A 141,459-nucleotide genomic window follows, 5' to 3' on the forward strand; every position below is an offset into this window, starting at 1 on the left:
GAATACAGTAACATATTTTATTTCTTTCTTCTTTTCTCACAGTTTTAAGAAAATGCCCATTTCTTGATTTTGCGGTCACTTTTGCGATTATTGATTTACATGGCCCACTCATACAAATAGCTTCTAAAAAATCATTGAAGACGTTGTAGGGTAAAAAGTGTGTAGAACGTTTGCTGCAAAGACCGGCTATGGATTCGTAGTACAACCCTACGGAAAACTGCTTCGAAGTGAACCGTTCCGAAGTCTCGATGCAATATGGGCCATAAGGATGATGTAATAATATTCTAATGATGTTTTCAAAACCAATAGTTGAAAAATAAAACTTAAAATATAGGTTCCGATTTTGGCAACTGAAAATTTCGACTTTGTTGCCAAAAACGGAATCCCACTGTATTTTATTTTACCAACTCAATATCCGTTCAATAACAACTGTGTAGATGCAGAAGATTCTTTGGTTACGATGATTATCTAATAAATATGTTTTCCCTTCCTTTATGACCCCGAGGATATGGCCGGCGCTGTATTGATTTATTGACTTTTAGCTCTGGAATTATGCACATTAATAATGCTTTGCACGGTCATTATTTTTTATAACCTATAACTTGAATAAGCTAGTTTTATAATTGACAAAAGATTTCCATGCCTTATTTAAGGCTTACAGAACTCATAAGGGTAAAAAATACAAGTAAACAAAAAATCCCGAATTTGGCAACATCCCCAATTTGGCAACATAAAATTCGCCCGTTGTTGCCAAAATCGGGAAGGCACTGTACCGTGTACGCACCAAACTTTGCGCAGTTAAGAAATTATCATCGTATTTTTGCTTCAAATAAGGCTAAAATATGTATATTTTTATTCAAACTTCTGCCAACGATAGGCTTTTAACCCTTCAGTAGAACGCGTAATTTAAAAAAAAAATAAAAATGATTCACAAAAAATTAAAAAAATGCAAAAGGTGATGCAATACCTTGTGCCTAACATTGCGCACAAAATCTGAATTGTTCCTAACTTTGCGCATGCCTTAAATTGCTCGTTTACTCTAAATAATTTTACTTTTTTACTGGTTTCGTATTAAATAAAAAGGTTGCAACTAATATGAGTTTCATCAAGAGTTTTTTCCGTGAATTTCAATGAATTCAATCACCTCAAACATAGAGTGCCCACGAATAGTGATTTACTCTGTTCTTATTTTTTATAATACATATATTCACAAGATTACAATCTGAGCAATATAGTTTACAGCCGCAGCTTATGTCTATTTGTTATCGTACGTTGCTTTATATAACTTATTATCTTGTTTTTTTTATTCTTAAACTGAGAGATGTATCGTTGATCTCTCGCGATTAATTTTTTTTATTCCATAATTGAACGCTTTTTTCGGACAACTGGAGCTTGAATCATTGTCCTTCAACTGGGAAGCCAACCTTTGCGCTATCAATTATCCAAGTTTACAGTAATAGTCTACTATGTTAATACAGTGGATTTTCCGATATTTTTCTATGCACACCTTGCCTGCAGCTTCATACAAAAGGTACTTTCAAGAATATTACATGTAGCCGCTGCCTTATGGATTGAGTGACCATTCCTGGTAAGATCGCCAGATTTTGTCATTTGCTAGGACGTACATGTATTTACGTGCCATTCCGAATTGCTAGAAGTGCGCAAAAATTAAGACCCTCGTGTAAAAAATGGGTCCTAACATTGCGCATCGCTTTTTTTCAAATAAAAATTCAACATATTATATGGAAAATAAATGGCATTACTAGAATATTACCTTTCTTGCAAATACACCGCAAATATACTTTTCACAACACAGTTTTGTTCATTAAAAATGTTGATTTTTTTCAGAGCCACTCCTTAGCGCTTGTTCTAAGACGGTGTAAAAGTTGACGTTTATGCGTATGACGATAAGGTTTTTTGTTTATTTACTAACATTAACGAGGGTTTCTTAGTAAACAAATGTATGTCAAATACTTATTTCACATAAACGAACATGTTGCTGAAACTGAATTGTTAAAAAAATCAATGATTAATTATCATTTACTCGTGCTTCTTAAAAATGCGCAAAGTTTGGAGCTGCGCAAAGTTAGGTGCGTACACGGTATGCGCAATAGTAATTGCTTACTTAAAATTATCAATCATTAATAACGGTTGCCTTTTATATCAGGCGAGCTCAAAAATTTACATGTTTTGATAACATGTGATCTGTTTTCGATAAACTTGTACCCAACATCGAAAGCGGAGCAGTTTTTCTAGCGATCGCTATGAAAATTATTTCAAGTAATGGTTCTTAAATATCTCAAAGCACTCACTTATGAAACTTATGATCCCATTTTCGTAATGGTTAAGCGTTTAATGAAACCATAATTTGGTTGATTCATAAGTCACGATTTATGGAAATGTATTTTTGCCTCAGTGTATGACAAAAACGCATAAAAAAGTGAAAGGCGTCAAAATACGTTTCATGTAAATTTTGTAAATTATATTTGACTTCAAATATCAGGGAAAGGGGTGGTTAATAAAAAATCCTGCTTTTAAATAATCAAAAAATAGTTCTTCCTAAATTTAAGCTAAACATATGTTTTTGATTCAGACTTTTGCCTTTTATTACAAAAACTACAATAAAAATTCATTCAGAATTTAACAACGCAACAAAAACTGCGTCTTGGAGACGTATCCCCCCCAGACCGGTTACCATCAACACGCGGCTGGATCAATAACATTTCCAGTAATTTCCCATCAATTCAAATCAACATATAAAACCCGACCGGCATTTGCCCGTCATTGTTAGTATTGTGTTGGCAACCACTCAGGTGGAAAATTCAAATTAAATACTTTGCAAGCGGAATTACAGTTTATTGCACCCGTTGATCCTAAAACAATACAGAACGAGGACCTTTCTTTGTCATCCTTTTCAACAAAAGACGCTTCGAGACAATTGGGACTGATCTCACTTCATTAGAATAGAACAAGGTAGGTTGGCTGTTTGAATTTTTGCGTCTCTATATGTGAGCATTCCCAGCGGATCTAATTATTGCTTTTAGTATCATTGTCTTCGGCGTCGTCGTCATCGTCACCCACCATTCGAGAGAACAAGAAACAGGATAATTTCTCTGTTTTAGCCGGGAGCTGGGAGCTGGGCAAGGAAGCGGAAGGACTAGAATAAATTAAATTTCTCCAGAACCCCTTTCCGTCTCCTGATCGTTAAACACTATCTCAGAAGCAACATGCCAACGGACAGGAAGATGGGCGCAATGAAAAAAATGGCCGAGAGACAACCGGCCAACGAACGGGTGCATCCGAGCATGGAACCCATTGTTCGGGACGGTAAAATGTGAGTATTTTCCCGCTAAGAGTCATGTGTACAGGGCTGGTAGCATTAAAGATATTATGCCTGAAAAAGTCCAAATAGAGACCAAGAAAACAAAACAAGAACAAACTGGATTGAGGAGATAAGTTTTCAAGGATTACAAAAATAATCCAAAATTATGTTTCTCTAATTTTTCTGATAGTTTTGAGGCATGTATACAGTGCCGTAGCGTGCTGTTGGCCAGGTTGGCGACCGCCAAGGGCGCAAGTCTTTAGAGGGGCGCCAAAATGCGTGACGCATATAGTAGAATTTTTGGAGATGTACATTGAGTAAAGGTACCTCTTAAGTCAAAGTTTCGAGAATAAAATCGTTGACAAAAACATGACAAGTTGAAACAGTTTCTGAATAAATTCAAACAATATATTTTGGAAGCATTCTAATAGATGTTGAGGAATTCTTTAAATGAAAGTTCTTTAAATAAATTTTTATTATTTTTAAATTTATTTAAGATGTTTTAAAATAGCAGTAAATGTTTTGGAAAATCAGTAAATATCTAAAAAACAGTTACAAATCGAATGTTTGGACCATGAACAAATTGATGGAAAATCAGCGAAAGCCTAATAATTATTGGCGAATGAAACATTGAATTTAGCAATTGAAATTGGGCCAATACTTTTTTGTTACCCGAAAGAAAAAAAACATTGCTTTAAAATTCGCGCAGAACTCCTCAACACCTCAAGAAAGGCATTTTTGATTAGTGACAACATTTTTTTTTGTTTTATTCCATGTTACCATTTTAAATGCAGCTTCTAGAGCCATCATTCAGCGAACTGTTTTTCGTGATCACTATGGTTGTTCTAGAGGATATCCTGGCAAAATTTCTCCAAAGCAGAATTCTATTTTGATCTCTTTGAGTATTACCTTAAGTAAATAACATCTTCTATTTTTTACACAAATTTCTTTGACATGTAAATTCTTGAAGTATATTTATGATTCAATTCAAAAATGTTCGAAAAATTCTTGTTTGTTAAGAAATTATTTAAAAAAAAACCTCCAATTTTCTCGTGGTGTTCACGGTTGACAAAATGTGGCTAATAGATAGCATTGAAAAGATGTTTCCTTTTTAAATATTGACCACATGCATTAGAATACTATGTAAACATGGTTTTAGCAATGTCTACAATACTTTATTTCAGAATATGAATTGTACTGAGATTTCAATAAAGGTTTAAGTTAATAAATCCAGTAATTCCTGCGAGTTCATCTTTGACAAAATAAACAGCATTTTTATAAACAATTTATTTAGAGTGAGCATGTATAGAATCAATGCCAAATCAATCTTCTGGAGCAGAAATCTGAAGAATCAGACCGGATTTCGAGCTGAAAACTTTATCCAACTATTGATTAATTTATCAAGTTTTCAGCTCGAATTATTGTCTGATTATGTAAATTTGTGCTCTCGAAAAGTTGAGGTGTGGCTTCGCTTCATCTTTACTTCAAAACATCTTCTAGATAACTTTTGGACTATCTGACAGTTCAGCTAAAGATAAATCTGCAAAAGCACAACTCTAGAGAATCAAAAACAGCCATTCAAGCTCAAAACTTGATCCATCAGTTTCTAGGTGGTGGTGATTAATCGATTAAGTTTTTAGTTGGAACCGCTGTTTGGTTGTCAGGATTTTTGCTGCTTAAGATTTGAGGAAAAGCTTCGAATACAAAAATTTTTAAAACATTTTGTATGCGTTCTTACAAAACATTTGCAACTTTTTCCATTTTCCATACAAAATTACCAACTTTGGTAAGCTATATCTCAGTTATTTATGGACCGATTCGAATGAAACTTTCACAGAACATCAGATATGACTTGAGTTTTAACATATATTTTTTAATAATTATAAGTAATAACGGTTGAACAAAAGTGAAATTTTCGACGAAAAATTCAAAACTATTTATCTCAAAATTTGATAGCCCTACACAAAATCTGTTTTGAGCAAACTTGTTTATCTCGTTAAACTCTACAACTTTGCTGAAGATACCATGAAGCTATTCCTTCAATATGTTTAGTTATGTTTAGATTAAATTAAAAACATTTAAATCATAAATGCCCTGGGTCTATCGCTAGCTTTTATAGCGAATCCTTTGACCTTTTACCTCTCCCAACACCCACCTCCGTAGCACTTATGAGGGTGTCGCTGAGTCGGTGGCCTCTCATTAAGCAAGTGCTACATCAACATTTCCTTCCCCTATCCCAAGTTACGGTAAAGATGGGCGTGGCCAGGAGTAGCGATATTTATGGTTTTGGTCTTCTTGTTTAAGATTGGATCAAGGAATATTCCCCATCCTTGTTCTTGAAGGCAGTCTGAATGAGATTATCGAAAAGAAATCTACGTTACGGTATACCTACGCTAACGCTAACGCTAACGCTAGAATCTTGGAGGATGTCCCAGGGAAATCGATGGATGAATTACTGGATAAAATTTTGGAGGAATTTTGATTTTTTGGAGGGATTCGGATGATTTCCTAAATAATTTTTAGAGAAATTTTATTTCTGTGGTTCTTTCTGATAAAAACCAGGGTGAATTGTTGAGGCACTGACTAAACTGACGTGGTGGCTAGAGCATTTTGCTTCATGAATAATAGCCAAATATTTGAATGAAAATACGTTGGAACACTAACTCCACCTGGTGGTTTTTGTAAAGAAACACTTTGACGGACAAATCTTTAGCACTCCGAGGAAAAACTACACATGTTCGGGTAAAAATACGAGGAATATATTTAATTATAATTGGGAAATAGAGAATACAAAAATCTAAGCTTTCTTTTACGAAATAAAATTTTCTTGACTCAAATATATTGCTTTAGAAACAGACTCACATGATTGTCGATAGTTTTGACAAAACTAAAATGCATCATACGAATTTGATTTAGTTTATTTTAGATTTAGTATTTTACTCATACCTTCCTAGTTTGAAACCAGTGTGTATTGTTTGGTTTGACTGATGAAGATGCTCTTTGTATAAATAGCTGTGATGTTAAAGTCACCAAAATAGCTTTGGTGAGCGAATTTGACGGATAGCGCCGACAATTTTTGTCGCATAGGATTCATCGAATGTAGCGCGGTTGTTGCACCATGGCCAGATTCATTTCCCGAGCGCGTGCACGGAAAGAAATAACAATTGTGATTTAAAAAAAAAACAGTAGCGGAAAATCAACTGATGATCATTGTCAGCAATGGTAAATCGGTCTGATGTATTCTGCGCAGTTCATATGTATTTTCCACACGTTCTCCTATAATTGTTTTTAATCCACTTCGATACCGTCAATCCGCCCCCAAAACTGGATGGCGTACACTCAGCTTAACGCAATTTATAATTAAGTATTGAGTTGTAAATATTAGTATATATTAGTTGTGTTGCTAGAGGACATCTTGAAAATTCACTGAGATTCTTTCAGAAACCCTTCTGAAATTATTATATGTAGTTATTTCTTTAATCGCTCTGATTTTTCCAATAACCTCCTTGGGACTTCCTATTGGACTATCCCAGAAACCCATCTTGGGTTATTATGGAAATCCTTTCAGGATTCTGCTGTAAAATTCTGGAATTCTGCCGAAAATGATTTAATGATTGCTTTCCAGTGTAATGGAATCTATTTTAAAAATCTGGGTTCGGGGATTCTCACAAAATTTCTCGGGATTTCTTCTGGAAATCCAATCGAAATTATTATTTAAATTCTGATATTTTCCTCGTAATTCTTCAGTATTTCTTCCGTGAAACTCTTTGAAAGTTCTTCAAAATCCCTTTGAGATTCTTTCCGAAAAATGTCTTAGATTATACCTATTATTCTAGAATACTTTCGGAAAGACGCCTGAGACTATAATCAAAAAAAATCTATTATTTCACTTCACTTTCTTCCGTGCAAATTCTTGGGATTCTTTCGGAAATTCCTCTGGAATTCTTTTGTAAATCCCAATGGAATTCTCCCAGAAATCCCTGTGGAATACTTCCGAAAATCCTGCTAAGAATCTTCCAGATGACGGGGATTTTTTTAAATCTTTATTTATGGAAATCATCCGAAAATTCCTCTGTAATTGTTTGTAAATCCTCCTTATATTCTTACAGAAATCCTTCTTATATTCTTACAGATTTATTGCTATTGATTTTATTGTTTCTGCCTGAGATAATTTTGTATATCCAGAATTTTTCCGAAAATTCCTTCGTGATTCTTTAGAATTTTTTTCTAAGATTTTTTGAGAAAAAAAAACTCTGAGATTCTTCTGGAAATTCATAAGGAAATGTTTTTGATTTTTTTCGTGATTTATCATTGATTTTCCTTGAAAATTTTCTTAAATCCTTGGCAGAATTTTCTGAAAATCCCTCTTGACTTCAAATGGAAATCCTCCAAGAAAACTACCGGACAGCCACTGGGACTTTTAAAAAAATACCTATGAGATTCTTTGATTACTGATTTCTTTTTCTGAGCATCTTTTGAAAGTGACTTTTAAATGGTTCTGGAAATTCCATTTGAAATTATTCCGTAAATCTTTCTGGAGCTCTTCTGGACATCGTAATTATTCTGGAAAATATTCATGAAATCGTCTGGATGTCTGTGACTTTTCATTGAATCTTCAGGGGTTCTTGCGAAATAACTTCTGGGATTCTTTTGGATATCACTGTAAAAAAAAAAAACATTCAAAATCCATTCGAAATTCTCCTGAGATTGTTTCAGGAATTTACGAGAATCCTTAAAATAATTCCTTTAGAAATCTCCCTGATTTCTCTGTGGTTCTTCTGTAAATCGACCTGGGGTTCTTCCGGAAACCCTCCTTTAATTCAAAGCAATTTCCAGAAAAATTTTCAGAAGGATATTTTTAGGAATCCTGTATATTTTTCCCTAAGAATCTCAATGTAATTAAACAAAATACCAGAACAATTTACGGTTGAATCCCACAAAAACTTCCGGTGGAATTCTTGAATGCTTATCATTCAAGCAGAATTCCAGTCGTATTTCCGGATGAATTTCGGCAGGTTTTACGGAAGAATCCCAGCGGAATTTCTTGAAAAATTCCAGTAAAATTTCTGGAAGAATATTTGAAAGATGTTTTGAAGTCCTCCAGCAGGATAACAGAAAGAAATCTGGGGGTATTGTAGAAGAATTTCCGAAAGAATCCTAGAGAGATAGTCGAAATAATAACAGTTTTCTTGAAAAATTCAGGAAACTCCCACAGTCTAGAGGTAATTCGGGAAGAATTTCTGCAAGAATCCTTAACAGAAGCATTTGAAGGATCCTCAGAAAGATTTTCGAAAGTATCCCAGAAGGCTTCCCGAAAGAATGCTAGAATGATATATGGAAGATTTCCTACAGGATTTTTGGAAGAGTCCCAGACAAATTTGAAGAATATGGACGTAAAAATCTCAGTGGCATTTCTAGAACAATTTCAGAAAGATTTTCGGAAGCATCCTCGAAAGTATTCTAAAGGGATTCCGAAAGCATCTCAGGTGATTTCCGGAAGAATACCAGAGGTATTTTCATAATAATCCCAGAAGTATTTCCGGAAAAAGGCCAGAGTTATTTTCGGAGGAATTCTCGACGAATTTGTAGTAGAGTCGTAGTACATTTTTTGGCAAAATGATCTAAAAATATCCAGAAGAATTGCATCAGGATTTTTGTTAGAATCTTCCATTGAATTTCCGAATGAATCTTCGAAAATTTCGATTCGAATTTGATTTATAGGATTTCAAAAGTAATCCTTAAGGAGATAAACGCAAACTCACATACAGATTTATGCAAATATTCCAATAAAATGTCCAGAAGAATCACAAAGGATATCCGAAAGAATCTCAGATATAGTACCGGAATGCTAACGATTTTTTTTAGATGAGTCCAAAAGCGATATCTGGAAGTATTCTGTGATTTCCAGAAGAACTTAGAGAAAAATCAGAAATAATCTCAAGATTTCCAGAATAATCCCAGAGAGGTTTTGAAGGATTCATAAGTGATTTAAGGAAGAATCCCAGGAGGGAAATTCCATAGAATTCTGGAGTAATCAGAAGTGATGTTTCTGTGAATCGCCTTGGAATTCTTCTGGAAAATTTTTCAGAAGGATATTTTTAAGAATCTCAATGGAATTTCTGAAAAATACCAGAACGATTTACGGTTGAATCTCACGAAAACTTCCGGTGGAATTCTTGAATGATATCCGGAAGAATGACAGTCGTATTTTTGGATGAATCTTAGCAGGTTTTACAGCACAATCCCAGCAAAATTTATTGAAAAATTTAGAATAGAAAGATATCCGAAAAAAACTCCAACAGGATTTTTGTAAGAGTCCCAGGAGTATTTCAAAGATATTGGCGTAAAAATCTCAGTGGAATTTCTTGAAGAATTTCAGAAAGATTTCCGAAAGCATCTCAAGTCATTTTCGGAAGAATACCAGAGGCATTCTCATAAGAATACCAGAAGTATTTCCGGAAAAAAAAATCTAGAGTTATTTTCGGAGGAATTCTCGAAGAATTTCTAGTAGAGTCGTACATTTTTTGATAAAATCCTCTTTAAATATCCAAATGAATTGCATCAGGATTTATGGTAAAATCTTCCATAGTATTTCGAAAACAATTTTCAAGAATTTCAAAGAATTTAATTTCCTGGATTTCAAAAGTAATCCTAAATCACATACAGAATTCTGCAAAAAAAATCCAAAAAGATGTCCAGAATAATCGCAATGGGATATCCGGAAGAATCTCAGAAGTAATACCGGAATGGTAACGTTTTTTTTGGATGAATCCCAAAGCGATATCTGGAAGAAAATTCGGAAATAATCTCTAGATTTTCAGAACAATCCCAGCGAGGATTTGAAGGATTCATGAGTGATTTAAAGAAGAATCCCGGGAGACGCTGCCAAAGAATTCTAGAGTAATTTCTGGAACAATTTTTTTTTTCATATGATTTATATATAAAAATACTCTGATTCAAATATATTTCTTGTGTAGCGTTAAGTTTCACTGCAGACACAGCTCGTAACATCAATAATACATTTAATTTATAAATCTTTTAAGCACATCCAAATTGAATAACAGTTCAAAGAGTACCATTCTCATGAGTTTTTGAGGATCATATGGTCGGTGTTTAGACAGACCAGACTAGATGAATTTTGGAGCTCTAAGGATACGTAAAAAACTCCATCAATTTTAAATCTGCCATGTTATTTTGATACAAATGTATCATCAAATAGATAAGTTTCATTATTGCAGTAAATATCTATACTATTTTGATGTTTCACATGTTTGGGGTACATTTTTCTTACTCGATTAAAAAAAACACTTGATTCAGTCTGTCTGAACACTGACCATATCTATGTTTGCTATTTGATATTTAAATACTTGAATTGTGCTGTATCAATATTTACAGGTAATTATAATAAGTAAGTATGTATAGAACAATAACAATTTTAATTTATCCCCATAATTGAACGACAATATTAATTAGAATGAGCCTCCACCACATCATCCTTCTCAGGAGAATTTTGATTTCCAATATTTATTTTTGCGGTGGTTCAGAATTGAAAATATCAAAAGTCTATTGTAATCACATCCTTTTTGTTCAACTGCATGTGGTGTTATTCGATATTTAAAATAAGATTCGTTAAGCCGAACATGTTGATCCTTTCACAAGAACCAACAACGAGCATTGCTTATGTTAAGAGATTTTATCGTAATGCACAACCAGCCTAAACGTTCTTCCCCTTTTGTTTATGTACTTATTATAATTTCAAATTATTTTAATTAAATTAGTTGTGTTGTCTACTATTGTACACGGCAACATGTTTCAAAATAAGTGGAGCTGCTTTTAAAACAAACTTTAACATCGATCAACCAAACCATAGAATATCCAAAAATAAAAATAATAATAATAATAACCGATCATTGCAAATCGAGCCGAACTGGCGCTTTTTCCGTGCGCACGCGCTTTCTGCAGAGCTGTCAAACAGACTTTTGTGCCTTCCTTCTTTCGCTCTCCTTCAACTCAACAACTCAGCACGATCCACCTCCTGGTGGATTGGTGAGCTGTCTGGTTGTTGCAGATGAACAATCATCGTGTAGCGCGACATCATCATTGACACTAAGCTTGCAACTCACCAGAAAATCGTGGTACAATTAACAACGGCCCTAATGTCACCTTCGTACTATTGACGTTGCATCAGTTTGACATTTGCGACCACTCATCATTTGAATTGACCGTTGCATATTTTCGGTTACCGTCTGCAATCGAGAGTCACGTCAGTTTAGTCAGTGGTTGAGGTATCCTAAAAAAAATTCTTGGAGAATTTTACCCTCAATTTTTCAAACTTTCAACACAAGCGCATGGAAGAATGTAGTCGAAGAACTGTCAAAACGTATGGAAAATAATGAAAAACGTAAATTACCGTCGGACGGGGCTACTTTTGATTCCGGGGGCTACTTTGGACAATCACCTTTTGTATTTATTTGCAGCGTAAATATTAATCTGAGCAATTTTGTGTCTTCAGCACTTTTATTAACCAATGTATGCTCTACCACAAGGCATGATAATTTTTTGGAACAACATCAACAATAACAGGATAAACAAGAAAATATTTCAAAAAAGGCCGAATAAATATTCACAAGGCATAAAACATTGGCTATACAAACATTGTTTGAATTTTACCCATGTCGTGGAAACTTATTGGGAGCATCACAAAACTATCGAATCGTCAAGTTTCATAAAAATTTTGTGATTTGTTTTGCTTAAAATTGTTGTTTTAATAAAATAATTGATCAAATGTCTTATTTTTTACGACTTTTATTTTATTATAATGTTTTGATTTGAATATTTTACAACATAAAAAAATTGAGATGAATATTTGTAAAAGTGAATAGACATAAAACACACATATTTGAATACCAAGTTCACGACATAAGTTTAAAAAAAAATTGCGTCGTATTTTACATGAATTTGTAGTACAAAACAATTGCATCCTTCAATTGCCAAAATAAGATACTCTTAAGCCAGTTCTAAACTGCTAAGAAGCTTAAAGTATATTACAAAAGCAAACTTTCACTTCTTTACGATCTTGTAAAACTTTACTTTATAGATTGCGTTTTTATGGAAATTGCTTTTTAGTTACTGGTATTAATTATTACTGGTATTACTGGTCCTTTTACATATCGTTCATATAACAGTACGAATAGAAAATACACTTTTTATACGTAACTCATTAATCATCGCAGTACCTAGTAGTTGCATCGTTCGTTTAGCTTAAAAATCTAGCATTCGTAACTGATAGTTCCATTTAAGAGGAAGTATAAAGTTTAAGTTTCATAACTGAAAATAGTAAATAGCATGTTTCGCTGAAATTTGTTATATATATGTAATAGTTTCGAATTTTGCAATTTTCTAAGTTATGTTTATCAATGAAAATACGTTCAATAACATCACAATGGACGATAACCCATAGAATCTGTTTGAAATTTATAAGGAAAATCATTTCATTATCAAATGGTGGAAATGTCCAAAGTAGCCCCTTTTTTGTCTTGAAGGACAAACTTTTTTCGCTATTCAAGCATTTTTGTTAATCCTTGATGGATTTGCCTCATCTTTTGCATACTTGTTACGTACATATACAACTTAAATGTATGCAAGAATTATCAATATCTATCCATAATTCTAAGAATTACAAATCTTCAAAGTTGAAGAATGTGGAAATAATGTCAAAAGAAGCCCCGTTTGACGGTACTTGCAATTTGGAAACTGGATCAAAAAAGTGGTGATTAGAAATCAAGTGTAAAGTGAATACATAACTTTTTGTGTTTAGTTCATCTTCCGTAGAGCTTTCTTTGGTTCAGGATTTCGTTTTTACTACCACTGAAAAAGAGCCATCTATTGCCTTTTCCGTTTTGAATATCGCCCTATTCCGTGTGTTGCCTAATACCGTGTATTTGGGAATTATGAGGATTTCTAGCATATTATATGATTTATTTTTCTTAATGATAGTCACAAACGTTAGCACATTAAGTAGTATTTAGAAAGCCATGACAAACTTGTTGCACACACAAACAAACAAAAATAATGTTAGAATGTAATCGCCTGGTGTAAACACAGAGCTGGTAACGGCCAGACAGCAAAATAATAGTGACTTTAGTGGCTAAAATTATCAACTAAGTGACCAAATAGTGACTTCATAACTACAAACATTAATCTAAAATGAAAATTCAGAAACTAAAATATGATCTTTACAACTTAAAATATCAACAAACCTACACATAATGTAAAATCAAAAATAAATTTACTTTTAGTATTTCGAAATACGTCTTGACAGATAATTGCTTTCAACGTATACAAATGACTTCACCGAATTACAATAAATGTAAAACATCATCAAGCGACAGCGTGCGTAGTAGAAAATCTAGTAAATCTTGTAGGGGCGCATGAGTAAAAGCTCGGTCGCAGAGCTATGCATACGCAACAACTTTAAATCTCAAATTCCAGTCAGTAGAGAAAATCTCCTATAAATTCAAAATTCATCAACTCTGAAGACAGAAATTATGGCAAAACTCTTTGGCATTAAAGTCGAACTTCTTCGAGATTCTGCTTCTGTATATGCCAGAGTTGCGAAATGGATTTCTGAAAAAAAGTGCTTTATGCATTCAGGACGAGTTCTAGAGTAAGGTTGTATGGCGACCCTTACACAAGTTGTAGATAAATTCCTCTATGTTCTTGTGGAATTCCCGACGAAATCAAGAATTTACAAATAAAAGACGAAAAAATCCCAGTAAGAATTAATTTGAAATTTAATCCTTACTAACTCACAATCTAGCTCCGAAGATTCATCTGTTTTCGATGAACTCGAGAAAAACTGAATTTGGTGACTATTGTGCCACAGTAATTAGAGAATGATTTAGACTTATTACAATAATCCAAATAATTTCTGTTTCTGTTCGGAATGAACCACTGCGACCAGTTTTCTTTGATCTTTTGTCCCGTGTCCTTTGTTTAGTGCTTGTCGTTCTACTCCATTACTATTGAGGAACAATGAAATAGTCGTTTTTTTATACAATTATCATTTTTTACCATTTTGCAAAAAGCCTCTTTAGAAAAAAAACCGTTATTTATACCTTTCTGAGAAAACAGTATGTCATCATTAAACTCTCAAAAGCGCGCCTCTTAATCAGGTTGGGCCACAAAGCTGGTTGAATGATACTGATTTTGATCATGCATCAGTACTTTAGCGTATCAAATTATTGCTTCTACTTATAAGGTTCAAGTCGTTTTTTGTAACTGTGAACAGGTTTCATCACATTTGACGTATAGATTCCTTGAAACAAGAAGATTATTTTAGAAGGTCGGAGATTTGCTAGTCCACTGATTCGGAATCGTTTACCGCCTAGATATCGATACTCAGAACTCGGAAAGAACTTGTCTCATGAATTAAAACCAGCCTCAGATGCTGATTGAGTCATTTTTCCACTTCGACCTCCTCATCTCATCTAGGACAAATAGGTTAGTCCTAGTGACTCGTTTCTCTCTCGGTCGGAAGAGACCGTAACTTATAAGTATTAACAGAACAGATACGAAAAATCTAGATATTACTTAGTACTCGAAGTATCCAAAACAATCGTATCCCCAACACTTATTTTAAACCGATTTCGAATTTATTAGCCTATACGCCCATGTGTGTGCAAACAACGACTATTTCTATTCTAAAGCGCGTTTTTGGAATAGAAATAGTCTTTCGAAATCGTAGAGATAAAAGGATAGACTAAATCCGCGGATTTGTCGAATTTCTTGTAAAATTTTGGAATCCATTTCTAAACTAGTTCCTTTTGGATATTATCATAGGCCTAATTCCTGAAAAAGTTGCTTACAAATTTAATAAAAAAAAAAAGTTGCTTACAAATTTAGTAAAATTCGTTAGCATAAAAAACTGTAAAACAAAAATTTGCTGCTATTTAAGTTTGAGAAGCTGATCCAAATTATAGTTGATTTATCTTCAGATCACGAAAATAGTGACTTTAGTGACTTTTTGCTGCAAATAGTGACTGTTTAGTGACCAGGTCGAAAAAAGTAATCAAGTCACTAAAAAGTGACTCGCTACCAGGCCTGGGTATTAGGGCACGGTTACTTATGTGTTCCAAATACCGTGTTTCAGTTATAATTATAAAATGGAGAAGTGAAATATATATTCTGTTTCCCGAATCAATCATGCAAACCTTAATACGTTGTTCGATACAAAAGTTTTATTTTTGATGCGCTTCGTTCGTTTAATTGAGAGATGTTTCAAAATGTGACCCGGCTGTCGGGGTCAGATGCACGGTATTTGAAACACTGGTATGTTTAACAACATCAACTGTAACTATGTATCGTAAGTAAAAACACGTCTGATAGGGTTCAACGTTGGAAAGCGAATGAAAAGTTTTATTGATTATTACAACTAACAAACTTCGGTTACTAAGGTCGTCATGGATTACTTGATGCTAGCACTCCTCCCTAATCCTTGATTCCGATGATCCTTTTCATGGTAGAGACTCCGGATTGTATAAAAGGCTTGGTAAATCCGTCTGCGGCTTGGTCCTTAGTATTCACGTAATTGATTACCACTGAACCATTTTCAATAGCATCGTGAACAAAGTGAAAATGTATATCGACATGCTTTGTCCTAGGGTTGTAGCTTCCATTTTTGGCTATGGCGATAGCAGATTGATTATCACAGAAAATCTTGATTTGTCTTTCTCCAAAAATTTGCTTCACCATATTTCTCCACCAAAACGCTTCTTGAATCATATATTCTGCCTCGCACGATGATAAAGCTACCGTTGGTTGCCTTTTAACATTCCATGAAATCGCTCCACCTTGAAGCATGAAAACGTATCCCGTAGTTGATCGTCGAGTGTCCATATCTCCTCCTCAATCTGCATCGGTGAAGCCAATGATTTCATCGTTGCCTTTCTTGTTGAACGAGAGCTTGTTGTTGATCGTTCCCTTCAAATATCGGAAAATCCTTTTGACGGCCGCCCAATGTTTTGGACCTGGATTGCTACTAAATTGACTAACTGCGTTGACTGCATAGCAAATATCCGGACGCGTGGCTTGTGATATGTATTGCAAACATCCGACAGCTTCTTTGTATGGAACCTTTTTCATTTCTTCAATTTCTTCCCCTGATTTCGGGGCCATTGATTTGTCCAAACGCTCGCTAGGTTCGAATGGTGTTGAAACGGGATGACTATTTGCCAAATTGAATCTGTTCAGTAAGTCTTCAATATATTTACGTTGGTCTAACAATAATTCTCCTCGTTCCTCATTCCTGGTAATTTGAAGTCCTAAGCAATACTTCGCTTGACCTAAATCCTTCATGCGAAATCGGTTACACAAGAATTTCTTCAAGCGTTTCTTCATTTTTGTGTCATTAGTGAATATAAAAAATCGTCTACGTAAATTGTAATAAACAGCATATTCTCTCCTTCAATTGAATAGTACAAGCAAGGATCCGATTTTGATTGCTCCAGTCCAAATTCTCGTAACGTTTTATCAAGCTGCTGATTCCATGTTCTACTAGATTGCTTGAGGCCGTAAAGCGATCTTTGAAGTCGGCACACCTTCATCGGATCCGTTACAAATCCCTCTGGCTGCTGCATATGGATTACTTCATTGTTCAGCTTACCTTGTAGAAATGCTGTGATTGCATCCATTTGATCTACCTCCAAATCGAATTTGACCGCTAATGCCATCAAATATCGTAATGTCGAATATCGCACTACCGGAGCGTACACTTCATCATAGTCGATGCCTGGCCTCTGTGAGCATCCTTTGACCACTAAACGTGCCCTATAGCAGTCAACTTTTCCATCTGGTCCTCGTTTTATTTTAAAAACCCATTTATTCTTGATGGCTTTTGCTCCGTCTGGTAAGTCTTCCAGGCAGTGTTGTTCAGACTCATTTCCCCGAAAATAACATTTTCCGAACTACGAAGCCACGAACTACTACAACCATGCTCTATCCTCCTAAGATAGAAAAGCAGATGGTTAAGCTTGAGTACTGCACACAAAATCGATCAATTTTGATCCCAGAGAGCCACAATTCAAGTTTCGGTGAAATGAAATGAGTGAGTGAGTGCGAATCATTTCACCGAAATTTGAATTGCGGCCCACCGAGACCGAAACTGTCGGATCCCATGTGTAACACTCAAGCCCAACCACCTCCCCCTTTATCTCAGGAATACAACGCACAGTTATAACAGTTCATGGCTTCACAATTCAAATTTCGGGGAAATGAGTCTGGTCAACACTGCTTCCAGGATCCACGTTTCATTGGACTGCTGACCTCCGCCTGCATCGCCTCGAGCCTTAGCTTCCGGTCTGGTCTGCTCAATGCCTCTTCATAGGTGGTTGGATCGCTCATTGACTCAATACTGTTCATTGTAGAGTTACCGTTTGTGATTCTGGCCGTCGGATGTGGGTTTTGAGATACAATTTGGCCAGTATACGTACTATAAGTTATAAAATCAGTATACTTGCCTGGGTGGCGGCGCTCCCGACCGCTGCGCCTAAACTCATGCTCTTGGAAAGCTGGTCTAACTGATTGCGGTGGGAGCGCAATCTCGTCGCTAGCATCTTCAAAATCGTTCCCTGAACTGCTGCTGGTATCGCTAGAATCTTCCCCATCATCATTTGCTGCGTTGGATATCTCTTCTTCATTTGCTATCGGTTCAATTTCATTTACCTGTTCTCCTTCCAGCATCTCTGGGACTCGCAGTTCGTCAATCACGTCAGAAAATTCTATTTCCAAAAAATCTACCTTATCATCTCTGTTGGCTATTTCTCCATTGCATTGATCTTCATTGAGTATCTTCACATCTCTGCTAATAATAATCCCTCCATTCTCCGGCTTGTACAGTCGGTAGCCTTTAATATCATCTGCATAACCGACGAATACACATTTTGTTGATTTCGGATCCAACTTCAACCTTTTTTGTTTCGGAACATGCTCCATGGCAACAGAACCAAAAATCTTCAAATGTCCAACGTACGGCTTCTTATTCGTCCACGCTTCTTCTGGAGTTTTACCATGTAACGTTCGTGTTGGGCTGCGTTTGATCAAATATACCGCAGTATTCACAGCTTAGGCCCAAAATTTCTTCTGCATGTTTGCGTCATTCAACATGCTTCGAGCTTTCTCCAGAATTGTTCTACTCATTCTTTCAGTCACTCCGTTCTGTTCTGGTGTGTACGGACAAGATTTCTGATGCCGGATACCATCACGCCTCAAACTTTCTTCAAACCGATCCACAATGGTCGGGCTCAATATAAAGGGGCGGCCAAAACTACCAAAAACTTTTTTGAGATTTTTATGATTTTTTTAATTTTTAACTATACCTCATGTGTTATATTATTATGATCCTTAATTGAAATTGAACTAAAATTTGAATTTCTATGACTTTTATGATGGCAAACCGGCTGAAATTCAAAAAATTGAAAAATGTAACAATAAAATAAAGCACAAAATTTATATTTAAGGCAGAGCGTTAATGATTAATCATAAATTCAATCATGATTAATGATTAATGATTATGATTAATCAAAAATGTTAATCATTAATCACAAAAAATCAATTGTTAATCATTAATCACTAATCATAATCATTGCAATATTATGTTTTAATCATTAATCATTAATCATAATCATAAAGATCGCTAATTTTATTCAGTAATCATAATCTTAATCATAAGTCAAACATTTAATCAATCATCAATCAATCATTGTACAAAATTTTACAAATTTTACAACATTGCCTTCTAATGTATAACTAAATTTTGCATTTCCTATATCTTGTGACACAAACAATGAAATTTTATGCTCAAGGAACGTCCAAATCCAACTAAGTACAGCATGGCTTTGCTTTGTATCCGAAGACGTTATCACAAGATTTAAAAAGACCCTTAAATATGTCCTCCACGTAAGGCCCCAAGCACAATGTGAACGGCAACGCGGTACAGCGGCAAAACGGCACGCCCATTTTGATCTACACTTTACTTATCAATCCAGTGTCGACTAAATCCTTTTCAACATTGACTTGACAAGTAGAGTGTAGCTCAATATGGGCTTGCCGTTTTGCCGTTGTACCGCGCTGCCGCTCACACACGCAATCGAGAATCCTTAACAACTTCCATTTAAAACTTCATAATTTATGAAGTTGGATGTGTTGCAAGCTACGCTTCCACTATTTCCAGGATACTGGCTCTTGAAGCAGAGCAATGGACCATTTCTGTGAATTTTTTTCATTGGCTTATATGCTTTCTGGGGGTTAGATCTGACGGAAATGGTCTATTGAATCGTAATTTACGAATCGATACCCACAGTTTCAAAGATAAACATAAATCCTGATATTTACGGAATTTTATTAGAAGACGACTGAAAAACATAATTTTGAAAAACTACCGTAAAACTAAACATTACATAAACTTCGCATATGGATTAAATGTTCACCAGATAGGGCGCGTTATCCCTACATCACGAGAGGACTCACGGACGCAGATGTTAACCTGAATTCGATTTCAACTCAGTAATCACACACTACTCGCCAACGACTTGTTGGACGAGATTTGTATAGTGCAAGCTCAGATTTATTTCAATTTCTTTATTTCTTTATTTGGAGCACACAATGGGTCGTGACGTTTTCAATATAAATACGATAAATGATAATTTAAAAAAAAACTATTGTTTTGAAATTGAAAATTTTGATCAAATTTGACATTATTATATGCCTTATATGGGTTAATCATAATCACTAATCATACTGAATTTAATCAATAATCATAATCATTAATCATCTAAAATTGTAATTTAATCATTAATCATAATCATTAATCATACTCTGGCTTAAAAATCAATCACAATCATTAATCATGACTTGAAAATTTTTAATCAATGATCATAATCATTAATCATGATAAAAATGAATGAAATCATTAATCACTTAATCAATCATTGCGACCCGTTAATCATTAACGCTCTGATTTAAGGAATGCAATATTTCCCCAAAGTTACCCACTATCTGAAAACTTTCCATTTCGAATATTGCACATCAAAAAACATCCTTAGATCTTACAAAAAAACTTTAAAATTTTTGCAGAAATTTGCTGATTTGCATGTTAGAACTATTTGAATAACTCAATATTTTACATATATTTTGACGATATTTTTCATACAAAGTTTATTTAAAATATATTTAACCACTATTTATACACATTTTGATCAAACTCGATCAGATATAAACAAAATTTGTGCTTTCAGCCCAATTTGATACCAATTTTATTTAAAAAAAAATCTTTTTGTTAAAGATACGTATTTTGTGAATAACCCCTTCTGAAACAACAGAAATGTCAAATAACATATTTCATCGATAAAAATAGTTTTGGCCAAACTTCACTTTTTTCCGACCATTGTGCGACCGTTGATAAATTCTCGTCCATTGTCGCTTCTTAAAATTTTCAACTTAAAACCAGTTTGTCGTTCAACCATTGTTTTAAAATCTTCGTAAGCTTCATATACTTGATCTTTGGTCCGCAGGGTATACACAAAAACTTTCCTAGTAGCATCATCAATAAAACTAACGAAATATCGACTACCGGCCAACGAAGGTACTTCAAATGGTCCGCATAAATCCGTATGTACGAGCTCCAACGGCTTGCTTGCTCTGGATTCACTGTTTGGAAATGGGTCTCGGGAATGTTTGCCTTGAAAACATGCTACGCAATTTAAATTCTCCATCTTGTTCAATTCGAAGCCAGTGACCATCTGCTTCAGTTGTTTCAAACTCTGCACATTCAGGTGACCAAGCCTTCGAAGCCAACTCTGCACATTCAGGTGACCAAGCCTTCGAAGCCAACTCTGCACATTCAGGTGACCAAGCCTTGATAAAAACGCATTTTGTACCTGCCGATTCAATCGATATAATCCTCCTTCGGCTGTTCCCGACGCAAAAACTTGTCCATTTTCATCCAGCACTGTACAGTCACTTGCTGTGAACTTCACCGCGAAACCTTTGCTGTATATCTTGCTGACTGACAAAAGATTAGCTGCCAAATCCGGAACTTCTAGGACTTCTTGTACATCCACAGGGCCTTCAACACAATCCAGACTTATGACGCCTTTGACTCTGGCCATCATACTGGTTTTGTTCGCTGTACTAACTTGACAAGAAATCTCCTGCTTACCGTGTAGATTCTATCCAGGTTTTGCCATGTGTGTGGTGGCACCAGAGTCGAAATACCATTCTCCTTGGTCCACGTCACCGACTGCCAAAACAGCGCACATTGCTCGTCCCTTGCTGCTTTTCTGGTTAGGCTTCTCGGGACAATTTGCCGCGTAATGTCCTATCTTCTGACAATTATAGCACGCTCGATCCTCTTTGACTCTTGTTGATTGCTTCTTACGACGCTGGGGTTGGTGTTCTCGCTCCGCTCCGCTGTAGAATGCTCCCTCATCTCTTGCGCTTCGTGGTCCATGTTTCACCTTAACGTCTTACAGGATTTTCGCTTTCACTGCATCTGCCTTCAAAGCTTGTCCAGACGCTTCTAAACCCATCACCATTGGGGCATAATACTTGGGTAGTCCCATCAATAATAGAGACGCCAACCACTCATCGGCTACGGGGAACTTGATTTCTGCTAACTTGTGACTTGTTGAGAACAACACATCCACATATGCTTCCGTACTTTCAAAATTCTCCAACCGTATCGACGTTAGTTGCTGCAACAAACCAATCCTCCGATAAATTCCATCGTCTTGAAATGCTGACTTCAACTTGTTCCAGGCTTCTTGTGCGTCCTTCGCATCCATGACTAGACTGTAGTTAGTCTTTTCGAGACTGAGACAAATTGTTGATAACGCTCGCATTTGAATATCTTCATCGACGACTTGACCCTCTTTTGGCATAATAGCGCACCAGGAACCTTCACGTATTAAGGTGAAGATGAATCGAAGCCAAAGTTCAAATTTTCAAGAGCACGGATCTGGAGAACCAAACATCCGTTTAAGCTGAAAACTTAATCGATTGGTCACTAGCTGGTGGTGACCAATCGATTAGGTTTTCAGCTCAAACGGATGTTTGGTTCTCCAGATCCGTGCTCTTGAAAATTTGAGCTTTGGCTTCGATTCATCTTCACCTTAAGGTCATCTTTATGGCGAACGCCCATGACGCGTAAGGGGTCATGCACAAATTACGTCACGCTCCAAGGGGGGGAGGGGGTCGAGCCAAGCGTGACAAGCCTTACAAAATTTAAGGAGGACTCATACAAAAAGTGTGACAAAGGGGGGGGGTCGAAAAAGTTGAAATTTAGCGTGACATAATTTGTGTACCATCCCTAATTTTCTCGGCCTTTGAGCTTCTCGATCGAAAGAGATATGCTATTACTACCAGTCGCACGAACCACTCTCGGATCCACAGTACTTCCTGCCCTTGATCCAGATTGAACTGCACCGGAAACTGCATCTCCAGATCCTCCGCTACCAGCGCTCGAGAACATCTTCACAATTACCGTTTGATAAACTTAAAACTTCTTCAGGACTACGTTACGGCCAAATTCGGATTTGCGTTACGGCCAATGTCCTGGGCCCATAACCTATCGTAAGTAAAAACACGTCTGATAGGGTTCAACGTTGGAAAGCGAATGAAAAGTTTTATTGATTATTACAACTAACAAACTTCGGTTACTAAGGTCGTCATGGATTACCGTTTTGACTCATATTCCGAACACTTAAGGTCAACAGTGACTTCAAATGCATCTGATGGGCATAAATTAGCCGATATTTGTGTAAATTTTAATTTCTTCGCAAAGTCTAACTGTTAGCTATTGAGTGTACCAATAATGATGTTAGTTTAATTAGTTTTAGTATTGCTTTTACTTAAAAGTAAGGAACAACATTTTGATTCAAATGCCGAACACTGTGTTTATTCTGTCTCATATTCCGAACACCTTGATTCAAATTCCGAACAGCATGAATAAATCATATTCAAATGAATTATTTCGCAAATACATTTATCTGAGCTTGTTCTACTGGTCTCAAACTAGAGAATCGTTACTACTCCCGCGGTATAAATTATATTGGAGACGTTCAAATTGAATTGCAATTGACTGCCATTACCTTGTTATTTGGTGACATATTTCAGCGAAACATTTCAACCAAATCGCCATACAAAAACCGAGTGTTCGGAATATGAGTCTGTTCGGAATTTGAGACAAAACGGTACTTGATGCTAACACTATGGCTAAAATTTTCAAAATGGTTCAAATCATATTTTTTATGCAAAGTATGTAAAACGGTCTACCGTGTACCCACCAAACTTTGCGCAGTTAAGGAATTGTCATCCTGTTTACGCTTCTAATAAGGCTAAAATTTGTATTTTTTCATTCAAACCTTTGCCAACGATAGGCTTTTAACACATAATGTAAAAAAATAAAAATAATCCATAAAAAATTAAAAAATGCAAAAGGTGATTCACATCCTTGTGCCTAACATTGCGCACAAAATCTGAATTGTTCCAAACTTTGCGCATGATGTGCCTAACTTTGCGCATACTTTCAAATGCTCGTTTGCTTATAATAATTTTACTTTTTTACTGGTTTTGCATTGAACAAAAAGGGTATAACTAATATGAGTTTCATCAGGAGTTTTTTTTTCGTAAATTTCAATTTAATTTATTCAACCACCCCAAACAGAGTGAAAGCGAGTAGTGAGTTACTATGTTCTTATTTTTTATTATATACTCACAAGATAACAATTTGAACAATATAGTTGACAGCTTATGCTTATTTGTTTACGTACGTTGCTTTATACAATTTATTCTCTTGTTTTTTTTTTAATTATTAAACTTATTTTTTATTTTCTTGTTTTTTTTTTATTTTGTTCCATCGCTTTGAATAACTATAAAATTATATTATATATTATATAAGTGAATAACTAAGAAATTAGATGCTCGTATCCACTGTTGATGGCCGTGACCGATTCGATTTCGCACAATTCGGAAGCATTTTAAACAAAATCTTCTCTGTTGTACACATCGTCAGCTGAAAGTGGAGGATTTCCAGATGAACTTGACGAGTCTATAGCAGTGATGTGCCTCAACTGAAGCTCAGGCGAGCTGCGCTTGAGAGTTTTCTCGTTTGTCTATTAGTATTTTAAGCTTCAGGTTGCTTAGGGGCTGTCCCTTAATGGACAGACCCTTACTTCCCACTGAATCCATGGAAAGCATCGATAAGTTCGGGAGATGTATCGATCTCTGGTGTTTATTTATTTTTTTGAATTGCCGCCAGTACGGATATTCCATAATTGAACGCTTTTTGCTAGGCAACTGGAGCTTGAATCATTGTCCATCAACTGGGAAGCCAACCATTGCGCTATCAATTATCCAAGTTTACAGTAAAAGTCCTCCTGCGTTAATACAATGAGTTTTCCGAGATTTTTCAATGCACACCTTGCCTTCAGCTTCATACAAAAGGTATGAATATTACATGTAGCCACTGCCTTATGGATTGACTGACCATTCCTGATAAGATCGACAGCTTTTGTCATTTGCAAGGACGTACATGTATTCACATGCCATTCCAAATTGCTAGAAGTGCGCAAAATTTAAGACCCTTTTGTAAAAAATGGGTCCTAACATTGCGCATCGCTTTTTTCAAATAAAAATTCGACATATTATATGGAAAATTAATAGAATTACTAGAATATTACCTTTTTTTTTTGCAAAAACACCTCAAATATACTTTCCACAACACAGTTTTGTTCAGAAAAATCAATACAGTACCAGAACAACGGCCTAACTGACAAATGTAAACAAATTGAGTTTTATTCACCAAACTACAATAATATACTGCACAACTGTTTCTTAAAAATAACGTTTTTCAAGAAATAAGTGAGAAAAACATAAAGGCGCATTTGATATTCTCTTTCGATACGAACTCTGATGTCAATTTCGCCCACCTTTCCCCCTTGCGGTAACCGGGCGCATTTGCGATTGAGTGTGGCAGCAGGGCGCATTTAAAACTGAGTGTGCAGAAGGTCGATAGTGAAGAAGGTTCGTGTGAAAGAGCGTAGCAAAACGGCGAAGCTGATGATAGTCAAACCAGAAGGATGAGGTAGAAAAGCGCAATCGCTGCTGTCAAACTGAAGGAGACGAAAAACCGAGGGGCGCAACAACCCTCAATTTTGATGGATGGCGCATGATGCTTTTTTATTTATTTTAACATGTTGTTCATAATATGAAAATAAATCAAATGGTTTGTTACAAAAGTAATATTGTAATGGATCATACAAAAATGCATCATGCGATTAAATCGATCGGAAACGTAATGTAGAATTGAAATTATATCCGCTGAACTTCAAACCGATTTTACTGACAATGTATTAGTGTTCACATTCGCCCTAATTCTGACTCTGTATTGAAATGTTCATTTTTGGCAGAGCCACTCCTTAGCGCTTGTGCTAAGACGGTGTAAAAGTTGACGTTTTATAAGGTTTTTTGTTTATTTACTAACATTAACGAGGGTTCTTTAATAAACAAATGTATGTCAAATACTTATTTCACATAAACGAACATGTTGCTGAAACTGAATTGTTAAAAAATCAATGATCCATTATCATTTTTTCATGCTTCTTAAAAATGCGCAAAGTTTGGAGCTGAGCAAAGTTAGGTGCGCACACGGTACTATATAAACAATGAAATACTTGAAAATAATCATACGTTATTTTTACCTGATCGATTGAAACATGATTTTTTTAACCTCGCGGTAATCGACCATGTCACGGTAGAAGAATTTCTAAATCTTTTTCTCGAGTAATGTGAGAAGAAATTTTTGAAGAACGTGTGAAATAGTCAAAAGAGTCAATGAAGAATTTTGCACCAGGATTCTATGCAAGAATAGAAAGGAAAAAGGAGGCTTCAAAGACCATATTGGTTAAAAAATAAACTTTAAATGTCTGCCATTAAAAAAATAGATTTTTCAGAGACTTGCAGTAAAAAGTGACCAAGCCTCTAAAAAGAGACCTGCTACCAGCCCTGTAGTATATGCTATTGCAGCTTATCCAATTCCCATGAATGTCCTCATTCTTTCGAACAGACGCGAGCAAATCGAGCTGGAGAGTAAGGTCCGCCGGGAGTACCAGAAAAAGTGGGGCTTCATAACGGAACCGGAATCGACGGAGTACTTTGACCTCAAGAAAAACAACCAACGGCTGAAGGAGCTGCAGCAGCAGAAGAACCAAAAAGTCAATCTACACGAGTACAACGGACACGGCGAGTCGTACTTTGTGTCGAAGCAGATGTTCAAAACCCTGTTGGATACCTGTCGGTGTGGGAGGAAAAAGGTTTGCAACCTGCATGCGCTCAAGTGTCTACAGAAACCGAAGAGTACGTATGAGAAGACCGATGACGAGGAGGAAGAAGAGGAACAGGAAGCGGGTAAAGATGACGCAGCTAGTGATAAGAGTGCGAACTATATTCCTAAGGTTCCAGTTTTGAGTTCGGGTGAGTATAATTTGGATATCATCTTTGGTAGAACTCATAAAGGATACTTTTGAAGCATTGACGTAACATAAATTTCTTGATGTTGCGTTGAATCTACGCTGAATGAAAAAGCATTTTCAGCAGTACTTGTGGCTGCTCGATGTTAGAGAATCAATTTGGTGAGCTCGTTTCATGCTTTTTTTAAGAAGTAATTTTTTTTTCATTCGCGACAACATATGAGTGGTTTGCGCATCATTAGTACCGTCGATGGGGGTGACAATAGGTCTAGGGGGTGAGATTGGGTCAAAACGGAAAAATATGTTTTGCGAAATATTTCAGCTAATAACGCTGATATTACTAAAATTAATAATTCATATGTTAGGGAACATATTATTACACATAATTCATCACAATATACATTTTTAGAAAGAGTAGTTTTTGTGTACTACATCAATAAACTTGCATGTTGAAACTAGATAAAATTTACAACATTAAATCCTCCTGTATAAAGTATCACGCATGTACTCTAGCTTCTATCGTTGTATTAGTAGAATGTTTAAAGTCTTTTCATTACACATCACAGGTATTTTCCGGAATCTGTTTGATTTTCCCACAAAAATATCATTTTTTTCGGTACGATGTCCAAAAAATTAAAAATGGGGGTGAGATTGGGTCAAGCAAGAACGATAGTAAATGAAATTCCAAGTCCACTTTTTTGATATTTTACGGTGCCGGGTGTTCTCTTTTTTCATTAAGATGTGTTTATTCTTTCTAAATACAGCATCTCTGAAACATCAAACAAGTCTACTTAAGTATTCCGTGCATTGAATAACAATACAACGCATTTTGACAACTTCTCAAACCAGCAACTGCGCGGCAACATCGTAAATTTTTATCAAAAGGGTGTTTTTTTTCTAAATTTGATTATTTATCAGTGTTTTCATATTATAGAAATATCTCACGGAAGTACAAATGAGTTGGATCGCTGAAATACTGGGATTATGACGTCAACTTCTGCCTGAAATTTATTGATCGTGGAATGTCGCACCGAAATTTAACTATTTGCGAAGGTTTAAAATAATCACTGTTTCAGTACACCTTTGGGGAAACTAAATGGGCTTTATAGCAATGGGGATGAGACTTTGACGACAATTTGAGGGAAAAACCAAGAAAATTTATGTAAACTTGACGATAAGTGTTGGGTTTACATATGTTTTCTCATAGCTCTTCAATTTTCAGTATAATTTTTCTTTTAAATGGGTTTATCATACTTGTAAAACATCTTAGATATCTTTTTGTCTTGTTTGCATCGTTTTTTGTCAAGATTTTTCACTTGTGAATGGTTTTGAAATCATATTCTCGAAAACAAGTTATTTCAATTACAGTGACCCAATGTCACCCCCTCTATGGGGTGAGATTGGGTCATTTTTCATTCACTTGAGGTGCCGCTGTGAATAAATATTTGTCTTTAATTTTTTGAACAGTTGTTAATGTACCATCAAAGTACATACACACAAATTTAAAGTTTATTGGAGTTAAATTGCGATAGTAATTCAAAAAATAAATCGCACGTATCCCTTTTTGACCCATTGTCACCCCCAACGACGGTATTGGCGAAAAGCCTTGTTCTGGCTTCACATAATATCAAAAACACATAACTTACATTTGACCTATATTTTCGTAATTATAAAAAAAAAATCGTTTAATTGGTTCGACATGTTCACGCGATCAAAAAATCGGTGTCGAACTTTTCATGTCAGTGCTCGATATTCTTCTTGAATAATTCAAAGTTTTCGAGATTTTTCGGGACAAGTGAACACCTTACTTCTGTATAATTACTTCAGCCTAGGCAACGATTTGATACCGCCCCGCGAACCAAACATATTGATAATTCCTGCTTTAGGAAAGACTCATTTTAAAGAATGCTCTTAGCAATGCTTAGACGGGCAAGTCTCAAAAGTTCATAAGTGGTACAATTGGGTCCTAAAGCCCTGTCCCAATTTTAGTGCCAAACGCTTAAGTTTAGGCCAAAAACACATGTTTACTCAATTTTTTAATTTTTTCCGTTGGTTTAAGCGCAAAAACATTGTTATTAGATTTTGTCACATCCTTTGGCTTAAACTCAAATTTTGGGTGTATTTTGTTTTCCGTGTCCCTTACGAAATGTCAGATAGGAACAACCCCAGTGGTCGAACTAAAACCCCTGTGGTGTTTTTGTCGACTAAGCGAACGTCAAACATGATCAAAAGTGTCAAGGTTCATTTATGGACCAAATTTTTAAATTAAAGTTCAAACATGATATAGCCATTATTTGAGCGGGAAAAATTGCTAAAGTAATTACAGTAACATGCTTTTTCGTGTTATTAAATAAAAACAAGATTTCATTACAAATTTTAGGACCCAATTCACAGTTAACACTCATCATGATCTCAAATACATTCCAGGTATGTACGGTTGGCCCCAGAACCGCTTCGTTGCCATGGAACGGACCACCTACTACATCTCACCCCGGTACACGATGCCTGGTCACCCGATCGTGGACAGCCACCCGTATAGTAACATCATTCTGGGCTAAATTTCTCATTCTTTCTACGCATCAATTTAAGGTGAAGATGCATCGAAGCCAAACTTCAAATTTTCAAGAGCACAAATCTAGAGAACCTGACAACCGTTCGTGCTGAAAATCTAATCGATTGGTCACCACCAGCGAGTGACCAGTGAGTAGCATTTTCAGCAAACATGATCAAGCAAACGGTTGTCTGGTTCTCTAGATTTGTGCTCTTGAAAATTCGAGGTTTGGCTTCGATGTATTTTCACGTTAACATCCTGATTTCCAGTTCTCAATTAGAATTAGGCATCTCTGTATTCATGTAGCAGCAACATAGATCGAGTGTGTAACTTACCTCATGATTTCAGGAAAACCTAAATCTTCTAGCCTTGTATCAGTCGTGACATTCCATCCGAAATCACCTTGAGGTCCTTGAGGTCTTTGTTCACCGTTTCCACCAGGAATGCCATAGCCTTCTGCTGCATTGTCAAGAAGCTCTTCATCTCCTCCGATGATTCTGCGAAAACAAAATATTTTTCAAATTAAACGTCTGGAAGATTCTTTGTACGTCGAATGGCCTTTTCTATAAGGCAAAAATCAACTTGTGAAATTCTCAAGTTAGTTACGTCGAACTTACCTTTGTCTAACGTGTAGTCATTGATCCCACCTGCATGAGCCCACTGGTTCCGCTGCATCCGCATCTGCGACAGCAGCTCGCTGAGCTTACCCTTGAACTGCGTCGGCGTCGAAACCAGCGCGTGCATGTTCTCCAACTTACTCCGGATCAGTTCCTCCTCCGGAAGCAGAGCGAAGCCCATCTTCCGCGTGCTCTCCTGCTTGACGATGATCTTCAGAATCCGGTGACTCAGCTCGGCAAACTTCCTACGGTGTTCCATGATTTTGGCGGTGGTGTTTGTGTGGCGCTGTTTCAGCTGTTCGATTTCCTTCTCCACTTTATCCAGATAGGACACGTGGATGTCGGTTTCGCCTTCCTGACACTTGATGCGCCACTTGAGCTCCTGGAAGCCAATCATCGGCACCGGTATGAACCGTTTTGGGTCGGGGTTGTCGATCTTGGCCTGTTGCCACATGCGGGGGTCGATGCCTTTCGGGGGGTTCTCCAGATATTCTTTCAGTTGGTCTTCCTCTGGGAGCACCAAAGCTACCACCGTTTCTACGCCTAGGGTTGTAAGTTGCTGTTTTGGGGCCGGTTGGTTGAGATAACTGGCCACTTCCGTGGCCAGGATGCGTTTCGTTTCATTTGAGGTGGGCGACTTTTCCTCAACGTAGATTACAATCTGCGATTTGTTGTCTCCGACCATTTTAACGCTCTCGACTGTGATGGCAATATTGGGTTTGTTTCCGAAGATCTGGTTCAAGCTGGTGATGAACTGTTGCTGTTGGTCCTTCATTTGTCCAGCAGTTTTGTTGGTCGTGAGCCCCACCAATCCGACCTTGTTCTCCTTCCCCGGTAGCTTCGTATAGCCCATGGTTTTGAAGCGGCACAAATAGTTACTGGGAGTTATCTCAACAGGGGCACTATTCTGCGAATAGAAAGCTTTTCCTGTTCCCAGCATCGATTGGAGATAATTCCACTTGGCAATGACCGTATCTCGTTCATCCCCAAAAATAGACACATTGAAAATGGACTGCGCAAAAGCTTCCTCCTGGGTGAGGGCTGCTGGTTGCTGCTGCTGTTGCTGAGGCTGGAATGTTTGACCGAATCCCAGTCCTGCTTGCTGCTGGGGCTGCTGTTGGCCAAATCCACCACCGGCTCCAAAGGAAGTCCCGAAACCTCCGAATCCCGTTGTGGTAGAACTGGTTTGTCCGAAAAGAGATGGTGCCGAACTGGTGGTAGTGGTGCCGAATGCTCCGAAACCGCCAAAAGCAGGTGCTGAAAAAGGGAATCGGGAATATTATTATGTAAGGCGAAAAAATTCCTACCCATTCGACAAAAAGTGACATCATTCCTACTGAATTTCTGTAGATTGTAGATGTTAATGGATAAATTATCGAGAGCATTTCTGGAAACTGGAGGTATTTCTTGACAAATTACTGAAATATCCAAGGAGGACTAACAGGAGATTTCTGAAGAATCGTTAAAACAATTCATGGATTATTCCAAGACCAAACGCTTAGTGTACTGATTATACATTTCGAAACAAGAACCCTCGAAGCACACTCTATAGTTCCAATTAATGGTATAGAAGCTATCTCTGTTTTGTGGTAAGTGTCTTGCGGTCCAGGTTTCTAGAGGGTTGAAATTTTGTCTAGATTACCCTGGACACAATGTTCCAATGGTCCTCTCCCTTAAACGTAGATTTTCAAGGGAAACTTATTATTCAAACATAGAAATTAAATTACTAAACAAAGAATGATACAAAGTGCTACATGTTTTTTTTTTAAATAGTCATCCATTTATTTAGAGTTTGAAAAGCCTTCATGTTATTTAAAGAAATTAAAAACAGGACTAATAGTAGCTGAGGATCATATATACCCAGACCCGATTGGCATAATACAGCATACAGTCGCCTGGCATAATTTGAAAAGAAAGATAGAGTAGTGCAATAATCCGGAACCATATAATACGTCATAAAATACCATGTGCTTTCTTTTTTTACATAACATGGCAGATCTTAGGCGTTGGACAAATTTTTGTTAAAATGCGCTGTAATATCCCGGACATAATTGCCCCGGAAGTTATATTTGATGCGGTCATCTCGGAATTCATCAACGGGTTTCCTCAAAAATTTACGTTCAGGACTTTTTAACCAGTACATATCTACTATTCCCCTAATAATTCCTCCATAATTTTTGAAAAAAGCTCATTCTCACGAAATTTCTCAAAAAATTTCCTCAACCAAGTAATTCAAACGGATTTTTTTTCTAAAAAAAATCATTCAGGGAACTGCTAAGAAATGTTTTCTAGACATTATTGGGAGAATTACTGAAAAAACAGGAGTACTTCTAGAGGAAATCCTTAAACATTTCCTATAAGGAGTGTATCAAAAAGTAATCTCAAATATTCAAAACGGTATATCCCTTTCGGGACGAACCAGCACAATTGTGCTGTTCGGCACCCATGACATTGAATGATTCTTTGAGCCAATAAATCATTGATTTTACTAAACTTTTTTAATTTCGATTACTGAATTATCATTGACACTTGTAATTAAGCACAAAAGCTTTTGTTTACATCGTGTTTAGAAAACTCCAGCTCAGGGTAAACAAAATGTAAACAAACACCGTAAGAATTAAAAAGTTTTATCTGTCGCAACTTTTCAACTATTCGTTTTTTCTAGGTATGCACAGATACGAATCGAGAGTGAAAGAGTCATTCTTTGTTATGGTGAAGACCAAATTTGAATTAATTCAAACAGCAAAGATTTCTGGAGGGACAAAGTGGGACCAGCACAATTGTGCTGGTGCCGGCACTTACCCGGTCGATGTTCGTTGTGGAGTACCAATTTTCATTTTCAATATTTTGATCAAGTTAAGTGGCTGAATCTGGTTCTGATGTCCGCAATAGTGCATTATATTGCATTAAAACATGAATGAGTGATTACATACGAATCATAAAAATAATGTACCGTACAAAAACTATGTAACAGAAACCCATAGCTTTGGTTTAAAACAATTTTTTTTCTGTAAGTCCATATTTGAAATATATTGGGAATCACATTTATTGCCGTAAATCTTCTATAGCAAAGTTTTAGAAACAGTAAATTTTTTTGGGAACGTTCAAAAATTACGTCAATTATTTAGGGGAGTGGGGGTGTACGAAAGTGTGACAGTGCATATACTTGGGGCTTGAGAAAAAGCGTGTTAGTGAGCATAGGAAGGATTTATATATTCTTGAAAACAATGCACGTAATATTTGAATGTCCCCTTGCTTTGATATTCTGTCAATTCCATGTTGAATCGATAATCAACGATGGTGTTCTACAATGCATGCTGGCTCAATATCTGCCATAATATTTATGAAGTTGGACAACTGGAGCTTAAAAGCTTTACTTGCTATTTGCTTCTGAACTGCAGAGTCGTACTATTGATGTATGCAGCCCATGCTGGTATTACTTGCAAAAATGTTGTTTATTATGTTGATCTACGAAATGCGTTTTAAACTGGGAAACTTTGAACTTTTGCAGTGCTATGAAATACTCAACTAGACTTTTAAGCAAGGTTTGAAGCTCATGAGTCTGGATTATCCGCTCATATAAAAAATATCGTTCCGTTTCTTTTACCTTAAAAATATATTGTCCATATCTTGAATTTCGAGACTGATATATTAAAAATTAAAATCTGGACTTCATTGCCGTGCGTGTAGTGTTGCAAAGTAACTAGCTGCATCGATCAAAGAAGTGCAGGCTCAATTCCCGCTTCAGCCCGGATTTTTTTTTTTTTTTTTTGTCAGGAACGTATTACGACTGTGCACTCAAGCAAATGGACTATCGAAATACATAAGAACCCCTTATGAAAATTCGCCACTAGGAATCGGGTTGAAATTCATAAATTTGCCTTATGAAACCAAAATTTGAAAACAAAAAATGTTTTCGCGGCAACCTGGAATCGAACGAAGAACCTTGCGATCGAAAGGCCTGTGCGTATACCACGCGCCTATCGACGCCTTGATTTGGAGTGATGCTGGAACGGTATATAAAGCGCTCGCATTGCAATAATCGTTCCACCTTTCATAAGGCAAAATGTACGAATTTCGATAGTCCAGTTCACTGCGTGTGCCATTTTGTGTTGCATGCTAGTCCATCGATTCGTGTGATGCCCTCTTCAAAGGTCATAATCGTATATAATGCATATCGGGAAACTTTCCACGGTAGGGTTGACAGCTAAAAATGCTCATGCAACCGAACCGAAAGGGAAAACAAAACTTACGAATATGGTCAGAGGTCATTCAAAAATGACGTTCATCAATAAGGTGGTTTGGTCAATGAAGGTGTGACAGTTCATGTATTAGGTATTGGAAAAAGATCCAAAGTGATCCCGAAAAACAATGGACGTCATATTTGAATCGTCCCTCAGAGCATTACATTTTACTTTGTAATCTAACGGTCACACCGATTGCGAAACTTTTAAAACTCATGGCACACCAAAAAGCCTGCTGACCACAGACTGTCTTATTAGAAGCATTGCCAGTGTTTTTATTTTCAAATCTGATAGTTTCCAAATATGTGAATACTTTCGAAAAAAAATTGATTGTTTTATGTAATTGGGTTGTTTAGTGATGAAAAAATCACATTTTTGAGTAGCTTGATGGAAAGAGCACATTTTTCTAAGTATAACACGATTTGATTGCGCTTCAATATCTTAATTTTGATATTACAAATGATTAAAAAAGATTTCAATCCGTCGACTCAATGACGTTTCATTTTACATAACGACAGCTCGCCCCGAAGTAAAATTTTCTGAGGGGTGATTCAAAAGTGATTTCCATACTAATTTCCCAAAAAATACTTCCAGATCTCGGAAAATTGTGAAACTTTGGATTTTAGTTCTATTTTTAACGTAGATTCAGAATATGTAAAAAACTGGATATCCCTAAACAAGCCAATTCTTCAAATATCTGGAATATATGTAACAATTTCAAAAAGCAAATTCAGTCCTACAAACTACTAAAAACTAATATTATAATTACAAAAATTCAACTTTAAGCAAAATACTCGATGTAAAAAATAAAATAAAGTTATTATGATATTGGGGGCCAGATAGCCATAACGGTAAACGTGCAGATATTCAGCAAGACCTTGCTGTGGGTCGTAGGTTAGAGTCCAGTCGGTCGAGGATCTTTTAGACTTCCCTGAGCGTAGAGTATAATCGTACTTGTCACATGATATACACATGCAAAATTGGTCGATTGACAAAGAGAGCTGTCAGTTAATAACTGTGAAAGTGCTCATGAGAAGTTGTGAAGCAGGCTTCTGTAACGTCAGAAAGAAGAAGAAAAAATTTATGGTAATTATTTGCACTTGAAAAGGCGTCATTCTTGATAAATAACGTCCAAGCTGTCGGGCACATATAACGTAAATTTACATGAAATTTTGGGGAAGCTGCTTACGAAGACTGAATGTTTTGACGTTTCCATTTAAATTCTAGGAATAAAATGAATGATTCAAGTTATTGAAAATTAATCAGTTCCATGTTACCAACCTTTACAAACACATCGTTTAAGTATCATTTGAAGGAGGGTTATGTGATTTCAAAAGTGATATACAATACGATACAGTGTGTATGTTAGGTAAAATGAGTGAAAAAGGTTGGAGAGGGTCTCTGAAAAATTAACTTACTCTTCGAGTCTAGTTCATGACTCTGATAACGGCCTTATAGTGGAGGTAGAATTACGCGTATCTGTCAAAGGATACAAACTCTAGTGGAGTGGAATTAAATAGTAAAGTACTAAATTCGGTTTGCACTTATTTATAAGTATTCCACTAAACCTTCTGATGTTTATTATTCTTTTCAATTTTGATTTTTATTCCATAAATTATTTTTGAGAAAAAAATCATACATAATTTTTAAACGTATAAACAAACATAGCAAAACCATAGCAAATGGTTTGGTTGAGACAATTAGTTTTCAAGTATTCACACACATATGTTTACCTATTTTTCTATGACGTATAATTGTAGCAATATACGTATATATCTTGAATTATAGCGATAAATGTCATTAGGTGACGGTGCTTTGAATCTTTGAGAGAATATGAAGTATTATTATCTCTCGTACATTGTTTGAGATCCAATTATAAAAAAATCATAAAACTTCTTCTCTTGGCATTGCAACCTCAATGGGACAGAGCCTGCTTCTCAGCTTAGTGTTCTTATGAGCACTTCCACAGTTATTAACTGAGAGCTTTTTTGCCAAAGTTGCCATTTTTGCATTCGTACATCGTGTGGCAGGTACGATGGTACTCTATGCCCAGGGAAGTCAAGGAAATTTGCATTACGAAAAGATCCAGGACCGATCTGGAATCGAACCCAGACACCTTCAGCATGGCTTTGATTTGTAGCCGCGGCCCCAAAAATATCATGTAAATTGAAGTATATTATTTTGTTTTTATTTTAATGTGCATTAAAAAAAATACAAAATTATTTCTAAATTTTTGGGTCACCCTATTCCACAAAAGAGTACCGTAATGACGAAATAAAAAAATACGGGTCCAAAGTTTTTTTTAAAAAGGCATAACTGGAACAATTTTTGTAAAAAAATATTTTTTTTTTTTCGAACATTGACCGCCTTGGGGACAGACCAGCACAAGTGTGCTGGTCTTAATTTGACCCTAAAAATTTCATGGATTGATAGAATAGCCAAAATAAAGAAAGTTTTGTTCTACGAGATGATGAGTTTATAAGGTGAATTTTGAAATAATCACTCAAATATGGTCCGTCCCGAAAGGGATATCTGTTTTCGGTTTATCTTTTCGAAACTTTCTTTAAACAAATCTTCATAATTTCATCAAGTGTTGAAGAAACTAAAAAAAAACATTTAAAAAATATTAAGTCCTAATACAAATACAACAAAGTTTATAATGCATTCTGATCAAAATATTGCACAAAATAACATTTTGAAGTGACGTCTAGAATTTCGATGATTTGTATTAAACAAAATTTATATAACATTAAGTAAGATGAAAAGGTTATTCTATCGGAAAATATATTTACTTCATACACTACGTTAAACAAATAAAAAAAATATTGTTCTACAAAAGCTCAATTAGTGTTAGTGTTTTTAATTTTAAAATAATTCAAAAAGTAAATGACTTGCAAGAGTTTTGTCTTCATATTTAGCTTCAGGGGTCATGATTTTAGTAAGTAACGTTATTCTCATTACAGGTCGGACTCGATTATCCGGAAACTCGATTATCCGGTGACTCGATTATCCGGGATTCGATTATCCGGAAATTTAGACTCGATTATCCGGAATATGTTTTTTGATATTCTTGTTTTTCAGTTTGGAAATTTGGAATAACTTAGTATTTCAATATACAATATGAATGCTTTAGCAATTTTGAACGTTAGGTAAGAAAAGGGAAGTTTGAAAAATAGTTTTTTGTGTATGCCGTTCAAAAATTTTCTTCTCAAGACTCCTAATATTCCTAGAAATAATTTCTGGCTGCGTCACTGCATCATATAAATAAAACAACAAAAATAGATAATATTTAGGTTCTTCCATCGAAGATTTTAATTTTTCTTTTTGTTATTCGATTATCCCAGTGATTCCCAAAGTGGGAATCACGCCCCCCTGGGAGCGATTTTCAGGCTCAAGGGGGCGAAAAAGTTTGTAAAACAGAATTTGGAGGGCGAAAAATCCAGAAAGGGGGCGAAAGAGATAACACGGGAGCATTTGAAAATAATTTCTTATAAACTTTGGATGACACACATCTGGAGGTTAATCAATTCCGAATCTATTCAACTCCAGAACTAGTAAACCTTGGATCGTTATATCTTTTTTATGGTCATTTCAAAGTTATGATCAAGTGTTGTCCTTTGATGATTGTCAGACACAAAATGTTAGTTTTATGCATTCAGTTTTTTTTAAATATAATGAGTTTTGAGAATGGTCGGTATTTGAGATTTTCACAAGGTCAGAATAATAAGTCACAGATAACAATTAAAACACACAACATATTTTGGATATGCAAAACATGTATCTGAGAATTTTTAGAAAGTTTTGAAAAGGCCCAATATTTTAAATAAGGATTTTTTTGTTTTGTATGGAAACTTTGAGGTTAGAAAGCTAATATTTCTTTAATTGGCACCCAGTTTTTGACGAAAAAAAACTACAGTATCCATTTTGAAGTTTCGATTGCACTCATTCTTATAATTTCTTACGGTACAAATCATATTAGAAACAAATTTTTAAAAAATTATCAGACAAAAATTCCAAAGATAAAACCGTTTGATAACGGCGAAGAACACTCTTTTTAAAAACAGATTTAAAGAAATATCAGAGGGGCGCCGAATTTGAACCTTCCAAATACGCACAATTGCAAATAATGCAGTTCATCCAAATATAACACATCCATGTCAACAGAAGTGTGTTTGCTCGGAAAACATTCCATTTGGTTTAATTTTGGAGAGCATCCCCCCAACTTCGTCACAAATCGGCGCCTATGCATACATTACATTTAATTAGTTGAAACTGGGCCGAACTTGTATCAAAAAATAAGTCATCAGCCTGTAATACACGCAAGATATTGTTAAAATAGCAATCCAGTAAATCATTCTTAGTAATTGTGGGTTATCGATGTTTATGAAAAAAAAAAATAAATTTACATAATAGTTATTGTATTATGATTATACGGATATGTGATTCGAATACATTTTTATGGTGTACAGCGCCTAAATAAAATCACATACAGGGGGGCGATTCTAGATAAATGTCGGCCTCAAGGGGGCGAAAGTTAAAAAAGTTTGGGAAGCACTGGATTATCCGGAGGATTCGATAATGCGGATTTAAAAAAAATCGATACTCCGTATAATCGAGTCCGACCTGTATTACCGAACGTTGTTTACTTGGGTGATCAATGTTACTCCATATCAGCTTAATCGAAAAAATCACTTAAAACATTTATTTAAACATGCTTAAATCTTTCGATGAACAAAATAAAGTATATAGTTACGAGCGGGTGCCAGTACTTGTTTTAAAAATATAAAAATTATAATATCTGTAAAATATATATCTGTAAATTTAAGTAATAATCAAAAAATGAACATTGTTACCCCGGATTACGTACGCAGGTATTCATGAATATTTTGATTATTTTATAATGATAAACCCTTTTTTCAGTGAATTCCCATAAAATCTACAAACGATATGTTTAATTCTACACAATTCATTCGGTTTTATCTTACTTAGGGGTTGTTCATAAATTATGTAAGGGTTTTTGGGGAGGGGGGGTTTGAGATTTCTTACGCGCCATACAATTTATTTTTAATTTTCATACATAATATCTTACCATGGGGGGAAGAAGGGTTGAAAAACTCCAAAAATTGTCTTACGTAATTAATGGATCGCCCCTTATAATGTAGGCAAATTAAATCGATGGAGAGCCCATATGGCATGAGATTCAGGGGAAAAGAAGATGAGTTTTTATGCTCGTTTGAGAAAGAGCCTAAACAACTTTCTTCCTGCTCCAATGAATAAGAATAAAGAATTCCTGGAAAATCTCCTGGAAGAATACTAAAAGTAACTACCTATTTAAGGACTCAGTGGAAAAAATGAAAAGTTCGTGAGGAAAATATCTGTAGAAATGGTTTAAAAATTTACCAGAAAGGAATTTCTGGTCTGAAGGATTTTCTGGAGAAAATATTAGAATACTTTCTTCCAAAACCTTGGACTAAACTTTAGTAGGTTTTCCTGGAAGAATTTCTGTAGGAACCTTTGAAAAATCTGCTCGAGATATTAGGAATCGTGAATATAACTGTTAGTTTTTGAATTTATTGCTCAAAACGATAAACTTTTCACTTGCCCCACTAGCTAACCCAACGTGACTAGCCACGAAATTTGGGAGTTCAAAACTCGATATGGCCTTATTATACATAATTTACAGTATGGCCCATAAAAAAATGCGAAAATCGTCATATCATGTTTTATGATAGTATTGATATGGAAAATATAAACGAAACATAAATGTTATTCATTATTTGTATTGTGGAATCTGTTAAGACTCAGTTTTTCGCTTTGGACATGATTTTTATCTGTTACTTTCAACTTAGTAGAGAGGAATTGAAAGCATACCTTATATTTTTATCATGCAGTCATCGAGGTCAATATCTTTGGCTTAGCTTAGCTTAGCTTAGACTGACTACACATATCAATGGTTGCTATTCCGTGATTGACCGAAGTCAGTGAAAATGCACAAAGAATCAACTAGAAGTTTGGCTGGGATTGGCCATAATCTTCTTCAATGTGCATAATTCAGTGCCTCTATTTATACAGGGTCAATAACGGCGCCGGCCACGTCCTTGCAGTCAGGTGGGATTGGGGGAAGGAATGTTAGTGTGTAACCTTTGCTATTTGGAGACCGTGTTTGCCTCTGCATCTCCACAAAGGTTACTGGGAGGGATGTTTGTTAATGGGAAGGATCGTTGGGTCACAGGATTCACTTTGATAAGCGATAAGACCATGATAAATAATGATTTGTGAGATATATACATGTTTTTTTTGTTAATATAATATTTTCATTTGATATGAACAATTTCTATGTAGTGGAAAATTATGCCGACACTTGAAGTGACGAACCATTCAAAGTTTGTTGAACAAATACCTAAATGTAACATTCCTACAGCTGTCAGGACGAAATCATGTGTTATTATATTTTACTTATTTGAAAAGAAACAAAAAACTTGATTGGTTGGAACATCATAGAACACTCTTATTCTTATGCCGACACTTACAGTGGCGAACCATCCAAAATTTGTTGAATAAAGTGAACTTTTCGCAAGTCTATACTTGTAGTGTCGAACCATTCAAAGTTTTTTTTTTTTTAATTACAAAAATAAAGGTAAAAAGGGGTGTTCTGAAAAAAAATGTGCAACATAAATAATTCATGAATCAGAGTTTGTGTCGACACTCACAGTGACGAACAATTCATAGTTTGTTGAAAATTCATATTTACGTCCCACAATTGTAACGATTAAATGTGCAGTCATACATATTTTATAGATTAGAAATAGTAGCATGAAACGAGCTCACCAATTGATCCCTTATCCTTCACTGTGCAGCCACAATCCACTCTCAGCCTCACTCGTTTGCTCGGCTATATAAAAGCACTCAGAAAAAAAAAAGGCGCGCGACCCGAAAAGGAAAAAAAACTTGGCTTTCTTGACGCACTGCCCAGCAGCAAGCGTCAAGGTCAAAGGATCAAAAAGAACTAACCGATCACGCCACTTTTTCACTTACTAGACCGACGCGCGACATGTTTGATCCTGCCCTCGTCGCTGGCCCCCGTAGGAGCAAGCGTCAAGGTCGAAAGATCAGACAGAACTCGTCATCGAGGTCAATATCTTTGTGATATAAACTTCTAAAACATCAAAGATATGGTGAGATTCTTGTCTCCAGCATACGCCCATATCAAATGATAGAATGGATTCATACATGGAACATTGGAGACTTAAACATATTTTAGAAAATATGGGTCATTCTGGAGAGCTGTGGTTGAACCTTCATGTAAGTGTGATAAGCGGCTCTGTTTTGCTTAAAACCTATTAGCTAGTATTGATCTTAGTTGTCTCTAGCCGAATGAACAAATTTCTTCCTCAAAAAACTGTTATAGATCTTTGTATTTATTTTTTAATGAACTTTAACAAAAAATAAAGGCGTGTCAAACCCTTAAGACGCAAATGTCCCCAAAACTGTGACCCTGGCAAAATATTTTATTGTGACCATGAACAACACGTTTTCTAAGAACTCCTCTATCCTCTGACACCGAATAAGGTACCGCGGGGTAAGTGGGTAAATGGGGTAAGTGAAAACAATTGATATATTTTACTGAATATGTGAATTAACGTTTTAAACTCATGCGTAAACCTTTGAGGCCATTGAGAACATTACGATAGGTAAGAGTTTCTGAGATTTTTCAGCCATTATTGCATAATAGAGCGAAAAATTGTTAACCTGTCAACTGTTACTCCGTAACAAGTTGGCGGCGTACAATCATATTTTAATATTTTCAGTGGAAAAAAGTTGCGGAAAATAATTTCCTGTACCACTTCTTAGTTGTCCTCTGTGACAGTTTCAAACTGCAATAAAAAAAGTTTTAGAATTAATTCGACGTAGACCTAAAAATAACTAAATTTAAACACCGTCAATTTTCTTATCAGGTGGGGCAAGTGAAAAGTTTATCATTAGAGATTGAATTTGTGTTTTCTCTTTAAGTAGCCATAAGTAAACATGGTTCGCAATTATCATAGAAAAACATAACGTGCTGACAATAGTGTTTCATGAATTCACTGAAGCGTTAAAAGCTATTAGAAATCATGGAACTTCTCTAAAAGATGTTGCCAAACATTACAATATTAATATGTCTACTTCGGGCAGCCAATTGAAAGGAAGACGTTGAATGAAATGTTGCAATATTAGAGAACACACGGAAATCTCGTGGAATGTCTATGTAAAGCTAGTTCAAAACATAAAATGGGGTATAGGTCTATCCACATAAAAAAGATTCTAAATACGTTATTGAAGGATTCCGTTTGATTTCTCCCGAAGAGTTATCCGACGTTATATCCGACTTTCTCAAAAACAAATAACGAACGGTGGAAATTCTACAGAGCAGAAATGCAATTGCTGTCCTATAATGTAAGAACTAACATTGGAAATGTTGCAGTTATAATGTTGTCGAATCATTTCAACTAACTCATAACTCAAGAGAAGAAAATTAAAGTGAAAAGAATAACATTTTCTTTGTTTACATGTTACTTATGTTATTGTTCATTGGGAAGTCTTAACATATGTTAAAGCTAATAGAAATGGTGAATATAACTGTTTGTTTTTGAATTTATTGTTCCAAACGGTAAACTTTTCACTTGCCCCACTTTTGGGGCAAGTGAAAAGTAAGGAGACATTTTTCAAAAACATTTTCTGTATTTTTTTCTTCAATTTTTCATAAAAATCAATTTCAGCATTCTGCTTATATTTGGTGGGAGTCAACCTAAAAAATATACACGACCTCATTTGTTTCAATTTAAAGTCTCTAGAATTTGAAGAATCTCAACTATGCGAATTCCATTACCCACTTGCCCCACGGTACCTTAAACAAATATTTTCAACAATAAAGTTTGATGCTTTTGTTGTGTTTCTTCTGATGAGAAATATTTCGAAAGTTTCAGAACATTCTGCGAAAAAATGTTAGGGAGTATTCTCGATCATTTTAGTGCTTTAAAATCTATGCCGTAGTGCTCAATGAAACATTTCAAAGCTTTACTGACACACAGACAACTCTGGGATTTTATATATCCTATGATACTTGTGGATTTTCGTAGAAGCACTCCTGTAGAAATTTTTGGAAGATCTCCTGAAGTAACAACTGGATAAAACGGCGAAAGAATTAGAAAAAAAAAATACCAGAGAAAACTCCGTGAAATTTACTGGAGGAAGTAGCGTTGGTATGCTCAAGGATTTTCTGGAGTGAATTTTGGAGAAATCCTCTAAGCATCCCTTGAAAAATTCTGGAAGTATTGATACAGGAATCGCTAAAGGAATTTCTGGAGGGATCTTTGGAGATGTCATGGAATGTACAGTCGAATTTCGTTCGTTGCACTATCTTTAAGTGGGCTACGTTTTAATTGGGCTCCCGTTAGTTGGGCTATTGCCCACCTAAAACGAAGGCAAACGTCATTTTCTGACATAAGACGCAATTTATCAATGTTGGTAGCTCTGTTTTTCTTTTGTTCTATGTTATTTGACAGCTCGAAACTCAGCCCGATTAGTGAAAGTCTTTCACTAAGTGGGCTACAGATTTAGTGCAACGAACGAAAGTTTACTGTATTATATAAGTGATCTTTGGAGAAATCACTGAATAAATTTAAGAATTCAAGATTTGTTTCCTTTAGGAATCTGAAAACCAATTCCGAAAGAACTGTGGAATAGTCTCGTAATAGTCGATGGGGGATGCTCTGAAGCGTTCATAGTTTTGCACCAGAATTCATTGCAAGCAGAAAAAAGGAAAAAGTGACTTTAGAGATTAGTTTGGTTAAAATAGAAAGTAAAAAAATAAAATACTCGCTAAATGTTGAACACGCCGTAAGGAATACACGGGCTGTTCAACAATAGGCGAGGTTTTTAGCCGTTCAACATTAGGCGAATTGCCCTAGCTTCTATTAAAAATAGAAATTTTTCAGAGACTTGCATTGAAATTAACCAAGTCTCCTAGAAAGAGACCTGCTACCAGCTCTGACCTTGGCGGAAAATATCGCTCCGTCTGCATAAGGGAAGTAAAATAAGTGTTGTTACGCTAGAGAAGAATCATATTTCATGCACGGAAAAAGCTCGCAATGTCTGACTGCCACCAATTTGTATGAGAAACTAAGCTGTAATCCTATTTGGGAATTATTAAACCGAAATTACAAAGCAAAATGTACTTACCACTCGTAGTCGCCGTTGTCGTTCCAAAACCGCCAAAAGCGGGTGCAGCCGCCGACGTGGTGGCCGTCGTTCCGAATCCTCCGAACGGTGTCGCGGTCGTTCCTGCCGCCGCTGTGGACGTCGCTGTTCCACCAAAGCCAAACGCCGGCGTTGCCGTTGCAGCCGTGTTGGTTCCGAAGCCGAAGGCCGCTGTGCTGGCTGCTGGGGCACCGGCTGCCGGAGTTCCAAATCCACCAAAACCTCCCGTGACGGTGGTCGTGTTGGCGGCACCGGGTTGAGCAGCACCTCCACCGAAAAGGGACGGGGCTGGGGCATTGGCGGTGGCCGTCGCAGCGCCAAATGCCGGCGTAGAGGCCTGAGCGCCGAATGAGAAGCTACCGAATCCAGCCGCTGCTGGAAAAGAGGAAACAAAAGCATATGTTTAGTAACAAATCGTAGAAATCAAATTCGCTCGAGGAAACCACGCACGTGTCACCGGCGATTGCATTACTACATGCATGTGAGGTGCTCTATTCTGTAGTAATCCTTTGGGTTCCGCTTCACGAAGTTCTTTGGATAGGTCATGTGCTAGTCACATGGCAGAGCGAAGAATACTGTTCGACCAGTGTAGGAGACTACAAGCAAGCGTACACATGTGGATTTAAGTTGAAGCTCGAACGTAATTCAATTACGGTTGACCGTTACTTGCAGGGTAGGTTATATTTAAGTCTATAGAAATCACAATCTTCATGCAATGTTTGTTGTACAAATAAAATCGAAAAGTATAGCTACATAATGCCTTACATGTTTACAAGCTGACCGTGACAAGAATGAATTAAATCTATTTTAAGAACCATTGTTTCACAGAATTGTTAACTATATGCAAGCAGGCCTGATGGCCACTACGGAAACATTGGAGACCACATAATAATAATGACTATATCATATTAAAAATTTAGTATAAAAAATATGTTAAATTTTCAACCAGATATTCAGCAAGAATAAGCTGAGGATTTTTTCTCAGGGCAGAATGTATCTGTCACACTCTGTTCCATTTTGGAAAAAGAAGATGCCTCCACTGATTTCTTAGGATTTCTTCTAAAATTGTCTCTAAGGGTACCTTCAAGAAATTACTCCATAGACTCCTTGTAAGATTCCTAAAGATAAAGAGTAAGTTCTCAAAGAGTTTATCCAGGATTTTTTACAGAGAAGTTTTCTAGGTATAGTCTAAAGATATTCAAGATATTTTTGAAGAAACCCCCGAAAAAATTAGATGTATTTAAAAAAATACCTAAGTAATCAACTTATGTATAAATTCCCAATGAACTCTTGTGATAATCTCTGCTGGATTCCTGAGGAAGCTTTATGGATATTCTAAATAGACGGGTAAAGACTGCTAAAGTAACTATTGATAAAACTTGCAATCTCTTAGGTAATATCCTGCAGGATTTTCTGAACGCCTAGATGTGAACTTATAATCGGAGAAATAACTGGATTAATTGATGTAATATTTGCACAATCCATGGATATTGCACTTGGGAATTGTTTGAAAGAACTACAGAAGTAATTCCTGAATTAAAAGCTGAAGAACATTGGTGGAAATGTTCGCATTACCAAGCACCTTACGAGCCTAAACCAACACAAGACATGACAGACTCGCGAACAGGCTTGGTGTGAGTAAGTTCGTACCCGCCTGCTCGGGAAAAAAAACAAAAGAAATAGCAAAAAGTTCGCAAACATAGTGAACTACCAGTTTGTAATCAAAAACACTTGAAAACAAGAAATCTCAGAGGGGAAATAGCCTTTTTCCCAAAGGCGCTATTGACTCTGAACAGCTTTGAATACGTTCACGAATCACTTTTGCTTCGTTTACGCGCGACAGATGCGAGCAAATTAGCACTCTGATGCTCGCGAGCATTTTGTTTTGTTTTTGTTCCGGTTCAGCAGGCATGTTTGCAACTTTTCATTACTGCTGAAGAAATACCCTAAAACATTTCAAAAAATTTCAGAGCGATTCCTGCGATAAACGGTGGATGAATTCATGAAGAAACCCATATAAAAATGGCTAGTCAAATCAGCGTAGGAAATTCTTGAGAAATTCTCGTAGGGTTCCTAGAAAAATTCCTTAAAGACAGGACTCTCCCCTATACAAATCCTGGATCACACCCTTGTGTATCAGACTTCCCAAGAAAGAAGTATAAAAAAAACAAACAATAGTAACACGGAGTGTAAAGCATGCAAGAGCAATTTTGTAAAAATAACATCTTATGATACACTGCCATTACATTATTCTTTGGACTATTTCTTAAAGTTCCTACCGCAACAAACTGGTTTCGCGACTATCATTCGCTACACCTAAGATTGTTCGATAATGATATGTTAAATCACTACTTAGCACTGCTTATATAAAAATACATCGATCTTTTGACCTCCACGTTCGCGACATAGTTCTGTTCAAAATACTCTGTACGGAAATCGAGTACAGATCAATGCGGTTCGACACAAGTGCTTTGGCTAGAGGATTCAACGACATAGGCATATATCGCACCTAGGAATGCCGCCTCTTTTAATTGAATTAAAATCAGCGCATCAAAACGAAAACGAGAACCAAAACAATCCCTTCCTTTGTCCCTGCCTTTGTAGGTGCTAGGAACTGGAAACCTGATGCCCCACTAGTCGGTGATAGTGTTCGCCAGTGAAAGCACCTCTGCTTTTCCGCGTGTCGAGGACTTGTGCCTAATAAGTGTCACTAGATTCCACAAGTTCGGCACGGTTGCGACTAGCTGTGAAACAATCAATATTCATCACATCTGCTTTGGAATAAGCTGAGTATGCAGAACTATTTTGGACGGATTAACGAACTTCTGAAAGTGTGAAGTGCTGATTCAACGAGTAAATGTTCACGTGTCCAATCATTGGAAGCCGGTTGCCTGTGATGGAATTATCCGATCTCATTCGCTCGATTGCGGACTTCGTTTGAGTGGTAAATCTCAAGATTGAATGCACTATATTATACTTTGGTGCATAAGTGAACATCGGTTACAATTGAACAGAACCTTACAAATTACACTCTCTAATCTCGCTTAAAATAACCCATGCTCTTCGAACTCCATTTCTAGGAATATCCCAGGAAATGTGTTCATATAGAAACCTGGTTACTAGGGATTACACTAAATCAGCGGATTTCAGATCGTGCTCCGCGGAGGTGCTCCGCGAAAATTTTGAAAATGTGTACCAATGCATTGAAATATCTCAATTTTTGCTTATAAAATGCTTTTATTTTGTCAAACCAAGCCATACATAGAATTTGGGTTGATATTTTGTAATTGAAAGGTATAGAGTATTCAGTCGGCGAATATTTGATCATACATTTTATATGGAATATATTTGGCTACGAAATTTGGTTTTCCTTTATTCAATTTTTCCCGAAAGAATAATATTTGAAACTCGTCGAAAATAAATTGAGCTGAAGTAACTCTAATAAAAGTCGAAATTTTAAAACCGTTAAGAATAAATATCTCACGGGTTTTACCAATATTTCTTTAAGGCTAAGTAATACGTCATTCATTCTGGCAGCCATGATGATTCCGTAGCTCGCAATTTCTAAGTGATAAAACTCAGTCATCAAAAATAATATCGATTCAGAAATGTAAAATGTAAAAACCATGCTGATACTCTTTCAGATATGTCAGTGCAAAAGTTATTTTCATTAAATCACAATCGTGACACGAATTAGCCACAATCATCGATGCCCAGTACAAAATTCAATAACGGCCTACTTCGCCTTAAGTGTTGAACTTGTGGTTAGCTCATCAATGGACCGATGCACGAGTTGACTTTCTGACGTTTGAGCGGTGCCGTGTTATTTACGTGACCATGGCAACGAGTGAATTACGCACCGCTCAAACGTCAAATTAGTGAACTCATGCATCGATCCATAGAGACTTAAAAAAAGAAAAATTTCGCTCGCTTGGTTGTTCGAACTTAACATATAAGTCAGAACATTTCCTAACCATAGCAGTTTAGCCACAAGCCACACTAATTTTGAGGGATGGTACACATTTTTTTTACGCGTGCCCCACTAGTTACACTTTTTGTATGCGACCTCCAAAAGTTGTGTAAGGCTTGTCACGCAGTACGTGACTTTCTGATGCATGACATAATTTGTGTACCCCAATTGCCCAATTGTCACAGTTTAATTCCGACATAAAGAAAACTTGATCAATTAAATTAAACAAATCTTTTAAGATTAGCATTAAGATATTGAATTATTAGAAAAATCATGCAAAATTGACCAGTCAGTAACAATACTCAGTAACCAAATGTTGTTTTTTTCGTACTTTAGTTTGAGCTCTGTATCTCAGCTTCTGGTATTCTGAATTGGCTGAAATTTGGATGACGAACTACAAATAACCTGAAATGTTGCAGTGAAATCATTACAATGCAGTAATTTTTAAATGAGTTTCAGAGGGTTGTGCGAAGCTAAAAAAATTTAATCGAGCGATTTTTTTTTATTTCAATTCAAAAACGGTTTGTTGTAAGCGATTGGTTTGTTCGGTGAAGTCATTCGCTTTTAAAAGTTATGCAAACACACAGAACACACCAGCCACTCACAAAATACCGTTTGTGAGGTAAATAAAAAATAACTCGGTTACTTACTTTGTCTTCGAACAACTCTCTGAAACTCATTGGAATATGACTGCATTGTAATGAATTCATAAAATTTAAGAAAAAAAACATTTAGTTACTAACTAACTTTTGTCACTGACTGTAAATCTCACTTCACGTTTTTAGTAGGAATTTATGGTCGATTTAAGCGTGTAAAAGATCGGATTTAAAACGGAGATGAAGAACAGGTGCTCCGCGCAACGATTAAATTTCAAAAAGTGCTCCGCGAGCCAAAATGGCTGAAAACCCCTGCACTAAATGGTAAAAAGTATGACGAGTCCTCAAGAGAAAGACAGCTGGTTGAATTTGGAGAGCTGCGAATTGTGCAATTCGATCACGCAAGAAGAAGAGCAGTGGGCATTGAATAGTTTCTACTCCATGAATGACCGGAACAAAATCAATCAACAGCCAAAATTTTGAAGGTCAACAACGCATTTGAAGATCATTTTTCGCATTGGTTAAAAAACTATTGTTACAAGAGACCCATGAATGATCATGATCATGAAAACATTTTGATTTATTGGAGGCTTCCTTATCCGAGTGGTTAGGATCCGGGGCTATAAAACAAAACCATGCTGAATGGGGTCAAAGCAGGCGCTCAGTTAATAACTGTGAAAGTACTCTAAGGAACACCAAGCTGAGAAGCAGGTTCTGTCCCAGTAAGGACGCAATCCCAAGAAGAATTAATGGGATATGTTATATATAGTCATCTTTAATTGGTGATGCGATCCATTGTTCTTCTTCTTCTTGGCATTACGTCCTCACTGCGACGAAGCCTGCTTCTCAGCTTAGTGTTCAATGAGCACTTCCACAGTTATTAACAGAGAGCTTTCTTTGCCAAAGTTTCCATTTATTGCATTCGTATATCGTGTGGCAGGTACGATGATACTCTATGCCCAGGGAAATCAACAATATTTCCATTACGAAAAGATCGTGGACAGACCAGGAATCGAAGCCAGACACCTTCAGAATGGCTTTGCTTTGTAGCCACGGACTCTGAACACTAGGCTAAGGAAGGCCCCTATGCCTTACATTGTATATTCGCGATATACAATGTTTCGAATTGGCCCCATCTCTAGGAGCCCCTGCACAGTGATTTTTTTTTGCCGATTTTGTGATCGTAATGGAATAGCGTGTAAACCGTTGGTTTTAGCGAAAAAGTTTGTTCAGAGAAGTTTTTTGATTTGTAAAAGCGCTTTTTTTGATACTAGCGGCCAGGTGATTAAATCACCTAAAAGTGAGATAAAAAAATATTTTTTTTATCTGCTGAAGATAGACGGTCGGTGTCTTCAGCAAAGTTGTAGCACATGTTAATTCAAGACACTTTGTCGAAGACACCAAATTTCTATCTCTTATACATTACAAGATATGTAATTTTTTCTTAACATGACCCTTAAAAATCAAAATTTTAGTAAACTGACACTTATATTGAGCTGTTCGGTAATCCAATCCGCATGGTTATTAAATTAATTAACTCATTACGCGTGGTAAAGATGGACAAATTATGGGTGAAATTATGAAAAAAATCCACGTGCTCGGCTGGGATTTGAACCCAGGACTCTTGTATGCTAGACGAGCGCTTTACCAACTAAGCTACCGAGCCACTTGGTGACCCAATAACTGAGTTGGTTACAAGTTTAGAATTCAAATCCCTACAGACCACGCGGACCCCTTTCATAACCAATATCCATCCATCTCTTGTTCCTACACACGCGGAGCGAGCGAGTGCGATTTATTTAGTGTTGAAACTGTTTGCCTATCGTACCTACATCGCTTCCACAACAACTGTATTGTGGAAGAGTAAAGATGTGGGAAGGCTATCAACGTGTCGTTCTCACTCAAGTGACGACATGACTACTACAGAGAGGCAGTACACTCTAATATAAACTGACACTTATATTGAGCTGTTCGGTAATCCAATCCGCATGGTTATTAAATTAATTAACTCATTACGCGTGGTAAAGATGGACAAATTATGGGTTACATCATTAATAAATTACATCTTTACTCTTCCACAATACAGTTGTTGTGGAAGCGATGTAGGTACGATAGGCAAACAGTTTCAACACTAAATAAATCGCACTCGCTCGCTCCGCGTGTGTAGGAACAAGAGATGGATGGATATTGGTTATGAAAGGGGTCCGCGTGGTCTGTAGGGATTTGAATTCTAAACTTGTAACCAACTCAGTTATTGGGTCACCAAGTGGCTCGGTAGCTTAGTTGGTAAAGCGCTCGTCTAGCATACAAGAGTCCTGGGTTCAAATCCCAGCCGAGCACGTGGATTTTTTTCATAATTTCACCCATAATTTGTCCATCTTTACCACGTGAAAATTTTAGTATTACTTTTTTCTAACATTTTTGACATTTTTTGTGCCTTCTACAAAGTTGTTCAACTACAAAAACTACATGTTTTTGCTGAACATTGCAACTTGCTATCTCTTATGGTAAAATAGTTATTTTTAAATAATCGATTTTTATGGGGCTTTTTTGGACTAATAAGCGGTTTCTTCACCACCGCTTAGACCTTAAACCTGGTTTAATCGTATGGGTAAACGTGGTTTACGGCTTAAGCGAAGGTGAAGAAATCGGCCCTAATAGCATTAGTTTGGACGCAGATTGACGCACTTGGCGATTTGCGATTTTGAAAGGGCTATTTTATGACTTTCTATTGACACTAAGAACTTTTGGCCAGAAGCGGTCTATTGATTGTTATGTTTTAACTAGTTAAGCCATAAAAATGCAGTTAATTGCGGTTTGACGACTTTTTATCGTTTCCATTACGTTATTTCATATGATACATGTTGCATTTGATACGTTATGATAATTTTCATTATATTTTTATTTACTACCTCACCTACAGACTTCATTTAGCATGGAAATGTTTTTTCTTTTTTATTTTTGTTTGAGTCATAACGTTTCAACCAACTTTTTACTGTCCATAGAGCGTTACGTAATTTGTGAACGATGCCATTTGTTTGTCACGCAACTATTATTTGTTAGTCACAGAGCGTAATATACTTGCTCATTTCAAAATCTCGCGATACACAACATGGCTGATAAACAATCCTCACTGCTTTCTTTTCCACGTTCCCTCCTACTTCGAGCATCGGTCTGTTTTGCCGGTAAACAAATTAAACAAACAAATAAAAATGATAAATCATTATAATAAGGAATGGTACAACTCATTTATAATAAAATTTATAGTTGTATTTGTTAAACCAGACATTTTCCAATAGTTCCCACTGAATTCACGGAGTTTTTAACAGTTATAACAGAATTCAAAAACAGGCACTGAAGTTAAAGTTCTGAGTCATGTGCAGTCGGCGCTCACTGATACAGTTTTATTTCAAATCTGCAAATACTTTGTCTGCATTAGTATAAGTGAAATATACATTCACTATTGAAATGTCGGCAAGCATATTATTCACGATCAGTTTTGTTTAAACATTACATGGTACCAACAAAAATTAATGTTGCGTGACAAACAAATGGCATCGTTCACAAATTACGTAACGCTCTATGGACAGTAAAAAGTTGGGTGAATCGGTATGACTTAAACAAAAAGAAAAAAGAAAAACATTTCCATGCTAAATGAAGTCTATAGGTGAGGTAGTAAATGAAAATATAATGAAAATTATCATAACGTATCAAATGCAACATGTATCATATGAAATAACGTAATGGAAACGATAAAAAGTCCTCAAACCGCAATTAACTGCATTTTTATGGCTTAACTAGTTAAAACATAACAATCAATAGACCGCTTCTGGCCAAAAGTTCTTAGTGTCAATAGAAAGTCATAAAATAGCCCTTTCAAAATCGCAAATCGCCAAGTGCGTCAATCTGCGTCCAAACTAATGCAATTAGTCCAAAAAAGCCCCATAAAAATCGATTATTTAAAAATAACTATTTTACCATAAGAGATAGCAAGTTGCAATGTTCAGCAAAAACATGTAGTTTTTGTAGTTGAACAACTTTGTAGAAGGCACAAAAAATGTCAAAAATGTTAGAAAAAAGTTATACTAAAATTTTGATTTTTAAGGGTCATTTTAAGAAAAAATAACATATCTTGTAATGTATAAGAGATAGAAATTTGGTGTCTTCGACAAAGTGTCTTGAATTAACATGTGCTACAACTTTTCTGAAGACACCGACCGTCTATCTAGATCAACAGATCAACAGATAAAAAAAATATTTTTTTATCTCACTTTTAGGTGATTTAATCACCTGGCCGCTAGTATCAAAAGAAGCGTTTTAACAAATCGAGAAACTTCTCTGAACAAACTTTTTCGCTAAAACCAACGGTTTAGACGCTATTCTATTACGATCACAAAATCGGCAAAAAAAATCACTGTGCCCTGGAATCTACTATAGATTGATTATTACATCTTGTGGTTCTGAAAATGCTCGCCATTTTCCAAGTCACATGGATCTTACTGTTTATGGTAGAATGTGATTCTAAACAGATGAACGGACATGTTCCGAATTGGCCACATCCCCCGGGGCACCTGGAACCTACTATAAAGTGGTCATGGAAGCCGGTGATGCTGGAAATGCTTCGGAAAGCATAACCTTTGAAAATCATGAAGTTTGATGCCCATATTGATATGGTTCCGGATATGTTCCTAATTGACCACTTCCCCCAGGGTACCTGGAACCTTCTATAGAGTGGTCTGTGCATCTAATGGTTCTGAATACGCTGCAGGAAACATCATTTTTAAGGTTGGTGTCCGCTTGGATATAGCTCCGGATAAAATTTACATGATTGGAAATATAAACATGACTGACCATGCTTTCCGGAACCAGTTTTACGGAAATGGTCATATTTCTGAAGATTTCCAACCAATCTTAATGCGTGCAGTGGCATTCAACTTCCTATTAGTTCTAGTTTGTAGGAAAATTGCAAACATTTATCTAACTTTACACCGCACAAAAATACAAGCGACAGAAAAAATGACATTTGGACATGACCTCAGAAAATCCGGAACATCTCCGGTGTCCAGTGGCCAATATGCATAGCCAAGGAAGTTCATAAAACTGGACCAAATTTGCCGTCGACTGCTTCCAGATGCATCCAATTTCATCCAAAAATGGGCAAAATTTTGCCTATCTCAATCATTTTGCCTATCCCCTGTACTGCCCATAACTGTATAACAGTCACATTCGACATTTTTGACAAATTGGAGTTAATACCGGGGAGAGTCATCAAATGATAAATACTTTCGATCAACTTACTAAAATCTGTGAGTTTGTTCTAGAAAATTCGAAAAAAATACCAAGTTGTTTTGTCACATTGGCAATTGTAATCGCATAACAGTCACATTGAGATTATACATGAGCCTCATAATGTAGTAGCAACGAAATTTCTAACAAAATTATTTTCTGACTATTCACCCAATATGCGGTATGAGTTGTACATAATTTCAGCCTCAAACAAGCTCTTTTGAATTCTTAATGATTTTTTGAAATTTTAGTTCCCTCTCATACTGCAGTAAAATGCAAACTTGGTATCCCATTTACCCAATGCCTACTTTTGTCGAATGTTACAAATATGCAGTTATGGGCAGTGTAGGTATAGGTTTCTGACTGAAAAGGCCGTTTACGAGTAATTGACATGTTTAGGAAAATCCGGTTGTTTACATATTCTGATACTACGTTAAAAATTGAGTACCCCCTTCAGCAAATTTTACTACAAGACGAACTGTCTTTATATGAATTGTAATACCATCGTGTCGACTGATTGAAATCTTCATTAATCATTTATAAAATCAAAATTATGCATTGAAGCGCAATAAATTTGTGTTAAAAATGTGCTCTTTTGATCAAGCTACCAAAAGCTGCTACTTTTTTATCTCCAAATAATCTAATTGAGTTAGTTATTGATAAAAAAAAAGTTTTTAGGTCTTAATTGCGCTTCAATATAATGCTTTTGATATTAAAAATCACGAAAAAAGGTTCAATCAATTTAAATTCAAATGATCGTTTGCCCAGTGATGAAATCAGTAGCGTAGTCCGCACCGGGCCTCGGGTTATTAGCATAGAGCCTCGGAACCATGATGGAAATTGGTCATAGTGGTTGAAATTGAGTTTAAAAAATAACTAAAATACAATTATTAATTTAGGTTTGAAGGGAACCTTAATTGGAAATGTGAAAAAAAATTAAAAATTCAAAAATACATTATTCTGTTTATCATCAAACAGTATCCGAAGCCCCTTTTCCATTTTTCGCTTTGCAATGAATCTTGATGGATTTACGTTGAGACTCCAGAGGCTACTAAGCGACTATTCCATAGGTTCATAGATTCTTCGTGGAAAATCTTCACCAATTCTTCTAGAGATCAATTCAGAAATTTCTTCAGGAATTCGTACAAAGACTGCTCAGGGGATCTTCAAAGGTATTTTATAACAATTCTTTTAGCAATTCTTTTACGAATTCGCCTTGAAATTCCTTCAAAATTTGCTCCAGAAAATCCTTCAGCAGTCCAATATTCTTTCAGAAATTCCTGTACCGGTTTCTCCAGTTATTACTCTGAGATACCTAGAAAATATCCCTATATTAATTCATCCAAGATAGCAGAGGTTATTCTAGAAATGAATGGCAATTTTTTACTAATACTCACAGTCGTTATCAGGGCCAACCCTTCTAGAATTACCATATAGATAATCGTAGGAATTGCTCGATTATGCTACAAAATCTATTGAGGATTTTTCCAGGAATTTCACAATCAGTTCATCCGGGGATACTCATCAATTTCTCCAGAAATTTCTAATTCCTTTAAAGCTCTTGAATTATTTTGAATTATCTTGAATTCTACATGGATCCTTCATTTAAAAATTTATTCAGGGTGTAACAATTTATGATGTATTTCATCAGTGATATCTTAAGGATTTCGTTTAAAAACATATCTCGGTTTTGTTTTAATGAATTTTCTCCAATTAAATAAAAAAAAATCTCAGCGACTCCTTGGACAAGAATTGTGGAGAAATGCAAGAGTTCTTTGAGGATTTTTTGGGAAATTTTCAGAGGTTATCATTGGAAAAAAATCTGGTTGAACTCTTTATGATATCTCAAACGAAAATCCTGGAGGTACTCTTTGAAAATTTATGAAGGAATTTCTCAATAAACGCTTGAAGAAATCTTCGAATTTACAGCTTCGAGCAAATACCTGAACAACATTTTGATGAAATTTGTAAAAAAAATCATTTAACAAATGTAGTAATATTTGACGTAACGTCACGTGAATTCCCACAGAAACTTTTAGAAAGACGCTTCGGTAGATGTCTGGTTGAATTCTCTGAAGTATTCATTTTGGAACGTGGTTCCCGTTCAGTTTCTTTTTGGTCTCGTATTTCAGGTATGTGGTCTCTGAAGTACATATTCTTGTTTACTAAATAAAAAGTTAACAACGACCTCAACAATAGATGAACACAAGGCTCATTATCTTCAATCAAAAATCTTAATGATGATTGAAAGTATATTATTGTTTCAATAGTCACATGTCCTTTATGTGCTGGCTTGGTGGCACATCCCTTTTTCGAAACTTGCCACTGAGTAAAATTTGCCGAGGGGTAGGTCAAAAGTGATTTCAAACACATTTTAAAAATAGTTCCAGGGCACGGAAAGTTTTGAAACTTTGGGTTCTAGTTGTTTTAGCGTAGAATCCGAACGAAAAACAGAATGAACAACTGAATACCCCTAACAAGGCAATCCTAACATTCCTGAAAGAGTTGATAAAGCAACTACAGGAAAAATTATCAGATGAATCTTTTTTCTGGGAGTGATGTGGAGAAATCTTGAGTACAATCCCCAAAAAAATCGAAATTGCTCCAATGATTTTTCTAGGAATTTTCAGAGAGATAACAATCCAGTATTTTTTTCAAAATTTCTCGAAGAAATGTCTAACACTCCCTCCATTCCTCCTGAAATAACTGAAGTCGAAATCATGGGGAAAATCTTAAAATGAGTTCGATCGAATCCTTGAAAGAACCCTTGAAATAATTGCCGTTGAAGAATTTCCGAAGAAATTTCAGGATACTTCCGTTCATGCAATCCAGGGAATGATTTTACTGGAAATGTCTTTGGGACAATTCACCAATTTTTGGGGATATTCCTGTACCGGGAGGAAGAATCACTTGCACTGAGCTCAACTCAATTTTGCCAAAAATGCAGATGGGACTGACTTGCGTTTCACGGCAGTATAGTCGATTCACTTTTGTGAGTGAATCAATCACAAATCGCTCTCAAAATTGAATTGTTTTGTCCATCTCTGCTGGTGCGTAATTTTAAATGAACTTTGTTTTATTCGAGAAATTACCAAAGAAATGTTTTGACTTTTAAATTCCTAGATGAAATGCTGGAGGAATCCCTAGACATCGTACAGTAGCAGCTACATGAGGGATCCCTGGTCGATTTTTTTTTTAGAAATTCCTGGAAATTGCGACGAGATTCCATGCAATAATCCATTCTAGCAGTACTGGGAGAAATCTTGGATGATTTCTTGGAGGAATTCCTATGAAAATGGCTGGAAGAATAACGGAAAAAATAGCATATGAATTCCTGAAGGAATTTTTGTAGGGTTTCCTGAAAACAAAAACCATAAAGAATATTTACAAAAACTCTAGAATGAATGATAATAAATCTTCGAGCTGTTTAGTAGAATACCGAATTTAGTACTATTTAATTCCACTAGAGTATGTATCCTTTGACAGATACGCGTATTTCGACCTCAACTGTAAGGCCGTCTTCAGTGTCGTGTACTAAGCCGAGTCTAGTACTCGATACTGAAGACGGCCTTACAGTTGAGGTCGAAATACGCGTATCTGTCAAAGGATACAAACTCTAGTGGAATTAAATGGTATAGTACTAAATTCGTTTTTTTTTATATACCTACTTCTAGAATGAAGCTTTTCTTGGAAGAACATCGAAAGATCTCCTAGAATAACAACTGCAGAAATTGATAAAAGACTTGCTGGAAAACATCTGACTTAAGAAATTTTTTAGAGCAATTCCTGAATAAAGATATATTGAAACATATTAGAAATTCAAGAAGAATAATTTTGAAAGATCATATAGATTCTGAAACCATTCTATAAAGATATTCGTCTCGTAGCATCCCGGATGGCCCTCGAAAGTATTACATACATTACTCATAAGATTATATTTTATGTATTATTGCCTCTGTATTGCTTTCACTAGCTAGTGTTTGTCTTTCTTCCCACAGCCATGTACATTAAGTCGGGACACCGATTCCTCAGTGACAAAGGCCAGATAGTGTTCCCTGGCCCGCCGACCCGTTCGGCTTTCTCGTTCTCGTACACAAACCCGCTGACCACGACTACCACGGCCAGCACCACGACGGTGGCCCTGCCTGATCCCCCGGAGATTGACGATGATACAAACTATATCGGTAAGGTCTGGGAAGTACGGTAGCCAATCTTGGCAGGATAATCATCTTCTATTTCGTTTCCAACAGATATGTGGCGAAGCAAGTCAACGTCCGGTTCGGACATGCTGTCCGACAAAATTCAGATGTTCTACATCTACATTACGGTTACCATAACGTCCGTGTTTGTGCTCATTCTGTTGGGGATTTTCGGTTACATGTGTTATAAAAGGTAATTTCTGTTTTAACTTAGCGTGGCTGGCAACGAAAAGTAAAACAGGAGAACTTTTTTTTTGACAAACATAGATTTTGTTCCAATTTATGCATGGTAGCCAACAACTCGTTCTAATAATTATTAGATATAAATCCTTTTTAAGGGGTCATGCACAAATTACGTCACGCTCCAAGGGGGGGGGGGGAGGGGGTCAAGCCACGCCTGACAAGCCTTACAAAATTTTTGTAAGAAAATGTCGAAATTTAGCGTGACATAATTTGTGTACCATCCCTAAGAGATTTCAATTTCTCTCATACTCTGAGATAACGCCCTAAAAGCCATTGGTAACCATGTGTGTAACTCGTTGTTTCTGAGCAAGTGAAGGAATAAACATTCAAACCAACATCACTGGTAGGTAGATAATGATCCTTTCTTCACCATAAAGTTGTTAAGCAACGTGTAAATCCATTCAAATGCTCAGAAACAATGAGCTACACACATGGTTACCAATGGCTTTTAAGGCGAGATCATAAGTGATGCGAGATTTGTAATTTACCATCCTTGCCAATTATTGCCAAATGAAAATAAGAAAAAATACTCTAGCTGATAAATGTATAATGCAGGTGATTAAAATTTAATCCGCGCAATTTACATAGTGGTAACAACCCTGGACACTAAAAAGTGACTCGCTACCAGCCCTGTAACTAATTGAGAAAAAGATCAACTTTAATTTTCGTTTAAATTTCACCTATTTTAGGAAGGGATTCCAAAGCATAGAGAACCAGCAGGACATTGAAACGACCCGAAGGCAGAGCAGTCGAAGATCACAGCGGAGGCATTCGATGCACTGTTCCAAAGAGCGCGAAGCCTCAGAGAATCCAGGCCAGACGCTTTTGCGCTGAATCGAAGTGTGATTATAGACTTTAAATATTTTTGCGATTTTTTGTAAACTACGTACTTATTTTTAACCGAAATTCGTGTATATAAGAATGCATTACACATTGGGAGAGAATTAATTGATTTAAAATTATCCGATAGTCCTTACAGGTCCTTACAGCAAAAATCACAACAATCGACATAACCTTCATGCAAGACTCGCTCCTTTTAGTACTTACGTTTCGCCGGAGTGCTAGTAGATCCTAAGCCGGTTCCGGTGGTATTGCCGAAATTGAACGACATTCTGGTGCACTAATAACGATGATTTTGATAACTATTCTAGAAATTTGTACAATTTAGTGTCCAAAACTTAGGAATAAATCAATATGCAACCGAACACTGTATTTTTAAAGCGCTGTGTGACAGACGAAACTCGCAGTCCGCCTTCTGCAGAGACGACGATGAACGAAACGTAAACAAAACAAGCGAACCCGAGTAAAAAATTTCTTTCGATAAACTTGACGAAAGACAACTAATAAGCTCCAGTTACACCAATAGAAGTATTAGATTTAGAACGCTAGGGGCGCTGCTAGTCCCATACAAGGGTTGTGATAGGGATAATTCAACCACAGTAGCCTTGATTTTTGTTGGCGCCGACCATCGGTACTCAAAGTGTCAACGATTGTTTTGGTTTTATTTAGTCATTTCGTTGTGCATTAGAAGTGAACCGAGTAAAAGCGAAAGCAAATGTTGTTGAATTGTAAGGAAGAATGGCTAGAACAGTTGGAACTGAATGAAACATCATTTACTTACTTCTTCCACATGATAAGAACGGATCAGATTGTGTTGAAAATATATTTATTGATCAATCTTTATCATTCGCGTTCGTGATCGTCGGAAGGATAAGCAGTTGGATTTTTGTATTGTAGAGTAGATACTCCATCTCTTGTTTTTCCCCTCCATCGTATAGCAATTGAAGAATAATGTGATTTTTTTTAAAGGATACAATTGAACAAGAAGTGATTAATAAAAAATATACAACTCCCAATGTTGAACGCATTTCTGTTTTGTGGTTTTTATATACTTGTGTCTTTAAATAGTACTTGTATGCACTCGAACCGCTTACATGGAACAATATAGTCTAAAGGACTTAAGATAAAACAATTATTTGTAAAATTTCGCCGCAGCAGTAAGGAATCGTCTCCCTCCGACACTCTTGAAGCAGCAGTTCGAAAAGTGTCGGGAACAAAAAGCTGTATCTCTATTTTGTTTCAATTCTTGATAATTCTGCTTTAAACTTGACATCCATTGCGCGACCATCACAGTATCTGTAGGGAATCTGAAATAAAAAGTGGTTTTATCATGTAATTTTGTGATTTATGAGCGTTCATCACCTGTAGAACGACACACCCAGACGGGACTTTCGTCTGTACGTTGAATCACAACTCTTGAGAGCACAAGAAAAACCCATTTTGGTAACAAAACACTTCACTCGCGTAAGAACGTTGATTGAGTGTATATTTTGGTTTCGAATGCATGATTGCTATAATTGAGTTGATGAAAATTTGACACTTTGAGTACCATCACAAAAATAGGCATACTAGATGTTGGTCACAAGATTTGCAGCGACATTAGCGGTCTAATTTATTATGTCTATTGTTACACCAGCTGATGGCTTGCAAGCGTGTTCTAGAATTAGAGCGCAATTTAGACTCCCACACCCGGATAAGACCGCAGCAATCAGTGAAGGGAACAAACCTATCACAGACAAACAGACGTAAAGCCCCAAACACAATGTGAACGGCAGCACGGTACAACGGCAAAACGGCAAGCCCATCTTGATCTACACTCTACTTGTCAAATCCATGTTGAATCTGATTGAGTCGACATTGATCAAAACATTGAAATGTCATTCAAGTCGGTGTTGCCGTTTTGCCGTTCTTCCCGTAATGCCGTTGCATTGTGTTTGACCCTTAACACTTCGGTAAACCTAAATGACGAATTTAGTCGGTAAAACATATTTTTACTGAAAGCTCGTTCAATGTTGAGATATTGAAAGATGCAAATTGACGAAAATCATAGTTTACATAAATACACACGCAGCGAACCAAAATTTGAAAACAAAAAAAGTTTTCGTGGCAACCTGGAATCGAACCAAGGACCTTGCGATCGATAGGCTCGAGCATACACCCCGCGCCTATGGACGCCTTGATGTTGAGTGACGGTAAAACGATACATAAAGCGCTCGTATTGCGATATTCGTTCCATCTTTCATAAGGCAAAATGTATGAATTTCGATAGTCCAGTTCGCTGTGTGTACACTAGAGTGATGCAAATTTTGAAATTTTAGCTCCCCTATGCTTAAACGATTTTATTTATGAAAAATAGCATCCACCTAAGGTTTGAAATAATTCGGAAGAAATTTGACTGTGCACACGCCATTTGAAGTTTATATGGAGATTTCTATGGAAAACGTCAATCTTTAGTGTTCAGCCCTCTATCTCTTCGTCATAAAATTTTATGGAAAAGTGAACAAATCCTTCTAATGTGAAATCCTTCCAGCTACAACTTTGCCGAAGACCACTTTTTGATTGAACGTCACGATAAATTGTTAGTCATCATTATAAAGTAGGTTTCCATGTAGCATGCTTCACCAACTGTTCGGCAGGCAACAGTGGTGCTCCTGGCAGGAAGAATAGATCAAAGTAATCCAGGCTACTATGTTCTACAGCAGTGATTCCCAAAGTGGGCGAATTCGCACCCGTGGGGGCGATTTTCAAGCTCAAGGGGGCGAAAATTTGTAAAACAGAATTTGGGGGGCGACAAATCCAGAAAGGGGGCGAAAAAGCAGACACGAAAGCATTTGAAAAAAAATAAAATTATCATGACTACTTTACCTTAGATTGTTATATCTCTAATCATGGTCATTTTAAAATTATAATAGACAACATTTGATGATTGTCAAACATAAAATATTTGTGTTATGCATCCAGGTATTTTAATATCATGTGAGTTTTAAGAATGGTCGGTATTTGACATTTGCACAAGGTCGGAATGATTAGTCACAGATAACAATTAAGTCACACAACATATTTTGGATGTACAAAACTTATGTCTGATATTTTTTTGCAAATGCCTAATATTTTATATAAGGAACTTTTTTATGGGAGCTTTGCGAAACCTTCCAAAAACGCAAAATATACTATATATTTTATGTTGTTTTTTGACAGGTTTAAGCATGTTAAAAACATATTTTAAGTAATTTTTTTATTTAGCTTATATGGGGTAACATTGATCACCTATGTAAACAACGTTCGGTAATATTGGAAATGTCGTAACCTACTAGAATCATGGCCCTGAAGTCGAATATGAAGGCCAAATGCTTACAAGTCATTTACTTTTTGAGTTATTTTAAAATTAAAAACATCTCGAACAACGGAATACGCCTAAAGGTAGGCAATTTCCTAAGGGAAAGTTACATTCTTAACAGTAATTCGGTAATTTTGCCTAATTGAACATACTTATGAAAGTTTTGACAACGGAATCGTTTTCGGCGATACCGTTTTTAGTAAGAACCACATTTTCCTTGCTCATATCATTTACATAACTTATGTGAGACATGAATGTTTGGTAGTGTCATCCTTAACCATTGAAATCATTGTTTCGAAAAGTTGCCAAATTTACGCATAAGGTAAACGCAATTTTCGCAAAAATCTTCACTTTTATCAGCTGATGAATATAAGAAAGAGAAGCACCATTCATGATTTGGAAATGTTCCATCAATAAATGATAATGTGAACTTTTTATGAGATGGGTCATTCCGATCAATGTTACCCCGCTGATCAATGATACCCCGGATTACGGTAATAGTTATTTTATTTTGATTCTATGGATTTGCCAGTCGAGGACATATTATGGCGCACAGCGCTTCATTCAAATAATTGAATCACAAATCAGGGGGGCGATTTCAGATAAATATGGGCCTTAAGGGGGCGAAAGTTGAAAAAGTTTGGGAAGCACTGTTCTACAGCAAAAAAGCAGTGTTGCTCTGAAAGTAATTGATTGATCATCTCAGCATGATTCAGACTTTGTTATCAATAATAACAAATTATCCTTAAGTCTTATCGAAATGTGGTCTTCGGCAAAGTTGTAGCTGGGAAGTTTTCACATGAGATGAGTGTGTTCACTTTTCTATAGATTATTATGACGAGCAGTTAGAGGACTGAACACAAAAGGTTTGCCTTTTCCATAGTAATTTCCATATAAACTTCAAATAGCGTGTGCACAACCAAATTTCATCCGAATCTCTTCAAATTTTGGGAGGATCATTTTAATCATAATTGACATCGTTTAAGCATAGGGGAGCAAAAACTTCAAAATTTGTATCAGTCTAGTGTACATTGAGCTTAAATCTCCATTATATTTTATGTGCGATAATCAAATAGAACGACTTCTAGGGTCTCTAACTTTGGTATATGTGTAACATTTGAATACTATTAGATTCCAATAAAATTTACTGTCTCTTCATTGCATTGACTGGATTAGTTTGGATAGAATGATGTTGTCCAGTCGGTGGTTCGTATATATCTCCTTTATTCAAAAATCATTTCCTTACGCTAGCCTACCTACTGAGTGGCGTGACACATACTTTCTGCTGTGTAAGCATTTGGTAGTTCATCGTTCTACAACGGCTGAATGTTATGATTATCCAGCATAACATTCTGTCGTTCGACTTCTACTTCTACCGATCGCGTTCCACAGGCGTAGTCAGGGGTGTATCCGCCACACGCCCTATTTATTTATTTTTAAATTTTTATCTTATAGTTGAAAATTTAAAACATTTAGTTTATAATGGTTGAAACGTAAAACATTTAGTTTGAAATACATGTTTATTTTTAATTCTAATAATTTGAAATGTAAATGTGTTTAACTAATGTGATCCATTGTAGATCGCCTTTGATATCTCATATCTCCAGCTCAGTCTTCTCAAGACTCTACAGAACTAACATTAGAGATACTCATTTATGTGAAATGGAATGATATTTGTTTGGTATTATTAAAAACGTAAGTGGTAGCGAGCTCATCCGCCACACGTCCTAAAAATATTTTACTGTATTATATTGGTTATAAAATTGATGGATTTGTTATAAAAGGTTTTGTCCTACTTTTATGAATTAAATCTACCTTATCTTTTATTCGAATCGCTACATTCGGTCCTCTGTCTTCTACTACAGGGTACGGTCCCTCATATACTGTACTAACCTTGTTCCCTGTTTCATTTTTATTAACAATAACTGTCCAGTGACATAGTGTAATTCTTTTGTGTTTGTATTTAATTTTAGAGTTCTTCTTGTTTTTGCTTCAGTTAATGATTTGTGTGCTGCTTGTTGTGTTGCTTGAATTTTTATTTTTAGTAATTTTGAATAATCGTCCAAAGTGTAAATGGGTGTCAGAATCGGAGGAGGATCGCTTAAACTTGATGGCAGTTTACAATGTTTTCCAAACACTAAATCAAATGGAGTTTTTTCAGTCTCCAGATGAGTTGTGGTATTATACGCAAATTGATAAAACTTGGTCCATGATGACCATTCTCCAGGATTTCCTGCTGCATAGATTCTCAAAAAATTTCCTAAACTCTTATGCGAGTTTTCCAATGCGCCTATCGACTGATGGTGATAAGCAGTTGAATTTAATTTAGAAATTTTTAAAAGTTCACAAATTTTTGTAAATAACTCTGACATAAATTCTGTTCCTCGATCAGTAGCAATTTCATCGGGAACTCCATAATTTAATATGACATTCTCTACAAAAGCTTTAGCAACAATTTTGGTTGATTTGTTTAATATTGGTGTCGCAGTGATGAATTTTGTCAATTCACACTGTGTTGTTAGTATGTATGAATGACCTTCATAACTAGGCACAAGTAGTCCAACCAAATCTAAATAGATTTTTCTGAATGCACTATTTGCCGTTGTTGTTACGATCTGTGGTACATTTTTGGGTTTTATGTGTTTATTTTTCTGGCAAGATTCGCAAGACTTTATGAAATTGGAAATATCCTTTTTCATAGTCGACCAAAAATATCGCCTTTGTATGTTCTTTAGTGTTTTCGCTATACCTGCATGGCCTGCCGTAGGCAGTAAATGAAAATCATTTATTATGAGATCTTTCTCCATTTTACTTTCAATGTGCTTTATCTTCTGATCCATTATTCTCAATGGTGGCATGCCATTATTTAAGTTGTTGGTATGTATCATGTTTGTAAAATTGTTTTCCTGGATCAGTATTCTTTATTACGAGCTCGTTTATTTTGTTTATTTTGCACATTTCTTTCAGCATTGCTACTATCCGCCGTAGCTGTACCCATAACGCGGGTAGATCACCTTTTCGTGGTGCGTTATGGGGTAAAGATCTACCAGTGAACCCTAGTCCTGACTGCTTCAAACGAAGAAAACAGGATGTTATAGTAATCAAAGGAACACTTTTAGTCCTTGTTACATTTTAAACCTTGTTGAAAGTGACAAGTCTCGGTTTTCCCAGTTGCCGAGAATGATCTTGAGACAAGGAAAAAAAATGAGTCGAATTCAACAATTTGTTTTCTAATCTTATATTTATTTCGTTCTCTAGTTTGAAGAAGTAAGGACTAGGATTCTGATGCATGGACAATATCGGTGTAATTTCTTGGCTTTATCGAGGGATCCGATTTTGCCTGATAAAGGGGCGCGCCTGTGGAGAGTGCATGCACCACACTCTTCGAAGGGTAGGAGCCTTTCAGTTAGAATCCTTTCCTGTGATCAAGTTAGGAATTACAACTGTAAGAAAACCGAATGCTTTATCACTTCTCGATAGTGACAAAGTAAAACGACATGCACTACACAAAGGACACGGGATATACTACAATAGATCAAATATTGGTCGCAGTGGTTTATGTTCCGAACAGAAAAAAAAAAAAAAATCCGCCGTAGCTGGATTAGAGTCTTAGCTGGATTAATTTTAATTTGATGTTTTGGAGCATCAAATCTTACTTCAGGTATTACTTTGTTTTCATTAAAGATTACTTCGATTGACAATCCTGATAATGAATGCTGGCCAGCCATTTCATTATTTGGATCCCCATCAGAATTCTCTTTTGCTGATTTACTTCGCGTGGTCACTAGAACATCTTGGTCAACTTTCTTGTTTATTTCTTTTAAATTGTCGCTTGTCATCCTAGATAAGGCGTCTGCCAATACGTTGTCTTTTCCTGGAATATACGTTATACTAAAATCATACTCTTCCAGTGCTAACCTGAATTTAGTTAGCCTACTAGAAGGTTCCTTCATTGAAAACAAATAGACTAATGGTCTGTGGTCTGTTTCCAAATCAAACTTTCTTCCATACAGATATGGTCTGAAATGCTTGATCGCCCAAACTACAGCCAATAGTTCCTTTTCAATAGTTCCATAATTTAATTCTGATTTGTTCAGTGCATACCCTGACGCATCAGTTTGCAATTTAAAAGAATTTTCAAAATCCGGGTAATCCAAAATTGGTGGGTTAACAAAATTAGTTTTCAATATTTCGAAGCTTTGTTGACATTCTGGTATCCATTCAAATACTACACCTTTCCTTGTCAACTGATTCAATGGAATACAAATCCTTTGAAAAATCTTTTATGTGCTTTCGATAGTAGTTGGCGAAAGCAACAAAACGTTTAACTTCATCGGCTGTTCTAGGTACACGCCAATTTTTTATACTTTCTATCTTCGAAGGATCAGGTCGAACTCCTTCTTCCGATATGAAATGTCCCAAATAAAGCAACTCTTGCTGCAAAAAATTGCACTTAGCGGGATTTAATTTAAGATTAACTCCCCTAAGTCTTTCAAAAATAGCAATAAGGTTCTTATTGTGTTCTTCTAGTGTCTTGCCAAAAACTATTATATCGTCTAGATAAACTAAACATTTTTCCATATTCAGTCCCGACATCGCGACTGTCATTAATCTTGAAAATGTTGAGGGACTAATTTTTAATCCCATTGGCAGCCTGGTCATTTGAAATTGACCAGTGGCTGTTGAAAAAGCTGTTATAGGTCTACTTTTAGGATCTATCTCACATTGATAGTATCCCTGCGAGAGATCCAAGTGCGTGAAGTACTTGGCCCCTGCCAGAGAATCTATAATGTCTTCGATATTTCCTAATTCAAACCTATCATCTTGAAGGGAATTGTTTACCTTTCGGTAATCAATTACCATCCTCCATTTTTTTTGTCATCGCATGACTTTTTGGGTACGAGGAGCACCGGGCTATTCCATTCGGAACGGGCTTCCTCTATTATACCACTGTCAGTCATATTTTTAATTTGTTTGTCAATTTCTTCTTTTTGTGATTGTGGAAACCGATATGGTTTTGTGTATACTGGTTGCGTATTTTGCTTAACGGCAATCGATGGTGATAAAATTTTGGTTACCGATAGCTTATCGTCTGATAGACAAAATATATCGTTGTACTTCAGACAAATTTTTCGAATCGTGGCTTTTTCCTCACGAGATAAATGATTAATTTTTAATTCCTTTAACAATTTTTCAGCTCTATTCGAGTCAGTTTTGACATCATCAAGATGAATTATATTATATTGATCAAGCTTTTCCATTTTTGGTTGCAGTTCATGCAAAAGAACTGTTTTTCTTGATACATTTAAAATTTTTACTGGGATCTTCCCATTGTTAGGTTTTACAATTGAATTAGCTATAAAAACGTATGGTTTGACTTCCTCACTTAATAACACCTGAGGTTCGTTTACATTTACCTCTACAAATGCTGTGATCTCCGTTCTAGCGGGTACACATATAAATGACATATTTGGTGTGTTGAATGGTATTTTAATTTTGCAATTGTTTACGTATGCAATTAGTGTTTGTTCCTTGAAGTTTAATATTGTTTCATACTTGTACAAGAAATTTTTTCCAAGCAAGGCAGGTATGCTAGGGGGTAATCCCTTGACAACATAAGCCTTGATTCCAAAAACTGTTTGTCCATAGCAAAGACAAATATTAATACTTCCTGACGACAAAGTTGAACCATTTATTCCTCTTATTTTAATTTTGTCATTTTTGTCAATTGCTGTTTCACGGGGAACAAGATGTGCTGAAATAATAGAACAACTTGCTCCACTGTCTAAAATAAATGGTACCTGTTCATTTTTGATGTTGAATGTTATCGATGGTAGCCTTTTCCCTACATTACTCACGAAAAAGCTCGATAATATTCGCAACATCTTCTTCCTGTTGTTGATTTGGTCGCTGTTGAGGTTCTTGGACAGCTACATTGGCATGTCCGTGTCTACCTCTGTTGTTGTTACCACGGTTTTGTTGTGGATAGTTGTTATTATTGTTGAGTTGTTGTCTATTTCCGGGAGGTTGCTGGTTTTGGTGGAAGCCTCTACCTCGGCCTCTGCCATAACCGAAACCTCTTGCTCTGCTTCCTCTTCTTGTCCGAAAATTAGAACTTCTTCCCCGATAGTTTCCTCTATAAAACCTTGAGGGGCCGGTATGCATCCACATAGCCGTTTCCTCCTCATTGGTGTGCACCTCCAGAGCATCACTTATCGCTCTGGTAAGTGTGCCTGGATTCCTTGCCTTGAGGAAAAATTGCGTCCTAGAGTCCTTTAAACCCTGCATGAAGTTTCGGATCGCGATGGGTTGTACGATGGCCTCAGCCGCCGCCTCATCTGCGAATGTTCCGTTGGAGACGTGAGCAGCTGCAAGCTTTGCTGCTAGCTCACCAATCTCCTGGTGGCTGTTTGGGCACGTCAGGAGTTAATCATCAATGTTAACTTCCTTTTCCCGATCAGCCTAGATAGCCGCGTAGTGTCGGTAGCGGTTGTTTCAACTGGCTAAGAATTAACACTACGGACTGCCTGTTCCGGTGGTAAAAGTCCACCTCACAGGTGACCCCTAATTCATACGGCTTTAAGCTTACCGTGCCAAAGAATGAATGGTTAGGGGGGTCTAAATAAAACCTAGCCGCAAACGGAGCCTGTGGAGTTCCAGGGCGCCCTCTACAGTATTATGCCCTTCCTGTGCTACCCGGAGCAATGGTGCAGGTGACCTTGTGTTTCTCCGAGATAATCGGCTGCCCTTCTTCAGTCTCAAGCCTGAGGCTAAATAAGGGTGGGATTATTAAAACATTGTAATTTAGTTTAAATTTTCACCTCTATGGTTTCGCATTATGCGTTTTATGCAGTGTAATCTGTGCTTTTCGCCTTTGGCGACTTTTAAGAGCTACCGATCTGGTTTTTGTTCGCTGCTGATCTTTTTCGTTCTGAGATGGCGAAAAGCTTAATCCTGCCTAGTTTGGGTAGTGGCTACGGCTAGGATAGCTTAGTTAGATCAATCTCCAGCATAAAATGTCAGCAACGATCAATCTTTGTAGACTCATGCAAATGGTACAGCTCAAGTGGCGGTAGTTCAAAAACCTTACTTTTGTGAACTTTTATCTAGGTAACCTAGTGGACCCAGTTTTTGCTACTTTCAGAAACATGAAATGGCATACTCGCGTGCCATGCCTCGTGCATACGTGCTCGTGAATAGCGCTGACGTCGCTACACTCATTTCTGAGTTAACAACCAGAGATGTATGTGCTGTCACAATTGATATTTCTATATGTGACCTCAATAGGAAATACGTCTTTCGTTTTGTGGTGTATTTACCACATGATGAACCATCCCCAATGGATGATTTCAAACGAGTTATCGTTCACTGTCTATGAAAAGGCCTTCTGCTGATTGTGGGCAGTGATGCTGATACTCATCACATCATCTGGAGCAGCTCAGATATCAATTTGAGAAGCTCCAGTCTGATGGAATGCTTAAGTAGTTCTAATCTTGGATTACTTATTGTAGGAAATCGCCTACATCTCTATATGAACATAAGAATGTAAATTCGCAGACTATGCATTTGTTATACTCCACAAACTGTGAATTGGTTGTGACCAAATTCCATGGATTTTCTCCGTCCATTGGAAATCCTAGTGATTTGGATGTTCCCACTTCCGGTGAATTGGGACACAATTGTCCTTGCTTTGAGTGATCTCAAAATTGCTTGTCACTTTGCTTATAGAAAATGTTCCCCACAACTCCCTTCGCGGGACGAGTGGATGTCTGTACATTACTGAGCCACTCCAAAGGTGGCTAAGTATTTAACAAATCTGTCAAAGCAGAATTGCAGTCGCTTGGTTACAACCTTAACTGGCCACTGCTGACTCAACTATCACATGGCAAATATTCAGTGTGTTGATACATTTGTGTGTGATAGTTGTGATTCCGATTATGGAACTTCTTATCACCTGATATGTATTGTAAATTTTGCACCTTATCGGACGCGACGATTTGTAATCGTCGCCGGTGAAACCGTCGCCAAAATCGTCGCCAGCCAACCAGCCGGTGCGAATTTGACGTTTCCCCAGTCTTACCAACACAACGGCAAAAAACCTCCTTTGATTAGTTTGCTGGCGACGATTTTCTCGGTCTGTTTAAAAGTTGGCGGCGCGTTTTGTTGTCAATGAAACAGACAATAACTGTCAAGTTCTCGCGTAATGGCGATTCCAATTACTTGGTAAACACTTATTAGGTGAAACTGATTTCAGTAACCTGAATCTTCAGGACCTTCTGTTATTCTTAACCCGCTGTGGTAATGAGCTATAGGCTCTCTTTACGCTCATGCGTTTTGCAGTGCCCTTTTTAGGGCGCTGTTCGAACCCATTGTGGTATGGAGCTACATGCTCTTAATTCGCTTATGCGATTTTCCCTCTTCAAGGGACCCCACTCCTATTTCCTCCCATCTTCCCCTTCCCTTTCCTCTCCCATCGGGTAGATGATGAAATAGGCTCAAACATGGCGATGGCACAAATCTCCCAAATGGCGGGGAACGTGCCTCTGGAGCCGGCCTTCTGATACCTGATACCTGATACCTGCCTTGAGGAAAAATTGCGTCCTAGAGTCCTTTAAACCCTGCATGAAGTTTCGGATCGCGATGGGTTGTACGATGGCCTCAGCCGCCGCCTCATCTGCGAATGTTCCGTTGGAGACGTGAGCAGCTGCAAGCTTTGCTGCTAGCTCACCAATCTCCTTCCCGTAGTCCGTTAAAGTTTTCTTGTTTTGTTTGATCGTGGCCATTTCCGACTCAATGGCCTGCGGACTAAATTTTACAGAAAATTTAATTTTTAGAAGCCTTTTGGCTTCGGCCATGGTCACCGCCGTGTTTATTACACCGTGCGCGGGACCAGTCAATCGAGTTTTTACAAATTTCAAAATTTCGATTTCTGGAACTCCATCGTTATAATCTTTAAGGAGGTCCAGAGTTTCAAAAAAACTGGAAAGCTTTTCAGCTTCCCCGTTGAATTTATCTACCAGCTTTAGGGCAGTGCCCAAATCTAGTTTTGGAGCCATCTTGGGTAAGGTTTCTTCCCCGTCTGATGATTCCGAGTGGTCCTCCTCTGAGTCTGATTCTTCACTAATAATCTTTTGAATGGATAGGTCCTTTTTGTTTGAACTTTTTAATAATTTGATACAATCATTTATGATCACTCTCAGATCTCTATACTGTTTTGATAGATTTACTCTTACTTTTTTATCTTTTACTATGATTCTCAATCTATCTTTGAGTTTTAGTAATTCTTTAATCTTGCTATTTTTTTTCTCTAGTCCGAAATTACATTTTTTCAAGCTAGTATGCAATCTTAAAATTGCATCTTGGATTATAAAAAATCTATCCATTCAAAAGATATCAATTTTTTTTTTAAATTTTGGTTTACTCACACATTTTTGTTTTTCTCTCTTTTGTTTATCGTTAATCTTCTTCTTTTTCCTTAGTTTTTCATGTTTTTGGTTGTTTTGATTTCGTTATCCTTGTTACCTAAAATAATTTTTTTTTGTGTAAATATGTTTTTTTTTTTTTTAATTTACCAGTTTATTTGGTTACTCCCCCTGTTCTGTTGTTGTTAATAATTTTCCATTGTCTGGTTGAGTTCTCGATATTCAAACAACAGCGTCTCGCGCCATCCCGTCCGGGTGCTTTGTGGCTCGATTTTCGCCAATACTGCTGCTGCAACTCCAAATACGGCCTCACCTATTTGCTGTTTGGCCTGGACTTCCTCGTAGCTAATCAATATCAGTTTCCTCGTGCAGCGTCCGTTTCTCTGCCATTGTTCATCTCTTTGCGGGGTTAGTCCGAAACGAGAACTTCTTCTTTTCGATTGGTTTATCAAGCCGATTGTTTTTCTCTGACGAGCACTTTACTGTTTCTCGATGCAACGAGTCACTGTGTACCGCGTAATCGTAAAAATCTCTTAAAATTTTAGTTTTTTGACATTTGACACGAAAAATAAAATTAACGGAGCACCAGAAAACTAGTCTTTTTCATGTTTCACTTGTTACGTTGGTTTCTCGTTTTCACTTATTAAGCTGGGAGCGTCGCCAGCCGTGCCGTACGTTCGGCAACCCGCTCAGTTTGCTGGCGGTGGCACCTGATAATACTCTTTGCCAATATGTAGCCCACGGCTACGCCAGCCATTACACAAAGTGCAATGGTTTGTGCTACGTGGTGACCATTCGGTGCTGACGCGGTGATGGTTGGGGCGACGATTTCGTCAGCCGAAAACCAACCCATCGTTTCAGTAAGTTTTTCCCATGCGATTTAATTTGCAATTAATGTCACGCGTAATGTTCATTCTGGTACACAACTGTTACGGTGATATCGGCCTCAAACACTTCTTTTTTCAAAACTTTTCATTACACTTGAGTGTAGAATACTTTCACTTAGTGCTAAACACTAATTTATGGTCTTAATACTGGCTTAGGATCGCCATGCATTGACTGGATTAGTTTGGATAGAATGATGTTGTCCAGTCGGTGGTTCGTATATATCTCCTTTATTCAAAAATAATTTCCTTACGCTAGCCTACCTACTGAGTGGCGTGACACATACTTTCTGCTGTGTAAGCATTTGGTAGTTCATCGTTCTACAACGGCTGAATGTTATGATTATCCAGCATAACATTCTGTCGTTCGACTTCTACTTCTACCGATCGCGTTCCACAGGCGTAGTCAGGGGTGTATCCGCTACACATATATTATCCACATGCTCTGCAGTGTAATGCCAATGCCACACACTTAAGATTTGAGAGCGTATATTGTCGCGCACCCACCACATCGGAACGCGCGTGTGGGACACGCGATGTGTGACTCGTTCCCGACATAACTGTCATAATGACATGTGTGGCGCTGCATTCATACGATGTTTATGAACATAGCGCACTATTCAAATATTAGTCGCGACGCTTGGAGATTGAGAAAAAATATATTTACAAAAAAATGTTTGTCCTTATTTCTGTTGGATCCATAATAATTATATTTCAACACGTGGGACGGACGTGGTTCAACGCGTTACAACTAGCAGAAAAAATCAGAGGGGGTTGTGTACAAGACACGACCGCATGACGTTAACTACACCAAGTGATTTTTTGCATTTGAATTTTAGTCGATTTTCATAGTTGCAGCCTTCCTTTAGTTCAAACTCTAACATAATATCGTGACGGTCCCAACATTTTAGATTTTTAATTGACACCCAGTATATTGCCGTAAGATGTAGTTAACATCAAAAGAAGAATGAGCGAATAAGCTGAAAATGGTCTGCTTTTATAGTGCGCTTCCCAACCTAAAAGAATCGTGGAAGACAATATGAACGAGTTTGGTTGCGTAAGAAAGGGGTCGACATTTTCCCAATTTTCGACAGTCTATCTTCAAAAATCAAAAGTTTTCTCCATTTGAGTAAAATGTTGTACCGTACACCCCCGCTAATTTGAACGGTACCTCATGCAAACCATCGGGGTTCATTTTTAATTTGAACTTCTAGTCACCCTACGATCAACAGAAAATCGTTCTTCTGGTTACCCTTTTGGCTGTTTTGTTTTGATTCTGCGTTCCGTTACACAGCATTCCATTTCACTTTACTCCGTTCCATGAGCTGAATGACGTTTGAACAATTTTTAATCTGAACGATGTGCAAATTAGCGGGGTACAAATTAAAAAGTGTTCAGATTAAATGTGGTCAAACCAACGGGGGTACCCAGTATAAATTTTCGACCGATTGGTGGGAAAACATTGAAAATCTACCAATAAATGGCTGAGTTATTACCATTCAAAATCTTACATAATTTCGTGACGGTCGCAACATTTTAGATTTTCAATTGACACCCATTATATTGCCGTAAGACGTAGTTAAAGTAAAAAAAAAAACTGTTTGGAAATCCACTGATCGATTTTCAGTTTTCAAAGGTCTTGAAGTTAAAGTGTTATTTGATCAACGATCATATAATCAGCTTCTAAACAGGAAGTGGATGCAGTACATCGTCTAGAATGGCAACGATTATAGGCACATGGATATTCAAAAAGCTGTAAGTTCACATTTACCAGGATTGAAAACAAAACTTAAAAAATCTTTCATATCGTTAGCGGCCAGCGGGAGGTTTCGGAAGATGAACGTTACAACCACAACCACAACTGGGTCTCACATGAATGTAAGCGATATTTTCGGCCAGACAGCAGGTCGACAAACGAAAATTACAAACCTGATTGCTAAAGATGACATCACCACGGATTCCACTGATCGTTAGTTCAGCAGTAGAAAATCTTATTCAGATTTGAAGTCAAACTGATATTTAAATACATTTTAGTCAACAATATATTGAAAGTTTCAAAGAAAACTATTTTTTTTTCCATTTTTTATTATTAGAGAATGTTAAACAAAACAAAACAGTTCAAAAGCACGCCATTTGTTTACCATTTGTGAACGCACATAAAATATAAATGCAAGATTATATGAATTAATCTGCATCTACCCTTCTCTTGTAGTTGCATTGTACATAAAAAATAAGAGTAACAGAGTTTTTGCCTCTATCTGCATTAACAATATAATTTATGTGCAAAGCTTGATTGCAAAAATCTATGTGTGCAGCACATAAAAACTAGAGTGGGATTATTCTCAGTGTAACTATAGGGCGATCAAGGCGATATTCAAAACTGAAAAGGCAATAGATGGCTCTTTTTCAGTGGTAGTAAAAACGAAATCCTAAAGCAAATAAAGCACCACGGAAGATGAACTATCCACAAAAGGTTATGTCGTATTATTGTTTAAGTCACTATCACTGTAAACATTTTACTTTTTTCAGTTTGAGAAAATTTGTGTTTTTGCTTTTTAATCAAATAAAGCCAGCATGATCATTTTCGCTGCACTAATATGGTGGGGAGTAGAAGTTCCAAAGCATATCCCTAAAAATATAATTGATGATTGCCGAATGGACACAATTATACGCCATAATACAGTAAATTATGTGAATAGGGTAACGACTGCTTACTTCGCTCTTTAATGCTAACAGTTAGCGCCAGCGGCAAAAAGTACAGACAACCACCTTTCGAACATTGAGTTTCTATCACTGGCCGCCGAGTGACGTCGATGGTTGTATTCCACTCACTGATCGCGCTACGCTGGATTCTCAAATTTCTCAAACGTCCAACACTAGCGCATGGAGGAATGGTAGTCGAGAACTGTCATAACGTATGGAAAATAATAAACAACTTAAATAGGGTCCTAAAACCCTGTCCCAATTTTAGTGCCAAACGCTTAAGTTCAGGCCAAAAACACATGCTTACTCAATTTTCTAATGTTTTCCGTTGGTTTAAGCTCAAAAAACATTTTTTTAGAATTTGTCACATCCTTTGGCTTAAACTCAAATATTGGGTGTATTTTGTTTTCCGTGTTCCTTACGAAATGTCAGATAGGAACAACCCTAGTGGTCGAACTAAAACCCCTGTGGTGTTTTTGTCGACTAAGCGAACGTCAAACATGATCAAAAGTGTCAAGGTTCATTATTGGACCAAATTTTTAAATTAAAGTTTAAACATGATTTAGCCATTATTTGAGCGGGAAAAATTGCTTAAGTAGTTACAGTAACATGCTCTTTCGTGTTATTAAATAAAACAAGATTGCATTAAAAATTTTAGGACCCGATTGAAGCAGCGAACGCAGCAATAAATGAAAGCTGTCAAAAATAGAACGATTAGCGTTAATACAGCTGTAACGCAAACGTTTTGCAGCTACAAATCTTAGCTGAATAAATTTCGTCAGTTATCGCTTTTGCTGCTTTCACTAAGCTGTAAATCAACACCGTAAAAGATAGCAACCTAATGATGTGGAATAAAACTCGCCATCACCAATCCGGCTGCTTCTATACAATATGATTTGTTATGCTGTTCAATATATATTTAAGAAGCGCTTTGTCGTCAGTTATACAGCGAGCATACAGCAGTAAGCTGTAAAACATCAACTTGTGATGCATCTACTCAGCTTGTTGGATGTAAACATTGCGTTTGACGTTTCGCACCCTTTTACAGCCTTATGAAGTGGTGTAAGCGCGGCTATGACATCTTATACGATCATTACAAAATATTGTGTGAACCGTTTTCGATGTAGAACAAAACGGTGTGTTTTCTTTGCCTATCGATATAGACTGTGGTGGCAACAAGGACAGCGTCGAGACTTGTGGATGCAGAGATCGTGAGTTCGATTCTAAGCGGTGGCATGTAACGTTGGGAACATTAAATTCAGATACTTATGATATGAATTCCGGAAGCTGTGATACAGCTTGAAAATAATATTTAATCGATAATACAGCGAAGTTGTATAATAATTATTTAACAGTTGCGAAATGGTTGAGAAAGCGCCTTCCGAAGATGTTACACAGCTATTTGTCGTATAACTGTCGAGATAGAGCAATGATCGGTATGAATAAGAGCTGCCAACACAGCTTAAAAGTAGCTGAGTAGATTCGCCAGATTTGTTGGTAAAAGGATCGCATAGAAGCTTTCGTTTGTATGTACAGCGCCTTTACTCAGCATAAAGCCGTATAAAGAGGACCTAGAGAATGTTTACATCTGCACTAAATGTTAGTTGGGTTATTTCTGTTGGATCCATAATACAAGAAGGGAAAAAACATTTCTACGCGTACCATATTACCAACTGTTTCTTTTCTATTGTAGGATTGTATTCCAACTATAGTCCCTATCCTCACGTACTAGAATGATTTACCTTATTATGTATGCTTCCGTTGTGGTTGTCGTTTGAAATTTGTTCGACAAAAGTAATTTTTAAACGGTAACATTCTTATCAACCCATTGATCATTATGACCGGAACTTCGAAAACCTTAGCTATTACCACAGATAACAGATGTTGAAGTCCGATTGTAAAACTGTGTAAGTCAATTAACGGTAATTTTGAGTGGCAACACATGTAGCAACATAGTGGAGGCCCTGTCATCGCTGCCATGACGATGTCAGTGGTGAATATAAAATATTTCAAGATACTGATACTCACCACTAATTGACGCAATTCGCTATCTGGCGGGGCTAGTGATTGCAAGGAGTTTCAATTTGAATATTTACACAGGTTTTCAGACAATTTTTGTTATATTAGCATAAACATCTGTTATCTGCCCGGATAAAAACGTATCATTCAGTGAATGGAATAAACCATTAATGTACAATATAACGTATTGGATACAATACAGCGTATTGTAATTGAATGTCGAAGCAATATTATTCATGTTTGGATGTACAATTCAAAAACAATACAATATGTTGTAACAGAACATTGTATTGTTTTTAATTGGTTTTATACCTTACAATTTTGGTCGAATTCCTATTTTCGCGTAAAACAACTGTTGCTTTTTTCTATGTAGCTTTGCTGAAAGAAATAAGCAAAACAAGTTCAAAAAGCAAGAAATTTTGGGTGGAAAATATTCAAAAAGTCAAAATAAGTAGTTTTTTAGAAGTCACTTGACATTAGCTGACATGCAACCATGATACAGTTTGTTGAATTGTTTTTGTATTGTACAACAATACACGAATTGCTTATTAAGACAATACATGAACAATATATCATATTGTGTTTTCAAAATATTTGTATGAGAAAATATCTATATTTGTATTGTTACGATACTTAACCACCCATACATTATATTGCAAAAATCTCATATACCATACAGTGAACTGTTGAAAACAATATATTGTACTGTAATTGTATTGTCATTTCACAAAATACTGTATTGTATTTCCAATATATTGAATGGTACTGTTTCAATACGTTATATTGTTTTTGTATTGTATTTTTTATCCGGGTGTGCTATTACATTCGAAACATAAACCGGAAATAGTAGGCTTATGGTGGAACGTACCATTCTGGAAATTGTTGAAAGTGAACAATAAACCATACTCAGTGCGGTTTTTTCTGTGGTTTGGATTTATGAGGGACGTAATTTTAATGCAGAATGCTGATGAAGTCAGAAAAGCCCTTCTGAAGCAAAAGCTTTAAATTGTTTCAATTTTACCTTAATATTTATTCAGCTCCATATACACTCTTTCGCCAATCTATCGCTGATCGGGGTGTCCACACCAACTGTCAAACGGGTAGAATCGCTGTCAAAAAGCTTCGTCAAAAAAATTCCATTTTCATCCCTCGTGTTGTTGGCTGCTTGCTTTTGCTTCTTCGGCCTGTCGCCATTCACTCGCGAGATCGGAATCGGAGACCTTCTGCGCTGGGTATTTTTATATGCGTGTGTGTCGAGAAAAGCATCCGCGGAATCCGAACTGTGTAAAAAAGTAAAGTGTAGTGTAGTGCGCTGAAAATTCGCGAGAAACTCTTGTCGTCGTCGTCGTTTTCGGTTTTGGCAAAGTTTTGTTCGTCTTCGAGAATACACCACCAAATCAAAGGATTACGTGAAAAGCCAGAGGGAGGAAATACCTGGTGTAGAAATTGCTGCGGCAGTGGCTGCCATTTAAATTCCCGTTCCGTTTCGTGGGGATCAAGAAGTAACCCGAAAAGGGGGGAAGTTCCAGCGTCCTGGTGGATTTCCCCGTCTGGAAGACGGAGAGAGGAGGAGCAACAACTTCCGCACAGGTAAATTTTCCGGAACGAATAATCCTCCGACAAGATTCTTGTTGTTCCAATCGAGAAGAGAAAGGCCAAAAGCTTCGCAAGTTTCCTCCTCATGACAGCGCAGAGCAGAAAGTGTGTGTGCTTCCATCATGATAGGAACTTGCTTCAGGAGGAGGAAGAAGGCTGGTCACTTGAAGCGGGGGCCCGAGGGGAAGTGTTATGCAAAACCCCACCGCTGATTTGATTGCGAAGTGCGAGAATTTTTCGCCTTTAAGATCCGGACCAAAGGAAGGCGAAGCGCGTAGTTGTCCTTGTCCCTAGTCAGCTAGGAGGTATCGCCTATCGGTCACGATCGGAATCGGTGTGCTGGCTAATGGTTTCGCTGCTGAAATGACAGTTGGAAGCATTCGAAGGAGAAAGTGCAGAGGATTGTTTTGATCCGTGGGGTAGTCAACTGTTCAGGAAATTTAGGCACTATCCAATATCAGGTTTATGATAACTAATTACAGATGCATAAGATTGTAAAGGACACAGATTGTAAACAAAGATTATGATTTACAATCGAAAACTATGCTATTGCTATCGGTTTCATTAGGTAAATCCCCGAGGCAGTGGTGCATGTTAGTGAGTTATTTTTGTAGGTATAGTAACTGTTGTGTAATACCAGTGGCGATTCCCTAACCTCAAATCTGCCTGTTCCACGATTAGAAATTCTTGAATTTCAACAACAAATTTGCATTAAATGAGTAGAGATTTGTTAGAAAGGACGATTTCAATAATTAACTTTTTGATTTATAATCTGAATTTGCCGAAATAGTCATTTTTAGAGTCATAGAACAGGTAGAAAGTGAGGTTACGAGTCGCCACTGTGTAATACATCATTCGCTCATTGATGGCATTTTAAAGTGATAGCAAGTCAATTCATAGTGACTTCGTCACTATTTGCGATCTGGTCCACTATTTGCAACAAAAAGTCTCTAAAGTCACTTTCTCAGTAAAGTAGCTACTAAAGTCACTACTTCAGCAATCGGATAACAAAGATGTCATATTTTGTACTATTGTCCTTGAAACTCAAAAAACAATACAATATTTATTTTACAGATGTTCTACATTTGAGAAAAATAATCATCTTTGAATTGGACAGTGAGGGATCCCTAGCAAACTTTCTGTAAAAATGTAGGTGGATAATGTGTCGGGGTCCTTAGTGTATAATCTTTTGATTCTGTCGCATGCTCCTGTGAAGCGAGAAAGCCTGTTCGTTGTTCATCGAGCTCGTATTCGTTAGTCGTTAGTTGGTGAAGATATTTGAACTGATGGAGCTATCATGTCGACGATGGATTATCGGTTGGTGAGCTCGTTTCAGGTTTCAGTTTCAAATGAGTATTCCCTCAGTAAATCCCATACAAACTTTGAACGGCTGGCGCTAAAATATAGATTCACCGATCGCGCTGCAATTTTGCACAGTTGTTATGGATTTCCAAATGACACCTAAAAAGAGGACTGGAGCGAGAATTTCTATTTTTTCGTATAATAGTGTCCCAATCTATTGCTCACTATTTTCAACATGTTCACTTAAAAGTACCTATATGCAACTAAAAATCACTCAAGTCACTTTCTTCAGAAAAAAATGGTCACAAAAGCAGGGCTGGTAGCAAGTCACTTTTAAGTGACTTGGTCACTTTTTTCGACCTGGTCACTATAAAGTCACTATTTCCAACAAAAAGTCACTAAAGTCACTTTTTTCAGGAAAATGGTCACTAAAGTAACTTTTTTTTGTGATCTGATGATAATGAAATTTAAGGCTGGGTTAGCTTTTCAAACAAAAACAACAAGAAACAGATTTTTGTTATTATAAAGACAAGAAAAGTGTGATTTTGAAATCAAAGTGTCAAGATTCTTGACTCAAGAAAAGTAGAGACTCCTGGCTAACTATATTATTATGGAATCCTTATTATGGAGAGGTTCAGCCCGAGACTGGTTCATCCCTGCCCTTTCAGCTTACTTTTTGGAAGAATTCAAGTGAATATTCCGTAGACATTTCCGATAGAAAAATTTAAAAAATTTCGTTGGAAAAACTTTGGAGAACATTCTGACAAAACTTAGAAAGCAACATTAGGATAAATTTGTTGTCCGAAAGATTTTATTAAATTTTGGCAAAAACCAGAACCATTATCTGATATTAGTAATCTATGGCTATACAAGAAATCCAAAACCAGGTTTCTGAAAATAAACATCATCAAAACTCCTCCGGAAGATAAGCCAGAGACGGCTAAGAATAACAACCAAAATAAATTATAAAAGTTTGTCAGAAATTCGTCCAGGACTTCAACAGCAAGTACTATTTTTGTTGGAAATCATTTCAGATATCACATCAGAAATTCCAACGTGGCCGTGCGGTTAGTGTGACCAAGCTTTTAATCGCATGGGGGCAATATGAACATACAGGGCAATATGAGCCACCCCGGTTTTGACCTCAAAAACAGTGTTTTAATTTAAATAATTTAAATGTCTAGTGTCATTAGGATCTGCTAAAGGATGCCTCAAATAGCCACCACAATAAAAACCGTTAGAATATTCGTTTGAACCCTCAAGATATTTACACAAATGTACAAATTTGTCCTTCGCCATGAAAAGCTTATAATCTTGGCAGTTTTTAATTAAGCCTATAAGACAATTATATTTATAATTCTGGTAAATTTTACCAATCCATTGAAACTTCTGATCATAATGAACAGTTCGTGAGCGAAATTAGATTTGTTCGTAAACAAAATTATTGAAAAAACAATATGTTATTTTCAAGATGAAGGGCGGGGCAAAATGAGCCACCTAGATTTAAGCAAAACAAGCGATGTTTTGAACATAGAAATACATTGCCTAAATAAACCAGATTATTTTTTTACTGCATAGTCATCTTTATGCACCATAACAGAAAATATGTTGAACCAAGTATCGCAATTTAGTACTAGTATAACATGGTCTGTTTACTATTTATTAGGTATCTTTAAAAATAAGCCGCTAGAATCAATAATTTCAAGCAGAGCTAATACAATTTCCTTTCCAATAATGTACTCTTCACCACTAACTTTTCTCTATACTGTTTTAAATAAAAATCATTATGATGTTTTCCTTAGGCGGCCCATATTGCCCCGATCACCCCTACAAGATTCCATAATGAATGATAGAACATTGTTGGACGATAATAATTAATCAACAGTGTTGTCAGTGGCTATTCTCTAACCCAAATCCACCTGTTCATGAATTTCAGCAACAAATATGTGCTTTCTATCGTTTACTGTTTACTTTATAATTTAAATTTGCAAAATTCAGGGTCGTAGATCAGATAAAACGTGAGGTTACGAGTCGCCACTGATTAATGTGATTATTTTCAATAATTCATTTATTGCAGTGGCGATTCCCTAACCTCAAATCTGCCTGTTCCACGATTAGAAATTCTTGAATTTCAACAACAAATTTGCATTAAATGAGTAGAGATTTGTTAGAAAGGACGATTTCAATAATTAACTTTTTGATTTATAATCTGAATTTGCCGAAATAGTCATTTTTAGAGTCATAGAACAGGTAGAAAGTGAGGTTACGAGTCGCCACTGATTTTATTGAAATGCTGATGAAATTCTAATTCTTTATATACGACATTCAACTAATTTGTTCTTTTCTCGAGTTCGTTAATAATCAATTGTGTTCTGGAGTTATTGTTTATTTGGATACTTTATTTTACAGAAATTCTGCCACAAATTTAGCATGAGTTTCTATTTTTCGTTTGTTTTTGAACTTTGAATTCCTGTCCGGAATTTTTCAAAATTTACTGAAATTTATTCTCAATTTTCACCACAATTTTGTCTACAACCAAACCTTTTTCCTCGATTTATTCCACAGCTTTGTTAAGAAATGCTTTAAGTAATTCATTTTGCATCTCTACTTCAAAATCTTGCCAGTAAGTTCATCATGTACAGGAATTTTGTTTAGAATTCTATCACGAGTTTGTTTACCAAAGTTCATGTATTTAATTTTTTAAAACTGAAATCAGAGATATAACATAGTAACCTTATTTTAAGCTAATGTTCGTCTCGTAAATAATGATAAATGAAATCTCGAAAAAGGTTATCTTTTTGACCATTTATGACAATCAAGTCTTATCTCGGACAGATAACTGTTACGAAATATTTGAAATTACTGCAGTTCTCTACATTCTAGATTCGCCTAATATGTAGAATGGTTAATATTCACTTAGACCATACTTTCATTTCTAGTCAGTTCAATGACTAATACTTTCCCTTTATCTAACACATCGAAAAAAACCTTGGAGGAAAGGAGATAGTTTTCGTCTGGGTTCCAGGACATGTCAACATTATCGGAAATGAAGCCGCCGACGAAGCAGCCAAACGAGGACGAATCAGTCGACCCCTAAAAGAAGGAACCCCGATTGAAGATTTAGTTGAATGGTTCAGAAATCTCGTTTATTCAAAATTTCATGAAGCATGGCTGAATGAATCAACTGAAAATCAGCTTAGAGTCATTAAGCCTACTACTGCAAAATGGATCGACAGATCAGCTCTTGCAGCACAAAAATGTTTAACTAGTTGTCGTACAGTCGACTCACCTAAGGTCACATACTCGATAAAACATCACCTCCAGTCTGCAGCATGTGTCAAGAATAGAACAGCATAGAACACATTCTAATCCATTGTAATCAGTTTAAAAGTCTAGGGGACAAAATAGGATTAGCTAAATCAATGAAAAACATTTTGAAGAATGACAGAAAATTAGAAGGAAAGTTATTAGCGTTTCTCAGAAGAGCGAAATTGTTTGAATTATTGTAAATAATTAAATCTTTTTTAAGAGGCAAATTAGTTCAATAATTTAAAGCCTCTATAATAAACGCAAAAAAGACTAATACTTGTAGTTTCCAAGTCACTTTTAGGCCACTTTTTGGTCACTATTTGGTCACTTTTTTGATCATTTTGGTCACTAAAGTCACTATTATTTTGCTGTCTGACTGCTACCAGCCCTGAGATATCAATCCATCCCTCTCGTAATGTCGTCGTAATACATCAATGAATGTTTGTCCTTCACTGGCATATACCAGATGTGCTGGTATGTCGTCGTAATGTCGCGAAAAATTATTAAAAAAAAAAGTTTTAAAAATATTTTCAGCGAAATGTCTGGTCTGATTAAACTATTTTGTCCTGGTTCCTGTTAGCTTTCGTTTTTTGATTACTGTTTGATCTCTTTTTGGTTAAGGAGTGTATCGAAAATAAGCTATCCACATATTTTTCTTTTAAATCATGTAAAAAATTGATATTTTATTCAAACAAAAAACTGATCCTGTATTGTACAAGGTTTAACTTGAACATAAAGTATACCGGATGAAATTAAAACTATTCTTTTAAGAACTTCCGAACTTTTGATCGAACACTCTTCATCAAGTTCCGGACAAGAGTTGCATCACATTTTTTTGGACGCTTGAGCACAACATTTTTTGAATTCCTGCATGTTCCCAGCTGCTTTACCAGTCTTCTTGAAGACCCTCTTCCAAGATTGCCCAGTAACGTTCGATGGGTCGAAGCTGAGGGCAATTTGGTGCATTGATGTTTTCTCAACAAATCTATACCGTTTACCGCAACCCAATTGAGAGTAGTTTTTGGAATAGTGAGCCGACGCTAATCCGTCCAAAACAGTGAAGGGGTACTATGCTTCTTATATAAAGCAGCAATCTCTTCTGAAGGACACTTAAGAATCTATAGATTTCCGCATTTATAGTTCCGGTAGTGTAAAAAATTGTCGGACTTCAAACCACAGGTACATATTGGCTTGCCATACCCAGCACTTTCGACCAAATTTCTCCACTTGAATCGACCTGTCCGCATCGCTTACCATCCTCTCCGCTAACGAGGGCAGTAAAGTATTGTGAACCTGGAAGGGTTTTTGAGTCCTCCTTTTATGGTCTCATCGTCCATCAAAACGCATGCATTAGGACGCTGCAAAAGACACGGGCCCTTGTTGCTGCTCGCTTCTTCTGTTTCTGCACTTTTTTTTTTCGAGATTTTCTGCTTTTTGTAGGTTCGTCAGATGGTTCTGCTGCTTGATTCGCTGATCATTCCGACACTTGTTCCTGCTTTTTTGGCCAAATCACGTTATTGACATCGTATTGTTTCTTCATGGATCAGAATTACGCACTTTCCCGGCCCAGTTTCCGAGTTGGAAGAACCGGTTTTCTGCCTCTCCCTAGTAGCTCTATCCAAAGTATTAGTGCTTGCATGATGCCCATTCCAAAGCGCTTCGTCAAATTTTCCCATACTAATATCCTTCTCACTTAGCCATGTGTCCAGAAACTTTTTTTTTCCACTTCCTTTTTCAATTACGCGACATTTTGGAAACCAAGAATTTTGAACTGCGCAAACAAGTAACAAACGGGAAGCGACAGGCAAACGACGAAACAGCACGCTAGTGATGACAACATAACAAATCATCACAAATACATGCGTACAACGCAAATGTATTGGATAATTATTTTAGATACACTCTTTACTTTTTAATCTCTTCTTTCCTGGAAAGAGGTTTCTAAATTTAACTTTCAAGAAACTCACTCACATTTTTTAAAATTATTGGAAAATAATTAATTTTCAGAAAAAAGATTTTTAAAAGAGTAAACTGGAATTTGAACAACTTTAAATTCGAAATTTCGTACGGACAAGCATTTTCGCGAAATACTATTTATACTATAAATAAGCTATTGTTTTCTGTTTGATTGCCGGCATTCAAAAGATTAATTTGAAAACGCTTAAACAAACAAATATTTATGGTCTATCGCCAGTTTCTAGGGCGAATCCTGACAATTATACCTTCCCCAACCTCCCAACTCCGTAGCACTTATGAGGTCGGTGCCTCTCATTAAGTAAGTGCTACATCATCGATTTCCTACTCCTATCCCAAGTTACGGTAAAGAATGGGCGTGGCCGGGAATAGCGATATTCATGCTTTTAGTATTCTTGTTTATGATTTGAAACAAGTATACTCCCCTGCCTTGTTCTTGAAAGTAGTCAGGATGAGATTATTAAAAAGAAACATGAATGTTGCTAGTATCCAATCTACGAAAGTTATACCGTAAACTACGCTAACGCTAACGCTAGAACTTTTTCGAATGAAATGTAAACATTTATAATTTATTCATATTGCCACAGTTAAATGTTATACGTAGGAACGCGATAGCCAGGAGCTTGATAATCCGTGTTTCTATTACTCAAATAAAAACTGGGTCCGGGATCCAAAAGTTTTACGAATTATTTGTTGTTAATTTAAATAGGTTAGGGGCTGTCCATTAATTATGTAAGGGTTTATGGGGGGAGGGGGGGTTTGAGATTTCTTACGCGCCGTACAATTTATTTTTTAATTTTCATACAAAAAATCTTACCATGGGTGGGGAGGGGGGTTGAAAACCCCCGGAAAATTGTCTTACGTAATTAATGGATCGCCCCTTATCTATTTAAATATGTAGCAGATTATCATTAACACGATCCGATTTCAATTTGAGATATTTTAAAGAATTTTGTTTTTTTTTTGCAGGTCATAACTGTATGATAACTTGCTAATACATCAGTAAACTTAATATTTATTGTGTAAAATCCAAATAAAGTTAATTTTTGCGCCCATAAAGCTGTTTTAGTTATCCAAACGACCGATGGAGATGAATGTACATAATCTGTACTAAAAATACTTTTCAACCAGGGCTGTCCATTTTCAATTCATTGAAAGTATTTTTCAGTCCCCAACTGACTGACTCAGCTTCCCTTTCGATTGAAACTCTACTGTTTCGTTTCAATCCGACCAAACATTTCCTTTTCATCGCAGCAAGCGTAGTCTTTCATTTCTTTCGTGCTGCCTGTGCGTCGCGCGTCATTTATCAGAGCCTCACCCCGCAACAAGCTAGTCTTCAATCGGGTAGTCTCTAGCTTTTAGGGAGCTGATTAATTCAAATGAACGACGTGGTGGCCCGCATACTTTATCTAACTTAATTTATTACCTAACCAGTTATATACATTACTATTGCAAAAAATTAAAATCCAATTTGAAACATTTGATAGATTTCAATGAAATCAAATGAAACGAAATTCTTACTCTTTCATTCCACCTTTCTTGTTCGCTGCTTTCAATAAGGTAACGAAACGAATGAGTGGCGAAAGAAAACGAAGCGACGCAGTTGTTCGTCACCATCGAGACGACGCAGCCAAGCCTTCGTGTTTCACAAAATGCTTTCGAAAATGCACAGCCCTGCTTTCAACAAGTATTTGCACTTGAAAGTTCCGTTCAGTTCACACAGCTCTTACATACGAAATAAAAGACATTATCATTGGCAAACACGATTCCTTTGAATAAAACGTGGCTTTTGGTATTGTTATCATCTTCATATTGTAATATTGGATATGAAACTGTTCCATTTCAGCATGCTTTGCATTAATGTTTAGAAGTGTATAAATAGTATATTAATACACAAATATAAAATAGTTATTAAATCGAACACACTTTAAAATTTGTCATTAATTTATTGAACCTGGAATTATTTTCATAAAACCTGGAAAAACCTGGAAATATCAGGAATTTTTTCGCTAACGAGTAGACACCCTGATGTTTCTGTAATTCGATATCTCCCGAAACTCGAGGGTCCCTTCAATATCTAGTTATGGATGGTTAACTGTAATGGCCTGTATGAGTATGGTTATTATGTCTCAGGGTCGACCACGCACCCCATTTCAAAGAATTCAAAGAAAGAAGTTCCTTGGTTGACTCTGCACTTCTTTATAGTGTATCGCGATAACAAAATCTATATTTTCGATATCGGGTTACAGAGAGGTGATTGTTGACGGATTATAAAATTCTTTGAGTTGCATTCATTCAAAACTCCCGATTGTTTGTGCGACAAAAAACTTCAGGAAAAAAACGATAAAAGAGTGCTGCATCAGCATTTGACTTGTAGACAACTTTCAATAACTGAAAAAGAAAAAAAAAACCTAGTTCACAAGTTCAGTTACAATCTTGGTAGCCATGAAAATCAAGTAATATGCTGCCGCGAATCGCGAGTCAGTCCCATCTACATTTTCGTCAAAATTGAGTTGAGTCAGTTTAACATAGATTTGTTCGGAAAAAATAGCAGGTCAAATTGTCCCATAATGAAAAGTAACCGCATATCAGCCCCACTACAGATTTCCGACCCGTGTAACACAAAAATGAACCGTTTTGATCATTTTTATATTTTATCAGACAGATATCGTAGTGAAAAGCTAAATGTGAAAGTTTCATTAAGATTTGAACATGTTCCAATCCAATGGATTTTTTTTAATGTTCGTATGGAAAACGAGATTTGGAAACTTCACACCCCTTTCTCGCCTACTTTTACAATGAGACTGACTTGCGATTCACGCGTACGTTTCTATAACTCGATTTCGAGCTATGATAGTGACTGTAAAATGTTGCCGCGACTGCTTATATATAATAACATTATAATAGTGGCTGATTTCTTTGCACATTCCACAGACAAAACAGACGTCACACTCTCATCATTGTCCATCGACACCCTTCTTAAAGTTCGATTTAAAAAATATGTTCCTAAGCCAATCCCACCTGCACGCGCTCGCATCGTTTTTGTCGCGTTTGACGTTTACACACTACCCATCTTGCCTGTCGCCAAACACACTAATTTTAGAATTGGGCGTACATGCCCTCAGACTAATTTTGATCTAATTTTTTAAGTGTACGTCTGTTTGTCTGATGTTTCCTTCAATATTGAGTTTCATTTTCCCCACTTTTATGGACATTAAAAAATGGTACAAAATTCTTGTAGCTGCTTTTCCCTAGGTTATTCTTCAAGGACACTATGCGTTAAGTACAAATGTAATCAATCACAGACGCTCAGTCGAATTTATTTATTTTTTTCAACATCTGATTCAATTATCCAGTTGCAAGCTTTCGCAGATTAGCCATTCGAAATTTATCATTGCCTCATTTCTCACTAGTCATGTGCAGTGCACTCTGTGACGTTCTTAGGCATCTACATCTGCGTACATTTTCCAAAACAACCCTCACCAAGTGATTTATATCTTTATCAGCTGTCAAGGGTTAACGGCGCCACCGGGCGATGTCCGTCCATCGGTAGGAGAAAACCAGCGCTCAGCCATCCATCCGTCGCATGTTATTATTTGCGAATAGAATGCCCTTTCGTCGTGTCATTGTGTCGTAAAAATTTACCTACTTGTTTCGCCTCGTCTCCGAGCGACGATGATGATGGCATCGTCCCATAATGATAAATAACAATTATCAAACGAATGACCTGTAGTGCACCAACTGTATTTAAATTAAGCGACCCTTTAAATCAATCGATGATCATTGCACACTCAAATGAGAATCAGCTAATGAGTATTTATAGTTACTTGGATGCTCCGTTCGGCTCGCAAGCTTCAATCAAGCATCAAAGTAACCACTGAGTATGAGCGATCATTGCGTTTATTGCATTTTACTTAATTGCAGCGAATTCTATTAATATGCACTGGAAAATGCAACTTCGTAAGATGATGATACTATGTGTGTTCTTTGTCCTCTCTTTTTTTACAGATTTCCAACACGTACTGGGATTCCCATTGTTTTGTCCGTGTCCGTCCCGGTACGTGTTGGATAGTAGATAGAATCGGGTTCCGAGGCTTGCAACAGTTTAACGACGGTTTTATTTTCATTTGGAAGTAAACTCTATTCAAACATTAATGTAGAAATGTTATTATTTTAAGCAAAATTCCTTATTAAAATGATTGTCGATGGATAAGTGTATTGTTCGAAGTAAGTCCTACATTCAAAATATACCGATTAATGATAGTACAGTCAACTCTCTATAACGCGATATTCCATATTTCGATATCGAGTTATAGAACCCTCAATAGATTGATTTTAATGATTACTTTGATGTTCTTGAACCATAGGTAACTAGATGTCCTTTCAATATATCGAGTTATAAAATTGACGTAATCTGTTTTGCTCAGAAATTTGCCTCACTACTTGTTTGAACAAGTGAACTAATCATCATTCTATTAATATGGAAAATAATGTTCGCCTGCTGTATAATCAAATTCCATCAGAGCGAGAGAGCATTAATCCACTTCTAGGACACATCATAATAGCCATCAATGGGTCAAACACACTCCAAAAGGCTGATACTAATCTATTCATAGTCGACTCTCAATTCACCCAATATCAAACTGACATTCCAAATTATCCTATCAGAAAACATTTGGAATTCGCACGAAAAATGAACAAGATGGCGACCCCCCAAAGCACTCTGCGGCCACTATCGCGTGATTATGCACAAGTAAAGCATTTCATACTCTGTTGACGAGTTCAAACGGAGCATACGTTCAAGAAGCAGCAGCAGCAATAGCAAGACGAAATACGGCGGTGGCAGTGTGGAAAAGTATAAAATTATCGATTTTTCTCTACATCGAATCGAAGGAGCACGTGTGCAGTGCGATGCGAGTGGAGCGGCCTACTTTGTCAGTGTTGGACAGAGCTACGTTATCGCGTTACGTTACGCATTTTTTGTTGGCTGTTATTAGAACCGTGCTTAGTCGCACTTTTCGCTTTGCGCTGATTAGGCCGGAGATCTTTTGGCTGAAATCGCGACTTTGACCTTAGCACTAATTGATTTTTATTACCGACATTTTTGTTTGTTCGCTGAAATTTTGATGTAACCTGACTACAGTTTGCGTGACTCATTTCTTGACGGTGCATCACTACTTCTCGATTTGATTACATTACGTCTTTCTTGTGTCTTTGGGAAAACGATCGCTTAGGTGGTTCTATTGTGACCTTCTATGTTTATCCGTTGGCACGGGTTACGAGACGATTTATTAGTCTTCTATCATGTGCACCTCTATCTCAGTCACTGGATAGAAGAATTTGGGGCGAAAGTAGGCCGTCATTCAAATTTACGCGTCATCGATGATTGGCAAATTCATCTCATAATTTCAATGTAATAAATATCAGTTGGCTTCGCACTGACACAGCTGAAATATATCAGCAACTTTCTGCGTGGCCATATACTGATATTTTTCCAGTTCAATATTTATAATAAAGAGTGAGTTTTATTACTTTCAAATTGTGATTGCAAAGTCAACATGGTTCCAAAACAAATGATGGGCTGTGACCCCCTAAACAATTACCGCCTGCTTGGATACATCGTCACTGTAAATGATTGAGCCACAAATTTCCCTCCGTGTTCGCCTTACAAGCCAAGCTCCATCTCATCCATGATGAGGAGATGTCCTTGATTTTGCACCGGCATGTTGGATTAGAGCGGAAAGGTGATAACTCGACCGAATGGGAAAATCGATAAGAGTCATTGCCGCCTTCGCTCCGTGGATGACGGTCACAGTCGAGACACGAGCCAACCAACAAATGCAAAAGTTTGATGCAAAGTGTGGAAAGCGGAGAGGATGGGATTGGGGAATGTAGATTGTCTGCTGGATTTTTACACTCGCTTCGATGCAGAACATGACCCCACCAACATCGAATGGGTCGAGATGGGATTAAAGTTGCGCAATCTTGTGTGTCTACTGGTGGCACATTCAGTGATGCCAGAAAGAAGTTCAGGACTTGAATTGGAATAACACATTGAATGCGAAGTTGTTTCAAATTTGATTCACCATAATTATTCGATGGATTAAAAGATTATAAACATTTCCTTCGAAACGGCTCACAAAAATTTCTCCAGCTTATTTATTGAAAAACATTATAGGAATTGCACCAGAATAACTTATAAATTCTCAATATATAACGCTGAACAAAATTCCTTAAAGATTTCAACCAAAAATAAAACATTTATTGAAAATTACAAATATTATAGGGTATTCCATGAATTTATAGAAAATTGTAAGTAAATTTTGGTTAAGAGAGAAATTGTTGACGATAGATTCTTTCCTCGAATTTTGCCAAAAATCTTGACAGGAATAACTAAAAAAGAATGCCATTCGCCAATGATCTCATCAAAAATTCACTTAATCTAAGCAAAAGCTACTTATGTCGAAAAGAATTCGTGTGAATCTTCTTTGAAATCCACTCGAAACCCATCACAGGTCATGGACAAATCGAAACAAGGCCTTATCAAGAATCTACACCAAATCTCGTCAGTAGTGCAGCCCACCTATGATTATGGCTGACATCTTCCAATTATCTGCTTAGTAAGGATGCTTCACAATACAAATTGCCAATAATTTCACCAGCAGTGATTTTACAATCAATCTAAGAAGAATCTAACAAACTTTCTATAATTCTTTGAAAAAATCTTTTACGAATTCGCTTATAACAGGGTGTCTACTCCTGGAAAAACCTGGAAAACCTGGAATTATCAGGAATTTGATTCAACCTGGAAAAACCTGGAATTCTCAGGAATTTCGGCTACACTCATGGAAATTATTTGAAGCAGTAGTACATGGTAGCATTCAATCAAAAAAATTTCGCTGCGCGCTATCAAAACGTTAATTGATATATATGATTCTTTAAACGTTTTTTAATTATTCAGCATAAAACATGGTTTTGACAACTAACAGATCTTAAGATTTGCCAAATCGGTAAAGGCAAGTAAAGGTTCCAGTTGGGTGTCGTTCATGAGCATATGAAACATAAGTGTAAATATTCTAAATTTTCTTCCAAATTCTGCTGGAATACTTCCAGAATACTACCAACGTTTTCAATGGATGCTGAGATATTTTTTTCGAACTTGTTCAGCAAATCTAGTGCAATCCAACGCTTCGACAAACGTTTATTTCAGAGTTGAAAAAAAAAAACTACAGTAATTTTCACAATATTTTCCCAGGATTTCCTCCAGATGCTTTTCCACGGAATTTTTCACCAATATTTCCTGTTTATTCTTTATTTAGATAGTTACTTTAGAAGATTTCCCACAGATCCTGCAGGTTCTCTTTTTTATTCCAGAGTTTTAAAAAAATCGTCCCAACATTTTCCAAAAACCCCTACAATAATCCTATGCCTATTTTTCATTAAGGCAAATTTATTCACGATTACTCTCAGGAATCGCTCCAAAAATCATTCAGACATTGTTCATGAAATCTATTATAAACTTTTCCAAATATTCCTCGATAAATTTGACCTGGGATTCCTCATTAATTCCCCCAGAATTTTCTCACTGCATTTCTTCAGCATTTCATCAAAATACTATTGCTGCGGTTCAAGATTTCTCTCAAAAAATTAATTAAAATTTCCAAATCTCTATGCTTATTCAAAACTTTATTCAAGATTCCACACCAGTTAATACTATAGCAATTATTAGAGGTATTACTCTGATCATTCATATATTTTTTTATGGATTAAGTCCGAATTTTCAAAACGTCTTGTAGACATTACTCCGAGATTGTAATTGTTTTCAGTTATCTTAGCAATTTATCAAGAACATTCTGAGAATAATGTTATCAAAAATATAGTAGTTCATTCAAAGATCTTGTAGAAATTCATCAAGGCATACTTAGAACTCAATAACACATTTTAACAGTTTTCTTCAAACAATCTGATCGTTTCTCTGGAGACATTCCTGTATGAATGACTAGAAAAATTCTTTGAACACCTCCTTGAGTAATTAAAAAAAATTGAAAAGATTTCTGAAGGAGTTTTGAATTTTTGAATGCGCCTCCTAATCGGAATGCTAAAGAAAGTCATAGGGAAATCAATGGAAATTTTTGGTGAATTTGATGCATAATTGAAAAATGTCTGAAACGATCTTTGTATATTCTTTATGGAATCTTCATAGTAATTTCTGTAAAAAAAATCTAGATTGAATTTTCGAAGGTATTCAAAACAATTTATTTTTTGGAAGAATTATTTAGAGAGTTCGTGATCCACAGTAAAACGAGCAGTTACACTTGTAATGTCACAAGGAATTACAAAAAAGTCTTATAGTCTTTTAAAAATGTCTGTTCAACTTAGAATCTAACTCTCATGTCGTAGTTTCCTGTTAGTTGCTTTTTGTATGCATAATTCATGTTAGTAAGACCTCGTTTTAGTTCGTAATTGTTTCTTTTTATTTTTCAAACAAGAGGTCTCTCAAGTTCTTATTTCAAGACGATAAGTCGCTACCACCTAGAGTTTTCCAATTATGTCAATAACGAAAAAATACAAAATGTTCTACAGAGAAATATTCTGGGTATGTCGCTGATGTTCATAAATCTTAATTCATTAGATGAAGGAACCGAGTTCAGTACTTTTCCATTTAATTCCACTAGAGTTTGTATCCTTTGACAGATACGCGTATTTCGACCACAACTGTAAGGTCGTCTTCAGTGTCGTGTTACTAGACTCGACTTTCGTCGGAGAAATTAAATGGATACAGGTCGGACTCGATTATCCGGAGTATCGATTTTTTTTTCACTCCGGATAATCGAATCCTCCGGATAATCGAATCACTAAAAAATTTAAATGTCGATGAAAGAACATAAAATATTATCTTTTTTTTTGTTGTTTTATTTGTATGATGCAGTGGCGTAGCAAGAAATTATTTTAGGAACAGTAGGGTCTTTACAAGAAAAACAATTTTTGACCAGCATACACAAGAACCACTTTTTCAAACCCCACTTTTCCTAAATACGTTTCAAAAACTGCAAAACCATTCATATTTATATTACAATACTAAATTATCACAGATTTATGCATAAAAATTGAAAAACAAAAAACATCAAAAATCAAATTCCGGATAATCGAGTCTAAAATTCCGGATAATCGAATCCCGGATAAATCGAGTCCCCGGATAATCGAGTCTCCGGATAATCGAGTCCGACCTGTAGTACTAAATTCGGTTTTCATTAATTATAGGTATTTTACTAAAACAGCTCGAAGATTTATTATCTTAATTTCATTTTGAACGAAAGATTATTTTTTCCTTAAGATCGAATAGACTGGGGAATATCTGACTTGATGATTTAATAGCATTTCAGATCAGTTGATAAACATGTTTGTGTTTTGTGGAAATTAAGTAAAATCATCATTTTTTTCGAATGTTTTTTCCTGTGTTGCTTAAACTTTTAGAACAAAAAAAGATATTATTAGAAAGGAACAATACTTTCAAATTTATCGTTACAATTATTTCTTTAATAGGTATATATTTTGGTCATCTAAAACTAACCATTCGTCGATCATTTATGTATTTTGGGGAATTTTTTTTATCTGGAATTTTTTTTTTCAAGTCCTGGAAAAACCTGGAAATATCAGGGAATTTCACTTCGGTAAACTAGTAGACACCCTGAATAACCTTTCAGTGAACTTCCAAAAACATTTCAAGGAGAGCAATTCTTAGGATTCCTAAAAAAATAAAGGACTTGCAAGTTTCTTAGGCAGCGTCCATTTATTACGTAACGCTAAAATTGGAAATTTTGGACAACCCCCCCTCCGTAACGATTTTGTATGACAAATTTCAAATTTTTGTTGCCGCCTTATTCACCACTAATAATCTGATCGTTGAGTATCTCCTCTAGGAAATCAATAAAGTTCTTACAAGATCTTACAAGTAGCGCTGCTCTCAAGAAATCATCAGAGATTCTTTCTTGAGTTCTCGCTGGAAATAATCCTCAGACATCTCCAGAAGTTTCCGGAATACTTTTCGAAGAAGCCCAGATAGTCGTAGCGCGTAAACGCGCAACTATTCAGCAATACCAAAACTGAAGTTGCGGGTTTGAATCCCACGGGTCGAGGAATCGGGGTGGATATTTTCTCGACTTCCTATCGCATAGAGTACCTACCACACGATATACGAATACAAAAATCAGAGTGTTCATCCATTCTCATAAAGCGGAAAACCCTGGAGTTCCAAATGACCGGAAAAATTACGGGAAATACCCGGGATGTGCCGGGATTACAAAACATAATTGAGTTCAATGAAATGCGGTAAGAAAAGTACTTAGAGATTCCTGGCAAGGTACTTGATGAAATGCTTATTAAATATTAAATTATTATTAAATGACGCATTTGCATGTTTTCAGAAATCCTAACTCGAATCGAGTCGATAATTGAAAGTTTTTTGGAACATCACTGAAAAGAATAAATGCATTGCGAAATAATTGTAAAATGTAATTGTAATTGAACGATTCTCGTTAATTTTCTTGAAATTCTTGAGAAATTTCCGGTATGGTGAAAAGCTGAGATCAAAGATTTTTGGGAAATCCCTTGGGAGATCTTTCCCAAGTGAAGGTTTCCCAATAAAATTGTGGATACATTAATAAACAGTTGCTTTTTTGCGGACTCCTAGAGGAACGTATACGGATTCTTGAAAAAGCTTGTTTGGATTAATCAGTGATCTACTTATAAGATCCAGAAATTTTGTATGGATTTTATGCATATTTACTGCGAAATCTTCCTGCCATTAGAATGCATTATCAGCGTTTTCTGAGATCCTTAATGAATTCATGGAGAGCTTTCTAATGGATGAATAAATGGCAAGGTCCTTTAGGTATTCTTGGGCAGATTTGTTGTCATTTCTTGGCAGCAATCTTGGTCAAATATTTGATGGATTCCTGGGAAGATGTTTGTATGGAGCTATAACCTTTTAATCAATTTTATTTGGCAAGGGGAGCAGTGCATACTCCGTATTTGTTGTCCTTTCGATTCGAAAAAATACTGCCGAAGTTTTCTTCAACAAATTTGAAAGTTATATGCGATTTTTTACAATAGTAATTTAATTGATATATCTAAAAAATCTAAATGGTCGTATAAGTGAAAAGTGTGGGTAAAACATCTTAGCGTTAATTTTTCAATAATGGCATCTATATCTGTTAGTCCAAAACTCTTTCAAAAACGTTTATTTTTTCACAGTATTTTAACAATTTTATTTATTTATTTTTGCACCAAAAGCACGTAGATTTAAATCTTCCATATATGACCATTTTTGGACAAAGCAAATAAGCTACAATTGTTTTTGAATAATTCTGTATTAGGGTGACTTGTTGTATTTTCGGTAGCTTTGTATAATTCGTCTTGAGTGGTTTTCTAAAATATATTTTGGCACAAAATTTGCATTGCATAAGCGCATCTTACAGTCCATTTGTTTTTTCGAATTCTTTCAGGAATTCTCAAAACATTCAAAGAATTACTATACCGATACCTCTAGATTTTTTGTTTCGAAAATTTTCTACTAGATCGATTTTTTCTAGAAAGATCCTCTAAAGTTATTCAAAATACAACTACAATTCCCTAGAAACTCCATAAGGACCCAAAATACTATATTGCTCTAGGTTCTCAGAAAGAGACTCCACAGATTCTGCAAGTGTTGTTTTCTATATTAATTCTGGAAGTTTCACTAGGAGTTGATTCATAGAAATCTATGGGGTTCCTGCAGGTAATTCTGATGAAGTTTTTAATAGCATTCATAAAAAACCACTAAACTCACTTTAGAAACAGAATTCCAAAGGAAGAAGTGCAGCATTAAAATGCTTCATGAGTTTTTCTATGACATTATTTTTCCAAAAATCATTGAATCACCACTATTTTGCGTTGAAACAACTGCGTTTCCGTATATACTTTTCTTAGTACGTGAGAAGGGTAAAAAATCTTAGTTGGTACCCTTGCCATTGCAACGTGCTTGCACTGCAGGTTTGTGTAGGCGTGCAGAATATTTGGTAGAGCACGTGTTTCGTCAAACCGGTTGCGAAATCATTTTTTACCGAATGATTTATTGGAGAGGTGTTGGTTCAATACCAATGCTCTTTAAGGTGAAACAGCTTGGAATCCAAATTCAATCATGTACCAACATTTTGAAGGCACACATTTCGTGGAAAGGGCACATCAAACGATAGTGCAATTTCGATTTTGCTTTGTGCACTAGCCGAAAGTTAGAAGAGTTAAGTCATTATTTCTGCAAATTAGTGCCTTTGAAATCGTGAGTCGGGTCACAAGTCAGCCAGACCTTAAGAATTGAAAAGTGAAGAGAAGTATGCACTCTGAAAAGCTGTAAAGCATTTCTTACACATTCAAATCCACAAATATAGACAAACCCCGAGCTTGAATACCCCTAAACCAGTCAAAAGGATTTCCGGACATTCGCGACCACGATTCATTGAATGAATGAAACCGAAAAAGTGCCACCCAATCTAAACAATTCTTATCCGGTCGACGATCTCCGTGTCTTTCACCGCGCCTTTGACGGACGACCAATACGAGCTCTTTTGTGCAATGTCAGCCAGCAAGTAGCAGGCCAATGTTGTAGAGAGCAACCTGCTCTTTCTTTCGTCTGCTTCTTCTGAATATTACGTCCGCACTGGTACGGGAACCTGCTTCTCAAGCTTAGTGCTCTAAGAGCACTTCCACAGTTATTAACTAAGAGCTTTCTTTCAAAGTTGCCATTTTTGCATACGTATATCAGTGGTAAACATGACGATAGTTTATGCCCAGGGAAGTCAAGGAAATTTCGATTGCGAAAAGATCCTGCACCGAATGGGAATCGTACCCAGACACCTTCAGCATGGTTTTGCTTTGTATCCGCGGACGTTACCACTAAGCTACGGAAGGCCCCTGCTCCTTATAGTTTCTCCGACCCCCTGCCTTCGCCTGCACATTTCATTCGATTGTGCCGGACTCAAGGTCGAATTTGTCGGCGATGAGAAACGGGATCTTCGTGCTTCCATAGACGATGACTGTGCATTATTCGGAAATGAGATGATTTGACGGGTTTTCGTCGGGTCATGCCTTTATCAATTCACTAGTCTGGTTGATTCTTCCCACAACTGGGTCTGGATTATCACTATCTTCTTTTTTACGACCATCAATCTTTGAAAAAAAAAGCCTCGAAACTCACACTTCCATCCACCACCGAACCCGGTCGGCCCGGTTTGTTTTTGTCGGAGTCGGAAACATGTGACTGCGAATCTGCTGCGCAGAATCTTGCTCTAGCCATATCTTGCCGACAGACGGCGATATCTATGTGTGTGGATAGAATACTGTATTGCGAATCACAGCAAATGCAAGGCAAGTGCAATTGCATCGTGTCCCATTCCCGACGACTGATGCGCCCGCAGAAAACCGGCTCAGTCGGAATTGGCCACAGTAACCCACTTCTCGCTCTCTCAGTTTGTGGGTTGAGCATGTGTCTCTGTCGCCTACTCTCGCGGCTCTCGGATTCTATGCAAAACAACTCTCGATTACTTTTTCAAATCGACGTAAGTAACTTTCATATGGTTTTGAGCAAATTAATTCAGAAGAATCACAACCTGTCTTTTAAAACTGTTTTAAAATTAATCAACTTTTTAATTTTTTTTCGCCGTGTACATCGCTTAAATTTTGCATACATTAAGCTCGCGTTCAAAAACTAGGGAGTTCCTGTTATTTCCCACAAAAAAAATATTACAAAATGATAAGCCGATTTATTCAGTTACTTTCGACGTTTTTCTACCAGTGTAAAATCGGCTCAAGTAGTGTTTTGTTTTGATTCGTGGTTAAGTCACTTTGTCTCTCCATACAGCGGGGCGGCGAAAGTAGTGGTTAGGTTGCGAAAGTTGAGAATCTTACTTTCGTCGTTTTGTAAATCCGGAAATTAAACGTTTTAAAAGTGAAAAATCGAATTTTTTCAGAGCGCAACGTGTAGAATTTCGTCTATGAAACACGTAGAATCGATAAAGTAAGTTTGTATACTTTTTTGACTTGAGTCTGTTAGAATAAGTTTTCGAGAACTGTTGTGGGGGGTTAGGTAGGATGGGTGGCAGTTGGAAGCGGGACTGTCGCTAATATACTAGTTTTGCACATTACAACTGTTTGTACTAATTATCGAATGGTTGAGCTGTGTAATTTGTGTCGATAATTTTATTTTAGGAATTGAATGATTTAATTTAATTTAAATCACTCATTTAATTTTTCTGAACATTTGTCTCTTTTTTTCCTCTTCGACCTTTTGGCATTTCGACGTTTTGTCCTTCGACCCGACCCTTGGTCATAGATTCGAGTGTTAACTTATTTTATTTGCCTTTACTCTAAGGGCAAAAGTACGAGTGGAGAAAAAGTTGCTCTTTAAGATTTCTAGCTCAATTTATAACATGTTATAAATGGCATCGTTATTCGTAGGCATTTGAAGTAAGAGACTTTATATTATCTCACGAAAAAAACTAGTAAATTGTCTAAATTAGCTAAATATGTCTGATTATGCAAAAAAAAGATACCACAATATCACGCTACGTTTTAGTTTTGCGAAAAACTCGTTTTATGGGTATATTACAATTTACCCTAATTTAGGATAATCGCTGAATTTAATTTAGTGTGTATTATAAGGCACCGATTCTACCTGACATTTGTCAAAAAAGTATCTAAATGTTGTGTTCCACCTATGGGACAAAAGTTAAAAGTTAAATGGGTAAATGTTATGATCCATGTTTCAAGCAACATTGTAGCCCAATATGTTGAAAGGTTCACTCTGTAATGTTTTTTTTAAACTGTAAATAATTTTATAGATATATTGATTATTATAATAGGATTGTGTTGTTTGAGTCGAGACGCTTCTCTCATTATCGAGAAAACTTTAAGGGAGATGTATCTGAAAATCTCACCAATGTTTTGTCATGTTTTTTCCTCGTATGTCATGGTAAAACAACAGTAGCTGAACTGCAAAGCTCATTTCCTTCATGACTCTAGGTTCTCTGGAATTCTTGAATGATTTGAAATATGTTAGAGAACAGAATTCGTGGAGAAATTTCTATCGATATTCTTTGACTATTTTTGATCAACGTAGGTGAATTACGTGACTACATTGTTGAGAGCCAACATCAGTTTTATTATGCTGGTTTTTAGCCAAATTTGTCATGTCACCCAAACGATATTTTGGATTTTACAGACATATTTCGCGTTAAAACCGTTTCAACAAATTTCGTTAGGACATTTCCTATTTAAAGATGCGTTATCGGAAAAATTGAGAATGATAAAAATCACGAAACTATGAGCTAATTTGTAATTATGATTTGTTTTTTTTCATGAGCTATTTATATGTCCGATTAGTGATCCGCGATAAAAGAATAGAATGTCTATGTCCAAAAGCTTTAGATTGAGTTTTATATTATACTCAATCATCTAAAGCAGTGCTTTCCTAAACTTTTTTGACTTTCGACAATAAAAGGCCAATATATTTTTGGAATGCCCCCCTGATATGTTTTAAAATATTTGTATTAGACGCTCTACTTTGCTAAAATTCAGACCAACATATTATCATAAGTAATCAAAGATTGATTAAGTTATCCAATTTACTGATGTAAAAATACTAACATATGTTGTTTGAAGCTTAAGAAAGATCTATCTGCAGATCTGCGTAATACCATCAAGATATATTTTCTTAAATTTCAATAAACGACCGTTTTTTAAAATGATGTACTGGTAAGCAATTCATGACAGCAAACAACCCTAGTGTAGTATTAACATGCTTTACTGCACTAAATAAATTTGGCTTACTTTCAGAATTTCGAAACTTAATTAATTAAACAACATTTTATAAGTTTAGATATTTGAACCAATATCTAACAATGTTTAATAATTAAATGAAATTGAGTCACTGTAAAAACAGTTTCAAACTATCTCAGACTACAAATATATAATATAGTTTTTCAATACGTTATATTTTAGGAAAATTTCAGTTTCCAATTCATAATTCATAGCGACTTTTAACAACTGAATGTTTTACAAACATATATTCTGTGTAATAGCTGAAACATCTTGCGAACATCTGAAGAATTCCTCAGGAATTCTTTTAGTAGTTCACTCGCAATTTTTCACATACAGTAGAAATAAACTGTAATAGCATTATCAACTTGAAATTACATTTAATTGGTTATAACACATGTGTGCATCGCCAAATGTTAGTTGGCGATTTTCGTCGTTTTATTTAAAGACTTCTGATTCTTTTTCAGGCGAATTCTTTCAATAGTTTCTAAACAATTCTTTGATGATTTTCTAGAGAAATTCCAAACATTTATGGATAATTTTTTTGAAACATTTCGTATATCTTATAAAGTTTAGAACTCCATTATCGCAAAGTTCAGGGATTTCTCGGCGATATGGCGTTTAGCATTTTTTTAGTTTAATTTTAAAAAGAGTTCTCTTCAATTTGCAGACTTTTGTTCGATTTAAACGACAATAGATTTTTTGTGCACTACAAATAATTTGGCCCGCCAATCTAACAGAATCCTCAGCAAGATTATTGGATAATTCTGGACACAATTTCGAAGATCAACAGAATCCAAAGCTAAATTTTCAAACAATCTTGCTCATTATTCTCATTTAAACCCAAACAAGATTCTCGAAAAATCTTGTTCAGCATTCTCACAATATAGATGACTGTCTGGAGCATAATCCTATGCGGAATTCTTACAAAATTCTTAGTAGATTTCTTATAAAATCTTGCACCCCATTTTCGTGACCTTCGGGGCGAGATTTTTTCAAAATTTTTGGACGAGATGACGCAATCATGTACACAATTTTCACAAAATCCTCGGTGTGGCGCCCAGCATATTTTTCTATTTTTGTTTTCAAAAATGTTTTTTTAACTGACAGACTTTTGTTCGATTTTACGATAGTCGGAATTTGTTTTACACTATAAAAATGTTGCCTTTGGAAATGCCTGGTTAAAATCTTTAACAGACATTGAACGAAAATTTTGGAGGTAAAACCATGGAAATACATGCTCTGAAGTTATGGAGAAATTCCTGGAAATAATTTAAAGGATAAAATACTGAGAAATATGTGGAATAAATCGGTGGCGTCTCTGAATCTGAAGTAATTTTTGGAGATGTATTCAGATAAATTACTTGTTGAATTCTTGCTCTTGAACGAGAATGTTGGAGGAAATCATAGGAAAATTCATGGAAAATAGTTTGATTCCTGGAGAATTTCATTGAGGATTTCTGTTCTAAATTTTCTGGAGGTATTCCCCTCCCTTGGTTATGCGACCTTGCCGCGATGAGAGGGCATAATCCATTAGCCCATATGATGGAAACTAAAGGCGTAACCTGTAGTGGTGGTATCACATTTTGGCATTTTTTGCTTAAGGCCGCATCATAATTTATATGGCATAGACGCAATAATATCTCGGATGTGATCGATGTGATGGACCGTAACACTGTGTAAGACCCCCTCCCTCCCCCTGTTGCGTTACGTAATATTTGAACGATCCCTTAGCTAGCTAGACACATCGTTATCATGTACGACGTAGGGAATATTACTCTGAGGAAAATTACTAGTAGATTCACTGAGTAGAAATAAGTGGCGACAATCTTATTGTAATATGGGTTTTACATTGCCAAAATAAGAAATACCTCTTTTGTAACAACGGTATAAATCTGATTCCAGCTTAATTTTCGCAAAATTTACAAGTAGAAAGTAGGCGTTGTGAAGCATTGCATTTGACACCGAAAGTGAATCTTGTAGGAGATTGTAATAGAAGCCTAAGGTAACTTTTCTCTTCAATGTTCACTATAAAAAATGAACTATGGAAAGTAAGACGCTGAGATCGATCATTATGGTACACTTGCTAGTTTCGAGAAATTGTTGAACAGACAAGGAAAGTGACTTTTTCTTTAAGGATATATGAACGTAAAGACCTGAAATTAACTAGAACTACTACTAAACAGCCTAATTTTGTTAAGACTTGACAACAATTGACATTTAAGACTCTAATCTTACGTTAAAAGACAGGAGTAATCAGAATAGCACTTAAATGACAAATTATTCAAAACCATTTCGACTAGACAGTATTAGTAATGACACTACTACCTACTATTTCGAAAATTCTGATAGAGCTGCTGATTTTCACAATGCTTCCTTTTCTCAGAAGCAAAGGAATATGGGTATTTTAAAAAAAAAAAACTACCACGTCACAATACTAATAAAAGACAGAGTCATGTGGGCACCATAGCCTAGTCCGTCTGAGTATTGGTTCTGGTAGAGGAGAAACTTGGCAGACCGAGGGTTCAGCCTTGACAAGTTAAGCTGTCAGGCAGCTCCAACTAAATACCATACAACAAAAAAAAATTCTGGAGGTATTCCTAGAGGAATCTCTGGAGTGATTCTAAAAAAAAATATTGGTTAAACTTTCTAAGAAATCCTGAACAAAAATCTTGAAGGAATTCCTCACAAGAGACACTTTGAGGATATTTTTTAAAAAGAAAACAAGACCCAGAATTTTCTAAGGAAATCATGGAAATCCCGAAGAACTGAAGATTTTCAAGATATATTTCTGGAATACCGTTTGGAAGAATCTCTGGAGTAATTTTTTGAGATGATATCTGAGAAAAAATCCTGTTTGAATGAAAATCATGAAGGAATCACGTAGTTCAACAGAGTTTTCTCTTGGAGTTTAACAAGGGTTTGTCCCGGAGGCGGAGTTATTCATGCAGTGTTTTAGGAAATTGTTTAACGAAGTGTTCATAGAATCTATTGAGCACTTCCTTTAGGCAATTTGGTTTAAACTTTCAGATATCTTATTTGGAGCCCTACAAAATTTTTATCAAACATTACAGATATTTCTTGGAAAGCTCGCTCTTGTGTTCTCTTATGAATGTGTATGGAATTCATTCCTAAATTCTTCCCAAGTTCAATAAAACCTCAGATATTTTAACATCAAAGTTTGCTAAATGATCAAAGAATCAAGACAAGCCTCAAACTAATCTAAGCTAATCCAAGAACACACACAAAAGAAATCCATGGAAATGAATTACAATTTCAAGAGGTAACAGATCCCATGTCCATGATTTCCAGGCTGAGTTTCGAAAACGTTATCTTGATTGAGATTGCTTTCGAAATCTTGAGGAACTTGATTTTCAATAGGACTAGAGAGTCTTAAATTAAAATTGTGCGCGCTTTCAAACTGCATAGCAAGTTTTTGAGCTTTTTCGTAATTAGTTAGTTATAATTTGTTTTCCTCTTTCAATGCCGGTATTGGCTTTTGAGGTTTTTTTTTTCAAAATTTTAGATAATTTCCAAAAGGGCTTAGAGTCAGGGACATGATCAGAATCAAAATCAGCATGAGTAACTAATTGGCTACAAAGATGACTAGAGTCGGTTAAGACCAAATCAATCGTAGATGGATTTCTAGAAGAGGGCTATCGGGGTATTGAATTGAGAAATATCCTGCTCATCAAATAAAATTCTGCCGTTCGAATTACTTTGAGAATTATTCCATGTCCGATGTTTGGCATTAAAGTCACCAATGACAAAAATTTGAACTTATTGCGAGTCAATTTTCGCAAGTCAGTTTGGAGCAAATTAGCTTGCTGTCCAGTGCATTGAAAAGGCAAATAGGCAGCTATGAAAGTATGTTTATCAAGCTGTGTTTCAACAGAAACACCTAATGTTTCAAAAACTTTTGTTTCAAATGACGAAAACAGTTGATGTTTATACGCCTATGAATGATGATTGAAACTCCTCCACATGTCCCATCAAGTCGATCATCACGATAAACAAAAAGGTAGGATCTTTTTTAGTTTGGATCCAGGTTTTAAATATGTTCAGTTATAACTGATATATGCACTTTTTGAGCTATAAGCAAATTAAACAGCTCGTCCTCTTTACCATTCAAAGAACGAGCATTCCAATTTAAAATATTTAAATTATTACTTATTGGATCCATTAGAAAAACGTAATCCAATAACAATTTGATTTGTAAATTTTACACCAACTTGGACTGCTTCAGTCATAGTGCTCGCTTTGAACATTGCACATTGCATCAATCATTAGATTCAATTGTTCAGTTAGAAAATTAAAATCAGAGGCAGACATATCACTTGAAGTGGGTGCATTATCTGATGATTTTCCGTTAGAGTTTTCGGTAGACGAAGAGGCGAAGTAGAAGTTTCCTGTGGCGGCAGGGTTGTTTTTTCCATTTGATTTGAAACAAGTAGAATGGGTACTCATAGTATGTAAGAGGGAAGAATACAAATTACCTGCTAAGAATCGTAGCCTACGATATCGGCAAAGGATTTTCCTTGGGTAGATACATTCGAAATTAAAAGATTCGAACGACTACCCGACGGAATAACATTAGTTTGTGAATGAACATGATTATAATCCACCTGATGGATATGATTCATGATCAAGCGATCGTTAAGGGCCCATTCACAAATTTCATAACGCTGAAGGGGGTGGGTGGGTGTCCTCGTGCTGTAACGGCTCATACAAAATTTGTAAAATGTTCATACAAAAAGTGTTACGAGGGGGTGGGTGGGTGTCAAAAATTGCCATTTTTGGCGTTATGAAATTTGTGAATAAACCCTAACTGAAAAATGAGCATTGTTCGATACTCTACCAGGCGAACTCCGGAAACGACCGTTATCGTAATGAATATTATCTTTCATCTGCCTGGCACGAGCCTCGACGACTCTCCTTCAGGAAGGGCAAGCCCAAAAATTGGACTTATGATTGCCCTCGCAATTCGAGCATATAAACTAGAGGGTCTTGTTTCCCGAACTCAAGAAAATCCCGGGATTCGGGATTTTATTTTTTTTCAATCCCAGGATTTCCCGGGATCCCGGAACAAAAATCAAATGCTTCCAAAACGACTATAGAACAGTCAGAGCGCGTTTTGAAGCAATGTTCACTTTTATAAAGTAGTTTCATAATAACCGAACCTATCTGCAGTCGAAGTTAAGGATCAGTTAATTAGAAACGAAAATCAATCCTGATGTATAAAGTATATACTTCTAGGTGAAATTTCAGAGTGATTGTTATAACCGTTACCTATAGGTGATAACAATCACTCTCAGATTTTACAAAGAAATCTTAAAATCTACTCTGATTTTGCAACTTATTTACATTGTTATATCATATGGGAACTTCATGCATTTAAATTATTGGCAGGAAAAGTGTAAGGTACACCAGGCAAATTAAAACGGTTAGGGTAAATGCCAATTGTCGAATGGTCAAAATGCTCGTTAATTGTTGAACACGCTATAAAGAATACACGGAATTTTCAACAATAGGTGACGTTTTTAGCCGTTCAACATTAGGCAAATTGCCGGGAAGATGAAAAAACAACAACCACCAAATCAATTGTAGACAAATGGAACAAAAGTGAAAAAGTGAAACAGTTTATTGAAAATTACGAAATACAAAATTAAGCATAAGCCGCCCTAAATCTCAACAAAAACTCTTTTTGAATAAGCTAAATGCAATAATTACAATACATTCTTGCATCAACAGTCATAAAAAAAACATGTCACTTGTTTTGTGCCATTATATGAAAATAATACAACAGTACTTTCTAGTTCAACATGCAATTTCGGGAAATCCCGGGATTTTCTAAAATATCCCGGGATTCGGGACTTTTTAGATCCTGGGATTTCCCGGGATTCCCGGGACAAGACCGTCTAATATAAACTTGGTGGTATCTTCTTTCACTGGACAGACGTCCTTAGCGTGAGAAGAACCTCCGCAAATCATGCATTTGGCATCCATGCGGCAATGTTTTGTTCCATGACCCCACTTTTGGCACCGACGGCACTGAGTGGGGTTCTGGAAATGTATCCCATGTCACACGGACATCGAACATAAGTTTTTCTTTTCGAAAACTTTAAAATTATTGAGATCTTTTTGGTTAAAGTGTACTAAATAATACTCTTGAGAAAGCCCTTTCCGAACAATGCCAGATTGGGTTCTCTTATCTAGCTGCTTACTTCCTTGAAAGGATTTACCTAGATCATCAACTTGTCTGTGCCTTGCAAAAAAAAGCAACAGTGAAACCTCCATGAATCGATGTTTCATGACTCTATATGGACTCATGGAACCATCCTTAAAACAACATATCATGGTTACTATGATGGTTCCCTCAAACGGCTTTCCAAAGAGTTCGTTTCCACGACTCGATATTTCCATGAGTCGATGATCCCTTCAGATATCGACTTATGTAGGTTTGACTGTACTTAGACTTTCCCACACATCCCAACTGGATACCAACCGGTGAATCCCCTTATCTTTGAAAAAATGTATTGGTATCATTCCCGCACACCACCACTGCTCCCTTTTAATTGCGTTTATCATCGTTACTGGCTAGTTTAAGTGGTGAACCGAAACCTGTGGCGTTGTACCACATGTAGATGATGTGTGTTCCACATGCATTTGCATGTCGAGTCACCGAAATCAGCTGTTAGTGCTTCGGCAAAACTCCTCCCAGCAAATGACGTCCTTCTGAAAACGTGCAACTTTCTCAACGTTGCCCTATATTTACTCGCCTGACATCACCATCTCAGAGTTTGGTCTAGACATGTTAGTTCAGTTATGCACCGAGTAGATAGAATAATTTGTTTTTCGCACAAAGTGTGGAAGTCACGCGCTGAGAACGATAGGTACCGCTTTACGTCTTAACGATCGCTTTGAAAGCCAACAAACTATTCGCGAGACTGATTATCCGCCTGATTTAGTCAGTAGTGTATCACTCTAGCAAGTAAGTACCCAACCCATACCAACATTATCCACCCAGTCTCGGTTCGGGTCAGTTTCTCGCAGGTGGTGAAATCCGACTTGTGTTGGTGTGTGCCATTTGCGGCAACGTTGTGTAATCCTTCTTGTGCTGGTCAGAGTTAGAGAGCTTGTTCTGGTGGTGACTTTTTAAGTGCAATTTTAGACGATTACCGATCTGTCATGTGCTGTTGTTGCTGCTGCGCGAAAAAAAAGTTGAACCGGAGAAGTTGTGAATAATTAGCCATCTGCATATTATACTGTTGCAATTGCAATTGACTTAGTTGCCCTTCGTGCACTTTGCACGTACAGTCATACCTCGATATATCGTAACTTTTTTAGCTTTTAAAACGTGACTTAAAAACTAAGCAAAACATTTTTCAAGTGCCAACTACTAACCATTACCAATTTTAAGTCTGGCATTGCTCAATAATCTTACTAAATCAATATCTACTGAGCCCTCTATCAACAAAGTTTTGAAAAGGACCACCTAACAATTCTTACGTGTAATACATTTGATTCGATCCATCAAATCTTAAGGCAGAAAAAGAAACTAAACGTATAAATTAAAAAAAAAACAAATGAATAAATAAGTTCAAACAGGATAAAACATTGAAAACAATATTGTACCGTAAAGTGCCCTAATCCCGCGCATTTCATACAAAATTATTTACATATGGAAATACACATTAATACTGCAGCAACTTTTAACGCCATTTGATGCTACTTTGATGTAGAATAAGTTTGAACCACAAATAAAAGCAAATAGAGCAGTTTTTCGCGGCGTAAAAAAATAATCAATGGAGGCCCGTCTGAGTAGACGCCTTTTTTCAATTTCCTTAGCGTCCGTGCTAAGACTGTAGGATACAAACAAACGTGATTTCTATATTGAAAATGTTTTATTCTTTATGCAATATTCTATGAAACTACTTGCTACAGATGTGTTTCATGATGCTTCTATGAAATCTTATCAAATATTAGCATAATTATTGAGATTTATCCCAAAAAGTATTGCGCGGCATTAGGGCACGTCATTTTTCATAAGTCCCTAATTCCGCGCACTGCTATTTACAGAACAACAAACAAGTAAAACATGCTATATTGGTCTTCACAGCTAATTATTTATCTGAGGAAGTATTTTCATGCATAAATACGTTTCGCAAACAACCGGAATACCGGGAAAGCCCACTTACAGGAAAACTAGCGGCCGTTCAAAAACCACGTGGTCATTCATGGTGGGAGGAAAAGTTTGTCCAAAACCAAGGTCCATAAACATTTGTTATGTATTAACAGTGCAGAATACATATATACAGACTTAAATTATTTTACAGGTATCCGTGAAATTCACCGTAATCTCAACAGCTGAAAATTTCGGTGAAATAAACTAACGGAGTACGGTAAATTTTTACAGTTTTCGGTAAAATTTCACCGCGATCCGTTGAATTTCGACAAAATTACGGTGTTTTATTTTACCGAACTGATCAGCTGTTGGGATTACGGTACACGGGTAAAAATGCGGCACTCTAAAACGGGAGAAAGTCATGATTTCGGGAGGAAGGTGTGTTTTCATGTTATGAAAATACACCATGACCAAAAGTCATGAAATCATGAAGCATTTTACCGTAACGCCGGCTGTACGTTACGTTTTCAATTTTTAGAAAAGAAAAATGTCAATTTAAATCCTCAAATCATGAAGCATGTATGCTGGAATCATGAATAAAATTCCTGGAAACATAAGCACTATTCATGAATTTAGTCATCTGTCATTTATGATTCCTATTTTTGATACGAATAGTGGCAATTTCGGTCATGAAATCATGAAGCAGGATCTGATATCATGAACACAGTTTATGAAAACATGAGCACTTTTCATGAATTGCCTGTGTGATGCCTGTCATTTATGATTTCGATGTTGGTGCTCAAAAGTGTCAAATTGAGTCATGAAATCATGACGCAGGATCCCTGGATCATGAACTCATTTCATGAAAACAGGCATTATACGTCAATTAAGATCCCAGATTATAGTTGCCATTTGTAAACAAATAAAATGAAGATTAAAATAGTTACGGTTTTTGTGCCGGTAGTTTCGTAATCAACCGTGAAAACATTCCAAAAACGTCAACATAACGAGTGCCACATCTTCAGCAGGAACACATTCGTTGGTTAGGTTTGTACGCAAAATTTTGTTTCCAGCATCAATTGAATTGGCAAATGGTCCCTGGGCTCACAAAATGCTGGTGGATTACATGAGTGATGGAACACTTTTTAACGACGCCGATGTTGAAAGTGGAACTGGAACATTCGGCCACCGAAGGACTTTTGTGAGCTGCTCTGTTATGAGATGTGAGGAATGTATCACTTCCAAGCAATTAAAATCGCCGACAAGCTTGTCAAGCAAAATCTTTGCTCGAAGTCAAACATTACCCGGTTCTGCAGTCAGGAAGAAGTAAGTACATTTTGGAACAATGTGGGAACTCACGGAAATTTCGCCAAGAACGTCGTCGATATGATGACACGGTTCCGAAGAACTTAAACTTGTTCAAAAACAAAACTTTTTTATAATTTCACTAGAAAACATCGCCGATCGCCATGAGACACGTTGACTAAGGTAAAGAAAATGACAGTTAGATTTGTGTAACGCACTGAGCATACAAATTCTTGCATAATAGTCACGATTTCATGACTTTAAGTCATGATATCATGAAACATAAAATTTTATGAATTCATGACTTTTTGTTCATGATTCCGGAAACGGATTTTTTTCGGTGTGAAATTCACGGATTACGGTAAAATAATTTAAGTGTGTATGTTTGTATTCTGCACTGTTCATACAATAACAAATGTTTATGGACCTTTGTTTTGGACAAACTTTTCGTTTTCGCCAAACTGCATATTTTTTTGAAATTTCTTCTGAAATAACATGCAACCCAAAGCTGACAAGGAAAAGGAAAAATATCAACGTCTCCGCTGTCGCGAAGCGTCCAAATGCTGAAAAATTGAAAAGTATTGTATTAAAAACCTCAGTGTTCGGAGCAGTTTTTCCAAAGCTGCTGATAAATCTAAACTCAAGACTATAGTTATTTCAAATGTCTGCAACTTTTTTTGGCATAAAATTTCACTTCAAAGGCTCTTTATGTTTCGGTGTGATGCAATCGCAATTGCATATTTGCTGGGATGTTCATGTGAGGGTTTGCGCATGATTGATACAAAAACAGAGGAATAAGAAAAAAACTCAGCAATGACAGAAAAAGAAGACCGTCTTCTCGAGTCTCGTCTCAGGAAAAGACTATAACAAATGTTTATCCTTATTTCATGTGATAGTCAAAAAATTATAAAAAAGTCTACGTTACGGCTCATACAAAACTTCACTTTTTTCATACAAAAAGTGTTATGTAGGGGGTAGGGGGTTGAAAATGTTCAATTTCAGCGTTACGTAATGAATGGATGCTGCCTTATACAAAATTAATGTTAATTTGATTGTTTTGCAAGTGCGCGGAATTAGGCATTCTTCTGCGCGGAATTTGGGATAGCATGTGAAAAATGCGCGGAATTAAGCAATTTCAACGAGTGAACTATTAAAAAAAAATCACAAGTTTAACGTTTGAATACAGTCTAGTTTATATTTTTGCCATAATCTAAAACAGATTTGCTAGCAAACCACCCATAAAGCTTTTTTGTTGATGCAATACTAATTCTTAATTAAGCATTTGAAATGTTTTATTCGTTAACTGCGCTGAATTACGGCACTTTACGGTAAGAAGGATTAAAAAATAAACAACTGCTAGGTTAATAACATAAATTTTTGAATCATTATCTCGTCAAAGAATACATGTTGAACCAAATCAAAAAAAAAAATATTCTGCTTCGATGTAACGTAACGAAATCAAAAATCAAGTTTCGATATATCGAGGAATAACTGTACTTGCGCTGCAGAAGGGCATGCAGAATAAAATTTTCAGTTTGAGCGGCATCGAAATCGGTTGTCGAACCAAATCGCAGTCAGTGCGAACGAAGGGCTGTAGCAACCGAGCAGCTGATATCTGTGCGATACACTAACCCAGTGGTCACCAAACTGCGGCCCGCGGGCCGCATGCGGCCCTTAAGAAGCTTTTGTGCGGCCCGCAAATGGATTTTGATTATTAATGTGATGCGGCCCGCATGTAATAATTTTTATTCATGCTGATGTTTAATCCTTTGCTCTTGCAACTTTGCTCCTAGAAAGTCTGTCATTGAAATCATGTAAAATGTGTCTGCGTTCATTAATCTGCGTGGCATAAGGAGTAATAGGAATTTGCTTTGACTCATTAAAGAGTTCAAAGTTTCTGAAAAACCCGTTTTTTTAGAATTTCAAAAGGAAGGCTAAGGGCCTGCAAATATCTTCAAATCTTTAAAAATCTGTCTGCTGAACATATTTCAGTTTAAAAAATTGAACCAGAACTTCGTCTTGCAGAGATGTCTCCAGAACGCTGATATTTTTACAAAGATTTTTTTTATATTGACTTCAAAAATGTCTCCTATTTCTGTAAAACTTTGAAGATTATGTTATTTGAAATATTTGGATATGCATTGCTTTTTGAATGGTTGAGGAGCCCAAATTCAAAGAGATGTACAATATTGGACAATACATTTGCAACTTTTTCGACCTTCCATAAAAAATGATCATCTTTTGTGGGATAAATCTCAGTTATTTATAGTCCGATATGAATAACATTTATACAGCATTTCGGAAATTGCATAGGTGTAAACATTTTCAAAATATCATACATCAAGAGATTAAAAATAATATTAATCCGATTGAAGTGAATTCGCAAAAAGCATTTATACAATTTATCTCAAAATATAAGAGACCTACGCAAGTATCTTCAACGTTATTGTTAATTTCAATTAAATGTATAACTTTGATTGATACAAATTTGATTGAAGATACTATCAATATAGTCCAATTTTTTTGGTTTGTGTAAATTTTGAAATTTGTTGGAAAATTTACAATTACTGTTTTTAACTCGTAAAAGTAAAAAATGTAACAAATATATGGTAACGTTCAAGTTATGTTAAAATTTTATAAAAATCGATCCTTTAAAAATATTAGATAAAACCCTCTAAAGTAGACTATTTTGCATTATTATTCGAAAAGTTGAAAATACATTGTCCACAATAGTGTAAGTGAAATATTGATCGAATTTGAATAAAGTGTGCCGTCAAGCCACCATTTACCGTGCATTTAAAATAAATCTGCTCTCCAAAAATATATATAATTTTTCCGAATCATTTTAAGCGTGCTAGAATACCACTATGAAGTGTGCAATTATACCATAATTCAGGGAAAAATCTAAAATCATAAATAAATAATTATTTTTGCATAACAAAAAAATAGTCAAAAATTATGTTTACAAATATCATGTTTAGGTCGCCTCGTACCGTTCTATATCACCATTCACCGTGCACGATGGTGTACCATTTACCGCTTATAGTTTTCATCTTGATTTAATGTTGTATCTTGAAGAAATGTTGTTGGTAGAGCAAATATGTTGCTAGTAGTGTGCGCACTATTCATATATTATTTTATTATAAAAGTCATAGAAAGTTGTAAAAATGGTTAAATCATCATTTTTTCATCAAAATCGTTATAGGAGGTTTGACTGTATTGTCCAAACTATTTCATATTTGCTCAAAAATCCAAATATGAAGTAGTTGAATCACGAAATAACAATAAATCCAATAGTACCCAATAATGTCAAGCCTTTTATACTAAAACACGGTAATAGGAACCATCAATATTGAAAAGGGTCCATTCACCGTGCATTTGTGTTTCGACTAAAACACAAAAACAAAATCTTATTTGCATAAAATGCTATGGTTCGTTCGATGAAATACATCCTACTAGAAGTATCTACAGACGGATTCCATGTCAAATCGGTCAGTCACAGAACTCGACCATCTTCGATTTGGATTAAATTTTGCACATGTTTTTGGTATGGTAGAATAAGTGTTTTCCATAGAAAAATTGATCTATTGACTCAAGCGTAACTTTTGAAAATGGCCTATAAATTTTTGCATGCAACTTTTTTGAAAAATTCTAACTCCGAAACTGTTGATTTTAGAGACAAATGTTCTATGAAGAAGTTATAGTGAACCGTTTGGACTATAAGAAAAAATATACACTGAAAAAATATTTTATACATTTACATTAAAAACTCAAAAATAAAACTTGAATTTTAATTTACACAAAAACCCCATTTTTAGTAATTTTCAAATTTTCACCATATAATCTTGATGGTAAGAAGAGGTTTGGGACAAAGTTTCATGATGGAGAAATTTTTAATTAAAAAGTTTTTCTAAGAACAACTTTTTTTCGATTTTAGAAATTTTTATATTTTTTTCAAAATAAATACGTTTTGATGGTACAGTTAACATCTTGAAATGATTCGAAGCCGTTATGGTTATATGGATAATTTTTCTAGAAGTAGCCATTTTCGAATTATATCGAGTTTAATGCAAAAAATATTAAAATAGGCTATTTTTAAAAGTTATTCGCGTTTCTCCATTAATTATCATACGTTTTCGAGAGTAAAGACCATATTTGTTTCCATTTACTTATTTTCCTTGATGGAGAATCACGAATAACTAATGAAAATGGCCTATTTAAATATTTGGATAATATTTTTTGCATTAAACTTGACATAATTAAATATGGCTACTTCTAGAGAAATCATTCTTATAATCATTATGGCTTAGAATCATTTCAAGTTGCTTACTGTTTCATCTAAACGTATGTATTTCGACAAAAAATCAAAATTTTGAAAATCGACCAAAAGTTGTTCTTAGAAAAACTTTTTTATTAAAAATTTCTCCATCATGAAACTTTGTCTCAAACTTTTTTTACTATCAAAATTATATGGAGAAAATTAAAAAAAAAAATAAAAATGGGGTTTTTGTGTAATTTATAATTTAAGATTATTTTTGATTTTTTTACGAAAATGAATAAAATATTTTTTCAGTGTATATTTTTTCTTATAGTCCAAACGGTTCACTACAACTTCTTCATAGAACATTTTTCTCTTAAATCAACAGTTTCAGAGTTAGAATTTTTCAAATAAGTTGCATGCAAAAATTCATAGGCCATTTTCAAAAGTTACACTTGAGTCAAAATGATAAATTTTTCTATGGAAAACACTTATTCTACCATACCAAAAACATGTGCAAAATTTAATCCAAATCGAAGACTATCGAGCACGATTTTTATTTTTTTCGACTCATTCTGCATGGAATTCGTCTACTCTACAGTGAAAACTTGTTGAAATTATTGAAAATTCGATACTCTAACGTTAAAATGAAAAAAAAATGTGAATTTTTGGCGTTTCTACTAAGAGTGTCAAAAAATCCCATTATTAAACAGAATTCACATGATTTTGACTACGTAGACTAGGTTTTTCAAAATGTTTTGTGACAAGAACTACTTTATTTCATCAGTTTTATCTTATTTTGCTGACAAAAGAATAATTTGTGAAAATTGTATGAATATTCTGTACGAATTTGTTTATGTGCATGGTGAATGGAGACCGCACGGTGACTGGTGACTTAACGGTACTAATAAAGCTGTGCTCCTAGCTTTTAAAAGTATTTCAAGGAGAGTTTTTTCGTCATGAGTTATTTTATATGAGCTAACATAATTCATCAAAAACTTGGCATTGTTTCTCGTTCACTTATATCTTTGCTTTCAACCCCTACTGCTTTGATCATAAAGTTCCCAGAAATGTATTATCTGTTTGCATAGAAATAGTGATTTTTGCAATCCTATTGAAAGCTGCTAAAATTAATCCTCATCAGGGATTGAATCCAGAGAAAATTGAGAGAATCTCTCGCTCTCTGTAACTATCATTATATGCTGCACATTATGAGAGGCTGTTTATCGTATACTGCTACAACTTTGATCAGATTGGGGGGATAGTAGTGCATAATAAAACCCCTCTAAACATGATCCAAACCTGCGGGACACTGTTGCTATCGGAAGTTCGTGGATTGTTTATCGTGCCAGTAGAGAAAAACGCCTACCCCTTTTTGCTTGCTTTAATCGCGTTTCATACTCAAATGAGAGCGAATTCTGCAAAGCCTGATCCTCATAATTCTTGCGGCCCGCGACTTATTTTGAAAGCGTCGAGATGGCCCGTGTAATCGGTTAGGCTGAGGACCACTGCACTAACCGATCGCCGCAATCACCATGACTTGTAAGTTTACGAGAACGAAAAAATAAAAGTGGAAACGTGATTCGCGTTTGCCTGCCGCATTCGATAGTTAGAAACGTTGCGCACAATTTAGAAGCACTTTCGGTTCGTTCAAAAGTGTAATGAATTAAAGCTCTATCATTTCCTACGCTGAACGGGGTCCTCTGAACAACAAGTGTCGCCTATAAATTCATAGCCCCACCAGCCGTCCTGTTGTTCAATCGAGTCACGTTCTCGAGGTTTTTCTGGAAGAAATGCAAAATCGGTTCGGTTGGATGCTTGATTAATGAGCTCATCACTGTCGCCTCGAGACGTGTACTGGTTTTATCTTAGGGTGATATGATGTGATGTGTGCTATAATTGCTACTGATAAGAGTCAGGAGATAAGCAAGATGCAAACATTGCACTCTGTATAGTAGCGCGAGCGCTTTCAGTGAATAAATTTGAAGAAGGTGAATCTTTACATTTTCTCCTTAGTGATCTTTGTTCCATTATGTCACGTTTTCGGTTCGATCGAGTTTTCTAGAAAACGAATCTCAAATAACTCTTGGTAAGGTAACAGACAAACAAAACAGCACATCCTACCTTATAACGCGATGGCCACAGGATAGCTTACCCTATTTAGCATCGTAGAACTAAATAGGAAGATTAGAGATGTTCCTTTCCGGTCTGCATTTTGATACGTCTTCGCTTCTCTGTAGCGAGCAGCAGTTGTGATTATGTAACTTTATTGGAGTAAGGTGGGGCAAAAGTTCGACCTTAGTGGTATAATCAAAGTTTCCAGGAAAACAATAGCAGTTGAAACAAAACAAATACCCTACAGCGAACCTTCAACATATTGGCCATAATTATGCTGCACAAACTTGTGTCAAAATATTTACCTATTTTTAGTTATAACAGTTTCAAAATTGATTGTCTTAATTGAACTTTTGCCCCACCGGTGGGGCAAGAGTTCGAATCTAGTGTGGGGCAAAAGTTCGCTGGCTAAAACACAAAATATCGATACTTTTATGACAGACATACTTTATACCAGTCGTGAACTTAAGTTTGTCGAAAAATACACAATAATTTTTCATCAAAAAATTGCCCAAAACAGGGTTAATTATAATATACTCAAAAATAGCAGTTTTCCGCAAAACTAAGTGGAAATGTTAAATTTTGGTGACATTTTTCGCACGATCAGGCAAATTTTGCTAAATTTGAAGATAAAATGTGGATTTTAGGCAATTTGCAAATTTTTCCGTTAGTTTATACATGGGTCGAACTTTTGCCCCGTTGCACAGTGGCGGTCCTTCATACAAAGGTCGGACAAAACCTCAAATATGTCCCAAATCGCTTGATAATGGTAAACTAACAACTGTCTTGGATACTAGATGTCATCCTGTTGGAAATAATTGTCAAATTAGAAATTCGATTTTCTAGTGGAATTTGTCCAAATTAAGTTTTTTCATCCAATCTAATAAAAAGGCTAGCATTAAAAAATGAATGGTTGTAATGCAGAAATGTATGCATAAACCAGAACAAGAGATACAAGTTTAATTTTTTTTAGTAATTTTAGTAAAGTTTTCAACGATTTATGACGCATTATACAGATTTGAATGATGAAATAGATAAATTTTAATGAAAAATGAAAATGAAATTTTCACCTCTAGGGGCAAAGAGGGGCAAGAAAAACTATTGCACGTCTGAAAGTATGTATCAATAGCTGCTTCATAAAGAGTGACTCATTTTCCCGAAACACTTCACATAAAACGGACGACGTATTGAAAATTTACCAAAATTTTGAGGAAAGATTGTAACAATTTATAACGTTAACATTTATGTAATTATAGCCAAATGGCTTACGACTACGCTTTCGAATGAAGCCTTCTTCTTTTTTCTGGCATAACGTCCCCACTGGGACAGAGCCTGCTTCTCAGCATAGTGTTCTAATGAGCACTTCCACAGTTATTAACCGAGAGCTTACTGTGCCAATGACCATTTTTGCATGCGTATATCGTGTGGCAGGTACAAAGATACTCTATACCCTGGGAAGTCGAGAAAATTTCCAACCCGAAAAGATCCTCGACCGGTGGGATTCGAACCCACGACCCTCAGCTTGGTCTTGCTGAATAGCTGCGCGTTTACCGCTACGGCTATCTGGGCCCCTCGAATGAAGCCTATTGAGCTCAAATTGGTTATGATCAGGGATTGAATCCTGAGAAAATTGAGAGAATCTCTCACGTATCGCTCTCTGTAACTATCATAACATGCTGCACATTATGAGAGACTGTTTATCGTTTACTGCTACAACTTTGATCAGATTGGGGGGATAGTAGTGCATGATAAAACCCCTCTAAACATGCTCCAAGCCTGGGGGACACTGTTGTTATAGGAAGTTCGTGGATTGTTTATCGTGCCAGTAAAGAAAAACACCTAACCCCAACGGTAAACAAGCGAGAAAAATGGATTTTATCATCGCTCTCTCGTTTGGGCTCTCGCTCGCTGCTTCCATTTATCAGACTTGTTACACCTTGCGATACAATGACGATCGTGGACCGCAACGCCTGGTTATGATTTTGTTGAGATACAGCTATTTGAAGTTTGCTCGGTGAATTTTAAGCAGATCAATTTTGTTGACTTTCCCACTCATAAGATGCTGCCAAAATTTGAAAACTAAGCCGACCAATCTCAAATTTTGAGAAATTGTCACTCAATAGTATAGAGGTCTGTTAAAAATATTAACAAGTGTTTTTGAGAACATGAATTTTTGAGGTTTTGACCGGCCATGCGCCACTGTGCGTTGATTCAAACTTTTACCCACTATGGGCCAAATATTGTTTCCAAGCATTTATGCAAAAACTAATACGCCTCAAAGCATCCTTATGATATGCCTAGAAACGCCCTTACATAAAATATTGAAAAAGATTTTATCTTCATTTGGATCCATGCAACGAAAGTTAGACCGAAAATTACAATATTCACGTCAAAAAACAACAAATAGCCATACCCAGGTAACCAGCAAGCACTTAAATAAATGCTTTATATTTAGCAGTATATGCGCCTTTACTGCAGGTAATTAAATGCTAGCTAGTCGTATAGGCGCCTTAAATGCTACCAAAATGCAGGTTTTGGCCCGATATACGGCTACTTAAATGCTAGGCCTTCAGAAATTTCGTATCCGGCTGTCAAAAATGATAACGTCCAGATCGTAACAAAGAGCAGAACAAAAATATCTCTCTCTTCTCTCTTCCCGCCCTCCTTCAATCTTTCGATATCTATCTGTTTGTCTTCTTTTAATTTTTTTTTGTTTCCGTCTCACATCGTTGCTGTTTCTGTTCTAACACTTTTTTTGTCAATCCACTGGGATTCGAACCTACGATCCTACGATTGTTGAGAGTACTGATTGTGGTGCACCTACAGGATGAGCTATAAATGACTTTGCTGCTACAGGATTTCATTCCTGCCCCGCAAACATTTGCAGTTTGGGCGATCGAATGAAATGGATATTGACATGAGAATGATTTTTCTTCTTTTGGTTTAATCCATCATAGGGAGCCGGACCCTATTGTTGGCACTTTTGATTCACTTGCGCGGTAGGGTTTTTTAAAAGCTATCGAGATCATATTTGGCCACAATGTGTGTCGTATTGAAATGCTTCTTATTGCAAAGTTTCAGTAGATTCGGCCGAGAAAAAACCTCCATGCCAAAGTGAATCATGGAAGTAGCTCTGCACCCTAAATGGATAGTAGAAAAAAAGAGAAGGAATGATGTTGGGTCGATCGATAGTATTGGGCATCCATTACATACCGGATGTCGCCCTTTTATCATTTCAAAGTAATTCAAACAGTTTTGACGATTCTCTCTATGTGATTTTGAGTTAACGCAAGTGTCCTCTCTTCTATTTCAATGTTGATTTATTATCTACAATAACATTATGTTCTCGTTAATTCTCTTAAAAGCCATGAAAGAGTGTACTTTTGCCAGCGCGAATGATGACAGTTTGGTAGCTTACAAAAATATTCGCCTCTCTTAGCAGTTTCGTGGCAGTATACAAGCAATTGAGATGCCCCGAAATCATAACAAGTTGTGCATTCGAAATGCTGATTACCAGTTGCAAACTTTTAAATGGCAGTGTATTTGCTATTTTAAGGCAGCTAAGCAATCAGACTGCTACATTAGGGCAGTGAGCATATAGAATGCAATTAGAAGACTGATTTACGGCTTATTCAAATGCTTATTGGTTACCTGGGTAACTTTTCCAAAACCAGGGATTGAATCCTGAGAAAATTGAGAGAATCGCTCACGTATCGCTCTCTGTAACTATCATAACATGCTGCACATTATGAGAGACTGTTTATCGTATACTGCTACAAGTTTGATCAGATTGGGGGGATAGTAGTGCATGATAAAACCCCTCTAAACATGCTCCAAGCCTGGGGGACACTGTTGTTATTGGAAGTTCGTGGATTGTTTATCGTGCCAGTAAAGAAAAACACCTATCCCCAACGGTAAACAAGCGAGAAAAATGGATTTTATCATCGCTCTCTCGTTGGGGCTCTCGCTCGCTGCTTCCATTTATCAGACTTGTTACACCTTGCGATACAATGACGATCGTGGACCGCAACAGATGGGATGTTTTTCTTTGCTTGCTTTGATCGTGTTTCATTCTCAAATGAGAGCGAATTCTGCAACGCCTGTCCAAAACTCAATCAATTTTTATGGTACTTGGAGTGAAAGTCTTTTATTTTAATAGAATTCGAACCACCATGACATTTATAAGTTTTGTTTTGAATTGCGCTAGAAATCTTAAAAGAAAACTCTTGCCCCACTTTTGCCGAACTTTTGCCCCACTTTACTCTAAAGCACCTATGTAACAATGAGAGATTCTCGTCTTTTATCGCTCTCTTACGATTATATCAGTGCTATACTGAAGCTTTTGGAAAGTTTTTCACAATAGATGCAAAGACAACGACGCAATAGGAGAGGTTAATGTCGTTCAGTTATTTTTCAAAAAGAAAGTGAATAATCAGAGCCTCTCAATGTTAGATAGGTTCTTTTGAAAAGTTACGCGAGAAATCATTGTCTCTTGTCACCAACTTTCCAAGATAAGTTCTTCAACAATTTCAAATACATCAAACTCAACCTCAGCTTCTGCCTATGTCTCTACCAGCAACCATGTACTTCGTGTTTATGAAGTTGATGGTCAATATTATATTTGACGACTTTCTGTTCCATTAAAATTATAGAATCTTGGAAAACATAGACACCACAATGTTATTGAAAAAAAAACATATTTTTATACGCCTCTCAGTATGAAATGTACCTTACGATCAGCGCCATATTCTGAAAGCACCGAAGTGATCCATAATCAATTAGGCAGAGGATCAAGTCATCAGTGCCCAACCTTTTTGTCTGATTTTTGACATAAATGTTTGGTGAGTTTTCAGTAATAGTCCGATATGAGAAAGTTTCACCTCAAATAAAAGCTCTTGTGTTTATCTATCTAATTCATACATTTTTGAGAGACTACTAAAAAATTTGTTTGTAAATTTTAAGTAAGGGTAACGGGCTTATAGCTTATAGTTCAAATACAATTACAAAGCTCTTAGTTAATAACTGTGGAAGTGCTCATAAGAAGAAGTTTTTTTTATTAATGCTCGGGTAATGAGCTAAAATAGAACTTTTTTCTGCTACATTGTCAATTAAGAGTATTACGATATTTTTGAAAAAAAAATGTGGAAGGAAAAAAACAGGAAAAAACATATTTCTGCTAGATTTTTTAAAAACATCCCTGCAGTGCTGTCTAGTGATACTCCTGGAGAAACATAAGAGGAAATGTCCAAATTCATTTTTATTTAATTTTTTTCTGAATTATTTTTGGAAGGTGTTGCTAGAGATAATGGGGACTTTTTTCAATAAAATCTTGGAACAATTCGTTATTAACAATCACAGGGCTTGGTCTCTATGTCAATGAAAGTCCCTAAAAGACTATATTTATGAAATGTTTCTAAAGTCTCTATTTTAACCAAAATGGTCTCCAAAGTCTCTTATTCCTTATCTTGCTTGCAGTGAACTCCGTTGAAAAATTCTTCTAACTCCCGAAAAACTTTCAGTGACTGTCACGGGACTGTTCAACTGATTCTTCACGGATTTCTCCTAATGGTGTCTCCAAAGATTTAATCTGTGGAATAGATGCAGGGACTCCTACTGGAATCTCTCCAGACATTTTCGAAAGATTCCTCTACCAATCCTCCCTGATAGTCTTCCAGCATTTTTCCAAAGGATTTCTCCAGAAATTGCTTCATTCTTGAACACATCAACGTTAATACCTGCAATAACTTTCTAGGACTTTCTTCTGATTTTTTCACTAATCCTTCAATCAAATTACCCAGTTGTTACTCTAGGAGATCTTCCAAAGATTCCCACAGAATTTCTTTCAAGAAAACCTGCAAAGATTAATTCCAGAGTTTTTGAACAAAACCGTCCAAGGATTTTTTTTTTCAAGAAATCCGGCAAGAATTTTAATGTTATCCCATGTAACTATTTAGATTCTTACTGGTTTTATTTATTTTTATGATAGTTTTATTGTAGATTTGCGTATTCTTCTAGGTTTTATAGTGATTTTCACGCAGTACAAATGATCTTGAACCGTTTTTGGTTTTAAACACTTCTTCAAGAACACTTCAGATGCATCACATAAAACTTCATTTTCAATAAGAACAAGTGATCTTGGCAACAGTTTTATAAAACTCTTGTACTTATCTGCAAGAACGCGCTCGTGAGCGAGAGTAATAACTCTTGGCCGAGAACATCATAAATTTCTCCTCCATCAATCAACGCACAAATATGTACATTATTGATTGTAGTATTATTAAACCTATCGTTTACAGGGGCGCCTTGTGTGGATTTTCGATCTGTTCTTCACGGAAGTCGTTGTTGAACTCACGGCGCACAACTTACTAATAACGCAAACAACCAGTTCCATTGGTCTTCCTTCTTTTGGCCATGATATAGGACCGGAACTGGACCACTGGACACCTTCTTGCAAGGTGGACTTCTGGATGTGATCAAATTCCCGATTGCTTTCCCTGCTTAATGTGTGGACCTCATTAACAAGTTCTCCACAGCTGAAAATGCTTACATTTAGTCGTTTCAAAGCTTTAAATATCATGCCGTAACAAAATCTAGCATGAACACACTTCTCCAAAAACGAAAAGTGTAAATAAACAAACGTCAAAATGTGCTTCTCTTGAGTAAAACGAACGGATCTTATCACGTTATTAAAGAAGATCGCCTTCAGCCTAAGAACTCTCAAGTGATACTTGTTACACTTGCTCGAGTTCAGCACAAAATGTTTATGAGTCTATGACAGTGTTAAATAAAACTATATCCATGATTGTGATAATCGATGTTTTGGAATGAAAGCCATGATAGGAGAATCCACGTATGCTGCAATATTCAACATTTACGGGCCCAAATTAATGAAATTGTTTCCCTGATAATGCAATATTATCGAAGCGCATTGCGCGTTTTGTGTTTTTCATGTATGATATTCACGATGTAATAAGCGTAACAATCGTAAGAGGTATTAAAAAAACGGAAAGCTATCATCAAAGATGATTTTATATGCATTTTGTGTTATCTCTGGTAGACAATATCATAAACCAGTATTTATGAATTTGATATCCAAATCAACATGATAAACATATTGTGAATTCAATTTGTCTTGAGATCAACTTATGGAAGGCTTATTGAAGTATTGAGGACTGTCATAAGGACATGATTACAAGTTTGAAGAAATACTTGAAAGTTGTTCTCCAACACCGTCTTAAGTATAGGCCTCTTCAGTCTTATGAGAGGATGATTGGGTTGGCGTAGGTTTGAAGAAATAATACTTTGATAATGGTTTTATAGAATTAGTGTTTGAGAACATTTCAAGAATAGCATTAAATTACTTTTGCTACTTGGGATTTCATCCACGGTTACTCCAAAGAGTTGCTCCAAAAATTCCTCGCAGGGTTTCCTCCAGTATTTCATGCAAGTTCTTCCAAATATTTCTCAATGAATTTCTCAAAAAACAAATCATCATGGAATCATGAAAAGTTCATTTAAGGTTCTACACCGTCAGTTAACACTACAGCATTTGATCGAAGAATCCTCCGATCATATCATACCTACACATTTTTCAAGGGATGCCGTCCGATGTTTTTCAAGGAGTTCCTTTACGAAATCCTAAAGGATATTATTCAAAGATTCAATCGATTGGTTTTTTTTTTTCAACTATTTCAGTATTGTATCTAGAAAATCTTCTAAAATATCCTTAGAGGCCCATGAATTTTCTAGAAATCATTAAGGGTGAATTAAGAAATTTCTTAAGTTTTATCTGAGGTTGCTTTATGATTTAATGAAAAACTTCATTAACATTTTCCTAGCGAAATCCCTTAAAGAATGCTTGGACAAATCCTTAAAGACTTCTTTGAGGAATCTCGTAAAATTCCTGAAGGAATTTCCAAAGAAGTTTTAGGAGCAATCTCTGGAGTAATTCCTGAACACATAAAATTATTAAAAATCTGTTATGTAATTCCTGTGCGAATCGCTGGAACAAAAACATTTGGAAAGAGGAGTAACACATTGCATTGCTCGCCATTTTGCAGGTATACATTCGATAAACAATATCTGATAACTATCGACTATTGAAGGATGTATCAGTTTCGTCTAAAACAGGCCTGCCCAACCTTTTTGAACCGCGGGCCACATGTAAGCATTATTATTGCGCGGCGGGCCAATTTTCTTTTATTTAGTTTTTTTTTTAAAAGATACGAAATTATTATTTTTGAGCGTACTACTAATGATTCAGTTAGAATTCTACTCAGTATTCTATAACGATCTTGCAAAGGAGTTGTGTTCATTAGGATCACTTAAAAGATGTTATAACCATTCTACTCAGAATGTTGTCACAATTCCGCCCACAATTGTAAAGATCATGCCTAGGGTTGTCAAGGAATTCAGCATGGAATTCAGAATCTCCATTCAAAAATCCTTTTATGGAATCTGTGAGATATTTGACCAGGATTGCATATAAACCCTGTTGAGAATTCGGTCAGAAATCTACACAGGATTATGTGGAAATACTGTGGAAAATTAATTTGGTTCAGAAGATTCTGAAAAATTCTGCTAATGGTGAGAATTTTACCTAAGTTTTCTGTAACACAACATCACCGCAAAGGCTTGATTCTTACAAAATCCTGTACATTAAGGATTTTGTAGGAATCAAGCCTTTGCGGTGATGTTGTGTTCGACTAATTCAGCTTTTTTCCATTATGTTTTATTCAAGCTTGATTGAAGTTCACTCTCTCCTATCAATTATTGAAGAAAGTGATGGCATAGTGATTTTAAAATTTTAATAAAATAATTATTGAAAAGTATAATTTCTCATTATTGAGGTGATTTTAAAATTTTAATAAAATAATTATTGAAAAGTATAATTTCTCATTATTGAGTTGAACAATTTTAACGTTTATTAACTTCAAAGAAAAGTGCTACCTAGTTTTTTAACAATAACTAATTAATCACGAGTTGAAAAAGTTGCACAACTATCTCTCCTTGTGTTTGTCATTACATTTTTTTCTAGAGATTGTATCCCAATCCGCAAAAGTTGGGATAAATTATTGTGAGAGCTCTAGATTTATTGCTTGTTTTGCATTTGTTTCGGTGATAATTTGATTTAGTGAGTATTAGCAAAGCATAGCATTGCATCATTTGAATCATCAATGATATCAAGTAAATTCAGAAGACTTAAAAACTCATCATCATATTAACTGAAATATTGAGCTTGAGCTTGAGCTTGATTGGCCGCCCGTGATTACTACTCCAGTATCGCCAAATCAGCTGCACTTACACAAGGAACCAACCAGATGACTGCTTGGGATTAACAGGCACCCTCAGTGTATAAGTGCTGGTGACCTTCTATTTTTCGGAACAATGGTGCCTGCCACGTCAGAATGCAGACCAATGAGGGGAAGGGGAAGGAATTGATGATGCATTCAACTGGCTCCCACGGTTGACCGTATATACCACTGCGTCAACGCCAGTTCATGCGGGAAGGGTAAAAGAGTGGGGGGGTAATTTTTATGGCAGAGAGGCTTACTAGTTTGGTTAGCAGACTGCCTATGTATGTGGGGCGAATGGGTTATCCCCCTACCCCGAAATAAAGAAAAACTTTTTACTGTGTTTTTGCTACTTCCGTTATGATCAGTTCTTAGTTTGACGAGATCGCTCGCGCCGTGCGTCATTTTTACATCGCTGTGTTAAGTTAACCAATAAATCGATTTGAAGAGATTTCGGGCGTTATTTCACTTACTCCGACCAAGACTTTCTACATGGGGGCTCAACCGGGATGGAGTTTCCGTGAAATCTGCGCGAAAAAATAGTAAAATCGGTCGTTGAACGTTGTGAAAAAGTTGATCCGAAAAAGCAAGATGGCTGATCCGGTGGTGAACTTGTGTTCCACATTTACGAGAGTCGGACTTGAGCGCGAGTGTAAAAAGTTGGGCCTTACGACGAGAGGCAGCAAAGCAGAGATGGCGAAGAGAATTGTTGCTCATAACACCAATACACCTGCAAACGATGATCGTCAGAGCACCAACGACGAGGTGCACGACGGCAGCCTTGGTGACGGTGAGAACGATCCCAGAGACGACGCTTCCAGCAACGACGACGCTGCTGACGACGACGGCAGCATGAGTGGTGCATCCGACGACGCGGGTAATCACCACAACGACGACGAAAACGATGAAGTGAACAGTAGCAGCGACGCCGGAAGAGTTTTCCACACAGCTTTGCACTCGACACCGAAAAGCAAGAAGATTTCGAGCAAAGCTTCCCGGCCGTATTCTTTCCGCGATGTCGAGGACAGTATTGAATCTTTCGGTGCTGAAGACGGCCAAGACGTAAAAGTGTGGATCCGCCAGTTTGAGGAAATATCAGCTGCTGCATATTGGACCGACGAGCAAAGGTTGATTATGCTCCGGAAAAAGTTGTCCGGAACCGCGAGACGATTTGTGTTCACCCAGCGCGATGTGGGCACATTTGCGAAGTTGAAAAGAGCTCTAATTGCCGAGTTTGCACCTCTCGTGAGAGCGTGCGACGTGCATCGGCAGCTAGCAGCGCGTAAGAAGAAGCCGACCGAGCCGACCAGAGATTACATCTATGAGATGCAGCGGATTGCTCTTACTATCGAGCTGGACGAAGCGAGCATCTGTGAATACATCGTCGACGGCGTGACAGATGACGAGTACCATCGCTCAATGTTGTACGAGGCACACACCATCAAACAGCTGAAGGAAAAGTTGCTCACATACGAGAAAGCACAGGCGAAATCGGTCAAGAAACACCGATCCGACGATCGATTCAGCGCCAGCCAGAAACGAGAGCGTCATGAGAAAGGAGAGGAGAAAAACACGAAGGCGAAATCCGAAGCAAAACGGCACTGCTTCAACTGTGGCGATCCAACGCATGTTGCCAGCGATTGTCCGCAGAAAGGCGACGGCCCAAAATGTTTTTCGTGTAACGGTTTCGGGCATCTATCGAAAGAGTGTGCCAAGAAAGGCGAAGAGCAGAGCACGAAAAAGAAGAGTGCGAAAGTAAACACGATCGAAAAACTGAACAAATCTCAACCGGCCGTCAGTGTGAAAATAAACGGCTACGAAGTACCGGCCATTGTTGATACGGGAAGTGAAATCACATTGATGCGGAAGGATTTGTGGTTGGATATTGAGAAGAGTGGCACCAAGCTGGGACGATCCGATATGAAAGTGCGCGGATACGGTGGGAAGGTGGAAATCGTTTGCGGAGAGGTAGTGTTGGACGCGAAAATCGAAGATGAAGATTTTGAAATTCGTTTTTACGTTGTGCCTCAAAATGCAATCGACATGCAAGTGCTGATCGGTATGGACTTTCTCGATGGTGTTAATTACTCGATCACCCCGGATGGTGTGCGTGTCCGAAAATATCCGCCCAGAGCCACGGAAGAAGAAGATGTGAAGTGGATCCGACGGATCGAAGAGTACGATGAGAATGAACTAACGGTACCCTATCAGTATCGATCGAACGTGATGAAGATTATCGAACAGTACAAACCGGATACCACTGTGACCGCGAAAAATCCTTTGTCGATCAAGCTGGCAGATAACGACGTAGTGCGTGAATGTCCCCGACGTCTTGCTCCGTTGGAAAAGGAGATTGTGCGAAAGCAAATAAGCGAGTGGCTCGATAATGGTATCATTCAACCGTCGGAAAGCGAATATGCCAGTGCAGTGGTAGTAGTTCCGAAGAAGGACGGTTCGCGCCGCGTTTGTGTTGACTTTCGCGAAGTGAACAAAAAGGTGATCCGTGACAATTTCCCGATGCCGAATGTTGAAGAGCAAATTGATCAGTTGGCAAACGCTCGAGTTTACACTACGCTGGATTTGAAAAACTCCTACTTTCACGTGCCAGTGGAAGAGAGTAGCAGGAAGTACACTGCCTTCGTCACTAGTGAAGGGCAGTACGAATTTCTGCGTGCACCGTTCGGTTTGTGCACAAGCGGCAATGCGTTTGGACGGTTCATCAGTGATGTGTTTAAAGACTTGATAATCGATGGCACAATAGTAGTGTTCGTGGACGATGTGATTATTCCCTCCAAGACGGAAGAAGATGGACTCAAACTGTTGAAGAAAGTGATGAGTGTTGCGGAAAAAGGCGGACTGGTGTTCAACTGGAAAAAGTGTGTGTTTCTCCAACGTCGAGTTGAATACATCGGCTATACTGTGTACGATGGGCAAGTGGAGCCCGCTCCAGGGAAAATCGAGAAGGTGAAGCATTTTCCCCAGCCGATTAACGTGAAGCAGCTGCAACGTTTCTACGGGTTGGCAAGCTATTTTAGAAAGTTCGTTCCGTGTTTTGCCGACATTGCACGTCCGCTGTCCAACCTAATGAAGAAAGAGAGTGTTTTTGTCTTCGATGAGAAAGCTGTAGCGTCTTTTGACAGGATCAAGAATATCCTTGCTAGTTATCCAGTTCTACGGATCTTCCAACCGGATGTGGAGACGGAGGTCCACACAGACGCCAGCAAGATGGCCCTAGCAGGTATTTTGATGCAACGTTGCGACGATGACGGTAAGTTTCACCCATGCTACTACTACAGCCGTTTGACGACCCCGGCTGAACAAAATTATCACTCGTACGATTTGGAAGCTTTAGCAGTGATCGAATCTGTTAAAAAGTTCCGTTGCTATTTGCTGGGTCGTAAGTTTAAAATCGTAACCGATTGCATGGCGTTCAGGGATTCCATGCTGAAGAAGAGGGTGAATGCTAGAGTTGCAAGATGGGCAGGAATCTTGGCAGAATTTGATTACAATGTCGAACACCGATCTGGAGACAAGATGCCCCACGTTGATGCGCTGTCGAGGGCAAACGTTTTGCCTATATCTGCTGCTGTGAGTGCGAAGATGCGTGCTGCTCAAGACGACGACGAGATGGTAAAAGCAATCAAAATAGCTCTGGAACAGGAAGGAACCGTTGAGGGCTACTCCGTGTCGAATGGGGTTCTCTACAAGGAGAAGGATGGAAACCGACGTGTGTTCGTACCAGAAGCTATGGAGGTGGAGGTGATTCGATCGGCGCACGAGAAAGGACACTTCGGTGTGAAGAAGACGACAGAGAGGATTGATGCCGATTACTACATTCCAGGCATCGAGCAGAAAATCAAACGGTGCATCGCGGCGTGCGTTCCCTGCATCGTTGGCGAAAAGAAGAGAGGAAAGCCGGAAGGTGAGCTGCAACCGATTCCCAAAGGTGACGTACCGATGGATACGTTCCACATTGATCATCTAGGTCCAATGCCGTCCACTAGAAAATCGTATAATTACATCCTGACCGTGATCGATGCTTTTTCCAAGTTTGTTTGGTTGTTCGCCACAAAGTCGACGTCTGCTGATGAGGTGATCAAGAAACTCCGTATAATTACCGACGTTTTTGGAAACCCAAGGCGTATTATTTGTGACCGCGGAGCTGCGTTCACATCGACACAGTTCAACAAGTTTTGCGATGAAGAGGGCATTGAATTGCATACGATCGTTACGGGTGTCCCTCGAGGAAACGGTCAAGTTGAGAGGGTGCACCAAATCATAATTCCGATGTTGACCAAGCTGTCTGTGACGAAACCTGATGAATGGTTCAAACACGTCGTTCCTGTGCAGAAATGTCTCAACAACAGCTGGCAACGAGCAATACAGACGAGTCCATTCCAGTTACTGCTTGGAGTGAAAATGCGAACGAAGGAGGATGAAGTCCTCTATGAGCTGCTCAACAAGGAGATCCAGGACCAGTTTGAAGAGGAGCGATACGAATTGCGACAGATGGCGAACGAAAACATCCAGAAAATCCAGCAAGAAAACCGGAAGTATTACAATCTTCGTCGTAAGCCGGCAGAAGGATACAGGAAGGGCGACATCGTTGCAATCCCGAGGACCCAGTTCGGAGTCGGCCAAAAGGTGAAGCACCGGTACTTTGGCCCATACGAAATAGTTGGCGTTTTGCCAAACGACCGGTACGAAGTTCGGAAGCTCGACGATGAAGCGGAAGGCCCGAAGAGAACAACAACCGCTGGAGACTGTGTGAAGCCGTGGGCACTTCCGGGCCGGAAGTGAAGTCAGGAAAGGCCGTGTGGGGCGAATGGGTTATCCCCCTACCCCGAAATAAAGAAAAACTTTTTACTGTGTTTTTGCTACTTCCGTTATGATCAGTTCTTAGTTTGACGAGATCGCTCGCGCCGTGCGTCATTTTTACATCGCTGTGTTAAGTTAACCAATAAATCGATTTGAAGAGATTTCGGGCGTTATTTCACTTACTCCGACCAAGACTTTCTACATGTATGAGGCGTGAAGGAAGGCATGCTATAATGATGACGAATGGAAGCGTAGGGAAACGGTTTATTTCTGTCCGTCTCGGGTTCTAGCAAATGCTATGAAACTGTGATAGATACATCAACTGTTATATATTAAGAGTGGTAGATAGTAGCAAGTGAAAGATACAACTACAAAGTACGAGGAAAGGGACGGGCCTGGGATTAAACCCATGACCTTCTGCTTACGAAGTAGAAGCGGTAGCCATTAGACCACCAACCCCGTCAATCATCATCATATTACCTGAAATATTAGTGTGAAATTCAATACTGATCCTTCGTATGGTCTAACTTCAAATATGTAGAACAATCTGCGGGCCAGATATGAGAAGAGTATTCAAACTCTTTGCTCCCCCTCCCAGTCGCGGGCCGTGCGTTGGGCAGCCATGGTGTAAGACAATAAGAGAATGAAAGGATACAGAGGCAACCCTCGATCTATAGGGTAGCATTACTTATAAATTTGTCTGAATTGCGCAAGGGAAGATTCAAATATGACGTCCATCATTTTTAGGGAATTCTAGACTCCCCTCCCCCTTTTGTCCGGTTTTAAAAAATACCTAATATATGCACTGTCACACTTTTGTAGACAAATGATGAACGCTAATGCTAATTCTGTTGGGAAATTATTCATCTAGATAAAGGCCTTGGAAGTCGTGTAGTAGGCAACCGTCTTTGGATTCTGGAAGGTTTCAAACAGCATCTGCAAACGGTGCATAACGCATTTTTACTCTAACAAAAATTATCACTCTAACGGAACCCTAATTGCACTCACAAGTTGACGAATCAATTTATTTGCACAATGGTAGCACTTGAGCTCGATTCGTGTATATTTGCTCCGCTGCTATCAATTGCAATGCTCTTTCTCTATTGAGACGGGATGTTAATGTACGCTTTCAGGGCTGCGCGTAATGAATCACTTTGTGTGTATGCACTTCACCAGATAGGCATATTTTCTATCGATCCTTATTGGAGGGTGTTTTCAACAACTACGGATTGTAATTTATGTAATTTGCGTTTGGAGTACAACAAGAACAATTGATACTATTTCGAATGCCTATCACATCCCAACCGCATGATCGTTCCAATTTGGAGCGATTTATATCGCATCAAGAATACAACCACATCCGCCGTCTTTGTCATCGAACTGGACGCTACGTTACGGAAGCTCTCTTCCCGAAACCGGAATGTCTCGTGATTCGCTATCGGTTACCACATAGCTAAATCCCGAATAAACCCTCGTGATCTCGATCCACCGACTCACCAATCACTTAGCGCACAGTGGCCCAAAGCTGGTCAAAAGACCAAAAAATGAGGTTTGCCTATTCTTTCATTGATAGTTTTTCATGATTTCATTAGTATTGATTGTAATTACCCAAAGTTTAAGGTTGATTGCTTAAGGCTCGATGTTGATTGTCGCCTTTTTGTTTTAAGCTTCGCCATCAGTCAGATCATATTTCGATATTGATTTGCTGGAAAATCAATAAATTTTGATTTTATAATATCTTATAAAATATGCTTGAAGACTTCTCCATACAATTTTTTTTCCTATTATTGTTGATCTTCCATCTCTTATCTCCAACAAACCGATAATTTCATTGTATTCAGTTTTGATTTAGGTACGGTACTGTTGATTAAATCAACGAAATACACATGCTACTTGAAACCAATTCATCAACTATTTCCATGAAACTGCCTTAAAAGTCATGTTCTGTCAATGAATGAGCATCTTTGAAACTACTTAGTAGGACTTGTACACTTTTGGCCAACATTTGTCTGAAATACGACCACTAAACATCGGTTCGAGTTTGTAGTGGGTGCTCAACGGAAGCCATCGACGCGCGCGCAAAAAGTCACACACATTCGATAATCACCGATGTGCAAGTTTGCTCTGTCGTAAAAAATGCTCCCCAAGCTCAAAGTAAAAGACACTCTCCTGCTCATCGCTCGGTCGTCCCTCCTCGATTGCCCCCTCTGACTCTGGCTCGTCATCGCATCTTGATGGATCAATTAAGCCGGGACGTGAATGTTTTTGTTGTGGTCATATAACTGCTGCCATTATTCGCGTTTCGTTCCGTCAAACCACCTCAGTCTGGTTTCGGTGAATGGTTTCGTACGAGATAACTGTGCTGGTGCTGCACTCGTTCTGAATTTGCACTGATAAGAACCACATGGTTCGGTTTGGCACAGTGCCCCTTGCCGGATCAATGACATAATGCTGCTCGTCGATGGTTTTATTGCTGTCTTCTGGGGGTTGCAGGGCTGGTAGCGGGTCACTTTTAGTGACGGTTAATTTTTTGGTGCAAGTTACTGTACCAAAACACACCGGCACGTTAATGCTTCCAGTGGACGATTTGCCCTTTGAAGGAAACACCACACTAGACAACGCCCAGCATGCAACGCCCAGTGGCACAGTCGAAACACATTTCTGACGAAAAGTTTTCCGGACTGAAGCGGGAATCGAACCCACACTCCTTGAATGAATGCGGCTAAATGCTTGGTTAATCACGGAATAGTCTAGTCACTCTTGATATGTGTAGTCAGTATAAGCTCTATGCTCTAAGCAAGTTACTAACTATACCAAAAGTTTTTTTATGAAGGCAACTTGACTCACTTGTTTAGCAAAAAGTCGCAAAAACTATGTATTTACAGCAAAAATTCCGAGAGAAAATTATGGACCCCCTCTTTGAAAAAAGTTAGATCCAGTTTGGACCAACCTCACGGATGTATCAAAATATTGGTTGAAGTATGAAAAAGTTAAACCTTTACAGAGTTCGCCATAACTTATGATGTTTTCTAAAAATTCTAACGATTACTCGTCCACTGATATAGAGCCTGCTTCTCAGCTTTGAGGAGCCCTTCCACAGTTATTGACTGAGAGTTTATTTTTTGCCTAAGAGGCTATTGTTGCATTCGATCATATTGTGGCAGGCAAATGAAGACAAATTGTATACATAAATAGGTAGATTCGAACTTTACAGTTAGTGGGTGCCGACATCAAATGAATATCTCAACATCAAAATGAGCTAGAAGGTTGCTGTATTCGTCAAAGCTATTCAACAGATCAAGGTCTATCTGGCTGTTAAAAATCCGACAGAGAATTAATCCGCTAGGTGACGCAATTGACAAATTTGATGCAATCATCGGTATCTCAAAATATTTATTAGCTAGAAATTCGATGTCGATGAAAGGTGTTCAGTGGTTCAAGGACTATTTGGCGGTGAAGAGTCTGATCGAGAATTTTCCCGCTAGGTGGCGCTAGTGACAAATGCTCTTCAATCGTCTGTATCTCAAGATCCTTATCAGTTGGTGTCTTCGGCAAAGTTATTCAGCAGATCAAAGGCTATCTGGTGGTAAAAATTCTGATTGGAAGTTCATCCGCTAGGTGGCGCTAGCAAAAGAGATCTTCAATCATCTCTACCTCAAAATCTTTATTAGCTGGAAGGTTGGTGTTTTCGGCAAAATTATTAAACAGATCAAGGGCTATCTGGCGATGAAAATTGTGATTGAGAATTCATCCGCTAGGTAGCGCAATCGATAAATTGAATTCAATCATCTCAAGATCCTTATCAGATAGAAGATTGGTGTCTCGGCCAAACCTTTGAATAGATTAAGGGCTATCTTGCGATGGAAAATCTGTTTAAAAACACATCAACTAGGGGTGCTTGTAAAATTTTTTTTTTTTTTTCAATATTTTGTATCTCAAGATCCTTATCAGCAGATCAAGGGCTATCTGGCCATCAAAAGTCTGATTGAGAATTCAACCGCTAGGTGACGCTATTTTCTTCAATCTCCAGTATCCCGACAAACCGTGAAAATAAAAGTTCGTGTCCAACGGTGAAACCTGATTCAAGCGTGTGCTAGAGTTGGGGCGAATATAACATGATCGATTTCTTTTCATCGATCCTCTCTTCTGTGAATAAAGGTGACAAGAAGAAAGTTTGTAAGCATGTTTCCACCTCAGGACGCAAGATTGCTTCACTGACTAGAGTCCCAACGTGAAACAGTGCTAAGAAACTTGCATCTTGTCACCTTGATTCGCAGAAAAGAGGACCGATGAAGAGAAATCGATCATTTTATTTACGCCCTTATTCTATCTCACTCTTAAATTGAGGAATAATCGGATAAAGAGCGTCATCTCTTCATAAATTTATATTCATAATCTTCAATTCAATCAATTCAATCTGTTTAAAAACACATCAACTAGGGGTGCTTGTAACATTTTTTTTTCAATATTTTGTATCTAAAAATCCTTATCAGCAGATCAAGGGCTATCTGGCCATTAAAAGTCTGATTGAGAATTCAACCGCTAGGTGACGCTATTTTCTTCAATCTCCACTCTCCAGTATCTCGACAAACCGTGAAAATAAAAGTTCGTGGCCAACGGTGAAACCTGATTCAAGCGTATGCTAGAGTTGGGGGGAATATAACATGATCGATTTCTTTTCATCGATCCTCTCTTCTGTGAATAAAGGTGACAAGAAGAAAGTTTGTAAGCATGTTTCCACCTCAGGACGCAAGATTGCTTCACTGACTAGAGTCCTAACGTGAAAAGGTGCTAAGAAACTTGCATCTTGTCACCTTGATTCGCAGAAAAGAGGACCGATGAAGAGAAATCGATCATTTTATTTACGCCCTTATTCTATCTCACTCTTAAATTGAGGAATAATCGGATAAAGAGCGTCATCTCTTCATAAATTTATATTCATAATCTTCAATATTAAGTTATAGAACCATATTAAAAGTTGGTTTTATGGCTCCTCTTATAGTCTCTTGAAGCGCAATTGCATTAATTTTGTGTTTGATTTTTTCAGATAAGGTACCCCGGGGCAAGTGAGAATACGGGGTAAGTGGGGCGTTTCGTCATAGCTCACTTAGGAAAAGTTTTTCATGGGGGTATTCTTCTAGAAAGTTGAAGATACAATGACAAGGAATGTATTTAGTACTAAACATATTGTTATTTTTATTACCATGTGGTTCATGTAACAGTTCTGGACAAACATTTGAAAAGGGCCCAAGAGGTCTTGAGTCTTTTTTTAGAAACGTTGCTGTTGAGCCCTTCCTAGCTCGCCCACGCAAACTAACACCACTATCAGAAAGATTGGTGTTAGCTCTACCTGATAGTGGTGTTGGTGAGCGTGATCAAGTTGAATTGGGCTCAACAGCGTCTTGCTAAGCCAATGTTTACCAATGTCGATGTGCCCTTTTGAAATGGTTGTCCAGAGTTGTCAGTTCAGCGCTATTTTCAACTTGCATGAAAAATTGTGACACGTTTCCCGTCTTGCATTGACTCGCAAAAAATAAATGTGTTATAAATCGAATTTCCATCTGTAAGCTACAATTTTAAGTATTATTAAAAGCTGCTAACGATAAACCAGTATTTTGTTTTCATTTCATATGAAATTTTTGATGGTGTATCTTACCCCAATATATGTTTGTACCCGGGGTAAGTGGGACCTATCAAAACAAAAACCAGAATCAAAACTTTTCGTATACGTTTCATACATTTTCCTAGAGAGTAGCACTAAAACATTCGAACAAATGATTTTTATCAAAAAAGAACAAACTCAAATTACGTAATTGCATAAGAGGGAGAAGAAAAGTGTAATTATACTTAATTTTTTATTTATTTTTTATTATTGAAATACGACTTCAAAATTGAACGAACACAGAGATAAAATTTGAAATGCATCATGAGAACGATTACTTTTCTATTTTATTTGAACTTTATTTGTTATTTCTACCAAATTAAGTAGTGATGGAAAACAATTCCACCCCATAAGGTGGTTTTCTGCCATGCATATAAATTATAACAAAGCATATTTATAATTTCGTCAATTATTGATTGTTTATGTGCTGCATTTTAATTTACAACTTATAAATGATATATTTTGAACATGTTTAATTCCTCTTTACGCTTTCATTGAGGAATTTTCAGTTAATATTAAATGTGAGGTGACATTCTATTAAATAAAGGTTTTCTTTCTAAAACGTTACGTATTTTATGGTTGATCCCTTAAGAACTTCAAATATGTACTTAAATTAAAAATCTATGATTTATCAATCCTATTATTGTAATGGTTGACTTACTGATGTGGATTGACGCATGAAACTGGATGTGTCTCACTTGCCCCGTTTAGCGGGGTAACTGCGTCCAATGGCTCATTCTGAAACTTTCTTCCAAGGTTTTCAAAATTTCGAAATTATTCGATTAGTTTCATGCAAACACCAGCAAATATGTGGCCAAAATGCAACGGGTTGTTGGATTTGCAAAATATTGACATTTGAAAATTTTATTGAACAATTTTTTGGAACTATCGTTTTTTTCGTTCCCACTTGCCCCGCGGTACCTTAGCCCTCAATCTGCTGAATATCTTTACCAAAGACACCAACCTTCTAGTTTATAAGAATCTTGAGGTAGAGAAGAATAAGGGCTTCTTTTTACTATGGCCACCTAGTGGATGAAGTCCCAATCAGATTCTTCACCGCCAGATAGCCTTGGTCTGCTGAATAGCTTTGGCGAAGACAGCAGCTGATAAGGATCATTATTTTCATCACAATTGAAGAAAATTCATTACTAGCGCCGATACCCGAAGAAATATTTCTAATCTTATAAAAAATACAACGTTTCTCGGATATGTCTCAATTGTGGGTGTTCTTTTAAATATTTTTGAAAAATTTCTGGTGGTAGTTTTTGTTGAAATCTTTTCAAACTACTGTTTTTTACCATTTAGAGATTGATTATCTTACCTTAACTCTGGCAAGATTTTTAGTGAACTTCGAATGATCTTGGAAGAATTCTTGCATTATCTGTGGTGGATTACAGACAACATTTTTGAGTGTGTCTGTCAAGGATATCTGTTGATTCATAATGAATCTTTGAAAAGTTTTCATGAGCTTTCGTTTCGAGATCACCACTTTTAGGAGTTCTCGGAAAAGGGGTCGCAGCTTCTAAAAGGTTGAGAACCACTGATCTGTTTGATAGAATATCTCATCTGGTTCAGTTTCGACACTATTGTGGCCATTTCGGGAACATGGTCAGCGGATATCGGTTCAGGTAGGAACACTAAATGACTACTTTCAGAATATCATAGATCTTTGAACGGCTCAAAATTCATAAACCCAAGTGATTAAATATCATGTCTTTACGTTCAAAGATCGTATTGATCACTTTTTGGAACAAAACATCACAGTTATGATGAACATAATTTTATGGAACGGTTTATTCACGCTCAGTCAAATCCGTGCAGAAACAGAATCGAACAATTTAACTTAATTTTTTACATTTTTGAGTTCTAATAAAAATGTGAAAGGACATGGTTTTGGTTTCATTATATTCATATAAAAATTACACGAAGTTGTCCAGTGGTTCGAAAAGAGGGTTAGACAAGTAAAATATGTCCTATGGTCAATGATACCTAAATAGGATAATCGAAGGATTGTATCTGTTGAGTAATCTAATTCATTGATCTGTAAATCAAACTGAATTGCACTCATGCTAAAAATTTGATCATCCGTTATTAGCCAAAATTAGCATGACAACCGTTATGTCTCAATTTCAGTGGCAATTTCAAAAGTAAGAATTGATATTTTCACAAATTTTAAATATACACGACTTGAATCATTAAAAATAAAAGAATTGACCATCCTGTGAAGAAATTTGAGTGGTTTTCCAGAAAAATCGCTATAAAATATCGCTATAAATTTGGGATAAAACGGTACCATCCCTTTCGTCGTTTGTATGAGGTTGATTTTGTTGCAAGTTTCCTTCAGTAAGATAACAGCCCGTCAAGTCAATGACCTTGTATTGGGTCTTAACTTGAAATTGTTTTTTGTTTCAAAAAAATCCTGTTCAATCTGTTGTATATTCTCTAAATAACTTTTCTTAAGAAACCTACTTACGCCTACCTACTTTTACTGGAGCATGACATAATTGATGTATAATGAGTTGATAATCGAAGATTTTCTGGAGGAATCTCTGCATACGGGAAGACGGGGCAGTATGGTCATACTGGGTAAATTGGGCCACCTTTCATATGAGCTTAAATAACAGATTTTGTTCTCGATATCCTTATGACCTTATAAAGTATGCTTCAATTAGCCACCACCGTGAAAACCACGCGAAAATCTGATTTTGTACTTCATAAAAATCTGAAACGTTGATGCTACTACGAAAATCTTATAAGATTTTGGATGTAAAAATAAGCTTTGCATAAAGTTTTGTTTATTGTTTTCATTTTTTTTTTCACAGCAGTTCGTTTTTCCATTATAGGCATTATGTGCACGAAAATGTATAGATTCTAAAATAAATTTTCAATAAAACATAAGTAATATGGAACATCTAGGAACGGGGCAATATGGTCATAGCCGGTCAAAGCTATCTTATCACAAACATAGATAATTAAAAATAGCATGTCATTTTTGAAGTTTAATTGCAATATTGTCGTCGCACGTGGTTTTAAATAAAACTAGAATTTGTAACTGATTAAACTTAATTGAACGACAATGTTCGAAAACTCAAGCTCTTAGAACTATCATTTATTGAACTGTCAGCAAAATATACAATTTCATTATTCAAATCAGATTTTAACCCAGGTTTCGTACTAAACGCTATCAAACATTATTGTCTTCTTCTAAATTAAGCCTTGCAAACGGTTTTCCAATTAAAATAATAAGATTTAGTCCCGTAGAGGGGACCATTTCGCCCCGTATACTGTAGAGTCACATACAAAATCATGTTTTTCAAAAATGTTCCCAACAAAATTCTAAGTAATCTTTTTACCAAAATACAACTGTGGTATGAAAGGAGATACTTCAAAATACAAATTTAGCTTATGGATCGATTAAATTGTATTGTGTTTCTATGCTTTTCAAGAACTTTTGCTTAGGTGGACCATACTGCCCCTATCGACCCTAAGTCCAAAACGAGTTCTTGTTCAATTTCTGCAGAATTTTTATTTAGAGCAATGTTTGAAATTTTGAAGATTTTGGAATAAAAATTCACTTTAACAAAATAGATTGTCATCATTAACATAACATAATTAATATTCGATGGTTTGACAAAATCTTAACCCTCGGTAAAATTGGGTCCTAAAATGTTTAATGAAATCTTGTTTTTATTTATTAACATGAAAGAGCATGTTACTTCAACTATTTTAGCAATTTTTCCCGCTCAAATAACGGCTATATCATGTTTAAACTCTAATTTTAAAATTGGGTCCATAAATGAACCTTGACACTTTTGATCATGTTTGACGTTCGCTTAGTCGACAAAAACACCACAGGGCTTAT

The 141,459-nt window shown here is 36.7% G+C and overlaps 3 protein-coding genes across 5 annotated transcripts; 2 read left to right on the plus strand and 1 right to left on the minus strand.

Moving 5' to 3' along the window:
- Positions 1-2,697: 2,697 nt before the first annotated feature.
- Positions 2,698-29,754, plus strand: LOC5568107. Its single transcript, XM_021840954.1, has 5 exons — positions 2,698-2,973; positions 3,045-3,334; positions 26,442-26,848; positions 29,272-29,428; positions 29,646-29,754. Exons 2-4 carry the CDS (start codon positions 3,228-3,230, stop codon positions 29,400-29,402), a joined length of 645 nt encoding a protein of 214 aa, XP_021696646.1. The 5' UTR covers positions 2,698-2,973; positions 3,045-3,227; the 3' UTR covers positions 29,403-29,428; positions 29,646-29,754.
- LOC5568108 (probable nucleoporin Nup54) lies at positions 29,658-60,063 on the minus strand. Of its 3 annotated transcripts, none has more exons than XM_021840951.1 (4): positions 59,834-60,063; positions 44,475-44,867; positions 30,013-31,269; positions 29,658-29,892 (listed from the first exon to the last, which is right to left on the minus strand). In XM_021840951.1, exons 1-4 carry the CDS (start codon positions 59,895-59,897, stop codon positions 29,759-29,761), a joined length of 1,848 nt encoding a protein of 615 aa, XP_021696643.1. In that variant the 5' UTR covers positions 59,898-60,063; the 3' UTR covers positions 29,658-29,758. The 3 variants fall into 3 exon arrangements, with proteins under 3 accessions (XP_021696643.1, XP_021696644.1, XP_021696645.1); XM_021840952.1 differs by having other exon boundaries at positions 44,475-44,864; positions 59,834-60,062; XM_021840953.1 differs by lacking the exon at positions 59,834-60,063 and adding an exon at positions 44,943-45,055 and having other exon boundaries at positions 44,475-44,864.
- LOC5568109 lies at positions 47,113-59,730 on the plus strand. Its single transcript, XM_021840955.1, has 4 exons — positions 47,113-47,436; positions 58,343-58,528; positions 58,595-58,736; positions 59,476-59,730. Exons 2-4 carry the CDS (start codon positions 58,345-58,347, stop codon positions 59,618-59,620), a joined length of 471 nt encoding a protein of 156 aa, XP_021696647.1. The 5' UTR covers positions 47,113-47,436; positions 58,343-58,344; the 3' UTR covers positions 59,621-59,730.
- Positions 60,064-141,459: the final 81,396 nt, after the last annotated feature.

The sequence above is a fragment of the Aedes aegypti genome, chromosome 2 (assembly GCF_002204515.2).
Source record: "Aedes aegypti strain LVP_AGWG chromosome 2, AaegL5.0 Primary Assembly, whole genome shotgun sequence".
Lineage (NCBI taxonomy): Eukaryota > Metazoa > Arthropoda > Insecta > Diptera > Culicidae > Aedes > Aedes aegypti.

Excerpts from the sequence above, each read along its gene's own strand:
- LOC5568107 (XM_021840954.1), top strand. The coding sequence starts at position 3,228 with ATGCCAACGGACAGGAAGATGGGCGCAATGAAAAAAATGGCCGAGAGA. Across the intron at positions 3,335-26,441 it reads ATTGTTCGGGACGGTAAAAT|ACGCGAGCAAATCGAGCTGG; the intron begins GTGAGTATTTTC and ends TCTTTCGAACAG. Across the intron at positions 26,849-29,271 it reads GGTTCCAGTTTTGAGTTCGG|GTATGTACGGTTGGCCCCAG; the intron begins GTGAGTATAATT and ends AATACATTCCAG.
- LOC5568109 (XM_021840955.1), top strand. The coding sequence starts at position 58,345 with ATGTACATTAAGTCGGGACACCGATTCCTCAGTGACAAAGGCCAGATA. Across the intron at positions 58,529-58,594 it reads CGATGATACAAACTATATCG|ATATGTGGCGAAGCAAGTCA; the intron begins GTAAGGTCTGGG and ends CGTTTCCAACAG. Across the intron at positions 58,737-59,475 it reads GGTTACATGTGTTATAAAAG|GAAGGGATTCCAAAGCATAG; the intron begins GTAATTTCTGTT and ends CACCTATTTTAG.
- LOC5568108 (XM_021840951.1), bottom strand. The coding sequence starts at position 59,897 with ATGTCGTTCAATTTCGGCAATACCACCGGAACCGGCTTAGGATCTACT. Across the intron at positions 44,868-59,833 it reads TACTAGCACTCCGGCGAAAC|CAGCGGCTGGATTCGGTAGC; the intron begins GTAAGTACTAAA and ends CCTCTTTTCCAG. Across the intron at positions 31,270-44,474 it reads GACAACGGCGACTACGAGTG|CACCTGCTTTTGGCGGTTTC; the intron begins GTAAGTACATTT and ends TCCCTTTTTCAG.